This window comes from Acomys russatus, chromosome 28 (assembly GCF_903995435.1).
Source record: "Acomys russatus chromosome 28, mAcoRus1.1, whole genome shotgun sequence".
NCBI classification, from domain to species: domain Eukaryota; kingdom Metazoa; phylum Chordata; class Mammalia; order Rodentia; family Muridae; genus Acomys; species Acomys russatus.
Genome location: NC_067164.1, coordinates 36089417 through 36231514, shown reverse-complemented (window position 1 = coordinate 36231514; position 142098 = coordinate 36089417). Strand labels below are relative to the sequence as shown.

Below are 142098 nucleotides of genomic sequence, written 5' to 3'. Positions count from 1 at the left end.
GCCTTGAACCTGGTCCGCTGGCCAGCTCGTGTCTGCTTCTGCACTGGCATGATCTTGAGAACCTTATCCTTTAGGGATGCGCCCAGGAAAAAGTCAATAATCTTGGATTCCTTAATGGGCAGGGAGAACAGTTAAATCTCCTCCAAGGACTTTATCTTCATGTCCTTAACCAAATGGCCCAGCTTGGTGACGGGGATCCACTCCTTGTCTTTGGGTTTACCTCCAGAACCCCGCAGCCTCGACCACAGCCATGACCACTGCCAAATCCTCCATGGAAGGTGCCTAATCCTAGGCCCTTGGTCCTCTGGGCCCTCTGGCTGCACTGGAATCACCCCTACCCCCTACCCTAAACCTCTTCAGCCATTGAACTTTGCTGCCCTTCCCTCAGCTCTCTTTTCCCTGTATAATCCAGCCATTTTGGCCATATGCTGTCTTGGTGTCTGTCTGTCTGTCTGCCTGTCTCTCCTGACTCCTGCTACTTTTCTTCCTCCTAACTCCACCGAGTTTAATCAATATGTTCACCATCAGCCACACCAGTGGAAAATGTTTCTTCTCATCCTCCCAATCATAAACTGCATATAAATCCTCAGGGACAGATATGGGTCCCCTGAGCCCCTAACCCTTATGCAGCAGGGTGTAACTCAACCTCGTATCACAGCTGCTGAGAATTCAAGAGTGCAACAGCCACAGCATGGCCAGCAGTCACAGTTCCTCTCCCTCCCACACTTCCTCTGGCCTTTCCATTCTTTGGTATGGCCTCTGCAGTATTCCCTGTGCCTTGGAGGGGTGGTGCCTTAGTTTCTATTGCTGTGGCAGAACACTGTGACCATAAGCAACTCAGGAAGGAAAAGGCTTATTTCCCACACATGCTTCCACAGCATGCCATGCCTGAGGGAAGAAGTCAGGGCAGGAACCTGGAGGCAGAGTGGATGCAGAAGCCATGGAGCAGGCTGCTTACTGGCTTGTTCCTCGTGGCTTGCCTAGCCTGCTTCTTCTTCTTCTTCTTCTTCTTCTTCTTCTTCTTCTTCTTCTTCTTCTTCTTCTTCTATTTGTTTTTTGAGACAGGGTCTCTCTGTGTAGCCTTGGCTGTCCTGGACTCGATTTGTAGACCAGGTTGACCCCAAACTCACAGCGATTCACCTGCCTCTGCCTCCCGAATGCTGAGATTAAAGGCATACGCCACCACGCCCAGCCTTTTTTTTTTTTTTTCTTGCTTTCTTTCTTTCCTGCTTTCTTGTTTCTTGTATGACTTTTCTCTTCAGTCATCCCCCACAGGCCTCAGAGAAGTGGTGAGAACGTTCAGGCTCGAAGCTCAGCTTTATCTCCAACAGTGAGGACTCAGAGCCTCAGCTTGCTCTCTTATAGCACCCAGGGCCACCAGCCAGAGGAGGTCAAGAAAATGCACCACAGGCTTGCCTACGGGCCACTCTAGTGGGAGCATTTTCTCAAATGCGAGTCCCTGTCTGAAATGACTCTGGCTGCGGTGAGGTTGATGTAAAAGCAGCCAGCACAGGACAATAGAGCGGTCTTGTAGTCTCAGCAGTTTGGGCACTTAGGAACCTGCAGTTACTGCTGTTCACTGCCAGAAGATTCTCTGGCCGGAGCTGACAGGCATAACCAGGTGTTTGGAAGGTAATCTGATGGAGACAGCATGTCTACTTAGCAAGGCAAACACCAGAGGTTCTGCCCTAGGACTTTGGAACGCCCCTGTGATGTGACCAGGTTTACACCATGGGGTGTGTATCCCAGCCTGTGGGGCAGGCCTCAGACTCATCAGAAAGTGGTTGGTTACACAAGGTGGTTCTTGAGGTTCACCGCTTAGATTTAGGGATGAGAGGGGTGCTGATGTGGGTGACCGTAACGTCCCTAAGTAAGCGTAGTTCATTCTCTGTCTTTAACATCCTTTTCTGAACCGCCTTCAGGAAAATGAACGTTATCTGTCAGCCAGCAAGAAATGCAAACTCGATCCCAGGGGGAGAGGCTTCTTTTCCTATGGCCCCTTAGTTTTTCCTGTCTATCCTGCCTCAGGACCATGATGACATGAAAATAAAGGGATGTTGTTTCAGATTACACCAGGGAGGAGACTCTATGAAGTGGTATTGGGGGCAGTTTGACACGTGTGTGCCGGTATCAACCGAGGGCTTCTCCAGTTCGTCCCTCAAAGCATGCTCTGTGCTGGTGGACCGCGGCATAGAAAGAACCTTCTTGAGCAGGACCCCTGGGCCCAGATCCGCCCATCATAATATTCTACTTGTAGGTTTCTAGGACCCTCTGGGTCCTTCTATTTTCCCATTCTCCCTTGCTTCTCTCACCTATAGTCCCAATAAGATGTCCTCCCCTCTGTCTCACTTTCCTGGTAAGTGAAGACTTTCATGGGACCTGCCCCTTGGTCTAGTGTCCAGATATGAGTGAGTATATGCCACTTGACTCTTTCTGCTTCTGGGTTAAGTCACTCATTATGATCATTTCTAGTTCAATCCATTTGTCCACAAACTTCGGGAATTCCTTGTTTTTAATATCTGACTATGGTGGCGCACGCCTTTAATCCCAGCACTCGGGAGGCAGAGGCAGGCGGATAGCTGTGAGTTTGAGGCCAGTCTGGTCTACAAAGTGAGTCCAGGATGGCCAAGGCTACACAGAGAAACCCTGTCTCGAAAAACAAAACAAACAAACAAAAAAAATCTGACTAATATTCCATAGTGTAAATGTACCACGGTTTCTTTATCCATTCTTCAACTGAGGGACACTTAGGCTGTTTCCAGGTTCTGCTTATTATGCTCAAACTATGGCACCAGCCAAGGACAATACGTGCAGTAAACTTCGAACCCCTACCCAGATCTAGCCAATGGACAGGACATTCTCCACAGTTGAGTATGGGGACTGACTTTCACACAAACTCTGGTGTCCCATATTTGACCACGTCCCCTTGATGGGGAGGCCTGGCGGCACTCAGAAGAAGGATAGCAGGCTACCAAGAAGAGACTTGATACCCTATGAGCATATACAGGGGGAGGAGGTCCCCCTCAGTCACAGACATAGGGGAGTGGTGTAAGGGGAAAATGGAAGGGATGGAGGAATGGGAGGATGCAAGGGATGGGATAAGAATTTAGATGTAATATGAATAAATTATAAAATATATTTTTAAAAAAGAAATTAAAAAAAAAAAAGAAAGAACCTTCTTACTCTATGATGTCATATTATGCTTTGCCAGTAGAGGGCGGTGGAGGGAAGCTACAGGAGGAAGGAAGCTGGCTTCCAGATTCTCTTGAGTTTGTGTCCTTCTGTGTCCTCCCAGCCCTTGATCTCACAGTCCTTGTCTGGGGCCTTTGGAGGAGGTCTTTCCGTGCGTGCGTGCGTGCGTGCGTGCGTGCGTGCGTGCGTGCGTGCGTGCGTGCGTGTGCGTGTGCGTGTGCGTGTGCGTGTGCGTGTGCGTGTGCGTGTGTGTGTGTGTGTGTGTCCCCGTCCGTGTCCCCCTCAGTGGCCTCAAACCAGCACTGCGAGCTTGGTCTTCCATGAACCTCTGGAAGGGGACACTGTGAGCTCCCGTTCTTACCCATCTCAAAAACAGATATAGATAGATAGATAGATAGATAGATAGATAGACAGATAGAAGATAAAAAGATCAGGCATGAAGATTCCAGGTTTGGAAGTGTATCTTTTGGGCATCTCTTCTAGACAACATCTTATAGATGCTAATCTTGGCTCACCACTTCCTTTCTTTACCTAATACATGATTTTGCTGAATACACTTTGGTTAAAATAAGTCTAAAATATGCACTTCCATGTATTTTCCTAAACCAGATGGGATGTATTCTTTATTTAGTTTTTGGGACAGGGTTTCTCTGTGTAGCCCTGGCTGTCCTGGACTCACTTTGTAGACCAGGCTGCCCTCGAACTCAGAGATCCACCTGCCTCTGCCTCCCGAGTGCAGGGATGAAAGGCGTGCACCGCCTCGCCTGGCTGGCATAACCGGCTCTTCTGGGGCTCAAACTTGCAAGGCAAGCACTTTGCTGACTGAGCCATCTTCCAAGCTCTTTTCCCTGGAGTCCTGATAATTCCATCTAGTAGATGCAGGACAAAGATGACAAGCAGGCAAGCACATAACCTGGCTTTGGTAAGCCTGAAAGAGTCCCTCTTCAAGGCTATATGAATGGTTCAGAGCTGCTGGAGGCACAGCTGCCTCTCATAGCCCGGTTGCTGTGTCCTCTTGTCAGAACAAAGCCCTGACAAGAGCCACCTTTGCCTGCCACCTGTGAAGCCATGTGGCACTTTCTGGTGACACTAACAGACTGGTACTACAATTATCACTGTGAGAGGCCGGTGGTGAGCCAGCCGCACATACACCAGCATGCGGTCACCATAGGCTGTGACCTGCTGACCAGGCAACGTGACTTGTGGATGGAGCCTGAGGGTGCCAGCTGCGTGTCAGCATGGAGGTCAAGTGGCAGTGAGGGCAGGCATCAGATGGGCTTGAGGTGGTAATCCTGGAGGTCAGCATGACACCGAGCGAGCGCTGTTGCAGGCATCCAGGGAATAAAGTGTGACGTCAGGGCGCAGACAATGGATTCTTCCGTTCATTAGAATTGTCAGAATTAGCTGGGCGTCGTGGCATACGCCTTTAATCCCAGCACTCAGGAGATGGATCACTGTGAGTTCGAGGCCTGCCTGGTCTACAAAGGGAGTCCAGGACAACCAAGGCTACACAGAGAAACCTGTCTGGGGTCGGGGTGGGGTGGGGGCAGGGAATCACAGGATGATGAGAATTAGGGAGACCTAGTGTATTTTGGCAAAGTTCCAGAAATGTTTTATTGTTCAACCCCTTCACTGCGGGGGTTTTGACAGTTTTGAGCAACAGATAATTAAGCCATAAGTTACAACACAACGTGAAAAGTGCTGACAGTGGGGAAGTCAGGATCAGTCCTAGATCTGGGGGTGGCGGTATCCTTGCAAAAGATGGGGATGGGGGGATGACATGGAAGCACTTTGTAAGCTACTGATGAAAAGCTCCCCTCTGGGGCTGGAGAGATGGCTCAGCGGTTAAGAACACTGACTGCTCTTCCAGAGGTCCTGAGTTCAATTCCCAGCAACCACATGGTGGCTCACAACCATCTATAATGTGATCTGATGCATACTGTGTACATAATAAATAAGTCTTTTTAAAAAAAGAAAAGAAAAGAAAAGCTCCCTTCTGGTAACTTCAGATTTGTCTCCAGCTCTTTAGGAGCAGGAAGCAGAAGACAGAGATGAAGGTGGAAGCAAAATTTAGTATAGTGAGAGTGGAGCTGATTAAAGGAGAAAGGTTTTAATAAGAGCGTGGGAAGCAGGGGCTTTTTGTTCGGTATTCTGGTGTATCTCAAGTGCTTGGAAAGATGGTGTGGCATAAAGTGTCACTTAATAAATCTATATGCAGGGGCCGGAGACATGGTTCAGCAGCTAAGAGCGCTTGCTGCTCTCCAGAGGACCCAAGTTTGGTTCCCAGGACCTGAATCGGACAGCTCACAGCTGCCTGTAAGTCCTGCTCCAGGGAATCCAACACTCTCTTCTGGCTTCTGCTGGTACCTGCACGTATGTGGCTTATATAGGCACTCAGACACAGACACATAAATAAAAGATAAAAATAAAATCCACTTGGGCCGGGCAGTGGTGGCGCACACCTCGAATCCCGGCACCCAGGAGGCAGAGGCAGGTGGATCGATCGATGTGAGTTCAAGGCCAGCCTGGTCTACAAAGTGAGTTCAGGATAGCCAAGGCTCCACAGAGAAACCCTGTCTCGGGAAAAAAAATCTATTTGGAATAAAATAATCCCAGAGTCTGTTGAGCATGGACTATTGGCTTATGCGGCACCCCTTTGATGGTACTGTTGTTACCCAAGAGGTCCAGGCACTTCCTGGAGAAGATGTGGAAGATGCATAGTCAGCAGGAAATTAAAAGCACAAGGAAGAGGCGGTTTGGATGATGGCTACCTGGCGTCCATGAGTTCTGTCCTGCAGAAGGACTGAAGCCAAGAGGTGGATGAAAAGGAGGAGGAAACACCAGGGATCCGGAAGTTCAGACCCAGCTGAACTAGTGGTGTGTTGGACGACTGGAATCCAACGCCAGGACGTGGGGGTTTTGTCAGGTTCCAGCTGCTCAGAGAGTCCATGGCCAGACTGGGTATGGAAGAGAGTGCTGTTTCCCCTCCATTTAGGGCCTCTGAGTCACACCAAAGGGGATGGTCTCGGCCTTGTATGCTCAGAGGTCAGAAGGCAAGAGAGGCCACGCAGGGAGGGGACTAATTATTTTTCTGTCATTAGTCTTAGCAATTTGTGCAGTAATTTGCTCCGGGAGATTGCCCAACGTGATTGTGGAGTGAGGAGGGCTGTGGAGAGGGTCAGGTCAGGCCTCTTTCACCTGTAGTAGTCATTGCACGGGCTTGAGATGAGTGAAAAGTGGCCCCACAGCTGTGGCGCCTAAGCTGGGTCACTGGGAAGGTACTTGGAAGGGACCCCTAGTAAGCGTGTATGGAAAGGTAGTTATGTAAGGAGCAAGCCCGGCTTTGTGCTCACCCAGGCTTCCTGTTTGATGATGTCATCTCTTGCTTTCGTGTATGTTCTGGTACCATAGCATCTACCTGCCTCCATACCACCACCTCGGATAAGCTAATAAGGGTTCCTCATCGTTTTTTTTTTAAAGACAGGGGTTCTCTGTGTATCCTTGCCTGTCCTGGACTTGCTTTGTAGACCAGGCTGGCCTCGAACTCACAGAGCTCTGCCTCCCGAGTGCTGGCACTAAAGGCGTGTGCCACTGCTGCCTGATGGGTTCCCCACCTTTTACTGGTAACATCCAAAATTGTAAGCTAAATAAATCCCTTTTCTTAATAAAATTGTACAGCTTCAAGTGTTCTATCACAGTACTGCAAAACAGACTACATGGAACTTCTCAGAGATCTTGACACAACAGTTGCCCCAAACTGTCCTTATTAGGGGCTCTTGGTTTTCGTGACTAGCTAGGGGCTGACCTCAGACAAAATCATTCTTCTTCGTATTCCCTCTCATTCCTGACTTTCTGGTGCTTTTTTAAAAAAAATAATTAATTAATTAATTTATTTCCCACCTAATGCTTTAGGCCACACCCCCTTTTCTATGTTTCCCTCCCCTCTCTTGCCAACTTTAGGCTTCCTAAAGGCTCCGGAACTGCATAGGCTACACTAGGAAGATACAGGGAGACCGAGAAGGGCCTGGCCATCATTTCAGAAGAGTTACCATGGAAACAACGCTGAGCATGTTTGTGAGGAGTTTAGATTAGGATAATCAAGGTTAAGATTTACCCCCAGCGCTCGGGAGGCAGAGGCAGGCGGATCGCTGTGAGTTCGAGGCCAACCTGGTCTACAAAGTTAGTCCAGGACAGCCAAGGCTAACACCGAGAAACCCTGTCTCAAAAAACCAACCAAACAACAAGAACAACAACAACAACAAAAATCTGACTTACCCGCAGTGTGGACAGTGCTGTTCCATGTTCTGGGGTCCTGAACAAAAGGGAAAAGCAGGCTGGGAGCACCCCAGGAAGATGGTTGTGCTCATGATGCAGGCAGGGAGTGTAGCTCTGCAGTGGCTGTGCTCCTCCGGTGCCCGTGTGACTGGTGGGAGTGAAGTGGCCAAGGCTGGAAAAGCAATGCTGACCATCTTCCCTCGGATCCTGGAGCACAACCTCCCAGCTGGCATTTCGGGTGAAGACCAGCAACTCATTCCTTGACGTGGCCCTGCCGGCTCTTGCTCGTTAGCAGCCAGATCCCGTTCCCACAAACACCAGGCTCAAGACGTCAGGCAGTTTCTAAGACAGACAGCAAAGGCTGACGGACGGAGACTGACTTACAGTAACTTGGCATCGGTGGTGGGAAGATGGGGACAGTTGTGCCTCGCCCACACATCCGTCTTGGAGGTGGGAGACTGACAGGTCCTTCAACTGTGCCTGTCAATTGACAGAGGCCCCCAGGCCTCAGGCCTGGAACGGTTAGGAGGAAACGACCATGAGAGGCAATGTGGGATAAAGTGAGCTGAGTCCAAGGATTTATCATCTACCATTCTCTGTACGGCGTGAACAGCTGCCTCCTAAAGCCTCCCAGAGGTGGAGGGCTCTGTCCCTAGGAACAGTGAGATGAAATGATGCTCTCCCTCTTACATTGCTTTTGCAGGTATTTTGTCTCAGGAACTACACAAGTACCGAATACACCCTAAGTCAAGAGAGTTTACTGGGGTTACCTATAAAAAACAAAAACAAAACCGAAAAAAACGGGCGACTCTTGCTACCGTACCCAAAGCTAGGCCCAGTGTGAGCGATAATTCACAAAAGCTCTGCCACCTGCATCCGCGATCACCTCCCCAAATCTCGTGCATCCTGGGCAGGATTACACGCAGCTGGGAAGTTGTGGGGATGGTGACTCCCTCCACTCCTCCTCTGAGGGGATGCAGCTGGCCTGGTCTCCTGAGAATGCTCAAGGCAACTCTGGGTTTAGCACAGTGAGCAGTGACTGCTGTGCTGTGCCTGGATCGCAGTGTTCCGCAACAGGGAACTGTACCGCTGACTGTGTGCGTCCAACTACGTCGTCCTATATGTTCCCCACAGCGCGGTGGCCTAACAAGCCTCATCTCTGAGAAGCTAACTGATTCTTATGCAGGTTAGCTTACTCAACCGGTGATGGTGGATCAAGAAATTCCACCTTCTTTGAGAGCCCTGCTCCACTTTACTCCACACCGCCACCTTGTGGGAAACACGCAGAACAGCTCCTCCTCAGCCCCCCCCCCCCCCCCCCCCCCCCCCCCCCCCCCGGTGCCTGGAGCCGAGGTCCTGCGGCTTGCTTTGTTTAATTGCTGCTCAGGAGATTACTGCGGAGCAGGGAAAGGATAAAATTGGGACCCAGTACCCACTTTCCTTCTGGAAACAAGAGTCTGTTATTCATGGTCACAAATAATAGGACTTAAGAAGTTAATGAAGCTCCTTTAGAATATTTAAATTATCACGCAATACAGTTAACAGTTGGTGTTTATTCTATGAATTTGAACACACCAGCCGACATAATTAATTACCATCACAACCAAGATATGGTTCCGTCACCCTTCTATGCTTCCCCTTCCACGCCTTTAAAGTCGCACCCTCACCCACTTACACCTGGTCCTGTTTCTCATCACTGTAATTTTGCACCCACTGAATAGGCCAAACCCATTTACTCTCACGCAACTTGCCAAAGTAGTATTACAATACAGAGTTGGCTTAGAGCACGCAAGTCCTATCCATAACCCGTCAGCACAAGATCCCAGCTCTGTCACATAGTCTAAAGCAGGAGCGGCCCCTGCTGTGGCCCCATGAGACTTACGCAGTCTCAGAACATAGCGGAGGTGTGGCTACAGGGCTGTAATTCTAGACACCCCAGTTCCAAGTCAGGAAAAGGTCCTAGAGCAGAGGTTAAGAAGGACTCTCCAGGCTGGGGTGTGGCGGTGCATGCCTGTAATCCCAGCAGTCAGGAGGCAGGCAGATCTCTGAGGCCAGCCTGGTCTACAAAGTGTGTCCAGGAACTAGGACTATAAGAGAAACCCTGTTTCAAAAGATCAAAAATAAATAAATAATAAATAAAAAGGGAAGGGAACTTGCATCAGCAGCTGATCCTGTGTTACTTTTCTCTTGGCTGTTACAGAATACCTGATAAAGGCAATTTAAGAGAGCCGGGCACACCTTTAATCCCCACACTTGGGAGGCAGAGGCAGGTGGATCACTGTCAGTTCAAGTTGAGGACAGCATGGTCTACAGAGCAAGTCTGGGCTCTGTTACACAAAGGAACCCTGTCTCAAAAAAAAAAAAAAAAAAAAAAAAAAAAAACCAAAAACCCCAACCCAAACCAAATATCAACCTTCCCCCCCCCAAAAAAAGGGGGTCAGGCCTGGGTATTATAAGTTCAAGGGCAACTTGGGCTACTTGAAACTCTTCTCTATAAAAGCAAATAAGCAAAACCCCACTTACTGAAGGGAGGTGTTACCTTGACTTAGAGATTGAGAGCTGGGGTGGGTGGGTGGGTGGGTGTGTTTCACAGTCAGATCGTAACAGTGAAGGTTTTCGTCTCTGCTTGTTTTGAGGGTTGACACTATCCTGTTTCTGGGCTCAAGGGATCATCTGACTGGAGCCACCGGCCGAGTGGCTGGAAGTAAAGGTCTTACTGTCCATAGCAGCTGAGAGTTGTTGTCCTTCAGTTATGTCTCCTCCTTTGGCCCAAATAGGCCCCGAGTGAATGTTCGTGTCTGCCACCGGTTAAGGACCAAGGCCTTGGACCCATGGAAATAGCCCAGCCTTGCTCAGAGTGTGAGTGTTGACTGCTGCCTACAGACACACTCTGAGCTAACCCCTGCCTTCCGCTGTTGCCCTCCACTGGAGCGAATACAGCTCACTCGACCCCAAGTTTTTATACATGTGTCTGTGTGTCTGTCTTTTCTTTGTATGCTCAACAGCCCAGAGAGGTTTCTGGGACCAGGGCTGTGCTGGTCAGGGTAAAGAAACTGTAGGCTTTGATTAATTTTACCTCTGGGCTAATTAACTGGGACCCGAAGGATGAAACCATGTGACACATAACTCCCTCGCCCAGGACAAGCACATGTTGAGTAGAGAAAGCGAATCTTCCAAGAGTGGGTCTGTGAAATGAGTTTTAACACTGGACGGGGGCTGGGGGGGTGGGGAAGAGGGGGTGGGGGAGGGATGGGGATGGGGGAGGGGTGGGGATGGGGGGAGGGGGATTGCTAAACTCAGGTTATCTGAGTTTATCCCTGGAGGCTCAATTGAGAGACAGAGTCCAGAGTTGATGCAAAAGCCAAGGAGTTTATTAAGTCGATGCATCCGGGTCCACTAAGCTCCGTGGAGATGGAAGACCTCGCTCTGCCAAAGTCAGGGGTTAATATACCATGTACAGAAAAGGAACTTAACGGCAAAGGTTAATTAACGAGTGATAGGCTAACAATAGGTGACTGAGGTAGTAAATTCTAAGTAGGGTGAGGTAGGGGCAGTAAATTCTGAGTAGGGTGAGGTAGGGGCAGTAAATTCAGAGGGCAGGGAGAATTTTTAACTTGTCCTTCCCAGTTTATCTCGTATTGCTCAGCTAACAACGTGCTGGCGATTTCCAAGCCACCTGGAATCTAACAGTATAATTTTACTGTCCTTCCTCCCCTCCATTCTTTTTAAAGATTTATTTATTGTGCATACAGTGCTCTGCCTGCATATACACCCACAGACCAGAAGAGGGCTTTAGATCTCATTATAGATGGTTGTGAACCACCATGTGGGTGCTGGGAATTGAACTCAGGACCTCTGGAAGAGCAGTCAGTGCTCTTAACCACTGAGCTATCTCTCCAGCCCCTTACTGTTTTGTTTTGTTTTTTTGAGACAGGGTTTCTGTGTAGCCTTGGCTGCCCTGGACTTGCTCTGTAGACCAGGCTGGCCTTGAACTCACAGAGATTCACCTGCCTCTGCCTCCTGAATACTGGGATTAAAGGTGTGCACCACCACACCCGGCTACTGTTCTTTCTTAAAAGTTCTATTTTCTCTTAAAATAATTTCTTCAGATTATATAGTTTATACATGCATTTCTTTTATGGCTGTTGTTAAGGCAGCCATAGCTGTAACTGGAGCTTTGTTTGCTGGTCACAAAAAGTCCAACTCAAAGTAGCTTAGGCAAAGGGGAATGTGCTGGCTCAGATACTAAGTAGGTAAAGGGTACAGGATATTCAGGAAAGGACATGCACACATGTCTCACAACACACGGGGAGGCTGGCTGCCATTCAGTCTACCCAGAGCCACAAAGTGAACAACAGCACCAGCTACCACTCACCTCCACTTTGCAATCCTGTGGCGAGAGATTTCACCTTACCGGCGTCACTCAGGACAGGTTTACAGCTCACTGAGTCGCATATTACACAGTGTCTAGGTAGCAATTCAAACCACATTCCGAGCTCTGTCCGGGGATGGGGGGTGGGGGGTGGGGGTCATTCCAGTAGAGCCCAAAGAGAGAACCCAGGAAGAGACCAGAGTCAGAGGTTCAATATCTCAGGGTACAACTTTATTTCCAGAGACAAAATATTTAAAGAAGAAAACATCCAAAGGGATTGAGGACATCAGGACAGTCGGTATGATATAGAGTGATGCAGCGATGAGGGGTACCACGGTGGGTCCGTGCCAAAGTGTAGCCACGCAACAGATCTGGCATTAAGGGAGTTTATTAGGGGAAAGGGTAGAAGCTGCGAGTGAGCCATGAGGGTAAAGAGGGGGTCAGGGAGGGGGAGAAAAGGGGGTGCTTAGAACACACGCGGGGGGGGGGGGAGAGGGAGAGGGAGGGAGAGGGAGGAGAGAGAGCTAGACTCCTGGCAGTGGCAGGTGATGACAAAGACTCCGCTCGGTCCCTGAAGACAGGCTAGCAGAATGGCCTGTAGGCTAACAACAGTGTCCCCTCTTCTTGTGCCTCTATCACTCTGAGTTTAACCCCTGTCAGGCAGGCCAGCAGCTAGGCCCCAGACATCCAAGCCCAGAGCCCAGAGTTGACTCCCATTGGTCTGGTTTGGCCAGCGCCCAAGCCTGAACCAATCATACTGCTTCAGGGGGCGGGACAGACATTAATATCTATTTTCTTCCTTTTTTTCCCCCCCACCAATGAAAGGACTTCTTAGTATTGACTGTGTCGTGCTTCGGGTAAAGGAATAGATTTCTATTTGCTCTTCACCCAGGTGCGATCCATTGCCTAAATGCTGCTAAACTGCCTGCTAACAAAACCAACTGCAGTGTTTATTCCACGGGCCTGTCTTCCCTCGTGGTCAGAACGGAGGCAAGGCAGCCTGCAGCCTGAGGAGCTGGGGCCTGACAGCGTCCATTCGTTCCATCCTGGATGGCTTTGTCAAGCTGCTGCTGTAACAGGCTCCTAGACCTTAGCACAACTGACGTCATGACAGAAGTACCACGCAGGCCTTGGAAGACTGGATTCGGCCAAGTCCATGTTTCTAGGAAAGCCCCTAAATGTGCTGACTTCTGCAGTTTCTTTCCTGGCTAACCGTGCTTGTTAAACTGAGGAGTGCCAACCCAGGATGCAGTGTTTGTGTTTAAAAGCTCACCCCGAGAAAGGCTCAGGGTCGCACTCGGCCCCAGCACGCAGTGCAGTCACCCGCTGGCTAGTTAATCCCTCCTGTTGGTTTGATCCCGTGTCTGAGTGGGCTCTTCTGGGGACAGTGGAATTATGGTTGTATTTAAGTGCACACATGTACTGAAAATGTCTGTTTTTAACGCCATCTCTTCTCTACATAGCTGCCAAGAGTTACAGCAGGCATTTACCCCACGCATTCAAATAGATCATTACATTTATTGCTGTGGTACATACCCAAAAATCAAGCCACTTCCCCTTAAAAATTTGGAATTTCATAATGTTAAGAGGTTTGGAGCTGGGTACAGTGGCACATACCTGAAATCCCAGCACTCAGGGAGGCAGAGGCAGGCAGATCTCTGTGAGTTCGAGGCCAGCCTGGTCTACAAAGTGAGTTCAGGATGGTTGGGGCTACACAGAAAAACCTTGTCATAGGCAAAAAAAAAAAAAAAAAAAAAAAAAAAAAGCATGAATTTCCGAGTCTTTATTTTATTTATTTAGGTTTTTCAAGACAGGGTTTCTCTGTGTAGCCTTGGCTGTCCTTGACTCACTCTGTAGACCAGACTGGCCTTGAACTCAGAGATCCACCTGCCTCTGCCTCCTGAGTGCTGCAATTAAAGGTGTGTGCCACCACTACCCAGCTGTTTCCTATTTATTTATTTATTTATTTTTAAAGACGTGCTTATTTATTATTATGTATACAGTCTGCCTGCATGTACACCTGCAGGCCAGAAGAGGGCATCAGATCACTTTATAGATGGTTGTGAGCCACCATGTGGTTGTTGGGAATTGAACTCAGGACCTCTGGAAGAGCAGTCAGTGGTGCTCTTAACCTCTGAGTCATCTCTCCAGCCCCTTCCTTTTATTTTTAAATGGTGCTGGGGATTTAGTTTAGATGAACAAGTGCTTTATCTGGGTCACATCGACAGCCCAATTTTTTTAAAACTTCTTAAAATTGAGATTTATTTCACATTCCATAAAATCTGCCCTTTAAGGTATGTAATTCGCGCTTTCAGCAAATCTGAAAGGCTATGGAATTCTCATCTCTAGTTCCAGAACCCATCACCATGCCTCCAGGAACTGAGGCAGTGAAAGGAATTTATTTCCTTCTTTCTTTCCTTTCTTTCTTTCTTCCTTTCTGCTTTGAAACAGGGTCTCACTGTGTAGCCCTGACTGTCCTGAAGCTTTCTGTGTAGACCAGGTTGGCTTTGAACACACAGAGATGTGCCTGCCTCTGCCCCAGAGTGCCGGGATTAAAACCATGTGCCCTATGCCAGGCTTAAAGGAGGACTTCCTGCTCACAGCTAGGCGATGCCTTTATACCCCGGCCGTCTCTCAGACGAGGAGAAGGCAGAGATGCTGAAGCAGCCCCTTCCTCTTGGTTTGGCAACGAGGGAGCTGAGATGAACCAGACATCTTCCTCTGGACTGGACTGTACTGAAATCCTGAAAAGTGAGACTAAGAACTCTGCACCTGTTAGCAGTCGCTCCCGTCAGCTCTAGGCAAAGGTGAATCTAGTTTCTGAGACAGTGCCTTGCCTGGTATGTGTACCTCGTATAACTGGAGTCACAGTGTCACAAACAGATAGCTGGGATTCTTTGCTGGACAGAAGCCTTGGAACGGCAAGGAGCATGTGCGCCTGGTGCTGACGGCCCTGAGTCACAGAGACGCACACATTGGCTTTTCGAACCTGTCTAATGTCTCAAGCTTTCAAAGCCACTCAAGGCGGAAGTTTATCACTCCCGGCTTTTAGTGGAGGTATGGGGGTTGGGGGTCGGGGGGCTCGGGGTCTTGGGGGTTGGAGTTCCAGCGCCTAAGCTTTGGGTGTCGGGGCCTGTGGCCTCCATAACCCTTGTCAGCCAGCTCAAACATTTCTAGAACTGGGGCTTTTTAGTCTCTGTACTTTGAGCTCCCATCTTCTGCTTTTCCCCTTCTTAATGTTCAATCACACTTTGTGTTTTTACCTTCTTTCGGTGTTTTGTTTTGTTTTTAAGACAGTGTCTCACTCTGTAGCTCTGGCTGTCCTGGAACTCGATGTGTGGACGAGGCTGGCTTCAGACTCACTGAGATCATCTTGCCAAGTGCTGGGGTTATAGCAGTCGGCCACCAAGTGTGTCTATTCTTGGTGGTAATCTAGAGTCGTAATGCTTTGGGGGGAGATGGGACAGGACCTCATATAACAAGGGCTGGCCTTGAGCGGGCCATATAGCCAAATATGACCTTGAAGCCCTGACTACCCCCCAACCCCCCTCCATCTTTCAAATGATTGGTGGGCTTCTTGCTGGTGTCACAGTCCTGAGACTTCAGTGTGGAGACTGTAGCCCTTGATAGCTCCCTGTAACTCAGCTACTTCCTCAGTGGCAACATTGTTATCATCACTAGAACGGGATGCCAGAGTCCTGTGTGGTTTTGGTCCCCCCTCTCCCCACCCCCACACCCCATAAATAAAGAGACCATCTGGGAGGCTGCTGAGCTTCGTGTCGCCACACAGGTGTGGAGGTACAAATACGTGAGAATTCTCCCAGGCCAACCTGGAAACAGTGGAGAGCAGCCAGCTGCGTGAGGGAGCCGGCGTGTGGATTTGCAGCCCTGCATGTGCAAAGCAGTCTTTTCTCTCGGTTACGGGCTTCACACATGCACCAGTCACAGATCAAATGCACCAATTACTCCTAAACCTGACACTGTGCCAATCATAGGCCTTTTTTTCTTTTTTCCTTCTGAGTCACAAGGGAAAGTGCACCACCTTCTGTCATGAGTGAGAACAGCTGCAGGTGCACAGGGCCACCTAAAGTATCCTAAGGGAAGGGTCTAATTGCCGCCGGCCCACCTCGCTTGAGGGAAAAGTAAACATTAAAGGTGCCTTACAATAAAGACCTACTGTTGACCTTTTCTCCCCTTTTTCAGACAGGGTCTTACTATGCAACCTCGGCTGGCCAGGAAGTCACTCTGTAGATCAGGCTGGCCTTGAGTTCACAGATACCTACCCCCACTAGCTTCTCAAGCGCTGGATTAAAGGCAAACGTCACTACACACACTCCTCTGTTTGCACGGCTGTGTTGCACACACTGTATAGACAGACACACCACATTTTGCTTATCATTAGCTGAAAGAGGGTTTGGTCGCTTTTATTTATTTATTTTTTTTTACTTTTATTTTTTAGCTGTTATGAACGTGTAGCTGCCAACAGTCATGTACAAGCTTTGTGGAACATGTTTTCAATTCTCTATCGGCACCCATAACAGAGGTGCTGAGTCATGGTGAATCTAAGCTTACCATTCTAGGAAATTATCAGGAAGTTTTCTAAAGCAGCGGTCCCATTGGGCTTTACTATAAGTCATACTTGGGCCAATTTTCATGTGTTTGCGGTATTTAATTTTCTTGGCAGTTGTTTGTTTTGGGTTTCACGCTTGACTAGATAGTTTATATAATATTTTAATATTTTCCAGCCAGGTATGTTGGCACACACTACAATCTCAGTGCTCAAGAGGCCGAAGGACCGTGAGTTCAAGGTCAGTCTCGGCAACATAGCATGTTGGAGGCTAGCCTGGACTACATGAGAACTTGTCCTAAAACAACAACAACAACAACAACAACAAAACAGAAACCCCAAAAGCCCCCTACAATGTCTGGGTGTAGTTGCTAGCAGACACATGCTTCACACAGACAAAGCCCTAGGTTTGATACTTGATTTGGAAGACACCCAGATTTGGAAGAATAGACCTCATTTTAAAGGCAGTAAATGCTGTGTGTGTACATGTGTGTGTGTGTGTGTGTGTGTGTGTGTGTGTGTGTGTGTGTGTTTGTCTGTCTGTCTGTCTGTTTGTGTCTCCGTGTGTGTATGGGCACATATTCACATAGGCATGGGTTCATTTGCAAATGTGTGTGTGTCTCTCTGTGTTTCTGTGTGTGTACATGTTCACATGGGCATGGGTTCATTTGCAAATGTGTGTGTGTCTCTCTGTGTTTCTGTGTGTGTACATGTTCACATGGGTATGGGTTCATTTGCAAATGTGTGTGTGTCTCTCTGTTTCTGTGTGTGTACATGTTCACATGGGTGTGGGTTCATTTGCAAATGTGTGTGTGTCTCTCTGTGTTTCTGTGTGTGTACATATTCACATGGGTATGGGTTCATTTGCAAATGTGTGTGTGTCTCTCTGTGTTTCTGTGTGTGTACATGTTCACATGGGTATGGGTTCATTTGCAAATGTGTGTGTGTCTCTCTGTGTTTCTGTGTGTGTACATGTTCACATGGGCATGGGTTCATTTGCAAATGTGTGTGTGTAGCCTGGTCTACAAAGTGAGTCCAGGACAGCCAAGGCTACACAGAGAAACCCTGTCTCAAAAAACCAAAAACTAGCCAGACGTGGTGGTACACACCTTTAATCCCAGCACTCAGGAGGCAGAGACAGGCAGATCGCTGTGAGTTCAAGGCCAGCCTGGTCTACAAAGTGAGTCCAGGACAGCCAAGGCTAACATGGAGAAACTCTGCCTCGGGGGAAAAAAAAAAAAAAAAAAAAAAAAAAAACCCACAACCAAAACCAAAAACCAAAACAAAAGCAAATGTGTGTGTGTGTGTGTGTGTGTGTGTGTGTGTCTGTCTGTCTGTCTGTCTGTCTGTCTGTCTGTGTCTCTGTGTATGTACATGTTCACACAGGCATGGGTACATTCACAGATGTGTGTGTGGAGGCCACAGGACAGTCTTGAACGTCGTCCTCAGGAACACTGTCCGTCTAATTTGAGACAAGATTTCTCACTGGCCTGGCTCTCACCAACTAGGCTGGGCTGGCAGGTCAGGAATCCTCCTGCCTCTGCCTTCCCAGCATGGGGATCACAAACACCGGCTACCACATCCAGTGCTTCTTTGTGGCTTCTGGATTAAATGCAAGCCCTTGAGTTTGCAAGGCAAGTGGCTTGCTGGTTGAGCTACCTTCCCAGCCCAATAGATACTTCCTGTTCAACGAAAAAAAAAAAATTAAAAAGATGTATCTAATTTTGTTCTATGTGCATGAGTCATGAGTGTTTTGTCTGCAGGTTTGTCTTTAATCCCGTGGTTGAGAGGCTGAGGCAGATCTGTCTTTGTGAGTTTGATGTTAGCCAATTAAGTTCCAGGCCGGCAAAGGCTAGTGAGGTCTTATCTCCAAAAAGAAACACTAACATTCTTAACAGTGCTATGGAGTTTGTGACCCTGGGGAAAGACCAGACCATATATTCAATCTGATGATGGTGATAATGATGAGTTTTTCTTTTTTTTTTTAAAGGTTTATTCATTTATTATTTATACAGTATTCTGTCCCAATGTATGCCTGCACACCAGAAGAGGGCACCAGGTCTCATTATAGATGGTTGTGAGCCACCATGTGGGTGCTGGGAATTGAACTCAGGACCTTTGGAAGAACAGACAGTACTCTTAACCTCTGAGCCATTTCTCCAGCCCCGATGATGAGTTTTTCTAGTCAGGGTTTCTCTGTGTGACCCTGGCTGCCTTGGACTCACCCTGTAGACCAGGTTGGCCTGGAACTCACAGAGATCCACCTGCTTCTGCCTCCCTAAGTGCTGAGATTACAGGCGTGAGCCACCACTGCCTGGTGACTCAATCCAATTGTAATTAAAAGACGTATTTCTTAGCTGCTAGCAGGACAAACGATCTCTGAGCCAAATTTGAGATTGCCATGAGAAGGGGGCTGCGTGAAGAATCTTTACAGGTAAAAACCACAAGAAGAACTTCAGTATGTACGAAAGCAAGGGGGGAAAAAAGATCTGTTGGGAGGCAGAGGCAGGCAGATCTCAGTGAGTTCAAGGCCAGCCTGGTCTACAAAGTGTGTCCAGGACAGTCAAGGCTATACAGAGAGACCCTGTCTCGAAAGAAAGGGAAAAAAAAAAAAAAAAAAAAGGTCTGTTCTGCCAAGTTAAGTGGTTAAGACAACTCAAAACAATCTTTGGGCATCTTTACAGGAGCAAAAGAGCCGTTAGTCATAGGGTTACAAGCACCACCGTCTCTCATCTCCTAGGGCCTGGAGGCAGAGACGATAGTGGCTACCATGAAGGACATCTAGTATAAAACCGAGTTTCTTTAGCCATAACAAACAGTGCTCTACTCCTAGACAAATATCCTTAGGGAGAGTTACGCCTTCTTAGCTCCTAAAACTAACACATGGCCTTTGTGCTTAGCTTCGCACTGCCCACCCATGTTGTAGCATGTACCATTTACTCTCTTCCTTTTTGTCTGTATGTTTAAGCATGAGGTGCTTGAAGCGGCTAGAAGGCATCAGAGCCCCTGGAATTGGAGCTGGGGACAGTTTTTGAGCCCTTCTTTAGTTTCTGGGAACTGAACCCAGGTCCTCTGTGGGAGCAGCGAGCACTCTTAACTGCTGGGCCAGCTCGCCGGCCCCTTCCTTTTAATTTGTTGAGGTCACAGTGTTAGCAAAGCCAAGAAATTAGACTGTCGTAATTTCTGTTAATGCCACGAATTTACCAGGCTTTCATTTCCTTGTGGTCTTGGAGCTTATACTAGGAAGCAATTATTTCTCTTCTGATTGGGTTTTCAGTATGATGGCTAAGACATTCTTTGTCCTCAATGGAGCAATAAGCAATGACAGGAAAGTCAAATTAAGTGACAAGGACACCAAAACTGAACAAATAAAAACAATTACTAACTCTATAAAAAAAAAAACCACCCAAAATTTGTGGCTCTGGGGAATGATTGCATAATCAGTATGCTGCAACACTTCAAATCACTCTGTCCATCTTTCAGACTCAATATTTTGCAAGGGGAGAGGTCAATCAATGAAACAGACTGACGTCTCATAGTCCACAGGAAGAATCGATAGAAGATGATACCCCAATTAAAAACAAGCCACACAAATATGTTGCTTAGATTGTGGCAGTAAGTAAAAACAGTGCATTGGAAGGCACTTGCTCGGTTGCCTCAGTGTCTTTATAGAGCCGCAGATGCTCTTAATTACGGAGACATATTCAGAGAAGTGTGTCAGCGAGATGCCATCCTTGCGCTAAAATCGTGGAGCGTATTATACAAGGTTAGATGGCCATGGCATCATTAAGTGATGTAATCTCATGGAGCGCAGTCAAACACATGGTCCATCGCCGATGGAAGCGTTGTCACTTGGCATTTAACAGTGTTTGGCTATCTGCGCGGCCCTGTGACGTTTGTAAAAGCCACACTTTCAGGTAGAATGAGAGGAAGAAGGGTTCTGTCATTTCTAGAAGCAATCTGTGCTCCAACACTTTAGTTGTGGTTTTGGGGAAAAATACCAGAAGTATAAAGGAGAAAAGAACAGCAAGTACCCCAGTCCTCAAAGAAAATTGCTTTTAAGATTGCCGCTAAGAATGCTTCCTCCCACTCCCGTACTTAACCCAGCACATTTCTTCTGCAGCTTTGAGAGTGAATTGGACTTAATCAGCCTGCGCCGGGCGTTATGCCCAGCTACAGTGTTAGGTCTAAGAAGGGGACTCAGCCCACACCCTTTCATCCTGTTGTAGACTAGACTTATCACAAGAGAAGCAGCGGCAACATTTTTGATTGCCTGGAGACATCTTTGCATTAATTTTTACATGTGTTTATTTATTGGGAGAACAGGGGCACCATGGTGTGTGTGTAGAGGCCAGAGGACAGCTTGTGGAAGTTGGATCTCTCCTTCCACCATGTGGGTTCAGGTCGTTGGGCCAGGTTGTCTGGCTTGGCTGCAAGTGACAAGCCCCTTTACCCAAGGAGCCATCTCTCCAGGCTACCTCCAAGTCTTATTAATAAACCAGTGTTGTATCCTTTGAGCCCCAGAAGTAGTGGGAAACTTTGCCAAGGCAAGTAATATTCTTTCAAGAATAAAATAAAATAAAATATAAACAGAGCCTAATCAGTAGTCTGCTAAGTTTGATTCTTGGTGTATATTTACCACAAGAGATCCCAGGCCTTGACATAGGCTGATAAGAATGCAGTTTGGTTATCTTAGTCATGGCTTAGAATAAAGGCAAAGGACAGCTTAGTTGCCCAGTAACTGATTAACAGATGACTGATTTCTTGCAACTTTATAATCCTAATAATAAAAATCAAATTATAGGCTGAGCAAAATGGTGCATGCCTGAGATTGCATCACTTTGAAAACTGAGGCAGGAGGGCCGTAAGTTTGAGGCCAGACTTGGCTTACATAGCAGGGCCTTTATCTTTGAAGAATTAAAATGAAAATAAAAATTAAATTATGCACATATTAAGACCAATTTGAATCAGTAAAGCCATGGTTTGTTCTTTTTATAGAAATCTGATGAAGGATATAAAATTAGAGAAAGCAAATGGGTAGGGGGAAAGAAACAAGCACCTGGGCTGCTTGCTGGGCTCTTTGGTCCTCTTAGTGCTGTGGCTGCAAGATGCCATGAAGGACACATGGCGCAGTGGCGTGGCACAGGTCCCTGGAGATGACTACTCAGGTCTTCTCCTGCCCAAGTCCTTGGTCATAGAAGGTGGTTGCTAGTATTGGTGGGGCAGGTTTAGAGTCATAGGAGTCAGGTGTTTCAAAATACTGTGTCCTTAGAGTTCCTGGGTGAACTGTCTTGTCCCACTCTGCAGGTTGACAGTGTCTCTCTTGGGCAGGGCAGACGGTCACCAGGCAGGGCCCTTCTCTCTGGCAGCAAGTCCACTCTCCATCTCCTCCTCCCCACTTACCTCAATGTGTTGCACACACATTTGTCCCAGACCCTGGTAAATGCAGCATTCACGACACTTGTCTGTGACATTTCTCTCAGGTTGGGTGGCTTATCATCTCATAAATGAGCGTGAAAGGCTGCCCGAAGCCTCAGTGTGTGAGTGTGTGCAGCATGTGTAAGTGAAGTGATAACGTATGTGGTTGGCAAGAGAGGAGAGAGAAAGGAGCAACTCTCTCAAGGCTGGGCCAAGCCTAACCTGATTGCCAGATGACTTCCATTCAGCTCACCTCAAAGCTTTCTGCTTATTGTACTGTATTTGCAATGGTACCAAGTAATTCTTAAAAATGACCCATCTTTAGAAAAACTCCAGAATTATAACCCTAGAACCAGACTTGGCAGAATTCAAATGCATATCTTTTGAATGTAAGAACTGTAGTATTACAGCCAGGCATGGTAGGTCCTGTCTGTAGTCCCAAGTGCTTAGAAAGTGGAGGCAGGAGGATCACTGGAAGTCCCAGGCCAGCCTTATCTCAAATAAACACACACACACACACACACACACACACACACACACACACACACACAGAGAGAGAGAGAGAGAGAGAGAGAGAGAGAGAGAGAGAGAGAAACACTCGTCTAAGTTCCTGTCTGAGTGAAAGCTAAGCCTTTCCTTCCGTTGAGTTCCTCACTCAGGAAAGGCAAGCTTTTCCTATCAGCATCCTCATTTGCATGTGGTAGGTCAATCAGTATGAAACTTAAATAGCAACATCCATTTTGCATCCCGTCAGCATTTAAGTACCATCTTATTTTTTCTGCCACTTGCCAACTATATAACGGCTGCTAGTGTACAGGTCTGAGTCTTATGAAGTAAGAATGTGCTTTGCCTTTACTCTAGAGACCAGAAAAAAATTTAAACTACAAGAACACATATGTACAGTCACCAGTGAGTATTTGGCAGTTGGGAGCAATGCCTCCAGATGCCATAGCAAGCGACCGGGAGAGTGTCCAGCCTTATGCAAGAAGCTCCAAGAAGAGTCAGTTTGGAAAGAAAGACAGCAGTGGCCGTTGGTTAATAAAGTCGCAATCTTGTGATGGCATTTCACTCTTCTGTGAGCAGAACCAATCTTTATAAAACCTTTTAGACCCCTCCCTGCCACTGCTTAATTTAGAGAAATAAACAAGGCTAGTCTATTCACTATACAAAAGAGAGAAATATCAGTACATAAATGAAATGGAGTCTCTCCACTGATTAAGAAAGTGCCAAGTAAAACAAGGACAGCTTTGTAATAACCAAGGGGCTATTTGCTATGTCAGCACAAGTGTCCAAGCCTGGCAAGACCTCAAAGATCTCTGGTGCTCTCACACTGCGGGCGGGCAGGCAGGCGGGCAGGCAGGCAGGCGGGCGGGCAGGCAGGGTCGTCCTCAGCTGCCTGTGGGGTAGCTGTGTGTCTCCAGGGGGCTGCAGCTGTGTGCTGATCCTTAGCTCATCTTTTGCCAGTAGAGTCTTACAGGGTTTGTAGTTGTTACTGTTATGGGACATGGTGCCACTTTCTTTGCAGCCCAGGCTGTCCCCAACTCAGCCTTCCCCTTCTTCATGCTCCCAAATGGTCAGATCACAGGCATGTGCCATGATGCCCAGCTTCTTACAAGTTTCGGTTCTCAATTATTTCGTGAGTACCTTTGTTAAGAAAGGGGAAAAAAATCCCAGCGCTGAGGAGGCAGAGGCAGGCAGATCGCTGTGAGTTCGAGGCCAGCCTGGTCTACAAAGAGAGTTCAGGACAGCTAGGGCTACATAGAGAAGCCTGGTCTCAAAAAAACAAAAAAACAAAACAAAACAAAAAACAAGAAAGGAAAAAAAAAAAAAACCCAGGAAGTGATTTGAAATCTTGGTTATTTCATTTTTCAAACAGCTTTAGAGTCAGCATTTAGCTTTATTAACAGATATTATATTCTGGTTTATTTTCTTAAAGCCTTATCTGTTCCTTTGGTGTTCACTCCTCCTCCCCTGACCCCCCTGAACATTTCTCAGTCAGCTCAAATGCTTTTTTTTTTTTTTCTTCTGGTATCTGCCAACTCCATGCTCAACTCCTTTTTTGGCTTCCTTTCTTGTTGACTTGATTTTGCCAAAGATAATATGGCCTCTTTGAAAAAGCTAAAATCTCCCTCCCCAAACTGGCCACCTTAGACCCAATCTTTCCACTTAATTCTGATCTTTTGTGAGCCAGATACCCTTAGAAGAGCCACAGACCCCCTTCTCGGGTTCAGAGTGGCAAGGCTGTATGTGTTGGGGCTCCTTTTAGGGTTCAGAGTGGCAAGGCTGTACATGTTGGGGCTCCTTTTATGTCGAATCTCCACTCTGTTTTGAACTGAGCTCCTGGCTATGCCTGATGTCCCGTTTATGCTATTATGTATCTTTGGGTTAGCAGGGATCCAGGGCTACTGGCAACAGTTGCAATTTACTTTTTGAGGTAAAAGTAATAGAGTAGCTGGTAGTGGTGGCACACGCCTTTAATTCCAGCACTCAGGAGGCAGGGGCAGGGGCAGGGGCAGGGGCATCACTGTAAGTTCGAGGCCAGCCTGGTGTACAAAGGGATTCCAGGACAGCCAGGGTTACACAGAGAAATCTTTTCTAAAAAAACCACAGAGTGAAAAAAGCCTCTTGGAATGATCTAGAATGAGCACCTGGATATTATCATTTATTCTTCGATTTCTTTGTGCATTTAGACGAGGGAGCTGCAGCAGGTGTTTGCCTGGGTTAGACAAAAAGTGGCAGAAGGTGGTAACTTAGGTTAGTTGGTCAAGGGGATCAGAAAAGAACTAAAGAGAACTAAAGCTACAACCCAATACAGGATGTGATTCCAGCACTGTAAAGAGCCTGTCTTCTTAAACTATGTGTTAATGACCCCACTGAGATCACAGAACAGTCGTCAACAGTCAGGGTCTGCCCACATGCTAACTAACAGTTGAGTGAAGATCAAATGTGTACTCAGGTCAAGGTGTGTCTGGCTGGGATTGACATACAGTCTTTGCCCTGAACACACAGCCTATGTCCCTTGCACAATGCCTGCTATCACAACACACATCAGCAAAATTCTACACAACAGCTCAGTTCAGATTCAAGAGTTTCTCGGTAGCACAAGAGAAAACTTTATTGTTGAGTTATATGATCCACAAAACACACACAGTTATACTGTTACATATGCCTAATTAAAATCATCAAATTAACTCTTGCATCGAAATCAGAGAATTTAATGGTACAAAAATGATACTGCAACAAGATTGTTAGAAGAAGAAGGAGAAGGAGAAGAGGAACAAGAACTAGAAGAACAAGAAAAAGATGAACAGGAACAAGAAGAAGAAAGGAGAAATTACCCAGGTGCGGTGGTGCACGCCTTTAGTCCCAGCACTTGGGAGGTAGAGGCAGGTGGATCTCTGTGAGTTTGAGCCCAGCCTGAAAGGCCTGACCTACTCTCTGGGGCAGAGACAGACACATCTTCTTCCCTGTAATGATGCAACTTGCAGTTGAGGACAGGGCTGCCTAGGATTGCCGACCAGTTTCAGTCTTTCTCAAGGCATGACTTGGTTCTGGGCAGTGCACATAAGTACAAGAGAGTTGTGCAAAACATGCCATGCCCTAAGGGGGAAGAAGCCTGTCCTCCCTCTCCTGATGCTGTCTTGGACCATAGAATGGCAGAGCAAAAAGACACAAGACGTCAGGGCCTCTGACAAATTAATAGACAGAAAATAGCATGTTTGTAGGTGAAAGAAAAAGCAGATGTCATATTTGTTATATCCACTAGTCGTTTCGGTGCCGTGGCATGCAGCTTGGGGACTTCTAGCTTTGCGTTGTGGGTCTTAAACAGCATCCATGTCTCTGTCTGTCTGTGAAATTCTTCTACCACATGGTCTAAGGGGTAGATGCTTGGTACTGATGAGGGCAAGTCTGGGCTGCAGAGTGGTGAGGTATGAGCCGGAAACTACTGTGGCTTGTCCAGCCGTGGAGCTCATGTTGAATCGAAGTCTCTCACTGTGAGATGATGCTAAGAGGTCAGACAAGGGAATCTTTACCTGGTGACTAGGGCTGTTGCCCTCACAAATGGGTTGATCCACCCAGTGACTAATGGGCTACCTGGAAAGTGGGCCTGCTGCTAGAACCAGTTTGGTTAGTCTCTTGCCATCAGCAGTGCTGCACTTTGGCCTTGATTGGAACTATGAACCAAAATAAACTTCTTTCTTTGTAACTTCTCTGGCCTTCGATTGTCTTCCTTAGGGTTTCTGTTGCTGTGCTAAAACACCATGACCAAAAGCAACTCCAGGAGGAAAGGGTTGGTTTCAGCTCACACTTCCGCGTGAGTCGATCACCCAGAGAAGTCAGGGCAGGAACCTGGAGGCAGGCACTGAAATAGAAGCCATGGAGAGGTGCTGCTAAAGGCTTGCTCGGTTTGTACCCCAGAGGTGGCACCACTTACAGTGGGCGAGGCCCTCCCAGAGTAATCATTAATCAAGAAAATGTCCTACGGATTTGCCTACAGGCAGTTTGATTTTTTTTTTTCCTCTCAACTAAGGTTCCTTTTCCTAAATAACTCTAGCTCATGCCAAGTTGACAAAAACAAAAACACTGCCCCCAATGCCACCCCCCCCAAAAAACCAAACCAAACAATCCAACTAGGACAACAATTTTGTTATTAGAAACAGGAAACGGCTAAAGACAGAACCTGCAGGCTGGTGCCACATTAAGAGGGTGCATAGGCACCCAAGTCCCCACTTGTGGTATTTTTTTTTTTCTACTCAGATAATCTCCCTATCTTTACAATTAATGAACTCTGTCTCTCTGTCTGTCTATCTGTCTGCTTCTCTCTCAATCTCTCACATGTCTTTCTGTATCTTTGTGTGCACACATGCGTGGAGACCAGAGGACAATGTTGGGTACTGTTCCTCAGGAGTCAGCCATCTTGGCTTTTGAAATCACCTGCCTGTCTTTTACTGGCCTGGAACTCAGCAAGTGGACAGGCCAGCAAGCCCCAGGGACCAGCCTGTCACCTCCTCCCTAGCACTGGGGTGACAGGCATTAGCCATCATGCCTAGGTTTTGTTTGTTTGTTTGTTTGTTTGTTTGTTTGTTTTGTGATAGGGTCTGCCTACGTAGCCCTGGCTGTCCCCAAACTCACTATGCAAACCAGGCGAGCCTTGGACTCACACAGATTCACACGCCTGCCTCCGTCTGGATTAAAGGTGGACACCACCACGCCCAGCTTCATGCAGCTTTTAAAATTGTGGATTCCGGAGCTTGAACTTGGATCCTCACGTTGTTGAAACAAACACTTCACAAATGGCTTTAGCTCCTCAGCCTGGGTGGATGGATTCTCTTGACTCCCATTTCTTTTCAGGCTAGAGCTCCTCAAAGGACTGCCTGCAGCTTCTCAGGGACTTCAGAGGCAACGGTGAGGGAGTGGGACAGAAATGACTTACTGGGTCTGGAGAGATGGCTCAGTGGTGAAGAGCACTGCCTGCTCTTCTAAAGGACCCGGGTTCAATTCCCAGCACCCACATGGCAGGTCACAACTGTCTGTAACTTCAAGATCTGACACCTTCACACTAATACACATTAATTAAAGTTAAATAAAAAAATATATATATAAAGAAATGACTTAGTGATGAGGAGAGATGAAATATGAGCAGAAGTAAGGGTTGCAGTGGGACAGACCTAGTCAGTGGTGGTGTTCTCACGGCACTCAGGGGGCGAGGGGGCCGCTCTGTCACCCTGAGTCACCATAAACATCAGTGAACGGTAAGAGCAATAATTACATAAAACCGTGGTGTAGACGGACCGCAGGCTATGCCCTGTCCTGTGTGCTTTACTTATTAACTCCTTTAATCTTCATAATAACCCCGTGAAATTGATACTACCATTACCCATGATTTGCTTGAGAGAAAAATGAACCGCAGAGTGGTTAATATTTTGCTCAAGGTCACAGTGAGTAAACAGCAGAGGGACCTTTAATCCCAGGAAGGTACCTTGGAAAGGTAGACGTGGCTTGCTCTGCCAAAAGTGGCTCCAAAACAAGTGCTCAGTCACGTGACCCTTCCTGATCACCTGCTCCAAGGACAGTCTGGGGCCACCAGACACCACTGCTCACAGCTTTCCTCCTCTTCCAGTTCCTGTGTGACATGCTGGATGCCGATCCTGGGCAGAGGACCAGGTGCTAGGTGACCTTAGGGTGATGGACAAAGGAGCACAGAGGTGTGCAAGGAAGACAGTTTTCTCTGGACATACACGGTGGCTCCCTATTGCACAGAAGACAGGGTGCTGGTCTTCTAGGTTGGCCGGGAGTTCCAGTGCCGCCCGCTCCCCCTCACCCTCCCTCTGTCTGTGTGGGACTCCACCCCATACGTGTGGACTCCAAAGGCTGATGTCCAGTGTCCTTCTTGATTACTCATTTGGGGACAGAGACACTCACTGAACCCCTGGGAGCTCTGGAAAGCTGTCTGTTTCTGTCCACCCCTGTGTTTAGGCTACAGACGCTCGCAGCCGTATCCAGCTTTCATGTGGGTGTGGAGAATCTGAACTCAGGTTTACACACTTGCCCAGACTGAGCAATCTCCCCCCCCCCCCGCCAATGCCCCCCTCGCCGGTTCTTTTACACAACTTTCTGTAAGTGTGTTATGGGCTCTCCCCTAGCCCCCTGGGGAGACATTGGTATTCCGACTTCACTGGGAGAGGCCCTGACTCAGAAGGAGGAAACAGCTTGACCAAGAGCACACAGCATGTGATGCAGGCATCTGGATTTCAACTCTCATATACCATTGCAACAGCGTGTGTCAGAGCTATGAGCAAAGACCTGGGACCCATTCAAAAACGTTCAAATTAACTGAGTCTATTAACTTACGCCTATAATCTAGGGGGCCCAAAACAGGAGGTTTGTCATAGGTTTGAGGCCAGCCTGGGTTACACAGTGAGTTCCAGGCTAGCATGGGCTACAGAGTGAGGTTCTTCTGTCTCATAAAAACAACCAACCGTAGAGCGCTAAATGAAATCAAGTTTCCTTCTTTCTTTCTCTCTTTCTTTTTTTTTTTTTTTTTTTTTTTTTTGAGACAGGGTTTCTCTGTGTAGTCTTGATTGTCCTGGACCCGCTTTGTAGACCAGGCTGGCCTCGAACTCACAGTGATCTGCCTCCCGAGTGCTGGGATTAAAGGCGTGCACCGCCACCGCCAGGCAGGTTTCTTTCAATAGGACATGGATGCTGTGTGTATAAAGGAACTTGATTAAATCCTGATATGCTGTAGAAAGACCCTGTAATTCTGAATAGCTTGTACTTACATAAAGCACACACTTGTGGCCACATCGCACAGAATATGACTAAGTGGAATCAGATGATTTCAGTTTCAAAGAGAAACTCCTGGGCAGGATTGTAGCTCAATGCTAGGTGTTGGTGTGCTTTTAAAATCTATTTATATTTTCATTTCTTATATTTCTTTTCTCCTTCTCCACCCAATCCCTTCCAACATCTCAACACCAGGAAGGAGAGAAAGGTTAGTGCGGAGAGGGGCATAGTTTTTCTTAGCTGCTTCCTGTTGTTTAGGGCTGTCAGGCTCCTTGGGGCAAGTCAGGATATCTCCAACATCTTTATTTATTTTTTATTCTTTTATGTTTTGGTTTTTCGAGACAGGATTTCTCTATGTAGCCTTGGCTGTCCTGGACTCACTTTGTTGACCAGGCTGGCTTCGAACTCACAGCGATCTGCCTGCCTCTGCCTCCCGAGTGCTGGGATTAAAGGCGTGCGCCACCACTGCACGGCTATCTCCAACATCTTAATGCTAGCCAAACCTCATCAACAGCAACCAGGATCGGGGGCGGTGGGTGGGTGGGTAAGCACCAGCAACTTTCATCTTTCTTGGAGCCCCCAATCATGCTCTGGGTCTGGCATTTATTCCCACTGGGAAAGACTGTAGGAACCAGGCCCGACTGGGCTGTCTGCCTGTCTTGCTGTTTCATTTCCTGTTTCTAGTAGCTTCCATGTCTGTGTTTATCTTGGTTAGCTAGTCATGTTTTCTGCTCTGAGAACGCACCCCTCCCTTCCTCGAGACTTTTCCTCCTGTGTGCAATCACCTCTTGAGGGATTTCACCTGGTAGGAGGATTCCTGTTTTGCTGCCTATAAGGAGGCTCTTTGGAACTCTGGAGGGGAACAAAAGGAGAATAATAAACCGCTGTCATGGCTGCTGCTGCAGCTGCTGCTCTCTTAGCACGAAGGACCCGCTGTGTTATTGTGTGTGTGTATGTGTGTGTGCATGAGTTAAATCCGCAGTCCCTCGCCCTTGACTCGGTACTGCGGTGGCACGGGCGTCACAAAAGACCACGCTTCTTTATGAGGCAGCTCCCAGCTGACAAATATCACACACCCTCAGGTGGTTATCAGCTGTAGATAAACTGGAGCAAAACCCACACCTGCGATTAAAACAAAGTCATGTTTACGTATCAAAAACCAAAACTTCCACAACAGATAGGGAACCTGCATAGCCTGTGTGAGCCCATGGTTCAACGCTAAGTGTGGGATAGGGAACACATGAATATTTTGATGCCTTTTTCTTGTTTGGAACATTGGTGCTATCTTCTTGAGGGGCTATTTGGAATAAGGGGCGTTCAGATTAGGCGAAAACAAACCAAAGTCATACTTAGTTCTCTCAGTTGTGCCTTCATTCTTTGGTGGCATTACAGGCAGCTGCTATGGAACCTTACACATCTATCTGTCTGTCCAGCAGGTCCTCAAAGGCTGAGTCTGCATCTCATCTCACCATTAAATCATCTGTGGCTCCGAAGTGGCTCACCAGCACCTGCCTCTCTACCCAAGGTGCTAGAGCACCATGCTGGGCTCTTCGCCTTCAGTACTGAGATCCGCAAATGGGCCTGTGGGGTGGCTCAGCAGGTAAATGCATAAGGATCTGAGTTTAGTCGCTGGGGCTGACATAGTGGAAGGAGAAAACTGACTCCTGCAAGTTGTTCTCTGACCCCTATGTGTGCCCCAGCACATGCATGTGTGTGCATGTGTGTGTGCATGTGTGTGTGTGCATGTGTGTGTGCATCTTTGTGTGCAAATACACAATAAATAAATATTCTTAAAACATTTTAATGAAATAAAGTCTTTGTTGTTGTTGTTTTGTTTTTAAATTGGCCAGGCGGTGGTGGCACACACCTTTAATCCCAGCACTCAGGAGGCAGAGGCAGGCAGATCGCTGTGAGTTCGAGGCCAGCCTGGTCTACAGAGCAAGTCCAGGACAGTCAAGACTACACAGAGAAACCCTGTCTTGAAAAACCAAGAATCAATCAATCAATCAATCAATCAATTAAATAAAAAAATTAAATAAATTAAATTTAATTAATTAAATTAATGGCTCAGAGGTTAAGGGCACTGGCTGCTCTTCCAGAGGTTCTGAGTTCAATTCCCAGCAACCACATGGTGGTTCACAAGCATCTATAATGTGATCTGATGCCCTCCTCTGGCTTGCTGGTGTACACTCCGGCAGAGCACTGTATACATAATAAATAAATAAATCTTTTTAAAAAATCAAAACACAAAAAAACCCCAAGTCTAAAAAAGCAATTAATTAAAAAAAATCGGATCTTGCCTTCTCTTAAATTAGAGAGAAGAGTTATCAGAGAGATTTGCCATCACTCCCCATGTACAAAGCCATCTGACATGTTGTCAGTGGGGTCTCTGTTCTGCCTCTGAAATAATTTACTTCCAACTCATTTTCATTTCTTGCATCACACCACAAATTCCAAAAAGGAACATTTTGCTCCTTATTCTGAGTTTTCCATTAACACCCTGTATGTGTTTGGTGGAGTGTAGAGGCAGTGGGCACACTGTGCTTGCATAAACTGTCTCTAACAGGTTGGCTCCAGCAAGAGCAGCCACTTGGGACACCTGGGCTCTTATTCTTCCTTCCACCTTCCTTTGAGGTTGGGGGGAGCGTGCACTGGATGTCTGGGAACCCGCTGAAGTTCCAGGGGAGAACAACCATATTCCACAGGAAAGAAAAACCCTTGGAGGGCCTGGGGCTCCTGAGGAATGGGCTGGAAGAAAGGCTAAAGCTATCAGGGAAGGAAGGTGTCGTGCAACTTGAAGGAAGCCTTGACAGTCCCTGCTGTTCCCAAGCGGGCAGCTGGAGCAGAAGTAAAGCCAGTTGTGGTGGAGAGCAGTGTTCTAGAACTCAGTTTGGTGACCCTCTCTGGGCCTGGTTTCTTCCTGGCTAAAACTAGAACAGTAACTCCCTCTGGCATGAGGTGAGCACCGTGGAGGATTTGCTGTTGTCCTGCTGGAAACTTCAAGTGGCCCAGGGTGAGAGGTCTGACTGTACTTATCGGCTCTGTGACCTGAGCCCCAGCTTCCTCCTATAAGGTAGGAGCACCAGCTGAGTACTTGCTGCAGAGGTTAAACGCGATTAAATGGCTCGTGTGGAAGACGGCCCGGTGCTCGAGACTGTCTTGTGTCCAGTAAGTGCTGATCATTATCTGTTTTTCTTAGCGTTAGCTCTGGACTTGCTTCTCTCTCTGATTCATTCCAGCTCACCCACGCTGTGTAGAAAGTGACCTTCCTAGTGACGAGCAGGCGCAAAGCTACCTGGGAGGACTCGGGAGGGGAGGAGGGGGATCAGTGCCCAAGGTGGACACGAGAATCTGCAGGAGTGAAGGAAACATCCTGCGTTTCTCGTAGGTGCTGCCCTTAGGTGTATTTACAGGGTAAGGCTTGGATGCTGGGAGGTGGTATGAGTGCAAGGCTCTGCACTGAAACAAACAGACAAAACAACAACAGCAGCCCAAACGGCCTCATCAAACCAGACACTTGAATGAATACATTTGTTTTTATATAAAATTTTATATAACAGTTTTATATAAAAATGTATATAATATATATAATTATATATTTTATATAATTATATATTTTATATAAATTTTATATAAATTTTTTTTCCTGTATGGAAATTTTTTTGTACGACAGTGTCACAATGAAACCCATTGTGTTGTACAACAAACCAACGGCAATAAATAATCTAGACACAGAAGGTGAGTCAGATCACGCCACTGCCTGCTTTAGAAGCTTGGGAGGTGCACTGTGAAAGCTGAGTGAATGAGCGTCTAAGACCGGAACACGGGGAAGGGGGTTTGTAGGGAGGGGGTGAGGCGAACACATGAGAGCAATGTGAACACATTTTATCCATGGATGAAAATGTCAAGGAACAGATTTAATTGGTGACGTTAAGTGAGAAAGGGGTAACTAGCACCAAGGGTCCTTTGAAAAGGCCATATGGGATCCTGCTGCTGTAACTGCTTCTTAATATATATTTATGTTATTATATATACAATAACAAGTTTAGCTAGAGTTACACCATAAAGGGAGGGCAATACCTCAACTAGACACTTTACATTACCAAATAAAACCTCCAGTGCCCAGTGTAAGTTACCTCATTTTGAGGTTCCATAGAACCCCACCCCACACATTACAGGCGATTGCCAGTGCTATTGGTCACCCTCCAGAACCTGATGGTTAAGATCTTATTGCTGAAGACACCACATACTTGAGTCATAGAACGTGGAGAAATCTAGCTGGTCCCAGTTGGAAGTGTCATACCTATTGGCTAGCGTTCACAGCTGGAGAGAGCTGTGCAAGAGACTGGGGGAGAAAAGTCAGTATCAATTTCACCCGGCTGTGAACCCTACTACTTACAACAGCAGCCTGCCTGGTAAGATATGCTCCCCTATGTTATAGTGGCACACACGTCTTTTAAAAATGAGCTGGTGGGGCTGGAGAGATGGCTCAGGGGTTAAGAGCACTGGCTGCTCTTCCAGAGGACCTGGGTTCAATTCCCAGCACCCATATGCATAAAATTAAAATCAATAAATTATTCTTTAAAAAGGGCTTGAAGGCCCACTCTATAATATGTAGCCTCTATCTGATACTGTCCATGAGGCCAGGAACTTGTGGCTACATAGGGGAAAACTACCTACTATTATTCTGCTAAGTGGACACAGAAAATAAAACAACTCTTAATAACTCACTGTAATAACCTCAAATCAGTGTGTCATCCAACCCTCATCTTCCTACAGGAGGTACCAGCTGACGGAAACTCACAACCGGTCTACCTACAGGGAATGAGAGATATGGGAATTCTCAGGACTAATCTAACCCATCAGATCAGATGTATCTTCATATCTCCCTCTCAGGGCTTGGGGATCTCCGAGGAAGAGGAGGCAGAAAGGTTTAACAGGTAGTAGCTGACTTCAGGGAAACTTCCGGGCACAGCAGGGCAGCTCCACGGAAGAGCTAACAGATTGCCACAGCATGCACAAGACCTGCCCAAGCTCAAGGCAGACAAGATGCCAGTGTGGAGGAGGGAGTCCACGTGGGGCACCTCCTTTCTAGATGAGGATGACCCCGGCTGGGGATGGCTTCCGGGATGGACAAGCCTAAGCCACTTCGAGTATGCGGAATTCTATAAGACCTCGATGGGGCCTCTGAGGAGACAGCTTTCTGTGCCTGGAACGCCGCAGAAAGCAAGCCGTTTCCTCTGTGAGTGAGGGGTGGAGAAGCAATGACAGTTCCTGCAGCTGGCACTGAAGGAGCCGAAGTCTCAAGTGCAGAGCCAAGCAAGTGGGACCTGGGGTCCTTGAGGCTATCAGTCAGCCTCTGGCTCCTGCTCTCAAGACTTAAGTCAAGTGGGGAGGCGTCTCCTTTACTTCTAGCTCAGTTCTTTCTATCAGAGTCAAAATTTAGTGCTAGGAGCAAAAGCAATAGACTGTAGCAGATCATGCAGTGCCTCCTCCTCCTTGCCAAGGTGTGTCTTCCTGCTAATCCCTCGAAACTGTGACAGTCGCCTTATTTGGGAAGAGTTTTGGGAAACAACCAAGTCATATATGTCCTCAACCTCAGCCAGAAGTTGATGAAACATAAAGACGTTTTTATTTTAAATAATCATATTTGACCTTTATTGCATGGACAGTCATCAACACTTTTTAAACATTTTTATTTAGTTATTCACTCATTGTTACTGTTGGGAACGGTGGCACATATCTGCAATCCCAGCGCTCTTTTGAGGCAATACTGAAAGTTATAGAAACAGAGTGTGGTGGCGCACGCCATTAATCCCAGCACTAGGGAGGCAGAGGCAGACGGATCTCTAAGTTCGAAGCCAGCCAGGTTTACAAAGTGAGCCCAGCACAGCCAGGGCTGCACAGAGAAACCCTGTCTCAAAAAACCAACCAATCAACCAACCAACCAAGTTCAAGGCCAGCCTTCGTAAGGTTCTAACTGAAAACTCGAGGCTTGCGGATGTAGCTCAGTGGTGGAGTGCTTGCCTAGGAGGCTCAGGCTCTGGGTTTAATCCTCAGTATCTCAAAAAAAAATTTTTTTTTCTTTTCAATAAAAGCTCATATAACCCAGAAGTTTACAGCCACGTCTAAAGATATGTGTTACTTAGTCCATTGGCTTATTTGAAGATGCTACAGTCAATCGCCCATACAGTGGCTGGGAACAGGAATCTGTTTGTTTGCCCACTAGTCTCAGGGTGGGCTGGGGCTTTGGGTGAACGAGTCCCACTCTGAGTGCATTAGCTGCTTCCCCTGTGGAACTCTCGGGAGCTCGCAGGCACACAGATGTATTAGGTCCTTGGTGCACAATTCACAGTCCTGGGCTCTGCCTGAGGTCCACTGAGTCAGGTTTTCTAACACTGAGCTCATATGAAATCTTTCTTTGTTTCCTGGGGCTTCTTTCTTTCTTTCTTTCTTTCTTTATTTATTTAAGATTTATTATTTATACAGTATTCTGCCCACATGTGTGCCTGCCCACCACAAGAAGGCACCAGATCTCATTACAGGTGATTGTAAGCCACCATGTGGTTGCTGGGAATTGAACTCTGTTCCTTTGGAAGAGCAGACAGTGCTCTTAACCCCTGAGCCATTTCTCCAGCCCAGTTTATTTATTTCTTGAGACAGTGTCTCATTTTGTAATCTAACCTTTCCTACACCTCACAAAAATCCCCCTGTCTCAGCTCCACAGGTGTTGGGATTACAGGCATGAGATGCCATGCCCAGATACCATATGTATTTTTTAATAAAGATTTACTTATCTTATTTTATGTGTATGAGTGTTTTTGCCTGCACGATTGGTACCTGTGGAAGTCAGAAGAGGGCATCAGATCCCCTGGAACTGGAATTGTGGACGGCTGTGAGCTGCCGTGTGGATATTGGGAATCTGAGCCGGATCCTCTGTTTCCAGCTTCCATATGCATTTTAATTAACCAAGTGGTTATGATATAAACTCCTGAGCCTGGAAACTACTGCACTGTATCTCCAGGGTCCTTCAAATGTTCACATTCTGCTTTCTGTCCCTTTTGTCACTGTCCTATCTCTGCTGCTAGATATTGTAACACAAAACACAAGGTAAACAATAAAAAAACAAAAAACAACCATGATTTCATCCCCAGAGCCTCCGCGCCTGGTACACAGTAAGTGCTCAATAAATACGTAAACCGTTAATCAGTGGTGACTAAAGAAGTGAGTGCTCTGTGGGGTCCCAATCACCTGCAGATAGAGAAATACAAAGAAAAAGAAACTATGTGAAGCGTTCTCTGGATATGCTTTGGCAGCTCTGGCTGCCATTTTACACATCTCTTATATTGCCAAACCGGTGCCTATTTAGAGAGCTGTGGGGAGGGGCCGGGGATCCTCTCGTAGCGTTTTACAGAGGTGGTGACAGCTCGGTGTTCAACAGAAGCCAGTTTTCTTCCCCCTCACTTTTCTAGGACCAAGACCACTTGTACAGATGACTGGGAGCCTATGCTGCACGTCTCTAAGTCAGCAAGGGCCGCACCAGGTTTCCAGAGGCCCCAGCAGATGGGAGGAGATGTGAGCCGGCAGTGCCCACGAGATATATAACAATGCCTCTTGTGGTCCCGGAGCTTCTTGCCCACTCCCCTAGGCCCCACTGGCCGCCCCTTGAGCTCCTCAGCTCAGATACTGTCTGCTGGCCTTGGCAAGTATCTGCTCAGGATGAAATCTGTCACAGGGGTGGGCAACTTAGCCAGGGTGATATACAGGAACTTGACATCCAGGCCAGGGTTGTAGCGAATGCGGGGGCTCCTGGAGACAATGGCATGTTCCATGCTGTTGGTGACGTCGCTGAGATTCGAGTATGCCCTCTGCATCAAGTTAACCAGCTTTTCGGTGTCTGTTTGAGATATTGGGAGTGGAAGGAAGATAGAACAAAAGCCTTTTATCATCATCATCATCATCATCATTTCAAGACATGGTTTCCTCGTGTAACAACCTTGGCTGTCCTGGAAATCTCTTTGTAGACCAGGCTGGCCTTGAACCCACAGAGATCTGCCTGCTTTTGCCTTCCAAATCCTGGGATTAAAGGCATGCGCCGCCATGCCCAGATTATTATCTTTTGATTTTGTTTTTTGAGACAGGGTTTCTTTGTGTAGCCTTGGCTGTCCTGGACTTACATTGTAGACCAGGCTGGCCTCAAACTCACAGAGATCCACCTGCCTCTGCTTCCTGAGTGCTGGGATTAAAAGCATGTACCACCACACCTGACTGCACCAGCCACCATTGCCTGGCCTGGTTATTCTTTTTAAAAATGTGTGCTTTTTCCCCCTGAATTCTATCCAAGCTCCCCGCCTCTCAGAAATCTGATGCAACGTTTAAAGCAAGTCTTCCACCCCATACACAGGATCGTCGGTACACTGTGTTATTTCTCTTTCTAAGCACTAGAGCTGTGTCCTGGAATATCATTGCTTTATTAGGTGACCGACAAGAAGAACTTGCCCAACTCTTCTACAACAAACCACTTTGTGGCTGTCAGACCTGGAGCTTCAACATTCGTAAAACAGAGGTGGTACCGTGGACCCTAGAGAACGGCAAAGATGGTTGCCATCTTTTCTCTTCATCCCTGAGAGAAAAGCAGAAAGAGAAGGTTGATCTGGGCCACAATTTCAGAGCGCTGTGCTCCACAGTCACTTTGTCCTGTTGCTTTGGGCTTGCCACGAGGCCAAGCATCAAGAGTGGCAGGAAAAGTCGCTCTCCTCATGGTATCCAAGGAGAAAGGGATGGAAGAGAGGTGGATATGGAGGGAATGGGGACATGGGCAGAGTACAGTCCTCAAAGGCATGCCCCTAAGAGCACAGCCACCCTTTCAACTAGGGCGCAGATAAAGTCCGCATCATCTCCCACAGGCCAGGGAAGGACGAACCATCAGTAGATTAATCCTTAGTTTGCTTGGCTTTGTCTTGAAGTGAAAGTCTCACTCTGTAACCTAAGCTGGCCTGGAACACACTATATAGCCCAGGCTGACCTCAAACTCATGGCAATCCCCCTGCCTTAGTCTTCCAAGTACTGGAACTACAAGTGTGAGCCTTCACATCTGTCTCTCCTGTCTTTCCTGGTGTGTGTGTGTATGTGTAAAAGTACCCTACCACTGAACTACAGCCCAGCTGGACTGATGATCCATTGACAACCTCAGGGCCCTTGTGATCCAATCATTCCCCACAAGCCCAGCTTCTGAGTATTGTTGTCTTGGGGACCCGGCCTTTAACACATGAGCCTTTGAAAGACGTTTCCAATCCAAACCATAGTTATAGCAGAGCAGATGATGTGGGAGGACAGAATGGAAAAAGCGTGTGATAAAAGTTTACAGAGCCAAGGACAGACAATGATATCAGATCACTGTATGCATGTGGCAGGGACGGGAGTAACCTTGAAGAGCCCAGCTTGACTCAAGGGCAGCCAGTTTGTGGTACAGCTTATGTTTAAAAATGTCCACTACCCCAAAATTGTACTTACCCCTCCGCAACTAAAAATGTCCCAGTGCTAGTCTATTAACCAATCAAATTTCTCTGCTAAGTTCTGCTTCTGTAAAGGGTATTAAAAAGCCCATGCTTCTGCACCTCAGAGTCTCCAGCTCAAAAGAGTTGACAGACCCTGTTACATCGGCTCAATAAATTCCTATGCATTTGCATTGACAACGGACTCCGTCTCTCAGTGAGGACTCCAGGAATAGACTAAAGATTTCCCTCCAGAGATCTGAGTCTTGAAGTTCAAGCTGGACCCTACACAAGCTGGCTGTCCTTGATGGGAGTCCTTAAGGGAGAACTGGATAGGCTGACTTTTCCTGGACTTCAGCCTTAATGGGGGTCCTTAAGGAGGGGGGGGGCTGGTTCCTTCAAGACACAGACACAAAACATGAAAGTAAGTAAAACTGTTGGCTGGTGAGGTGCCTAGTTACTGCATGCTTTCTACAAAAGTGCACGCGCGCGCGCGTGTGTGTCTGTGTTAAATACTAGTGATTCTACACACAGGAGTGGAGCACAGATGGGCATCTAAGCAGTTCAAGCTTGTTGGGGCTCATGACAAACAGCAGACCAGCCTTGGGCACCTCACCGTGCCCCTGCTCCCCGACTTTGGAACAGATAGGTGATTAGAATCGGGCATGGGGATTCAAATTTCATCCAGAGTGATGAGGACTCCAGAGAAAGCGGGCTACAGGGTCAGGCTTTCCTGACTGGAGGCATAAGCGCTGGGAACAGTAACAAAACTGTCCTAACTTAGGCCTGCTCTCCGCAGGTAAATTATCTGTTATGCCAGGATGCTCGTGGACAGTTTGTGGGGACCGCACAGTGCCATCCCAGAGTCCTTGTACCAGCCTCTAAGGAGCTTCCTGAGGACAAAAATTAGAACATAGCTACATATTGTGTGCCCCCCCCCCACACACACACAAGAGCTGTGCTCACGTAGAGGCAGGCTGCCTACAGTAATGGTGTTCTAGGACACCATCGGTGTTGTACCTGGCACGAGTCTCCCACAGCAAAGCCTGGGCTAGGAAGGTGAATCGAGGATGTATTAAGGGTTCTGCACACTCTCTCAGGGACATAGAACCCACCCAGGCTGAGCAGGGGTGAAGTCAAGCTGAGGGAAGATGGCTCCTGGGCCTCGAGCAGACGATCCCCAAGAGACAGTGAGGTTGGAAGGAGGGGTCCAGACACAGGGGTAGTGCATTCTTAAACTGTTTCCTTAAGTATTTGCTAGCTCCAGTGTTGCAAAGAATTAGGGAGAGATCCAGCCCTTCACTCTCCTAGACGGAGAGGAAGAGCGGACAATTCACATACGGGCTTTTGCGAAAGAGTTTTTATCCCTCAGATACAGAGACTTTCTGGTCTCTTCTCCTGGGTGGGCTTCGAACCAACACTCCCTAAGAAGGTGGTGAATAAAATGTTTTGATGCCTCTCAGCAGGTTGGAGATGAGGCTGCAGTTTATCCTGGAGCCACCAGGGTATGCCTGCTCTGGTGACTGCGTACCACCTTAATATGGTTCTACTCCACACAGGGTTAAAGGCAATGCCAAGAAATCTGGAGCCTGCGCCTGGGGTTTAAAGCCAGGGACCTGTCCTGTCCCGAGACCTCACCAGGACTTGCCACTTCAGCTTTCCGTTATGAGTTTCAGCAGGGCTTCCCATCTGGTCTCCTCATGGTCCCCAGACATTCTGAGCTTCTTAAAAAGCCGCCTAGGGCGTCAGTGCGGGGACCCACGCCTCCAGAAGCTTTGGCCACCCACCTGCCCCTTCACACCGCTGCCAGGCTGATAGTGAGTAAGAGCGCCACCGAAAATTTGCCAGGCTCATCTTCACGCCGTTTTTTGTTTTTTGTTTTGTTTTTGTTCAGTTCTCCTAAAAATCTATGCGAGAATTGAACTTAGCTGAAGGAGCCTTCATTCTGAGAGCTGTGTAACATGACTACAGGGGTCCTTGGAATGGGCGGGTGCCAGAGCTCTAAGCACTCACTGCTCATGCGCATTCTGCGGGATTGACTAACACGTCTACCGACTGGAAACTCCAGTCTCTGTCTGCAGTCTGCAGTCACTTAGGACAGAGACTTGGGGAGTTTCTAGGCTGACTAATTAATTCTGCGTTTCAGCAGCACCCAGCTCTTAACCCTCCAGTCACCCCAGAGGAAGTACTCCTATGCCAGGACCTGGACTCAGGCTCCAACTCCTACACTTGTTCTTTTCTCATTGCCTTGTTTCTCCTCAATGACACTTAACCACATCGGTCACTAACTGTGTGTGGTGTTTGTCTCCCCCACAGTGTCCTCAGCTACAGGCAGCGAGGAGCAGGTGTACCATTCTGTCCACCCCAGTGTCTGCTGTGGGCCAGTCTCAGGGTAGCTGTGAAAGATGTTCCGAGTGAAGACAGAGCTTTTGGCGTATGTCTCTGTTGGCATAAAATGTCCAGGAAAACATGTCACTGAGACTAGGCACACAGTCCTGGGCAGTTTCAGACCTGCCATGGATTTGACTGATAGCCTGACTTTCATTGCTCTGGTTTGGCAATCTCAGAACTCCAGAAAGTGAGGTAAGAGGTCTTTAGGCCTCCAGGAGGCTTTGAAGGGGACTGTGGTGGTTAGGGTTAGGTCATGGCCCCCTCTTCTTTCTCTTTTGCCTCCCAGAAATGAGATAAAGAGTTGCCACTTTGCTGTGAAAGCCTGATGTGCTGCTGCAGGGCCCAAAGCAACAATAAAGCCACCTAATCGTGGACTGAGAATTCTCAAAGCTGTAGGCTAAATAAACGTTTTCTCTTTCTAGGTCAGTCATCTCAGTTATCTGTTGCAGTAACAGAAAGCTAACCTTAAGCACCTGCTGGGTATTATAATTCATAAACACATCCCTTTAGATTTCAGATCATTTCTGTCTATTTGTTTTTGTGACAAAGTTTTACTCTGTAGACCAGGGTGGCCTCAAATTCACTATGTAGCTCAGGCTGGTCTGTTGCTTTAGCCTCCTGAGTGCTGAGCTTAGCAGGTTTGCACCATCCTGTATCTTTGAATAATGATTCTTTGTTGCTGTTGTTGTTCTTGTTGGGTGTCCTGGACTCTCTTTGTAGACCATGCTGGCCTGGAACTCACAGAGATCCGCCTGCCTCTGCCTCCCCAGTGCTGGGATTAAAGGGATGTGCTCCCCTTGAGTAATGATTCTTTAAGGAGCTCTCTTTGTAAGGTAAAAAGTTGAGCTTGTAGGTACCAGTGTGATGGCAGCCATGCTTCATCTAAGGGAGCTAGTGACAGGAAGTACAAAATTTTAATTCAGGTTGTTCTTACAGGGGCCAAGCATTTCTACAAGTGTGTGTGTGTGTGTGTGTGTGTGTGTGTCTGTCTGTCTGTCTGTCTGTCTATCTGTCTGTCTGTGTCTCTGTGTGTGTGTCTGCATGTCTGTGTGTGTCTGTCTGTCTGTGTCTCTATGTGTGTCTGTGTGCCTACATGTGTCTCTATGTGTGTGTCTGTGTGTCTGTGAACTGAATTCTCAGCATAATCCATTACAGAACAATAACAGCAATAACAAACAAAACTTTTTTTTTTGTTTGTTTGTTTTGTTTTTTTTGAGATAGGGTTTCTCTGTGTAGCCTTGGCTGTCGTGGACTCGCTTTGTAGGCCAGGCTGGCCTCGAACTCACAGAGATCCACTTGCTTCTGACTCTCCGTGCTGGGACTAAAGGTGTGTGCTACTGCGTCTGGCAATAACAAAACTCTTAAAAAAGAAAATGACATCAACAAAAAGCAGGCACCATCCAAGCTCACAAGTGTCAGAGCGTGGACTTGAAGCAGGCAGTCTGGCTCCAGCACATAGGCTATGCTCTCTCTCCTCAGTGCATCGTCACAAGATCTGCCTGCGCCTGATGTTTGGAGGACCAGGGGCAGGCAGCATCCCTCACAAGCCCCTAAGCTTTCCCACACTCTCCTGGTGCTTGAGATCTAATCTCAGACTTCGTACAGCGCTTGGCTACTAGCTATATGTACGATCTCTAGGGCTCTGTCTCATCTTCTATAAACTGGAATCCAAGGACCTGTGCCGCACCCCCCTCCCCAATCTTCCCCAGAGACTCACACTCTATGTAATAGTCCTCTCCATAGCTATCCCGGGTCTCCTGTGGCAGCCGATCCCACAGCTTCTTCATGCGTGATTGCAGAGCTTCTTGGCCCAGAATAGATGTCTTGTAGTTCCCTGGCTCGATGATGCAGACCTTCACCCCAAAGAAATGAAGCTCGCGCCTGTGAGATTAAGAGTTGCATTTGGCCGGGTGGTGGTGGCACATGCCTTTAATCCCAGCACTCGGGAGGCAGAGGCAGGCAGAGCTCTCTGAGTTCAAGGCCAGCCTGGTCTACAAAGAGAGTCTAGGACAGGCGAGGCTGCACAGAGAAACCCTGTCTCGAAAAACAAAAGCAAAGACGAAAAACAAAATAAAGGAGTTGCATTTGGTCTGGTCTCATGACAGGCATCAGAGACACCTTTGGAGGAACATGAAAGAGGTCATTCCACTGTTGGTGGTAATCTCAGCACTGCCTTTCACAGATAAGCCTCCTTCGTGCCTTTAGTCCTTTCCCCAAGTGACCCAGCAGGCTGGGGCAATTTGCATTAGATTAAAACAAAACAAAACAGAACAGGAAGAATCTAGGCCAAAGTGTTGCCTCCTCCTGGATGCTTTCCACTCAGTCCTACACCCATCACCCATGTGAGGTTAAGGGACAAGGGGATCTGTAAGAGGCCTGTATCTTCTAAGGGACTCAGACATGCCTATGCTCCAGGCCTTCCTGTTTGGAGTCTGTCCCTGCCTCTCTCTCATCCCTCTCTCTCCATCTCCCTCTCTTTCCCCATCCCTCTTCCTGTCTCCCTCCCCTTCCCCTCTCCCCTGCCCCCCCAATCTCTTCCTACAGGTCTCTCAGGGTTTTCCTCACTCTGGGCCATGCAAGGGACGACCCACCTGATGTCTTCTGCCCTCACTTCAGTCTCCTCGCTTCTCTCGGTCCTTGAAGAAGGCTCTGGCTGTTTGCTTTAGCTTCCTCTCCCAAGAGCTACCCTGCCACACACTGCCACTCTCAGGCCTGCGTTGCCCTGGCAAAGCCCCCAAGAACCCCATCAGGACCCAGTCACCTGATGCTATCAGAGAAGGCTTCAACGCCAAACTTGGAAACGCAGTAACCGCCACCGATGACAGCCACGCGACCTCCGGAACTGGACATGTTGACCACCCTGCCCCGGGCTTTCTTGATCATCGGCAGCATGTTCAGGGTGACTTCAATAAGTCCCACCAGGTTCACGTTGATCACTTTCACAAAGTCTTCCTTGGTCAACCATTCATTGGGACCACTGGGCACACCTATACCAGCGTTGTTCACTAGGGCCCAGAGGCCTAGGGTAAGAGAGAAAGGCAGAGACGATCACACAGGAAACCAGAAAAATCTTGGAGAAAGTTCCAGGGCCTGATACCCAACAGCTCAGTGCCCGAGGATGGCTGAGCTGTTGAACTACACACAAGGACAGTGCGCAGATACACTCAAGGACCATGTGGCCTGGGACCACACGGGAGCTATAGCGAACAAAGACCAAAGTGCTCCACATTCCTGACAAGACACCCTGCGTCCCCATTCTACCAGTTAAACCTGGCTCTGTGCCAGTTGTAACCCAAGCTATGTGCAACCAGTGGCCCTGAAGCCACTGGATATGGGGTAAGAGATGCCATTTCACACAACCGGATTAATGCTTGTGTCCCCTCCCCATTCACACATACTCTTCTCTGTTCTTCTAAGTAGGAGAAAGTTCCAGTTCACTATTACCAAATTGGTGCATCCGTTCGTTCATCTGGCAAGCTTCATTCATTCATACATCTGCTCTGTGCCAGTTACTAAGAGGAGGAGACATAAAATATATAAGTTGGGGGTCTTACACCTCCAGGAGCTCAGCGACCAGAAAGAACAGTGTTGCTAGAATGTTTATAGATAAATGCGTAAGAGCATTTAATAAATACTTATGGAAAATGTTACTTCCTTAAATTAGGTAGATAGGACTAGAGAAAAACAATGCAGTTACCCAGGGCCTCGGGGCTGAGGAAACTGAGGCTCCAGCCTGGCTCTAGCTCCAGCCTTGAACAGATCCCTTCCCTCCCTGGGCCTTGAGTCCCTCATCAGACATTGCTAAGATAGTGTTCCCACAAGCCTGCAAGCGGAGAGGGCTGTGGGAGAAGCATTTCTTTCCTTTGTTTTATGTATTGAGCTTTTGAGTGAAATTCCACCGAGAGAGGTAAACAAAACAAAACACCCAGCAGAAGCCTTTTTCCTCTTCAGGGTCTCAGGAGCCCCTCCCCGCCCTCACCCCTTCCTACATTCTCTCCCTAGTGCAGTCTCAGTGGTTAGCACAGCTTGAAGATGCCTTTTCCAGCCACAGTGCACCCTCCCCTAAAGGCAGACCAGGACGCACCAGCTCCGGAGTCCTCTCCTAAGCCAAGCCTCTCCTCACCTTATTCCTTCTGCAGGTTAGAGAGACTCCAGGAGGACAATAGGCAGGCAGGACTTAGAGCCTTCCCTGGTGAGGGGGCGCTCCTGCTTTACAGAGGAGGCTCCTGAACCACCAAGACCCTAACACATCAGTGGTGTCTGCTCTAGCGAGGGCCACATACCACTGATGCCTCTGATAGTGTGCTGGGGAAGCGGGCTGTGTTGTTTTTGTTTGTTTTTCTATAAAGGATAACTGGAGGATAGTCAGAGCAGAGGTAATAGAGGCTGGTGCCTACAGGATGCTCTTGAGCCTCCTCCCTCGGGTCCTTGAGCTCTGGGATGCAGATGTGCATCACCGCACACAATCCCCACTGCTTCTCACATGAAAGATGTCTCCCAGTGGCACACGCAGAACAGCAGTCCTCCATAGCCATCACCATCCCAGAAACATGGAGGTTCGTTAGGTTGCATGGGAAAGGGAGAATTAAAGCTACAGGTGGAAGGAAGGCAGCTAATCAATTGACCTTGAGCTGGGGACATTCTCCCAGATTCACTGGGTTATCCCATATAACCACAGGGCACCCGAATGGAAGCAAAGTGCAGAAGCCAGAAAAATTAAAAGGCACAAGAAGGGCGTGGCATGCTGGTCAGTGGTGGCGCACGCCTTTAATCCCAGCACTGGGAAGGCAGAGGCAGGTGGATCGCTGTGAGTTTGAGGCCAGCCTGGTCTACAAAGTGAGTCCAGGCCAGCCGAGGCTACACAGAGAAACCTTGTCTCGAAACCGCCCCCCAAAAGAAAGACGTGGCTCAGGTGTACTAGAAGAGGGGGTGGGCCTCGAGCTAAGACACATAGGCAGCCTCTGAAGATGGGAATCCTGAAGTGAGGTCTGCCCTAGGGCCCCGCCTCCCCCTCCCAAAGAACACAGCTTGGCAGAGACCGTGGCTAGTGAGAACCATTTTGGATGTATTTCCTCAGGAACGATGAGGTAATAAACGTGTGTTGTTAAACCCACTACATTTGCATGAATTTGTTACAGCAATGTTAGGAGTGGACACACCCAGTGAGTCATAAACACAAAGAGCTGGAGGCTGGATTCGGGGACCAGGCTGAGACAGTGTGGTGGGAGAGGCTCACCCTTGCTGAATTATTCATTAACTAACTCAGCCAGGAAATATTTATTGAGCACCTTCCTAGGCACTAGATATCATCCTAGGTAGTGAGGGCATGGAGTGAGTAAAAAGTCATAAAAACTTGCTCTTGGGGGCTTTATTCCAGCAGGAAAACACACACACACACACACACACACACACACACACACACACACACACGATAAAGAAAGAGAGAGCCAAGAAGACGGCTCAACAGGTAAAGGTGTCTGCAGCACAAGGCTGGATGTCCTGAGTTCAATTCCCAGGCTTTACATGGTAGAAAGAGAGACGTGGACTTCCAAAAGTTATCCTCTGGCTTCCACACACATCTTTCCTACTCCTATTTTTCTTTCTCTGTAACTCCAAATCCACAGGACAGAATCAATGCCCTCTTTTGATCTCTTCATGCACTGTACACACACACACACACACACACACACACACACACACACACACACACGCACGCATTCTGATAATAATAAGAACAACATATTTTGTTTGAAAGTAAAATGCATTAGGTACTGGATAGGGCTAATGCTAGAGGGAAAAAAAAATCAACAAAGAGCTATAGTTGTTGACCCGACTCGAGCGCAGAGGCCTATTTTCTACTCTTTGGGAGCAAATACTTGTCCCAGTTTTTGCTCCTGTAACTAAGCAATGCTGTGTCCACACCCTGAATGCTACAAGTTCATCAGGCGAGTCCCTACCCATTCATGGTACAGGCTCATTTTCCCTGCTGGAGGCAGCCACATCCACGGGACGTACAGTAGAGGCCAGCATGCCCCACTCTTGGAATCCCAGCTTTTGCCCCTAGCCTGAGCCTGCAGTTTTATGAGAGCCAACAGTGGGACTCCCCAAATCTCTAAAAGACATCACTGTCTTTAGTGATTTGGACATTCAGAACATTTCAGCTGCTGGCTCTGTCCTGCCCTCAGAGCGAGATAATTTCCTCGGGACATTTCTTTCTTGTGTCAACTGCCCAAACCATGCAGTGAGTCTAGATTCATCTGCACCTGAGCCTCCCAACCTGTTTCCTGCTTTCCCTCTCCAACCCATGTGGACATCAGGGTCCCAGAGAGAGACAGAGAGACAGACAGACACAGAGACAGAGACAGACAGACAGAGACAGAGAGAGGGACAGACACACAGAGACAGAGAAAGGCACAGAGGGAGACAGACAGGAGACAGAGACACAGACACACACACACACAGAAAGAGAGAGAGAGAGAGAGAGAGAGAGAGAAGGCAGGAGAGAAGAGAGAGAATGTTGAAGGTTGCAGTTCACCCCACCTTGCTCGCCCACTTGGTCTCTCACCCACTGGGCTGCTGCCTTGATACTCTCAGTCTTGGTGACATCTAGTAGGATGGTCTGCAGCTGGTAGGAAGTATCCTGCTGGAGTTTCTGGGCCCCCTCCTCAGTGAGGCAAGCAGCAAGCACTTTCATGCCCCTGTCAACCAGCTGTCTGGCCAACAGGTTCCCAAAGCCAGAGTCGCAGCCAGTGATGAAGACATACTTCTCTGAGAGGTTTCGAACCAGATTGCAATTTTTGAACCAGCGGTACATAAAAGAGAAGTCTGTGAGGGCCGCCATTGGAGCTGGTGTCCAAGGATGGGCCCAGGAAATGCTAGGACAGGCTGGTCCTCAGAGCAGAGAAGGAGAGATGTTGAGATGCGCAACAGATGCAGGGCCCCTGGGTGAGCTGCTCTGTAATTTTATAGGCGGATGCATTGCCGCAGCAATTAGCTCAGGTGCAAGAAATTCAAGTCCAACCTGAAGCATGTCATCTCTGACAGAGCGACCGCCCTGGCCACATCTTCCATCTCTCCTTGACCTTTCAGGAAGGGATCAAAAAAATGGGGAAATTCATAGCAGTGTGAATTCGAGTGCATTCTGGGAAATGGCATGGGAGGCAGAGGAGGGCTCAACTCTGACCTGAGCTCTCTCAAGAAAACCCCACCCCAGTTTTACTTCCTGCCTATCAAAACCGTCTGCCAGGCATTCAGGCATGTCAACAAATATAACTTTTATTATCTGAAAAAAAGAAGATTAAAAAAAAAAAAAAAAAAAAGAACACACCAATACAAAGCAAATGAAAGCAAAATGGTGACTGCCAAGTCCCAGGAGAAATGGACTGCATGCAGGTCCCTGGCCCTTTGAGATCTTTAATCTGTTTATTTAGTTTAGTTTTTTGAGACCAGGGTTCTCCTTAATAGCCTTGGCTTGAACTTGCCAAGTTGGCTTACTACGTGTGACAGTCCTCCTGCCTCTACCAGGCTCTGAGATTGCAGGCAGGTGCTGGCATTGACCATAGTCCTTGGAGATGTTGAGTCTCCATCATGAGAGATGATAAAAAACATAGGGTTTCCCCAGGCTAGGCGTGGCTTCATTGTGCTGACTCCACGGGCACCTCTGTAGAGAGGCTGGACGTAGGAGTTTCAGCTTCTAAAACGTAGAAAGATTCAAGCAACTGGGTGTGGCACCCCACCTTTGTGATTTCAGCACTCGGGAGGTAGAAATGGGAGGATCCGGAGTTCAAAGGTCACCCACAGCTACATATCGAGCCAGAGGTCAATCTGGACGACATGAGATCTTGTCTCAAACAAGCAAAACACCAAAGCCAACCAGAACCTTCCTAGTAGTAGGGCGGGTGATACTCAAGTTATCAGCAAGGGCCTTCCATACTGGAAACCAACCAATATTCCCACCATCCTATCCCCGGCTCCCTTAGGACAGGCTCTTGAGGAAGGCATCTCTCCTATCTCAAGGACTGGGCACATTCTACGTGGTTCAATGAACTAAAGAGACTGAAGGCAAGGAAGGGGCTGTGAAGCCATCGACACAGAGGCTAACTGGATATGCCAAAGGGGAGCAAAGCGGAAGCAGAAACGATTAGATTCTCTGTCTCTCTCTGTATGGCGCCAAGGGCAGACAAGACAGTGAATGGCAAGAGAAGTCAGGAGGCAAGACGCGGGCAGCATCAAGAGGGAAGTGAGGGTGTGGGTAGCTCGGTTCTCTGAGAGTGACAGCTAGCCCGATGGGCATGGCAAGAACTGGGGCAGAGTCTTAGGTCCAAGCGAGATGATTTGTAGGGAGAGCAGAGCCAAGATGTGGGAAAAAAAAAAATCAGGGGCAGAACTTACAGAGGGAGAGAGAGAGAGAGAGACCCCAGATAACAGAGGGCTCACAGGTTAGGCAGGGAGGTGATGAAACACACGAGGAAGCCAGCAGGGTGTGAGTCTTGAGGGACCCCACCCACCACTGCATAAAGTGAGAGACCCAGCAATGCTGGCTGGGTGCTCTCTTGGCTCAACATTCAGGTTCATGAGGGTCGCTAGCCAACCTCTTCCCTGTTTAGAGGGTCAGACACAGAGGTTGGGTGCGAACGTTCCCTAAAGAGGGAGGAGCAGTGGTGCACCTCTGTGCCCCACTACCTACTGACGATGGCCAGCTACACAGATAAAGAGACTCTCCCACCAATTGTTGATCCCACTAGGAGAGAATAAAGACCGCTTATCACAATTATTGAGCCAAATTTGACTCAAGCTTTATTAAATCCTAGCCAGGATGATACACTGGCCAGATCCATACCCTCCGCTCCCAGAGAATGGCCGTGAACTATCTTAGTCAGGTGCTTATAAAGGCAAAACCCACCAGGTGGTGGCAGCGCACACCTTTAATCCCAGCACTTGGGAGGCAGAAGCAGGTGGATTGCTGCGAGTTCGAGGCCGGCCTGGTGTACAAAGTTAGTCCAGGATAGTCAAGACTACACAGAGAAACCAAAAAATAAAAAATAAATAAATACATACATACATACATACAAAACCCACAAGGCTACACACTTCCTGCCTTAGTCTAAATGTGTGTGTGGCGGGGTAAGCATACATCCTGACATACAGCCTCCCACTTCCTGTCTCCATCCCTCCCGCCTACGTGTGATCAAGCACATCCTGTTGGGGCAACCAACCTTGTTTAGTGAAGTGAAAACATGTGGCTTGTGATCTTACATGAACAAGAGACCCCGGCATTCCAGGAAGTTATCTGTCCTTGGGCATGTGGGGACGTACAGGTTAGAGGCAGGTTTTTTGTTTGTTTGTTTTTGTTTGTTTGTTTTATAAATCTCTTAAGCATGGTAGTTTAAACTTACAATATTAACTTTAGGCCTCCCACAACAAGGATGGATCTTCCTGTACCAAAGGGATGAGGTGGGAATCAGTTCATCAGCCCATCACGAAAGGGCAGGCCCAAACCTCGTGGGCAATGGAGGTGGGCAGGGGTAGATGACAAACTAGGCGTTTCGTATTTCCCTCAAGGCCATGGCACATCCTGTATAGGCTTGGCAAGCATCCCTCTGCTGGCCTCCTGAGTGAGTAATCAAGGAAGTCATGCTTGGGAGAAGGTAGTGTTCCTCAAGGGCTAAGCAGGCCGAGGGGCAGCAGGCGCTCAGTTCTTGGAAACACAGGTTAGACTGAGGCATTTGGCCCCAGAGAAGAATAATTTCAGAACTGACCTGGAACAGGTCCATACTGGATCCAGTCACCTTCTAGGCCTCTCTGCTGACACTGGCCGAGGCAATGGTTGCCTGAACTCAAGTGGCACACACCTGTAATCCCAGCACTCGGGAGGCAAGGCCAGCCTGGTCTACAAAGCGAGTCCAGGATAGCCAAGGCTACACAGAGAAACCTTGTCTCAAAAAACCAAAAAAAAAAAAAAAAAAAAAAAAAAAAAAAGGGACACTGAGAGTTGTAGGGCCACATACACATACAAAGCTGGAAGTGTCCCCCACATTCAAATGCCAGTTCTCACTTAGCTGGCACTTGAGGGCTGAGAATTCAGGCTGCTCTGTCCATCAGGAGCTCATTTACTCCCCAGAGGAGTCTTCAGAAGTAAAAGGGCCTCATTTCTTCTAGGCCATTTCCATCCTGTGGGAGGGCAAAGACTGGCCACACCAAAACTTACCCTAAGGCAGCAGGAGGGAGGCAGAACAAGGTAAACTGAGTCCAATTTCCCTGCCCCTACCCCATCTCAAAGATCAAAGTACTCAGGGGGAAGATGAGCCATGGGCCTTCAAAGCCTTGACTAACAGACAGCTCACTATGCATGTAACTGACAATTCCTCACCTGAAAAACGGAGTTTGCTCTTCCTTGTATTGCCTGGAATAGAGACTAGTATCTCAGGGAAAACCTGGGCTCAACGTGAAGAGATGCTGAGCCCACCTGATCCTGGAGTCCTGAAAGGCTCTTCTTCCCTCTCTGTTCTCCACACACGTATTACCTGCCACCAGCAACCCACTAGGGTGGACACGTGAGGATGTCTTAAAATGTTTTAAACTAATAAAATAAAAATGTAAACATCAGGGGTAGGACTTGGACAAAACCGTGGTCCCAATTCCGATATACCTGGACATTTTAAAGAAGTGACTGACTATCTGGCCACAAGGTGCCTAAGCATCCTTGTTTTGTGGGCACAAGCAGAGCCTGAAGGATGGACCATGGCAGTGATGAAGGGAAAAACAGGGACACGGAACTCTAGATGGAGATCTCCTTCTCTTCCTGGTGTGTGCCGCTCAGCCACAAGAGCCAGAACATTCTCCTGTGATAGGTCCCTCGGTTGCCAGGCTGGCCCTGTCCCAGGCATCCTGGAAGGACCCCACATGCCTCATAGTGTTGATCGTGTCCTTTCTGAAGATACTCCATTGCAGCCAACTACAATCAACTAATCTTCAGAGGGAGAGCTCTTCCCTGTGGTGTATATGAGCAATGGGGAGCATTTTAGAGAACTTAGGAGAAAACAAAAGCAAACACCAGTTTGCATGTAAGGTGGCACCCGTCAGTGTGAAAGCCCGAGAAGGTGGGAAGAGCCGTCAGAGCCCGAGAAGGTGGGAAGAGCTGTCAGTGGCTGGGGCTGAATAATCCGAAGGGTGCTATTTGAATATTTGAATATTGCTGCAAGCATTTGGCATGTTCCTGCTCACTGGTCTGTCCCAAGGTGCCAGTAATAGCTCTCTCCACGTCACACACATGCTCATTTCTCATGTTGCTTCCTCACCCAAGGTCTCTTCCTGTGCCCACCTGCCTAGCTCCCCACCTCCTAGGCTGTGGTTGTTTTTATTTTTATTTTTTGTTCTTCTGTTCGCCCCTATACCTTGCCTCCCAGATCTTTGAGGAATCTGGGTAGCACCTCTGACTGCTCCCCAATCCCACACATATTCCTTCACCCTTTAGAGACTACAGCGGCGCTTTCCGGCTTATTGCTTTCTACAGTCTCCAGTATGCCTGAGGTCTTGTTCCTCGGCTCCCCGGCTCCCTCATGTACGGTTGTCTGGCCAGTAGGATCCCAGAGCTGGAGCCCCAGCCCATGATGAAGGCACACTTGTTTGGGTGTGGCTCCCAACCTACTGTTCCCTGTATGAGCCACCAGGTACAACCACAGGGTTCCACAGAGCCTGAGCACTGCTCAGAGAGTGTGTGAACTGTGGCAGGCAGGGCAGGCCACAGGCTTTCGGCACAGAGTCCTCAGCTTCCTCCCCATTTGCTGGCCTTCTGGAACACTTTATCCCTGTCCCACCTTTGCTCTTTGAATTGCTTTTGCCATTCTAATACACAAATGTCCTTGGGTATTTCTTGTCCTGGCTGGAAAGAAAACACAACTCATTATTCGGCAAAACCTTCTTGATTTCTCGAACCTTTTACGCCCACATGAGAATCCATCCATACTTATTTCATAACACATGCTCCACCCTAATGCAGTTCCAGGCTCAGAGTGTGGCTTCATGTCTCAGAGGCAAGCACCTTTGATCCGGGGAACTTTCTGAACACAAGCAGTTGCTATTAATAATCTGGACTTGGCATAAAAACACATTTACATCCACCTGTGCCTATTAGGGCATAGCTGCAACCTGAGCCACTTCAAAGGTGGACCCACAAATTTCTTTCCTTTCTCTCTCTCTCTCTCTCTCTCTCTCTCTCTCTCTCCCCCCCCCCTCTCTCTCTCTCACTCTTTCTCTCTCAAAAGAAATCTGGTGACTCAGCTCACTGGTAGAGTGACGTCCTTGGTTGTCCCCAGCTCCTTTCCCCCACCCTACCCCCCAAAACTCACATTTAAGAGAAACCTCTCACTGAATCTAGATTCTCTCATCAGCCTTAAAGTCCTCACTGAGAAATCCACGTCATTTTCCCGTAGGACTTCAGGAAAGAGCCACAGGGGAGGGCAGGAAGGCTTTGGTGACCACATAGAGAGAGAGGAAGAGGGCTCTGGCTCTTCACACAGGAAGCCTCACTTCCTGAACAGGGAAAGGAGAGGGGAAGGGCAGTGGGAACCAGGAGGAGACTTCCAGGACTCGTGGGAGGAAAGACTAGAGGGCCTTCCATCTCCTCAAGCTGCCCTTTCCCCTCCCTGGTCTGTAGGTTCAGGCTGTTGCGACTAAGCCATCTTGGGTTGTGATCACCATAAGGCAATGTTGAGTAACCTTAGTCAGATTTTCTTACAGAGATTCCCAGGAATCAAAATTATCAAGTGGAGCTTGGGGAACATGACCCGGGCCTGACTAGGGGAAGTGAGGGAACGGAGAAAGGACAGACGTACAGATAGACAAGCTGTCATCCCATGGCTTGGGCATGGGGGTGGCGGGGTAGGGGAGTGTGGGGGGGTTAGTTAGAAACCTGCAGGAGGAGGAAGCTGCAGTCACTACTATGTGCACACAGTGGTTGGTCATTCACAAACACCTGAACTTGGGCCGAGGAAGAAGGCTTTGCCAATTCCCATGGGTCTAAGGTCTTGGTTCTTGACATGGCGGTGCCCATCTCAACAGAACACGTTCACTCAGGGCCTCACTCACGTGGGGCCTCCCGTGCTCTCTGCAGTTCCCTGGCTTCAGGGGCCGGTTTGACTCTTTGATATAAGTTGTCAGCAAACAAGGTGACTTCTACCTACAACCAAGACACGTTTTTCTTTTTTAAAGATTTTATTTATTTATTTATTATGTATATAGTGCTCTGCCTACATGCATGCCTGCAGGCCAGAAGAGGGCATTACATCACATTATTGCGAGCCACCATGTGGTTGCTGGGAATTGAACTCAGGACCTTTGGAAGAACAACAGAACAGTCAATGATCTTAACCTCTGAGCCATCTCTCCAGCCCCTTTTTCTTTTTCTTTTTAAAATTTATGTGTGTATGTGTGTGTTTGTATACATACATATATCCTCCTTGCTATTTATTCCTGCAACATGGGATGTCAGTTTCTATTTTCTCCTGAGACAGGAACCGTTGCTCAATTAAAATAGATTCACTGATGGCAACGTGGGCCTCCATCTCTATACTTAGGGAGGCCTTAGGACATCCAGAGAGGATCCTCACAATGGAAACTTTGGATTGAACCCAGGACTCTTCCACTTTCCTCTGCTTAGCCCTCGCCAGAGAGGGCTTCATCACAAACCTCCTGACATACAGAGCCAGGTCTTTGGGAGCCAGGACAAGTCCACGAGCATCTCCGACTGTGCACAGCAAATATTGAGCAGGAAATGAAAACCAGGACCCGGAAATGGTACCCACTCTATCCTCCCAAGGGCTATGGGGGGCGGGGGGAAGAGTCAGGAGGACAGGAGAGGAGCCACAGAGCAGAATCCCAGAGAGCTGAGACAGCCGGTGAGTGAGTCCGCAGGGAAGTGCTGCTGAGAGAGGGAAGACCTGGGGCCTGCCAGTGCCTCTCAGACATCTCTCCAACAAGCATCACCCTACTTTATCCTGTGGCCAGGATGCTCCAAAGTCCTGGAAGAGAAGCCATGGCCAATCTCCTCCATTGCAGGAAGGGCTGTGCAGTCACTTGTGCCAGCTCTCCTCCGAGTCCCCCCTTCCCTAACTCTGTCTCCACACCCCATGGCTTCTCTAGTTCAAAGCACAAGATACAAGCGATCGGTTCAACTTTTATTCTAAAGCAAAAGGAATCCAAAGAGAGTCATGGTTCCAAGACAAGTCAAAATTGGTTTTTCTGTCTTTTCCTGATTCCTTACCACCAGAGGCTCCGCCTTCTAAGCACAGCCTCTCTGTGTCATTTAGGGAGTGCTGGGGGTGGCCCTCCCACCTGATACCATGGACAAAGGTGATTGCCAAGTGGGTTCTTTCAATCTTATGTGAGCAGCCAGGCCGGTACAAATGGGGACAGGAGGAGAAGCTCATCCTAGGTGTTCACACAACTCCCTCCCCTGGCTCTGTGGAGCCTCCCAAACAGACCACAATGCTCAAAGCCTCGGGAACTTGCCTAACTCAACGGGATCTTGCCAGTGCCTTTGTATCCCTATCCTTTGGCAGTATTTTTCCTTTGGTCTTTTCCTCTGGATGTCCCTGGTCTTGCGTGGTAGGAAAGAAGAATTATTTTAATGACTATGGCGAACAATGATACCCCCGCTGCCAGTAGCTCCCTCCATCCACCTTGCTCCCCCAATTCTGCACACAAGTGCAGATGTCATAGGGCCTGGGCAGGCTTTACAGAGCCCCAGGAGACTATGACATCCGCAAGAGAGGTGGGCAGGTAGCTGAAGGGGAGGTAGAAGAGCTTGGCGTCCCAGCCAGGTGAGTACCGGGTGCGAGGGTGACAGGCCGTCAGCGCATGCTCCATGCAGTCCGTCACCAAGGACAGGTCGTCTGAGCAGGTGTTTATCAGTGATTTAACTGATCTCAGATCTGTGCAAAATGAGAAATTATTTGGGTAGACTCCACATCCTACCACAGCTGCTCTGTGACCAACCAAAGGAACGGTCTCCAGACTCCATGCCGCCCCCCCCCCCCCGCCCTCCACCCCACACACACTCGGAAGCCATGCCCGGGCCTAGCATGTCCTGGTTCCTCAGAAAGGGCCACAACCCAGCCTCGAGGAAGAGCAGTGCACACCCAGCCACCTGTGTACCTGTTCAGGGAGCTATCTGACAGAATAGCTGGAGGTTCTCACCCAACAGTGGGATCCCATGCTTGTGGAATGTGGTGACTTAATGCCTCCACCCCAAGCTTTACCCTCATCACTAAGATAATCCTTGTTAAGATAAAAATCATTACGAGTTTAGGGAAGGGCTGGAGAGATGGCTCAGAGGTTAAGAGCACTGTCTGTTCTTCCAAAGGTCCTGAGTTCAATTCCCAGCAACCACATGGTGGCTCACAACCATCTATAATGGGATCTGGTGTCCTCTTCTGGAGTGCAGACACACATATGGCCAGAATACTGCACAAATAATAAATAAGTCTTTAAAAAAAAAAAAAAAAAAGAGTTTAGGGAAAGCAGCCCCACGCTCAAGGATCCAGAACCTCTTCACATGACCAGAATCCCGTAGGCTCCCTAGGAAGGGGGACTAAAGATCCCAACCATGAGGAAAAACAGCCTGGGGCAGGCCTTGTACCAGTGGCAGAAAGAGTCGGAGGGTTGGAGTTTAAGATGAGGCCTCATTTTTAGTTCCTATAGGTCACTCACAGGAGTCCAGAAACTTCTCGCCATAGGTCTCCTTGACCTCTGAGCTGGTCTGGTCCCACAGCTTCTTTATGGTGTGTGATAGCCTCTCAACATCACAAATATTGGTTTTGAAGCCTCCAGGCTCTATAATAGCCACCTTCACCCCAAAATAGGAGAGCTCCCTCCTGTAAGACAGCAGGCAAAGGTCAAAGGCATCGGAGATCTTCAGGGGGCCGGGGGGGGGAATGATACAATTGACAATGCCACAGCATGTCAACATGAGCCTGTGGTGAAGAAAGTTCAGAAGTTTTGGGGTCTGAGATGTGCAGCAGATGGGGGATGAGACCCATGGCAAGGACGTTTGTCTCTGTGCTTTTGAATGTTGCTTCAACTATTTAGCATATGCGGCTCACTGGACTAAATCCAGACACTCTGTTGTATGACACAGCATCAGACTTGCGTCCGCGTAGTGCACACACAGGGCTCACTAGGCTTCCCTAAGTCAGCTCCCCTTCACCCCTGGGCCCCACCTTCACTCACTACTGGCTAAGAAAATCTCTGGCCAGCTCCTTCCTGGTTCCCCCAGATGCCTTCAAGGGCTACTCGATCCCACATTTAGAGACCTTTTTGCCCTGCAGCCTGTCCCAGCAGGAAATCTGACCCAATTTGTTACAGTGCTATGACAGCTTTAGATGGCTGACCAGCCATGAGCATGGTACATGTACTCGCCTAAAACCCACAGGTTCTCCAAAAGCCGCCCCGTGACAGTACGCCCAGCCCCAGTACAGCCACGGCTGACCTGCCCTTTGCTCCAGGGTGACACAGCACAAAAGGTACTCTGCTAACGATCTTGCTGGGCCTGGGCTGGTAACATTTGCTTATGCAGGAAGGCCAGGTGACCAGGCTGCCTTCTTCTTATGTTAAGCCCTTATCTCAGACCCCCTGCTGCAGGACCCTCCACAAATTTGCTGAATAATCTCTCAGTCTTGACACACTCTCTCTTTTCTCTCTCGGTTGCTAGGGTCTGTGTTGTTGTTGTTGTTGTTGTTGGGGTTTTTGTTTGTTTATTTATCGGGATCAAAATCTCATTGTCATGCTAGACTCTGAGGACTGTTGACTCTAACCAGGACTTGGATCACCCACCAGTTGAGTTGAGTATGGTGCTCAGCCCACTTCTAGGAGGTTCCAAACCTGAGGAAGAATGTGAGGCTCTGTACTCTTGGCCAAGCCCAGTGGCACCTCAGATACTTCCCTGCTTGCGAAGGGCGGGCCTCCAGAGCTCAGACTTCAGTCAGCTAACATAGGTATAGAGAGAGGCTTCCCAACAAACAACCACCTTACTCGGAGAGGAGAAGGCAATAGAGCTCCCCAAAGAAGAAAGAGAAGACTATGCATAAGGGCTTCTCAAAGGTTGCAATTAAATAAAACACCCTGCTGAAGGTTCCCTGTGGAACCCCCGTAACTGTCCTATACCTGAGGGAGTCTGAGAAGGCCTCCACACCATACTTGGAGATGCAGTAGCCACCACCAACGAGAGACACTCGGCCCATGACGCTGGCGACGTTGACCACACGGCCCCTCGCCTTCCTCACTAAGGGCAGCATGTTCAGAGTCACATCGATGACGCCCAGCAGGTTCACATCCAGTAGGTTTGCAAAGTCTTGTTTGTTCAGCCACTCGTTGATAGAAAAGACAGAGATGCCAGCGTTGTTGACCAGGCCCCAGAGTCCTGGGGATGGTGCAAAGAAGAAAAACACAACAGAGGTCTAGTTATGAGTAAAATCTGCATTCTGCTGGGTAAAGTAAGGCCATCCCGACAGGCATTGGGTGGAAACTGGGACACAAGTAACCATGTTGTATACGTGGGCAGGGGAGGGGGGGAGGGGGCGGCGGCCCATCTCAGAAGATGAGGCGCGCAGCAGAAACAGCTTCCCCTTTTTTGATTCTGGGCAGTTCAGCTCACTGCCTGAGAAGCAGCAACCAGGGGCTTCACGATTGCTACAAGCGAGAGCAGATATCGACGACGACGTATTATGCCTCTGTTGATGTGGACACATGGAAACTGTGCCTACATTCGGTAGATTAATAATGTCCTTGCAGATGAGCAGGCAGAGGGGAAAAGGGGGGGGGAGGCAAAGGGCAAGGCTAATATTCTAATGGAATTTGAGAAACATGAACTAGAGATCCTGGTTGGCGGAGACTTTGGCCAGCCACACTGCATTTGCGATTTGAAGAAAGCTGGCCTTGGCAGGCCCAGACTCAATATTGAAGGATCTATCAAACTTGATGCACGTAGGGAGGAGAACACGTGAGAAGAGGGAGGAGGAAGTAGAAGGGAGAGCGAGGGGCTGGGTGAGGTATAGCACAAAGACATTGTATTTCTGTATGAAATTGCCAAAGGATAAACAAAGAGTTTTTAAAATATACTGAGCAGTTTTCCTAAGATGCTTGCAAAACACAAGGCCAGGAAGAGACAGGAGACGCTTTTTACAAAAAGTAGTAATAGTAGAAGAAAAGAAAGAAAGATGTGCCAAGGAACACAGTAACCAGCCCCAAGATACATTTAAATACCTGGAGGTTTGTTAAGGTTGGTCCTAAACACTGAATATCATTATTTGAAGAAACGTTGCTAGGGGAGTAAAATTGATCATTTTTTTTTTTTTAAGTGAAAAGAATTCACGTATTTTAATCCTGTAGAGGACCAAGATGTTTGCAGGTTTTTATGTCAGGGTAGTGAGAATACAGGTTAGTTTTGTTTTAACTTTATATCCTTCACCATTTTGAACAATAATCATATTTTCAATTTATTACTAGATTTCTATAAACCAATCTTTTCCCGCAACTAGGATATTCAAAAAAGAGCAACCCGTCTTCTAGTATTTAGTTCCCCAAGTCAGTCCTGAGGCTTGCCGTGCCCTGCTCTACACACAGGAACAATCATATCTCCCTTCACAGAAGATTGCAGGTGACAAGTTAGAGCAAGTACGGCGCTGACACAGGAGATCCACCCCAGGATGGCTCCAGATGACCCAGCACACACAGGCCAGGGCCAAGTCCCATTCTCAGCTCCAGAAAGGTACCCTAACCTCAACCATAACCCCTAGCCCTAACCCTAACCACAACCATAAGCCCACAACCCTGTCACTTAGTATGTAGCAATCTAGGTTTTCTGCATAGCCAAGATGACAGAGCTCAGACTGGACCATGAGAGGGTGAACCCTCACCAGAGCGCCTTCTTACCAGAGTGTTTGGGAGACAGGAGGGAGGGCTGGAGAGAGAGAGAAAGTGCTCAGGGGATGTGCTGGGGAGCTAGGAGGCTGCTGTTACCTCAAGTCCCACAAACCCCTGAGGGATCCTGCCAAGGAGTGGGGGGGGGGGGGGGGGAAGGCCTTCAAACAGAGAGACAAAGCAGCACACACACACAAGAATGTCAGTGGTACCTCTGTTCCCAACACGCTCCTTCACCCACTGGGTGGCTGCCACAACACTCTCTGTCTTGGTGACATCAAGTACCACTGTCTCCAGCCGGTTTGATGTCTTGCTCCTCAGCTGCTCGGCTCCCGTTTCTGTCAGACATGCAGCCAGCACCCTCATGCCTCTCCTGTCCAGCTGTCTGGCCAGCAGGTTCCCAAAGCCCGAGTCACAGCCCGTGATGAAGACATACTTGTCTTCGAGATGGCTCACCACCTGCCTCTCCCTGAACAAGCGCAGGAGGGTCCACAGGCCCACGAGGGCCACCAGGTAGAGCCACATGTCAAGCAGAGAGAGACACTCTGACTCAAAATGAGCCTGGCAGCAGCTCACACAGGAAGAAATAGGGACTGAGGACCTGCAGGCTTCTATCATGGAATCCACATGGTCCTCTCTTTCACCACACTACTTCTGGAACATTCAATTCATGCCCAATCTCTGCCCTTTGAACGGACTTTGGTCTTGCGTATCTAACGTCCTTTGGCATTCCCTATCTTGTTGACAAAGAAAACACCGCTGGCTGTTCAGTAACACACATCTATCCTCTTAGGATCTTTGCTTCTGTACTCATAGGGGAATATACACCTGCTTCACTGCACAGGCTCCACTAAGGTCCAATCCCAGGAACACATCACGTCTCTCCGTCTTGCACTCTGATGCTGCAAACCTGGGACGTCGTGAACATAGTTAGGTGCTGTGACCAACCTGGGTGTGGACTCAGACCACATGGAAAGGAGAAGATACTTGAGCTGCCTGGGAAGAAGGAGGGGCTGCCCCCAAACAGGGAGGCTGACACCAAAGGAACACAAAAGTAATGGAACTGGGACCCCAGGCTCATAATTACTCCCAGAGTTGATGTGTGTGTGGAGGGGGGAGGAAATGACTTTCACTTCCTTATGATAGTACCCTTGTTAGTTGTTTTGTTGTTTGCTTGTTTGTTTCTGTCAACTGACAAGCAAATGGGAAGAGCCTCAGTTGAGAAAATCCTTCCATTAGATTGCCCACAGGCAACTCTATATGGGTGTTTTCTTGATTGCTCATTGATAGAGGAAGGTCCAATCCCCTATGAACAGGTTCACCTTTGGACAGATGGTCCTGGGCAGTATATAAAAAAAAAAAAAAAAAAAAAAAAATAGGCCAAGTTAGCTGGGAGGAGGAACCCAGTAAGCAACATTCTCCCATGCTCTGTGCTTTGGCTCCTGCGTCCTGACCTCCCTTCATGTTGACTACCCATTGTAAGGTGAAATAAATGCTTTCCTCCCTCGCTGCTTTCAATCGTGATGTTCTCATCACAGCAACAGTGGGCAAATTTGGACGGACGCCTTTCTCTTGGTTGCATCGAATCACCTGGACATAAGCATAGCTATCTTGAGTTGTAACCACCGTCAATCCCCCAGACTAACCCGGCCCAGGATTCCTTGCTTAATTTCACAGCAAGCCTTGCTCAGAACCTCTGGAGAAGTGTATAGAGTTGTGGATATGGCTCTCGGCTCTGGGGATGTGCCTGATTGACTCTTGTGTTTAGGTCAAGATAAACCAAGAACCTCCCACCAAGGGTACAGTCACATTCCTCCTTAACCATGGATCCCGCCACGTTCTGACCCACTGGCATGAACCAGCGCGGCCTTGCTGTTCTCAAGGATCGGATGTCAATCAGGAAGTCCCCCAACACAGTGCACACTCCACATACACTGCAGGTATCTGTCTTTCTTTGTTAGGTCTCATAGCCCTTCATATCTGGTCCTCATTCACTGGAACCCCAGAGTTCTAGGAAGCAGGACCTGCGGATCCCACCATCTTGCCCTCTGTCCTCCAGAAAATCAAGACCCTTTAGTCACTAACGGTCTAAAAAACAGTGACATCTTGAGGAACAAGGACCACAAAGCCAACAGGTTTCCCTGAAACTTATCCAGACATAGAAATCCCAAGGAGTACAGACCCAAAAGGCGCGGCCCAGTATGTGTTATGTGTGTACCGAGGAGTGTCCTCATGAGACTCCTAGTGCAGGGACAGAATCTGCATCACACAGGACTGCCCACCGAGGACTCTACAGTAAAGCAGAGGATGCCATATCTCATAAGAGATGGAAGCCAGACAGCGGTGGGTGCACGCCTTACACCCCAGCACTCAGAAGGCAGAGGCAGGCAGATCTCTGTGAATTCAAGGCCAGCCAGGTCTACAGAGTGAGTTCCAGGATAGTCAGATAGTCAGGGGTACACACAGAAAAACCCTGCCTCGAAAATGGAGAGAGAGAGAGAGAGAGAGAGAGAGAGAGAGAGAGAGAGAGAGTGAGAGAGAGAGTGAGAGAGAGTGTGTGAGAGAGAGAGTGAGAGAGAGAGAGTGTGTGAGAGAGAGAGAGTGAGAGAGAGAGAGAGAGAGTGTGCAATGAAGTGAGAGGAGGCAGAAGAGTTGGGAGAAAGAACAAAGCCAAAGTTTCATAGCTCCAAGCAGCTTCCAAAGGCCTCCGTTCAAGTCTCTAAAGTGTACATCATGCCGTAAGAACAGGCAGCCTTTGTGCACAAGCTGGAGCCTGTGTCTCACCCAACTGTAGCGGAAGGAACAGTGGGATGGGTTTCCACTGAACCTTACGGGTTAAGCTTTGGTTATCAACAGGGAGTGAACTATGGACCCTGAGCTGGGCCACTCTTCTTTCAAGGTGGGCATGGCTCTTCCCATTCTTCTCAACCTCACCCTGCCCCTGCTCCTGCCCACCCCTACTCCCCCCTACCCCTGGTGCTGACCCGGCATGGGTTCCCGCTCAGGTCCTCCCAGCTAATTCTGTCCTTTCTCCTGCTCATGCCTTGTTTCCTTGTTCCAGTACCTTCTCCTGCTCCTCCTGTGGCTTGAATCAGAATGGCCCCCACAAGCTCGGATGCTATGATGCTAAGTCATGGGTCTGAAGAGTGCTTGGGAAAGATTGAGAGGTGTGGCCCTATTGGAGGAGGTATGTCACTGGGGGCGGGCTTTGAGCTTACCAAAGACTGCTTGCTCATGGTTAGCACTGTTTCTTGCTTCCTTCAGTTGTGCGCTCTCACGACTTACCTGCATGCCTTCGTTTGCCATCGGGGACTAATTCACTGAGACCCAAGACTCGTTAAAAAACGCATTTTTAAAAATGTTATCTAGCCAGAACATGGAAACAACCTAAGTGTCCCTCAGTAGAAGAATCGGTTAAGAAACTGTGGTACATTTACACTATGGAATACTACTCAGCTATTAAAAACAAGGAATTCCCGAAATTTGTGGACGAATGGATTGAAGTAGAAATTATCATAATGAGTGAGTTCACCCAGAAGCAAAAAGAGACAAATGGTATATACTCACTTGTATCGAGACACTAGTCCAAGGGATACGTCCCATGAAAAACTTTACTTACCAGGAAAGTGTGTCAGAGGGGAGGACATCCTATTGAGAATTTAGGTGAGAATAGCATGGAAGAATGGGGAAATAGAAGGATCCAGAGGGTCCTGGAAACCTACAAGAAGAACTTTATGACAGGTGGATCTGGGTCCTGGGGTCCTCCTCAAACTAAGGCACCAACCAAGGAGAATATAGGCAGTAAACTTCGAACCCCTACCCAGACCTAGCCGATGAACAGGATATTCTCCATCATTGAGTGGAGAGTGAGATCTGACTCTGACACGAACTCTGGTGCCCCTTTTCTGACCACGTCCCCTGGATGGGGAGGCCTGGCGGCACTCAGAGGAAGGATAGCAAGTTACCAAGAAGAGACTCGATACCCTAAGAGCATATATAGGGGGAGGAGGTCTCCCTCAGTCACAGACATAGGAGAGGGGAGAAGGGGGGATGCGGGAAGGAGGGAAGAATAGGAGGATACAAGTGAAGGGCTAACAATTGAGATGTAATATGAATAAATTAATAAAAAATTTAAAAATGTTATCTGGTTTGTGGAGTTTTACAATAGCCATGTAAAAGTAACTCCTACATACTGCAACCCTGTTCTAGCACCCTGTCTTACTGCTCCATAAGCGTTTGCTCATCAAAGCAATAGGGACTAAGGGACTCCAAACTATCTTAGCAGCCAAGAGGACTTCAATATCCTTGAGTGGCCTGCACTCTACAAGGTGAACACTAGGACTTCCTTAACATAGGGAGATTGAAGGTACATTTTTCTCCAGGGAAGCCATGTCCCTTCAACTGTGAATGCCCTAGGTCCATCCACTCAGTGCCAAAAGCCAGTCCTCATACCTACTGCGTATTCTTTCTCGTGCTGACTGTACTGTGTACTCTTGTTGCTGTCAGGGCTTCTAGTACTCTCCAGGATTGAAGAGTCCCTGGGATTTCCAGATAAAGTCAGAGAGAACAGCAAAGTGGGGGAACGACTTCACCTAGCGCCACAGGGTGAAATGAAAGCCCCCAGAGACACCGCCCTTCCCGCTCTGGTTTCCTCAGCCCATCCATCCCTCCTGAGGTTCCTGAAGAAACCAATTGACCATGCCCAGCTGCCCCACTTCCCTGTCCTGCGTAGGGTGGGCCTGAGCCATCCTGGGCTGAACTTGGAAGTGGCCAACGGTCCTACTGTTCCGATCTCTGGACTGCATTGCTGAGCCAGGATCTGAATAGAGCCATCTGCTGGGATCAAGACTCCAGAGGAGCCCAGCTCAGGCAGGTGGAAAGCGCTTTCTCCAGCAGGAAGGGGAGGGGTGGATGTTGTTGAAAACTGATTATTAATTTTACTATTAATTCATATAGTTATTTGGTAGTAAATATTTATCCCACTACCGATCAATAAAAGACACACACACCTATTAGGATGTTAATAAGCCCTTCTCTTACCTGGGGCTGGGAAAATATTAACCCCCTAAACAACCTCATCATTTGCTAGTGCCACATTCTATGCCATTTGCCCTAATCATCCCTATCTGGGCTACTTCCCATCCAAAATAATATAAATACTTGCACGTGCTTTCCATCTGAGCCACTTCTCTGCAGCCATTCTAGGAGTTAACCCTTCCCTGCCAACATGGCTCCTCTTTAAGATAACCTATGGCTGTTCTTCCTCCTTCCTCTTCTCCTGTCCCCTCCTGGTCTCTCTCACCTCCTCTCTCTCCTGTGATCCTCTGTCCTCCAAGCCCACAAACCATAGCCCTGCCTACCTCTCTTCTGCCCTGCCCAGCTAAGGCGTTTTATTTAGCCAATCAGGCATAATTCTGGAGGCAAAGTTCATAAACATCATTTTGGGTACATGTGAGGGACTGCTTGTACAACAGTAAGAATCTTGGGGAGCAAACAATTAACATCTGAACACAAAGCACCAGACTACTTCAAAGAAGATGAGCATCAAAGAACCTCCATATAGAGTTTGCTTCCAATGTGACAAAGCTGGCCACAGGGCTAAAAATGGTTCTGGCCTCAACTGCTTATGTTATACTGTCAAAGCTGTGGGCAAGCAGGACAAAAGAATGTCAAGTGTAAAATTCAACCAACAGAAGTTAGACAATTCCTTCATAATTCCTGCTTCACAGAAAAGTCTGTCAGATACTGGACCAGGAGGCTGAAGATGATGCTCCAACATTCCAGAAGAATCTTGGGTGACTGTCCAGGCAGCCAGCAGTTTCCTGTCATTTCTGTACTTTTGGAAACTCCTTGCTCTGCAGTTCCTTTTTATCAGATAATATTTATCCTTCTTGAAGTTTACAGTGTGATCAAATATACTGCAACATTTATACCTTTTTACCTAATTAAAAGACCTTTCCTCTAAGATAAAAAAAAAAAAAAAAAAAAACTCTATATACTATCTGGGAAGAATTACATTCACAATATCCACGCCATTAGTATTTGGCAACCTTGAGAAAACTCCACTATCTATCCTAACTTGCTGCAGTATATTTGATCACACTGTAAACTTCAGTATTGTGCACTAGGAAAAAAATGTTTCTAGCTGTGGTGTGGCTTAGCCATAGAACACACCTTTACTCTAAATAAAGTCAACCATAGGTCAAGAGGTGAAGCAATTGCCAGAGAATGGACATTAAAAAAACAAACAAATGAATGAACCAAACCCAAGGCAAAACACAGAGAGTGAGAGGAAGTTCCAAGGATGGACAGAGAGGAAGTGGAAAGAAGAGACTTTCCGTTTAAAGGTTTTTTGCTTTGTGTTTATTGGTTTTTGTGGGGTTCTTTGTCTTGTTTTTGTTTTATGGTGAGAAGGAGAAGAGTTTTTCCTTCTGGGATGAAGGGTCAGTAGGAAGATGCACCAGATGCTTTTTCTACCTCTCTGAGCTAGTAGGCTTTTACCCCAGCATATGGCACCTGCGTCTTTACAGGTAAAAATCAGCCCATCGGGATGTTGTTTAAAAACAGCAGATGTAGGGTTCACAGAGCCCTGACAGGCTTTGGGGAAGTCCAGTAGACTATGGCATCCGCAAGAAAGGTGGGCAGGTAGCTCATGGGGAGGTAGAAGAGCTTGGCGTCCCAGCCTGCTGAGTACCGGGTGCGAGGGTGACAGGCAGTCAACGCATGCTCCATGCAGTCTGTCACCAAAGACAGGTCCACGTTGCCCTTGTGTTCCATCAACTTTAGCCATTTCAGACCTGTGCAGAACGAGAAATGACTCAGGTGTGCTGTCCCCATCCTCCACTCCTGCTCTGACACCAACATAGAGGCAAAGTTCTCTAGGATCCATGGGCCCCACATCAGGAGGCATGGCCCAGCCTAGCCAGTTCCTCAGAAGGAACACAACCCAGCTTTAAAAAGGCACCTTGCTCACTCAGCTCCCTGTAGCTCAGCTCAGGAAGGTGCTGGTCAAACTCAACCTCCATCCCTGACCTCACATACAGCTTCATGAGACTGAGAGGTTCAGAGGGTACAGAGCAGCACGCTCCGAGAACGCCTTTGCTCGCTGTATACCCACACCACCCCAAGGACACGGGTCTAAATACCCTGTCTTTGAAGAGAAAGAACTGGTCACTAGGGCTGGAAACGTGATGAACCAGAGTACAGATCCAGGACTAGGTTTTGCGTTGGTCCTCACATCTCACTTACGGGATGCCAGGAACGTCTCGCCATACAGTTCCTTGACTTCTGAGCTGGCCTGGTCCCAGATCTCCTTGAAATTTGCCAACAGCATGCCATTCCCAAATATATTAGTCTTGAAGAAGCCAGGCTCTATAATAGCCACCTTCACTCCAAAGTAGGAGAGCTCCCTCCTGCAAGACAGACAGATGGTACAGACATTAGAGGTCTGTCCCTGAGAAGCCTCCCTGTGGGTGTACTGTAACTTGCCACCATGAGCCTGTGGTGAGGAAAGGTCACAGCCGTGGATCCGGGTAATGCAGCAGACGGTGATGAAACCGGTGATGAAGGCTCTGCGCTCTTGGGTGTCACACACAGGATTTGTCGTGTGTAGGTCACTGACCTAAAACTAGACATTCTGTTCCATGGCACCATGGAAGACCTTCCTCCATGCAGTGCAGAAGCACATGACCCCCATGGCTGCACCACTCACCTGCACCTCACCCCTAAGTCTCCATCCATCCCACATCTGTTGCAAGAAGCTCTCAGGACATCTCCCACTGTTTGTTCCTGCAGGTGTCTTCAGAAAGCAACCTCCTGCATGCAGCGCCCTCCCGCCCCCAGCCTCCCTGGTCCCTGCAGACAGTGAGTGATACTCTTGGGTTCTCCACATGCTCTGCCCACACTTGACCACCCTCCTTCTGTATGTGGCCTGCCCTTTCACCAAGGAGCATCTCCCTGCACATGCATGTTCTGGGCTCCAGTTTACCATGTTCCATGTTTACTCTGATGCAGTCTAATCCTACTACGAGGCCCTGACAAACCTGATGGCTACCACAGTCCACACAGCTGACTGGGCCATGGCCACTCCAAGGGAAGGCCCCTGTTCTTCTCTCTCTCTCTCTCTCTCTCTCTCTCTCTCTCTCTCTCTCTCTCTCTCTCTCACACACACACACACACACACACATACACACACACAGTTGCCATCACCTTAATGTCAAATTCAAATCCCACGAGTGGGTCTTAAGGAAAGAAGAAAGAAAGAAAGAAAAGAAAGAAAGAAAGAAAGAAAAGAAAGAAAGAAAGAAAATAGTAAACAAATAATGAATGAATAAAAAATAAGTAAGAATAAAAATACCTGCCATTTGAGAGGAAATATCTACATGAAAATAAATACATATATAAGAATAAATAAAAGTAACATGTGAGAGGGATTCTATATGAAAAAATATAAAAATAAATAACATATGATATGACAACATAAAATATATAAAAGAAAATTAAATAGACATGACCTGTTATGCGAGAGAATATGTTTCCTATAAATGTATACATTTAAGAATAAATAAACAGAAAAGATGTGAGAGAGGAGAGTGTATATGAAAAATAAATATATATATATGAGAATAAACAAAAAACCTGAGGTGTTGAAGGAGAGTATATATGAAAAATAAATACGTATGAAAAAGTAAATGAATGTAATGTGTGAGATGATAGTGTTATGAAAAAAAATATATATGAATAAGTAAATAGATGTAAGGTATGATAGGAAAGTACATATGAAAAATAAGTGTATATATACAAATATAAGAATAAATAAACAGACCTGATGTGTGAGAGGAGAGTGAATATGAAAGATAAACATATATACAATTTTAAATAAAAAAGCATGACCTGTGAGAGGAGAGTCTACTTCAAAAATAAATATATATATATAAGATTTAAAAAGCAAATGTGAATTATGAAAGCAGAGTCTATATGACAAATAAATAAATATATATGTAAGAATAAATAAATGGGTGTGAGAGGACATGTGAGAGGAGGGTCTATAGGAGAAAACATATATAACTATAATAAACAGATGTCAAGTGTGAGAGGAGAGAATATAAGAAAATAAACACACATATGTAAGTATAAATAAACAAAGTGACATGTGGCAGGAGAGTCTATAGAAAAGATATAAGGATAAATAAAAAGCGTGACATGGGAGAGGAGAGAAGAAATGAAAAATAAGTATGTCAGTATAAATAAACAAATGTTACTTGTGAGAGGAGTATATATGAAAATAAATATATATATAAGACTAAATAGAGGAATATGACATGTGAGAGGACAGCCTATATGAAAAATAAATATATACATATAACTATAAATAAATACAATGTATGAGAGGAGAGTATATATGAAAAATAAATAAATAAACAAACATATATTTATAAATAAATTGACATGACCTGTGACAGGAGAGATTATACAAAAAGTAAATACATATATAACTATAAATGAACAAATATGACATTTGAGAGGATAGTATACTAAAAATAAGTATAGTTATATAAGAATAAATAAGCAAAAATGATGTGTGAAAAGTCTATTTGAAAAATAAATATATATAAGAAAAAATAAATAATTTTAATGTATCAGAGGAGAGTATATGTAAAAAATAAATGTATTTATTTATATATAAGTATAAATAAGCAGACATGACCTTTGAGGGGAGAGAATGTATGAAAAATAAATGAGTATATATGTTAATATACACATATGAATAAATAAACAAATGTAACATATGAGAGAAGAGTATATTAGAAGCATAAATGTATAAATATATATAAGAATAAATAAACAGATGTGACCTAGAGGAGAGAGAACATTTGAAAAAGAAACATATACATAAGAATAAATGAACAGATTGATGTGTGAAAGGGGTATATGAAAATTAAATATATATATACCTAAGACTTAATAAGCAGATGTGACTTGTGAGAGGAGAGTGTACATGAAATATATATATATATGTGTGTGTGTGTGTGTGTGTGTGTGTGTGTGTGTGTGTGTGCAATCTGTGAGAGGAGAGTCTATATGAAAAGGAAATAAATATATAGAATAATAAATTTAAAAAGTAATGTGTGATAGGAGAGTCCATATGACAAATAAATATTTATATCAGAATAAATAAACAATTATGACATATGAGAGGAGAGTCTATATGAAAAATAAATATTCATATATAAAAATAAATAAAAACCATCAAAAAATATTGAAAAAAAGGAAAGAAACATACTGTGTGAGAGGAGAGGCTATTTGAAAAATTAATATACATACACATAAGAATGAATGAAAACAGTAAGGTGTGGGAGGAGGCGCTATATGAAAAATAATATATGTATAAGAATAAATTATTAATACAATGTATGAGAAGAGAGTAAATATGAAAAATAAATATCTACATACGTGAATAAATAAACAGATGAGACCTTGGATGAGAGAGAATATATACAAAATGAAAACAAACATATATACATAAGAATAAATAAACAAACATGACATATGAGAGGAAGACGACATGAAAAAATACATATATCTAAGAAGAAATAAACATAACGTGTGAGAGGTGAGTGTCTATGAAAAATATGTATATATGAACAAATAAATAGTTATAATGTATGAGAGGGGAGGAAATTATATATGAGAATTAAATACCTATGTATGAATAAATACACAGATGTGATGTGTAAGAAGAGAAGATATATAAAAAATAAATATATATAAGAATAAATCAATAAATATGACATATGAAAGGAGGGTATACATGAAAAGTAAATATATAAATATAAAATAAAACAGAAGTGACATGTGAGAGAATAGTGTATATGAAAAATATATATATAGAGAGAGAGAGAAGACTAAATAAACAAAGTGACATATTACAGGAGAGGATATATGAAAAATAGTTTTAGGGGCTGGAGAGACGGCTCAGTGGTTAAGAGCACTGACTGCTGTCCCAGAGGCCCTGAGTTCAATTCCCGGCAGCCACGTGGTGGCTCACAGCCATCTGTAATGCAATCTAATGTGTACTGTATACATAATAAGTAAATAAATCTTTTAAAAAAAGAAAAGGTTTTATATATGTATATAAACGAATGAATGAATAAACAGACATGACGAGTGGGAGGAGAGTGAATATGAAAATTAAAGATATATAAGAGAATAAACGAAAGACCATATAGTGTGAGAGGAGAGTAAATGAAAAATAAGTATACATGTATAAGAATGAATAAACAATGTGACATGTGAGAGGAGAGTCTATATGAAAAATAAATATATGTATGAATAAATAAATAAATGTCATGAGTGAGAACAGAGTCGATATGAAATATATATATGAAAGAAAAAATAAACATAACTTGTGACAGGAGAGTCTATATGAAATATAAATATGTATATGTAAGAATAAATAAACAAACCTGACAGGTGAGAGGAATGTCTTTATGGAAAAAAGAAGAATAAATAAAAACACATGACATGTGAGGGGAGAATGTATATTAAAAAAAAAAATATATATATATATATATATATATATAAGAATATATAAACAAGCCTGACACATGAGAGGGAGTCTATAGGGAAAAACATGTTATAAGAATAAACAAACAACAGTGAGGTGTAAAGGGAGTGAGAAAATACATGAAAAATAAATATATGAATAAATAACAGATTTGATGTGTGAAAGGACAGTGTATATGAAAATTGTGTGTGTGTGTGTGTGTGTGTGTGTGTGTGTACACGCATATATATATGAAGAAATAAATAGGGCTGGAGAGATGGCTCAGAGGTTAAGAGCACTGGCTGCTCTTCCAGAAGTCCTGAGTTCAATTCCCAGCACCCACATGGTGGCTCACAACCATCTATAATGCCGCCTTCTGGCGTGCAGGTGTACATGCAATAGAACCCTGTACATAATAAATAAATTTTTAAAAAATTTAATGTATGAGAGGAGAATATATGTAAAAAATATAAGAGTAAATAAACCAACACGATGAGTGAGAGGATAGTCTATGTAAAAAATTAATATATATGAGACTGCTTAAACAAGTGAAACATATAAGAGGGGAGTCTATATGAAAAATAAGTATAAATATATAAGTATAAATAATCAAATGTGAAGGGTGAAAGGAGAGTTTATATGAAAAATAAATATATATGAGAATATTAAGCAAATGTGACATGTGTTGGGAAAGACTATATGAGAAATAAATATACGTTGGTAAGAATAAATGAATGATCTTGCAGTGTGAGAAGAAAGTGTATATAAAAAAATATATATATAAATAAACAAACAAATGTGACAAGTGAGAGGAGAGTATACATATAAAATAAATATATATAATATATAACTGAAGATGTTATGTGAATGGAGAGTATATATATGAAAAATTTACATCTAAAAATAAATGAACAAACGTGAAGTGTGAGAGGGGAGTGTATATGAAAAATAAATACACATATAAGAATAAATAAACAAGCTGGGTGTGGTGGCGCACGCCTTTAATCCCAGCACTAGGGAGGCAGAGGCAGGTGGATCACTGTGAGTTCGAGGCCAGCCTGGTCTACAAAGGGAGTCCAGATGGCTAAGATAACGTAGAGAAACGCTGTCTTGAAAAACAAACACACACAAAAAAAGAAGAAGAAGAAATAAGTAAATGTAATGTATGAAAAGAGAGTATATATACATAAGAAATATATACATAAATATATAAGAATAAATAAACAGGGTGACATGTGAGAGTGTATACAAAAATATATATATAAATAAATAAATGTAAGGTATGAAAAGAGGTTATATATTAATAAGAATTATATAAGATCAAATAAATGGATGGGACATGTGAAAGGAGAGCATATATAAAATATATATATACATATAATGAATAAATAATATAAAATCATGTGTGAGAAGGGAGTCTATATGAAAATTAAATATATATATATAAGGATAAATAAACAAACTTGAAGTGTGAGGCCAGAATATATATGAAAAATAAATATATAAAAAAAAGAATAAACAAATGTAACCTGTGAGAGTCTATGTGACAATATATATATGTGAGTAAATAAGTAAATAATTATAATGTGTGACAGGAGAGGCTATATGAAAACTAAATATCAAATATAAGTATTAATAAACCAATGTGACAAGTAAGAGGAGTGCTTATATGAAAAATACATATATATAAGAATAAATTTAAAAACTGAGATGTGAGAGGAGAGTCTATATAAAAATAAATATACATATATATAAGAATAAACACAATGAACTTGACTTGTGAGAGCATAATCTATAAGAAAATATATATGTATACATATAAATATACAGACATTACTCATGAGGGGAGCGAATTTATGAAAAACAAATAGTTATATATGCATACATATATAAATAAATAAACATAACATGTGAAAGGAGAGTGTATATGAAAAATAAATATGTAAGAATAAGTAAACAAATGTGACTAGTGAAAGGAGATTCTATATGAAAACCAAATGTATATATAAGAAAAATAAATAATTGCAATGTATGAGAGGAGAGTATATATAAAAAATAAATATACATATATTTATATATAAGTATAAATAAACAGACTTGACCTGTGAGGGGAGAGAATATATGAAAAACCATATATATATATGAATAAATAAAAAACATAATGAATGAGATGAGAGTACATATGAAAAATAAAAATATATATAAAGATATATAAGACTAAATAAACAGACATGATCTGTGAGAAGAAAGAATAGTAGAAAAATAAATATATATGTATATACATAAGAATAAATACATGGATATGATGTGTGAGAGCAGAATGTATATATATATATATATATGTGTGACCTGTGAGAGGAAAGTCTATATGAATAAATAAATATACATACAGAAGAATAAATAAAAGAGTAATCTGTAATAGGAGGGTTCTATATAACAAATAAAGAAATAAATATATAGATATATAGATAAAGGAATAAATAAGCAATCATGACATGAGAGAGGAGAGTCTATATGTAAAATAAATATATAGAGAGGTAAAAGAATAAACAAATGTAATGTATAAGGTGAGTCTATATGAAAAATAAATATATATATATAAGAATGATTAAACAAATGTGATGTGTGAGAGGAGAGTCTATATGAAAAATAAATATATTTATATATAAGAGTAAACAGAGAAATGTAACATGTGAGGGGAGAGAATATATGAAAAAAATATATGTAAATAAATGAACAAGTGTCACCAGTGAGAGCAGAGTGTATGTGAAAAGTAAATATATATACATGAATAAACAAATGTGACATGTGAAAGAAGAGTCTATATGAACAATACATATATATGAATAGATAAAAGAATGTGACGTGTGAAAGAACGACATTAAAAATCTACATATATGAGAATATAGAAATAAATGTAACCTATGATAAGAGAGTAGACATGAAATATACATACATGTAAGAATAAATCAATATGTGTAACATATGAAAGGATAGTATATATGACAAATATATATGTGTGTGTATATATACATATATGAATGAACAGATGTTATAAGTGAGAGGAGAGTAAATATAAAAAATAAATACATATGTATATGTAAGAATAAATAAACAGAAGTAAACTGTGAGAGAAGCATATATAGGAAAAATTAATGTATGTGAGAATAAATAATACATTGTGACATGCGAGAAGAGAGTATGTATGAAAAATATAAAAAATTATAAATAAAAATAAATGAACAAAAACATGTGAGAGGAGACTCTATATGAAAATAAATATAAATATTTAAGAATAAATAAACAAATGTAACATGCAAGAAGAGGGTACATATGAAAAATAAATGTATATATATGTATATAAGAATAAATAAACAGACATGACATGTGAGATAGTGTATACGAAAAATAAATATATATAAGATTTTTAGAATGACATGAGAAAGGAGACTACATTAAAAATAAATATATGGGCCTGGAGAGATGGCTCAGTGATTAAGAGCGCCGCCTGCTCTTCCAGAGGTCCTGAGTTCTGTTCCCAGCAAACACATGGTGGCTCAAAACCATCTATAATGTGATCTGATGCCTTTTCTGCAGATAAAACGCTCATATACAATAAGTAAATAAATATTAAAAAATATATATGAGAATATATAAATAAAAGTGAACTGCAATAAGAGTGTATATGAACATATATATATGTATATATATAAAACGTGTGAGAGGAGAGTGTATGTGAAAAACAAATATATATATATATATATTTAAGAATAAATAAACAAATGTAACTAGTAAGAAGAAAAATAAATGTAATTAATTAATTAATTATATTAAAATAAATAAAAACACCACCAAACAGTCCCTCAGGGACCCACATCCCTGTCCAATACCTGAGGGAGTCTGAGAAGGCCTCCACACCATACTTCGAGATGCAATAGCCACCACCAGTGAGAGACACTCGGCCCATGATACTGGCGACGTTGACCACACGGCCCCTCGCCTTCCTCACTAAGGGCAGCATGTTCAGAGTCACATCGATCAAGCCCAGCAGGTTCACATCCAGCACCTTTACAAAGTCCTGTTTGTTCAGCCATTCATTGGGAAAAGGGGAACCGGCAATGCCAGCATTGTTGACCAGACCCCACAGACCTAGGGACAGTAGGGAAAAAAAAAAAAAAAAAAAGAGAGTGACACAACACAGGATTACTTGTGGGTGAAACGCATGTTCCACAAGGTAAGACCACTGAGCCCTGTGTTTACTGGAGACTAGGATGCCATGAATAACAGCGTGCTGTCAGCAGAGCTGGGAACCATCCCAGAAGCTGAAGCTGCTGCCTCACAGCAGGGATATCTTAGTCCTCTGAGGCTTCATGGCCCAGCTCCCTGCCTGGGAAGCAACAAGCAGCCCCTTCTTATTGCTAAGTTTAAGAAGGGATGCTGAAGACATGGTGCACCTCTGCTAACCTGGACAGCATGGAGCTATGCTTGCGTTGTACAGATCCAGGCCATCCTTGCAGACATTTGATTCTTTAATTTGCTGTGGTGGTTTGAACAGGAATGGCCCCCAAAGGCCCATATACTTAATGCTTGGTCTCTACTTGAGAGGGACTAGGGGGTGTGGCCTTGTTGGAGGAAGGGAGTCACTGGGGTGGGCTTTCCCAGCCTCAGCCTCCTCCTGCTTCCTGTGCCCCCAGACATAGGGTCCTCAGCTCGTTCTCTCGCACAAGGTCTGCTGGCAGCCCCCCACAGTTCCCACCGCCGTGATAGTGGACTAAGTCTCTGAATATAAGCAAGCCGCAAGTAAATGCTTTCCTTTGTAGGAGTTATTGTGGTCGTGACATCTCTTCATGGAAATAGAATTCTGACGAAGACTCTTGTATCTTTGGATTGCTCTGAGCAATTCACTCTCTGCTGGTCCTGGTTATATAGGAAAGCAGGCTGAGAACCCAGGTGAAGCAAGCCAGTAGGCAGCATCACACCATGGCCTCTGCATCAGCTCCTAACCCAGGTTCCGGCCCTGACTTCCTTTAATGATGAACAGTGACGTGGAAGTGGGAGCTGAATAAACCCCTTTCTGCCAACTTGCTCTTTGGCCATGTGGTGGTCATTGCAGCAGTAAAACCCAAACTAGCACAAGTTGGGACCAGTGTAGTGGGCACTGATGGGACAGACCTGACCACGTTTTAAAGAGGATGTGTAAGGACTTTGCAACTCTGAGCTAGAAACCCCATTGAGTGCTGAGACCCCAGTGGGAAGCTCTTTAGGAGCTTAGAAGAAACCAGAGCAGTACAGAAGATGGAAACCTGGCTTGTGAAGCTCAGAGGAAAATGTACAGACTCTATCACCTGAGATGTGTTCCCTGAGAGCACAGAGAGTAACTAAACACCTTTTATTTGATTCAAGGCCCACTCTATGAGACAGCACCCACACCTGACACTGCTTTAGCGGCCACGGCCCTGAGACTAGATAGGTCGAGAACCCAGGGGAAAACCTAATCATCTTATTCTGCTGAGAGATTGTGCAGTAAAAGGACTCTAGCTGAACATTGCTAACTACACTAACGCACCAGAGCCCTCGTCACCCCCCTCAGTCCAACGTCCTCTTGCAAGAGATAAGACTGAACACAGAGACACACAACCGGACAACGTGCAGAGTAAGAAGGTTAGAGCATTCAGTCCCAATGGGGAATTCATCATCGCACCCCTCCCTCAAGCTCAGAGGACTGTGAAGATGAGGAAGTGGGGAGATCTTAAGAGGCAGAGGCCATGGGTGACTCCAGAGAAACTGTCTTCAGACACAACAGGGCTGAGGCACATAGGAACTCACAGAGACTAGGCCAGCACTCAGGAGGCCTGAACAGGATCAAGTGACCCAGCTCTGACAAGGGGAAGGGGACATGAGGTCTAACCTCTAAGCCAGAAGCTATTGCTAATGATCCTGCCAGCAAAGGGAGTAACAGTTCGCTGCACTGTGCTGTCGATGGAGCCTCACGACCAGGAAGACTTGGCAAATACACATGAACTCCATGTACTTGGGGAGGGGGCAATTTCATGTTGTTTTGTTCTGGAATTTTCTTTTCTAAAATCTTATTGGTTTTGTGTTTATTTGTGTCGATTTTCGCATTGTTTTGTTTGTCACATTGTTTTCAGAGAGTAAGACAAAGAGAACAGGAAATTGCATGGGTAGGGACGTGGGGGTCGTCTTGGAGGAGTGGGGGAAAGAGAAAACATGATCAAAGTGCATTATGTGAAAACAATGAAATAAAGACATAGAAAAAAAGACATTTTAATTTTAGGATCCCAAACTATGCATGCTTCCAGACTCTGCATTGGGTAGGTTCTTCATGAGACAGTGCTTATGGCAATCTATAAAAGAATAAGTTGGCCATGGTGTCACATGTCTGCGATGCCAGCACCAAGGAGGGTGAGGAAGAGGTTCATCGGTGACCATGGCCACCTCCATAGCAAGACCCTGCCTCACAAATACAACCCAAGAAACACACACACACACACCAAAAAAACAAAAAACAAAAAAAAAACAAAGAATATCCAACAGTAAGGCACACTAAATTTGGTGGGTCTTGGTTAGGGATTAAGTCATTTCAGTTCATTGAATACTGTTCTTGGAATAAATGTTCTTTAAGTGGTAAAATTACTCACCTTTTAAAGTGAGCATTTTAAAGTAAAGCACATGTGTTCATCTATACAGGTCAAAGTGTTACTAGGCTTATTGACTAGATAGTAACGTGTGTTAATTCTGGTGAGAAATGTCTAGGACCTAGAAAAATACTATGTTTTCAATTTTTTAAAATAAATTTATGTTTTGTACTAACACAAATAGAGTATGTGTGTGTGAAAGAGAGAGACTGCTTGCCACCTTTCACTTTCCTAAGGCATTCCATTTCTTTGTGACATTGCACTTAAGTGGGAATGACATTGGCTCTCCCTAAGGAGAAGCCCAGGGTGGAGGTAAGAACTGGTTCTAGTACTGAGAAAGCAGACACACATGACCAGCCAGCACCACACAGAGCCCACGGCCCCAGGACTCTCCTTCCTTCTCACTGCCTCCAACCTGGCACTCAGCAGACAACAGCCCAGGCTTTCTGCATACAAAGACCAAGAAGGCAGAGAAGAACCTGGACAGGAAATCTTCACAAGTCTTCCGCTGACCAGGAATAGGGAGTGTGAAGAACTGATGTGCCACAGAGCTGGGGAATCTGAAGTAACTTCAATCCACCCCAGAGGAGACTCCAACCAGGAGTCTTCTCAGAACCACACAGGTGTTCCCTTCACACACAGACAGAACACCAGCCGCCCACACAGGAATCTCAACTATACCTCTGTTCCCAACACGCTCCTTCACCCACTGGGTGACTGCCACAACACTCTCTGTCTTGGTGACATCAAGCACCACTGTCTCCAGCCGGTTTGATGTCTTGCTCCTCAGCTGCTCGGCTCCCGTTTCTGTCAGACATGCAGCCAGCACCCTCATGCCTCTCCTGTCCAGCTGTCTGGCCAGCAGGTTCCCAAAGCCCGAGTCACAGCCCGTGATGAAGACATACTTGTCTTCGAGATGGCTCACCACCTGCCTCTCCCTGAACAAGCGCAGGAGGGTCCACAGGCCCACGAGGGCCACCAGGTAGAGCCACATGTCAAGCAGAGAGAGACACTCTGACTCAAAATGAGCCTGGCAGCAGCTCACACAGGAAGAAGTAGGGATTCCTAGTGGGGAGTCCACAATGTGTTCTCTGTTCACTGCCTTTATGAATGTTTATTCATGCACACGCTCTGCCCTTTGAACGGACTTTGGTCTTCTGATGTGTTATGTCCTTTGGCATTCACTTACTCGTTGTCAAGGAAAACACCGCTGCCTGTCCCAGACTTACCTCATGTGAGAAAGGGGAACATTCCTCCAAAGCTGGTGGGGGTGCAAACTTGTACAGCCACTTTGGAATTCAATCTGATGCTTTCTCAGAAAATTGGGAACAGTGTTACTTCAAAACCCAACTATAGGGGCTGGAGAGATGGCTCAGAGCTTAAGGGCACTGACTGCTCCCCCAGAGGTCCTGAGTTCAATGCCCAGCAACAACATGCATGGTGGCTCACAACCATCTATAATGTGATCTGATGCCTTCTTCTGGCCTGCTGGTGTATGTACATGCGGGCAGACCACTGTATACATAATAGTCAAGAAATCTTAAAAAAAAAAGAAAGAAAGAAAGAAACAAATAAAGAAAGAAAGAACAAAAACCCAGCTATACCACTCCTGGGGATATACCTGAAAGACATTCCACCATACAACAAGGACACTTGCTCAACTATGTTCCTAGCACCTTTATTCATAATACCAATAATCTGTAAACAATCTAGATGTCCCTCAACCAAGGAATGGATAAAGAAACTATGGTACATTTACACAATGGAATACTACTCAGCTATTAAAAAGACGGAAGGGTGTAGACCCTGCTTTACTGAGCTTCTCTTCTTAAGTATTTGCATGATTGAGTGCTTTCAAGTCAATCTTAAAAATGCACAGATTGGGCTGGAGAGACGCCTTAGAGTTTAAGAGCACTGGCTGCTCTTCCAAAGGTCCTGAGTTCAATTCCCAGCAACCACATGGTGGCTCCAAACCATCTATAATGAGATCTGGTGCCCTCTTCTGGTATGTAGGTGTACATGCAGCCAGAGCACTATATACATAATAAATAAATAAATCTTTTTATTTTAATGCACAGGTTATAAATAAAGAAGAAAAAGCAATCTACCCAACCTATCAAGTGCCCTGCAAAGTGTCCACCCTGAGACTATACAGCTCAGGTTCATGTTTGCTGTGAGGCAATTACAACATCTGGAAGAAAGCAATGGAAACTGTTCCTCAGTCTTTCTTGGTAAAATTGAACATCTAAGATTTTCCTTAAAAGTAACAGTTGGTACTCCAACTTATGACGTGACCACACAGACTGAGAACTCACACCAAGTGCAGACAAACTGAGAAGACATCACTTTGGTAAGTCACCTGGTCAGTCCTCAAGGACAGAGTCAGTTATGAGAAATACAATAATACAAGGTGGTGGGACCATATATGCTGCTATATTAGATGGCCTGAAAATGGAAGCAGAAAATAAACTGCCCAACAACCTACCGGAAGTGGGCTCAGTACAGATTATGATTAATATCGTTTCTGTATTTCATATTTTATCTTTAATAGCCACAGTAGCTTCCTGTACCCACTTAACAACAACAACAACAACAACAAAAGCTTTAGAGATACACAAAAGAGAAAAATATTAAAAGTCGATTGATAAGATACAATCCTTAGAAAGACTCATAAATGCAAATACAAAAAATACTTAGACCAAAACAAAGGAGTTTAGAGAAGCCTTAGAAAAACTTATAAGTGAAAATAAGAAAAATGTAAGCTCAATTTTCTTAACAAATATATTTTATTATGAACTTAGTAACCGAGCGTACATCACTTATAACCGAACTAACCTAAATGATAGGAAAAGGAGATTAAAGAACACAATAACAAAACCGTAAGTGTATCAGTTACAAGGAATGATTTTCCTTGCATGATCAGCAGGATTTCTTCTGCTGGAACCTGGAGTAATCAGAACTAAGAACCTCAGCAGGAGCCCAGAGCCCTGAAGACTTCCCCCCAGTGGTTCTCTCTAGGAGCATCTCAAAGTGCAGCGATGAACAGCCAAAACTATCCCAATTCTCAAAAGTCCCCATCTTCAGTTTTGGGCTCATTTATAGATCTCCTCCCAAAGTCTGTTCACGGATCTTTTCACCTGGAAACAATCAAGCTCGTGCATGAGGTGGTTTGTCTTCTAGTGGATTAACATCACCTGTTCTCTCACACAAACCTTCCTAATTCAACTCATCACACACGACCCCACCTCATTCCAAAAACAGGTTTATCTTTCCTTCAGAAAAATACTCAGACACAAACGGAGGAAGGTAGACAGGAATCTACAGCACCAACCCAGGATGAAACCGAACAGGGGCAACCCAGGGATGTAAGAAAAACAGCCTTAGTTTATGCAGTTACTATCCAGCACCTTCCAAGGGATGATAGACACACCCAAGGTTGTAATAAAATTAAATGGAATCCTACAGACGTGTTAGACTTGAAAAGATATAAGGAAGTGATCATTTCATATGGTATTTATTCACCCTATGTGAAGCAGGTATTAACTTCATGGGCAATTCGGGACAGAATTATCACCCAAGAATGGAGAGATTTGGAAGCAGCAATATTGGAAGCTGGTCCTCAGTTACAACGGCAAACACGGGGGAAAGAGGAAGCTAGGGCTACAGAAGAATGTCATGAGGCTGGAGGTATTGATGTTTCCCAGGATCCGTTGCTAGGTAAAAGTCAATATGCCAAGTTACAAAAACAGCTTAAGTTTGATGACCACACATTGCGGCTATGTCATTTAGCGGCTTTAAATATCTGGGACAAAGATGAGGTAAGAGGGCTGACTCATTTGCTACAATTACACTAGGCCCCCCAAAAAGCCTTCACTGATTCAATTTTTTTTTTCAAAGATTGATTTCAGCTATAAGTAGACTAATATCAGATTCAGAAGTCGTAAGAATACTAACGAAATCTTTGGCTTTTGAAAGTGGTGACTGAAAATGCAAAAGTGATTAGACCTTTAAAGGCAAGATCACCACCAGTAGGGGAATGGATTAGAGATACATCTGATATTGGGTCTGATATTTATGATGCTACTCTGATAGAAGAGGTAATTTCTAAAAGTTTTAAGAAAACCCAAAATGCGGGTTGGAGAGATGGCTCAGTGGTTAAGAGGGCTCTTCCAAAGGTCCTGAGTTCAACTCGAAGCAACCACATGGTGGCTCAGAACCATCTACAGCGAGATCTGGCGCCCTCTTCTGGTGGGCAGGCCTACATGAAGGTGAAACACTGTATACTTAAATAAATAAAACTTTTTTTAAAATGTCAAATGTTTTAAGTGTGTAAACAACGTCATTTCAAAGGGGGCTTTAGGCAAAATATTCCTAGAAACAATTTACTTCTTTAGAAACCATCCAAGAAGAAGGCTCTAGCCTTCTGGAGTATGCAGAAGGTGCTGCAAAGGCTGGCATTGGACCAATAAGTTGCACATCAACAAGGAACAGGCAGAGTAACAGTTGCCACCAGGGAAACATCTGAGGGAACCTCCTACAGGCCCCAACATCAAATTCAGTTGCATTGTTGCCTGTCAATGTGGGAGAAACTCATCCATAGAGCAATTAAAAGACTCAATGTGTGATGTTAAAAATAATACAGCTCTGGATGTAATCACCAGTACAGGGGCTTCGGTACACACACACACACACACACACACACACTCACACGCACACTCACACACACACATACACATACACACCTTCAGAAGAGACAACAAAACAAGCATATTGGAAAACTGCTATAAATGAACAGAGACTGTTAGAGTTACTTTTATAAAATTGTGTTTGTTTCTATCACACAAAAATTGAGACTCTTTTATATTTCTTTCTAAGTCTTTACAACACATCTTGTCCTGTTTGAGACCCTCTTTAATACTCTGTGTTATCCTGACTCCATCTTTGCCAAAATCCCCAAGTTACTTGCGTTTTACTTCTTTCTTTGCTTCAGCTGAATCTTCTTCATCTCTCCTGCACCTCTGCCTGTGGCTGAATTCACCTCCTCCCTCTTCTAACTTCTCCTACCCTACCTGGCAGGATGTCCAGGCCTGTTTTCTCCCCTGCTCAACAATCAGCTCTCAACTGTTTTATTGGCTTACAAGGGCACAATGGGGAGCAAGGTTTATGCAACAAGACTTTCTCAAAACAAAGCTTGTAACCACATATGAGGATACAGAAACCAACATCGGAATTACACAATAACCTTAAGCCAACGAGAGACCAAAGCTAAAAACACAAATACACGGCACTGAGGTGGAAGATTTAGTAGACACATAAGCAGATGTAACAATAATTTCACCAAAATCTCGGCATCAGAATTGGCCTCTTCAGGAGGTGAACTTTCAGCCTCTAGTGGTTGTAATCTTATCTCAGGTAAAACAAAATGCAAGATGGATCGAGTGTATAGCATTTGGTGGACAAATAGGAAGACTAAAGCCATATGTGGCAATATAGCCATGAATTTATGCGGACATGATTTGTTGCAGCAACGGAAAACACAGATTAACATTTCTGTAATCTCAGGAGTAAACAGAAAATAAAGAATGTTTCTGAGAAACATATTGAATGGTATAAACAAGAACAGCCACAGACTGTACAGTTGTTCATGAGCAGGACATGACTGATTTAGGGTTTTCAAAGGTACCACTCACCTTACCTTTAAGATGGCTAACTAACAAGCTTGGATGGGTGAAATCGTGGCCTATGACAAAGGAAGAATGGCAGGTACTAGAATAGCTGCTCCAGGAGCTCCTGAATGCTCAACACATGGAAGAATCTACCAGACCATGGATCTCCACTGTGTTTGTTATCAAAAAGAAGTGGGAAAATTGAGGATTTTAACAGACTTAAGAGCCGTAAATAAGATGATTGAGCCAATGGGCTGTTTACATTCTTTATTACCTAAGTCATGGCCTTTGATAGTAATTGATTTTAAGAGATTGCTTTTTCACAATCCCTTGGCATGAGCATGATAGGGAAAGGCTTGCTCTCTCAGTGCCAACTTATAATAATAGTTGTCCAATCAGGAAATAGCATCCCAAAGTCTTACCAGGAGGAATGTTAAACAGTCCTACCTCATGCTAGTATTTTGTACAACAGTCATTAGAAATAATTTGGAAAGTTTCCTCAATCTAAAATTGGCCATCATATGAATGATATCTTACTGGCTGATTCAGATGCAGATACTTTAGAAAAAAAAATTGATGAAGTAAAGAGAGTTTTGTTTCATGGGGGTTTATAAATTACTCCTGAAAAAAAAAAAAAAAACAAACAGTTATCTAGCGTATAAGATAGGTTACAGAAAACTTGACCACGGAAAGTACAAATCAGGAGAGACAAATTACAAACTCTTAATGATTTTCAAAAACTGCTGGGAGATATTAATTGGCTATGGGCCATAATTGGATTAACTACTTAAGAGCTAAGAATTTATTTCAAACCATGCAAAGTCATAAGGACTTAAATAGTCCAAGAAAGTCATCAGCTGAGGCTGAGAGAGAATTGACTCTGGTAGAAAAGAAGTTACAGCCCATGTGGACAACCTGGGTCCACAGCTGCATTGTGTTTTAATTACTTTGCCCACTACACATTCTCCCACAGGAATTCTATTACTTGGCATCAAGCCAAGGAAATACACTTTTTCTTTATATAACAAAACTCCACTACCTGCAGGAAGTAACCCAAAAGGTAAACAAACAAAAACAAAAAAAGAAAAGAAAAAAAGAAATTTGGCAAATGTGTGTGCTTCATATTGAAGAGCTCAGCAAAATTAAAGTATGTGCATCGCACCATCGACACTCATTTAAGGGTTCAATAGACAACAGTTTCAAGTCATGAAAAGGCTGAATCTGCATTAATTCATTTATTAAAAGTTATTGCTATTATTGAAATTCCTGTACAAATTAAGAATGACTATAATCCAACACTGTCTCTAGTGAAATGAAACATTTTTTTGTGTATTACATCATAAAGACTATTACAGGTATACCCCAAAATCCTACAGGTCAAGCAGTTATAGAAGGATCTAACCACACTTTAAAAGACATGCTTAGTAAACAGAAAAGGGTAATAAAGACCTTATGGGGAGATTACACTGTGCCCTCTTGATGTTAAAATTTGTAAATGCTAATGGGAAAGGAATAACAGCTCCAAGGAGACATTGGATAGTGGAAAAAACTGCTAATTAAATAGGTTATAGAAAGTTGTGTTAAACACAAAACCAAAACTCAGATATGTGGTGAGGTGTTTGCCTTTGTTTCCCCAGGAAAAGAAAAGTTGTGAGCGGGCCATGGTGATGCACGCCTTTAATCCCAGTACTCAAGAGGCAGAAGCAGGTGGATTGCTGTGAGTTCAAGGCCAGCCTGGTCAACAAAGTGAGTCTAGGAGAGCTAAGGCTACACAGACAAACTATAAAGAGAGAGAGGGGGGCGCGGGAAGTTGTGGATACCATCTAAATTGGTACAGATTAGATTCTAACAGGAGAGATCATCAGACAGCTTGGTCATTCAATCCAAACTAATTTATAAAGACTAACGGTTGCCTTTTATTTGATCATGCATGGAAGAAAACAAGATTATGGAACCATAATATACCAGTGGCACTCTTGCCTTACTAGCATGAAATTTAAAAAGTGTTTTCTTAAACCACGTGTCTTATTTCCATGTTAGAATGTTAGGCTGTAGATTGCCATGTGCCCAATACCATCTTGCACATATGCTTTGGGGTTCCCTTCTTGGGGGGGGGTGAGCATTAAAAACACAGTTATGAGGTCTTAAAATGGTTTCAGTAAATTCAAAGTGTTCCTACACTTCAAGCTTGTGTTGCACATCTCTAAGAGTTGGAGTGATTTGGAGCTAAGATAAAATATTTGGACAGGGCACTGGTAGCTCATGCCTTTAACCCCAGCAGAGACAGGCAGGTATCTATAAACTAGTTCTTTCCTAAGTTCTAGAACTAAAATGAACAGGGTGCTGCTGGTGGTTCATAGCTTTAATCCAAGCACTTGGGAAGCACACACCTTCAGTCCCAACATTTGGGAGGCAGGGGCAGGCACACAAGAATTACAAGGATTTAAATTCAAAAGCTGCTTGCAAAAAACAGGCTGAAACTCAAAATGTACTTTGTGATGTAAAAATAAATACCCTGTTGCTGTTCAATGAGAAATATTGCCTAATAATTGCCCCACGTTGGGCACCACTTGTTGTTGTTAAATTACCAGTATGGCCTAATAATGTTCTGCAGGGCAGAAGTTAATCCTCTAAACCACGTCCCATAGTGGGGCAGGTATGGGATCCCTGTCCCAATCCCATGCCATCTGCTTCTAAGAATTTCTATCAAGCTACCTCCCATCCATAATCCCAAATATTTGCTAAGGTTCTTCATCTAGGCCAAATCCCCATCCATGCCAGCCATGTGCTTCTCCTCCCTCTAGCCCATGGCAGCCTTCCTTCTTCTCTTTCCCTCTCCTCGGTCCTCTCTTCTCCTCAGGTCTCTCTTCTCCCAAGATTCTCCCTGTCTCCCCACACCAGGGAACTTATCCACACCTACATCATTTGCCCTGCCCAGGTGTGAAGGTCTTTCATTAATTAGCATCAAAATACATCAGACCAACTCCCAACAATAGACTAAAACATTGACATTGCATACATAAAGGAAAAGGGGAATATAGGTATATTTACCCACACATACTAAGGTATATTAATTTCTAATTTTAAAAAGATTTTTTTGTTTTCTTTTGTTTTTTGGGACAGGGTTGCTATATTTTAGCCCTGAATGTCCAGGAACTCTTTCACTCACTGGACCACCAGGCTGGCCCAAATTCAGAGATCCACATGCCTCTGCCTCACCGAGTACTGGGATTAAAGCTATGCCCCCCAACTTCACCACCCTGACAGTTTCAAAAGAATATTTAAAATCTCAATCGAATGATAATACTTTTTTGTTGCCAAAATCATTTTGCCCTAGGAAAGCTATAACTTGTGGAAAAAGGAACCCCTCAGAGTCAGGGTTGGGGCAGGGTTTTGTTTTCATCTTTCCAAAAGAATAAAAGCATCTATTTATGGAATCCAGAGACCACTGGATGTGGGAAGGAGTGTAAGCTTTGTCACAGGTGAGAGCAATGTTGGCGGGCTTTGCCCTTGGACACACCATGGATACTCCCTGAGATTAACCTTGAGATAGACTAGGTGGGGCCATCCTGGGCCTTGAATTCAGGAAGGGGAACTAGGGACTCCACTTGGACTACTGTATTTCTAATCAACCCTCAATGGGAGGTGGAGACCAGCTCTTGCATGTGAGAGACAGGCAGGAGGAGAGAAGAGAGGAGCAGCAGGTTGAGACCTGGCTTGAGCACACGTGGATCTGGAAAAGGATCAGCGAACAGGCCAGACACATCTAGGGACCCGTCCCATGGAACGGATACCAGAAGGCTCACTCTTTTTTCCCTTTAACCTTTTTTCCCTCTTGTGTAAGCTAGTTGGGTTGTGTAATATAGTTTAATTGTTAAGAAACAGAGCCAATCTTTCAAACAAAAACAAATAAGCAATCCCCAACTAGAGCCTCAAAACTTCCAGGCCAAGAGAAGCATCCCAAGGCCGTTAGCACGACCAAAAGAACTGCATCATTCACACAGCAGTTTGCATTCTGGGGATTGTGTGGCCTCTAATCGGTATTCTCATCTTCCTAAACCAAAGACACATTAAGCGCATAGCCATCACCTGCCAATCTGTTCTTTGAAAGTAGTCTGCTCTGTAATAGCTTTATGTGCAGTTTATTACTATGTTGGAGGTTCCATTACAGCAAATCTTAAAATTAAAATGCAGAAGCTTCTACTAAAAAAAAAAAAAAAAAAAAAATAGAGCCAACAACTGGACAAATGACACATCTGAGGAAAAACAAGGACCATCAAGAGGAAATGTCCCAAGAGAAAGAGTAAACTGCCCAGGTGGTCTCCCCACCTCCAGCTTGTCTCTGCTGCCCTCCACACACATACACGGCAAATGGTCTTTATGTGGTTCCAATTCCATTAAAAATTAAAGCTGGCTTTGGCATTGGGGCGTGGCTCTCTTCTCCAACACATGCTTGCTTGTTAAAGGGAAATCCAAAATCTCAGTTTCCTATCAGAGGAGCCGCCTGATATGGGACAGAGGAAAACCAAAAGTAAGGGACATTTCTATTGCCACTGATCTCACAATCCTTGGTATTCATTTGACTCTCTAAGACTTCTCCTAAGGTGTAATCATTATGCAAAATCTATAAGATTGTTATGAACATACAAACTCTCTGTCATGATCCTGCTTCTACAGAGTATTAACTAATCCTAGAAATAGCTTCATCTCATTTCCTGTATGTGTTTTCAGGTTTGAGTCTGAAGCAAGTAGCTAGGAACAAAGTTTGTGTGTCCCTCGGAGGCACTTAATAGATTGTGGTTCTCAAAATCTTTGAAAGATCTGCTGACTATGAATGGCATTTAGAACGTTTCGATGTTCTGCCGTTCCTAACAGTAACCTTCTAGGTCTCCAAGAAGATGACGGGGCCCTGTGATGAGGAACCCAGCTGGGTTGGGATAAAGCTACCGCTGGGCAAAACTGCGCCCTGCTTCTGCTGCCTGGTTCTGCACAAACAATGGGCACCTTTGGGTTGACTGCTTTGCTTCACCTAGACAGGATTGCCACTAAGCTGACAAACACCACCCCAAGTTCAGCTTCAGACTTCAAACTGCTCAGGACATTCAAATTGCTGACTTCGCAGGAGACTGACACAAACATTTTACAGAACTTTGAACTCAAAAATACTTAATCCTAAGACTGCAAAATACGACCAGGATGAACATTGCAGAATGCTTGGCAGAAACACCTTCATTACTGTGAACAGTTTTACTGTGTTAGAGTGAAAAATACATACTTTTTATTTTTAAAACATGGGGGCATAAAAAATAGGAAAAAGGGTAGATTACTGAATCTACTCTAAAACCGTACAGCTGCTACAAACTAAAAATCTTACACTGATATACATCTTTCTATATTAATACAAAATTAAGGTTCTATTTTGGCACTGTTCCAATGTATTTCTTAAAAAGGCAATGTGGTGTCCTAGGGTTTACAGAGCCCTAGCAGGCTTTGGGGAAGTCCAGTAGATAATGGCATCCACAAGAGAGGTGGGCAGTAGCTCATGGGGAGGTAGAACAGCTTGGCATCCCAGCCTGCTGAGTACCGGGTGCGAGGGTGACAGGCAGTCAGCGCATGCTCCATGCAGTCCGTCACCAAAGAGAGGTCCACCTTGCACTTCTGTGCCACCAACTTAAGCATGTTCAGACCTGTGCAGAACGAGAAATGACTCAGGTGTGCTGTCCCCATCCACCACTCCTGCTCTGACACCAACATAGAGGAAAAATTCGCTAGGATCCATGGGCCCCACATCAGGAGGCATGGCCCAGCCTAGCCAGTTCCTCAGAAGGAACACAAGCCAGCATCCAAAGCGCACCATGCTCACTCAGCTCCCTGTAGCTCAGCTCAGGAAGGTGCTGGTCAAACAGCCTCCACCACTGACCTCACGTACAGCTTCATGAGTTTGCGAGGTCAGAGGGCACAGAGTAGCACGCTCTAAGAGCCAAGAATGCCTTTGCTGACCACATACCCAAACCACCCCAAGGACACGGGTCTAAAGACCCTGTCTTTGAAGAGAAAGAGGTAGACACCAGGGCTCGAATGGGGACAAGGAGAATGTGGATTCAGGACTAGCTTGCGTTGGTCCTCACAGCTCACTTACGGGATGCTAGGAACTTCTCGCCATACAACTCTTTGACTTCTGAGCTGGCCTGGTCCCAGATATCCTTGGCATTTGCCAACAGCATGTCACTCCTGGTCATACCAGTCTTGAAGAAGCCAGGCTCTATAATAGCCACCTTCACTCCAAAGTAGGAGAGCTCCCTCCTGCAAGACAGACAGATGGTACAGACATTAGAGGTCTGTCCCTGAGAAGCCTCCCTGTGGGTGTACTGTAACTTGCCACCATGAGCCTGTGGTGAGGAAAGGTCACAGCCGTGGATCCGGGTAATGCAGCAGACGGTGATGAAACCGGTGATGAAGGCTCTGCGCTCTTGGGTGTCACACACAGGATTTGTCGTGTGTAGGTCACTGACCTAAAACTAGACATTCTGCTTCATGGTACCATGGAAGACCTTCCTCCATGCAGTGCAGAAGCACATGACCCCCATGGCTGCACCACTCACCTGCACCTCACCCCTAAGTCTCCATCCATCCCACATCTGTTGCAAGAAGCTCTCAGGACATCTCCCACTGTTTGTTCCTGCAGGTGTCTTCAGAAAGCAACCTCCTGCATGCAGCGCCCTCCCACCCCCAGCCTCCCTGGTCCCTGCAGACAGTGAGTGATACTCTTGGGTTCTCCACATGCTCTGCCCACACTTGACCACCCTCCTTCTGTATGTGGCCTGCCTTTTCACCAAGGAGCATCTCCCTGCACATTCATGTTCTGGGCTCCAGTTTACCATGTTCCATGTTTACTCTGATGCAGTCTAATCCTACTACGAGGCCCTGACAAACCTGATGGCTACCACAGTCCACACAGCTGACTGGGCCATGACCACTTCAAGGGAAGACCACTGTTCTTCTCTGTCTCCTCGTTCTGTTTCACAGTGTCCATCATCTTAATGTCACTTTTTAAACCCATGATGAGGTCTTAAGGAAGGCAATTAAATAAAAACCGAACCAAACAGTCCCTCAGGGACCCACATCCCTGTCCAATACTGAGGGAGTCTGAGAAGGCCTCCACACCATACTTCGAGATGCAATAGCCACCACCAGCGAGAGACACTCGGCCCATGACACTGGCAACATTGACCACACGGCCCCTCGCCTTCCTCACTAAGGGCAGCATGTTCAGAGTCACATCAATCAAGCCCAGCAGGTTCACATCCAGCACCTTTACAAAGTCCTGTTTGTTCAGCCACTCACTGGGACTTGAGGAACCAGTGATGCCAGCATTGTTGACCAGACCCCACAGACCTAGGGACAGTGGGAAGAAAAGAGAGTGACACAACACAGGATTACTTGTGGGTGAACCGCATGTTCCACAAGGTAAGACCACTGAGCCCTGTGTTTACTGGAGACTAGGATGCCATGAATAACAGCGTGCTGTCAGCAGAGCTGGGAACCATCCCAGAAGCTGAAGCTGCTGCCTCACAGCAGGGATATCTTAGTCCTCTGAGGCTTCATGGCCCAGCTCCCCTGCCTGGGAAGCAACAAGCAGCCCCTTCTTATTGCTAAGTTTAAGAAGGGATGCTGAAGACATGGTGCACCTCTGCTAACCTGGACAGCATGGAGCTATGCTTGCGTTGTACAGATCCAGGCCATCCTTGCAGACATTTGATTCTTTAATTTGCTGTGGTGGTTTGAACAGGAATGGCCCCCAAAGGCCCATATACTTAATGCTTGGTCTCTACTTGAGAGGGACTAGGGGGTGTGGCCTTGGAGGAAGGGAGTCACTGGGGTGGGCTTTCCCAGCCTCAGCCTCCTCCTGCTTCCTGTGCCCCCAGACATAGGGTCCTCAGCTCGTTCTCTCGCACAAGGTCTGCTGGCAGCCCCCCACAGTTCCCACCGCCGTGATAGTGGACTAAGTCTCTGAATATAAGCAAGCCGCAAGTAAATGCTTTCCTTTGTAGGAGTTATTGTGGTCGTGACATCTCTTCATGGAAATAGAATTCTGACGAAGACTCTTGTATCTTTGGATTGCTCTGAGCCATTCACTCTCTGCTGCCTTTGTCTCTCAAATGGCCAAGAAAGATGGTGATAAGGAAGGATTAGGGAGAGAAGGGAACAGGGGGAAATGCAAAGGAAAAAGAAGAAAAGATGAAATGAATCTCTGGGTCAAATACAGTTGAGAAACCAACAAATGAAACCTTGAGATTTTTGGAAAGCAGTGATATGGTTTTGGCCTTGAGGAAGTGGCCTAGAAATCAATATTGATCAATTCTCAACACTGATTAATATCAATATTATAAAAATATTATAAAATATAATAAAAATCATATAAAAACTGGGCAACCCTCCTCAGATGTTTACAAAATCCAATGCTCTGGCTGGTTTTTTGTCAACATGGCTCAAGCTAAAGGCATCAGAAGGGAAGGAGCCTCAGTTCATGAGATGCCTCAATGACATACAGCTGGAACGCATTTTCTCAATTAGTAATCAGTGTGGGAGGGTCCAGCACATTGAGATTGGTGCTACCCTGGGCTGCTGGTCCTGGTTATATAGGAAAGCAGGCTGAGAACCCAGGTGAAGTAAGCCAGTAGGCAGCATCACACCATGGCCTCTGCATCAGCTCCTAACCCAGGTTCCGGCCCTGACTTCCTTTAATGATGAACAGTGACGTGGAAGTGGGAGCTGAATAAACCCCTTTCTGCCAACTTGCTCTTTGGCCATGTGGTGGTCATTGCAGCAGTAAAACCCAAACTAGCACAAGTTGGGACCAGTGTAGTGGGGTACTAATGGGACAGACCTGACCACGTTTTAAAGAGGATGTGTAAGGACTTTGCAACTCTGAGCTAGAAACCCCATTGAGTGCTGAGACCCCAGTGGGAAGCTCTTTAGGAGCTTAGAAGAAACCAGAGCAGTACAGAAGATGGAAACCTGGCTTGTGAAGCTCAGAGGAAAACGTACAGACTCTATCAGCGACATTTGCTGTTTTGAATTGATTCTCTCATTCTGCTCAGCTGGATCTCAAGACTCAGCCTGGATTAGCAAGAGACCAGGACCACGGAGTGAACGCTTAGAGTTACTGGGACACCTGGAGCTAAGACATTAGCAGAGACTAAGAAGAGACCAGCATCACTGAGGCGGAAATCTGGGAAGTGTTCCCTGAGAGCACAGAGAAACTGTGTTCCTGAGGTAAACAAGGCTGTAACTCCTGTTGACCGTCAGACTTGGTCATGAGTTAGAGTCACCCAGGTGGTGCTGGTTTTGAAGGCATGAAGGGGTCATGGAGAGCAACTGATGCTTGGCACTGATGATGCCTCTTCAGTGGCAGTTGAAAGCCCAGAACTGAAGGGGTCACGCAAAGAACTTGAGGCTTGGTGCTTTGAAGAGGTTATTTTGTGAAAGTGCATGCCAGTTCCAGCAGCAGTTTTAAAGATGCCAGGTCCATGGGATGACCATCAGGAACAGAAGGAGCAGTGGAGTGGGGCCATCCAAGGACAAAAAACAGAAAAACAAAAACAAAAAACAACAACAACAACAACCAAAAAAAAAAAAAAAAAAAAAGAACAAGCTGTGTGCTGGAGAGGACAGAGCTGCAGAAGTGACCCAAGCCACCAATGGAAACTGTCAGTGCCAAGCATGAGCCACATTTTCTTGAGTCCTTGGCCATGCAGCCCCACTCCCAACCACCATCTCGGGCTACTACCAAGGCTACGAGATGCTCTACACAACCTAATGGTAAGGCCCTATTGTTGAAGACAACACTTTCTTATGTCATGGACCTAGGAGATGTAGAGCTGCTGCCCAGATACAGTCTTCATCCCCACTTAGTAGTGTTTAAGGTGCAGATGATGCTCTGTGCACTGCCAGCGGACAAAGGTCATCTTCAGTTTCACCCAGCCACAAGCCCTGTGACCCACACGGTGACCTGCCATTAAGGTACACTGGTGCGATTGAGGTACCAATGTCATGGGAGTAACTAAACACTTTTCATTTGATTCAAGGCCCACTCTATGAGACAGCACCCACACCTGACAATGCTATAGTGGCCACGGCCCCAAGGCTAGATAGGTCGAGAACCTAGGGGAAAACCTAATCATCTTATTCTGCTAAGAGATTGTGCATTAAAAGGACTCTAGCTGCACATTGCTAACTACACTAACGCACCAGAGCCCTCGTCACCCCCCTCAGTCCAACGTCCTCTTGCAAGAGATAAGACTGAACACAGAGACACACAACCGGACAACGTGCAGAGTAAGAAGGTTAGAGCATTCAGTCCCAATGGGGAATTCATCATCGCACCCCTCCCTCAAGCTCAGAGGACTGTGAAGATGAGGAAGTGGGGAGATCTTAAGAGGCAGAGGCCATGGGTGACTCCAGAGAAACTGTCTTCAGACACAACAGGGCTGAGGCACATAGGAACTCACAGAGACTAGGCCAGCACTCAGGAGGCCTGAACAGGATCAAGTGACCCAGCTCTGACAAGGGGAAGGGGACATGAGGTCTAACTTCTAAGCCAGAAGCTATTGCTAATGATTCTGCCAGCAAAGGGAGCAACAGTCTCCTGCACTGTGCTGTCAATGGAGCCTCACTACCAAGAGGACTTAGCAAACACACATGAACTCCATGTACTTGGGAATAGGGCAATTTCATGTTGTTTTGTTCTGGAATTTTTTTTTATCTTATTGGTTTTCTGTTCATTTGTGTTGATTTTCATATTGTTTTGTTTTGGGTTTTTTTTGGGGGGGGGGTTGTTGTTGTTTGTTTGTTTTTTTGAGACAGGATTTCTCTGTGTAGCCTTGGCTGGCCTGGACTCACTTTGTAGACCAAGCTGGCCTCGAACTCACAGAAATCTGCCTGCCTCTGCCTCCCAAGTGCTGGGAGTAAAGGCATGTGCCACCACCACCCAGCTTGTTTTATTTTTAAGAGAGAGAGAGAACATGAAATTGCATGGGTAGGGACATGGGGGCATCTTGGAGGAGTGGGGGAAAGAGAAAACATGATCAAAGTGCATTGCATGAAAACAATGTAATAAAGACATAGAAAACAAGACATTTTATTTTTAGGATCCCAAACTACACATGCTTGCAGACTCTGCATTGAGTAGGTGCTTCATGAGACAGTGCTTATGACAATCCGTAAAAGAACTAGTTGGCCACGGTGGCAGATGGCTGCAATGCCAACACCAAGGAGAGTGAGGAAGAGGTTTGTCGGACCAGGACCACCTCAATATCAAGAAAACACAACTAAACAGACACAAAGAGACCAAACAATATCCAACATCAAGGCACACTAAAATTGGTGGGTCTTGGTTAGGGGTCAAGTCATTTTAGTTCATTGAATAGTGTTCTTAGAATAAATGTTTTTTAAGTGGTAAAATTGCTCACCTTTAAAGTGAAAAGAGTGCACGTATATTAACCCATACACGTCAAAGTGTTACTAGATTTATCCACTGGATAGTAACATGTATTAATTTTGGTGAGACATGTTTAGGGTTTAGAAATATATCATGTTTTCAATTTATATTTATATAAAGTTATGTTTTATACTAACATACATAGTGGGGAGAGAAAAGGAGAAATACAGAAGGAAATAGGCTGTGTGTGTGTGTGTGTGTGTGTGTGTGTGTGTAAGAGAGACCCCTTGCGACCTTTGACTTTCCTAAGGCATTCCATGACTTTGTGACATTGCACTTAAGTGGGAATGACATTGGCTCTCCCTAAGGAGAAGCCCAAGGTGGAGGTAAGAACTGGTTCTAGTACTGAGAAAGCAGACACACATGACCAGCCAGCACCACACAGAGCCCACGGCCCCAGGACTCTCCTTCCTTCTCACTGCCTCCAACCTGGCACTCAGCAGACAACAGCCCAGGCTTTCTGCATACAAAGACCAAGAAGGCAGAGAAGAACCTGGACAGGAAATCTTCACAAGTCTTCCGCTGACCAGGAATAGGGAGCGTGAAGAACTGATGTGCCACAGAGCTGGGGAATCTGAAGTAACTTCAATCCACCCCAGAGGAGACTCCAACCAGGAGTCTTCTCAGAACCACACAGGTGTTCCTTTCACACACAGACAGAACACCAGCCGCCCACACAGGAATCTCAACTATACCTCTGTTCCCAACACGCTCCTTCACTCACAAGTGGCTGCAAAATTCTTTGGCTCTTTCCCTTGATTGCATCACTGGTCTTGAGTGAGTATCATAGGAGAATTAGTGGAATGAAAAATTGGACTATGAACCCTAGTGGCAGGAGCTCCCACCCTCAACCCTCCTACCTTCTTCTTAGGATCCCCTCCCTCACACTGTACCTATATCTCCCCAACTGTGCACATAGGTGTAGGGTTTACAGAGCCCTGGCAGGCTTTGGAGCAGTCCAGTAGACTACGGCATCCACAAGAGAGGTGGGCAGGTAGCTCATGGGGAGGTAGAAGAGCTTGGCGTCCCAGCCTGCTGAGTACCGGGTGCGAGGGTGACAGGCCGTCAGCGCATGCTCCATGCAGTCCGTCACCACAGACAGGTCCTCTTGGCTGATATGCTCCAATATATTTAGCCATTTCAGATCTATGCAGAACGAGAAATGACTCAGGTGTGCTGTCCCCATCCACCACTCCTTCTCTGACACCAACATAGAGGAAATGTTCTCCAGGATCCATGGGCCCCACATCAGGAGGCATGGCCCAGCCTAACCTTCCCAGGATCCTCAGGAAGAACCACAACCTTGCTTCAAGGAAGAACCCTGCACAAGAAGCCTCCTGCGTTTCTATTGAGAGAAAATTTTGGTCTCCCCAACATTAGGGGAAAAACCCAAAGCTTATGGAAAATGACTGCTTTCCCATCTCTGGCTTCACTTTGATTTCATGGTCATGCAATAAACCCGTTAGTAGTCAGGACTTCTTTGTGTGGCAAGATGCCCACCTGCTACCAAGGACACAGGGATAAACATGCTTATTTTGAGAAGAAACACCGGGGAGTGGTTGGTGGGAACAGTTACAGTAGGCTGAAAATTCTAGATTCAAGCTTGTTCTGCTCCCCTATACCCACTCACAGGATATCAAAAACTTCTCGCCATAGGCCTCTTTGACTTCAGAGCTGGTCTGGTCCCAAGTCATCCTGGCATTTAACGATAGCCTCTCACTATTGGTCACACCAGTCTTGAAGGCTCCAGGCTCTATAATAGCCACCTTCACCCCAAAACAGGAGAGCTCCCTCCTGCAAGACAGACAGATGTCAAGGACTTCAGAGGTCTTTCCCTGAGAAGACACCCTGAGGATGTACAGTAACTTGCCAAGATGAACCTGTGGTGAGGAAAGGTCACAAGCTGTGGATACAGGGGTGTCCAGCAGACAGTGATGAAACTCGTGATGAGGGCGTCACCTCTGCACTTTTGAATATCACACAGGTATTTGGCTCATGCACATCACTGACCTAAACCTGGACTCCAGGTAGGACCCCTCAATATTCTCCAGGTGCAAAAGGTCCCCAACCTTGCCCTGGTCACCTCCTCCTCACTCTTGGGCCCCCTCCCCCCACCACCCTGGATGCTGCAGGTGTCTTCCTAGAGCCTCTCTGTCTTCTGTCTTAGTGACTCAGATAGAAGTCACCCCATACTCTGCAGCCAACAGGTTCCCTGGCCCAAAATGGCTCCGCTGACTCAACCTTTTCTATTTGCCTTGCCAAGATCATAAAGCACTTTCTTGTCCGTGGCCTTCAGGCCCACAAGCCTGCCTATGCTCACCTACTCATCCTCCTTCTATGGCATCTGATTTATCCTCTTGTCAAGTGGGAACCAGCAGCACATTCATCGGCTGATGCTCCCACAGAGCCTGAGGTGCACAGATCCCCCACCCCACCCCCCCCCCACCCCAAGAGGCTGCTAGGTTCCTGTTTGGACCTAAAATCTGGCAACTACTCTGTCACTGCTGACTCATTCAGCGACAGTCACTCCACAGGATGGCCACATTGCCCCCAGCCCCTAACCCCTCCCCAGTTTCAATTTTCGCCGTTGCCAGAGATTTGAGGTCAGGGTGAGAACCTTGTGATTCTAGAATGAGTTGACTGTGGGCTCTTGTGAGTGTAGAAAGCATGTGTTAACTGAATGAGATCCTCATCCCACCTCAAGGGCATCCTTAATTGAACTAAAGGTTAAGGGTCTGAACTCTGCCAAGGTTACCTTAGGTCCAATTCTACCTGAAAAAAAATTAAAATCTCCCCACTGTGCACCCTCCTCCAGAGCAGAGCACTAGCAACTGAACTTGCCAGGCATGTGTGCATCTTTAGTCTGGACACATGTCTTGAATCCCATCACTCAGGAGATGGATCTGTTTGAGTTTGAGACAAATCTGATCTACAGAGTGAATTCCTGGCCAGCCAAGGTTACATAGAAAGACCATGTCTCAAAACGAACAAACAAAAAGATGAGTTGAATTCATGTCTCAGTCCTGCCCTCCAGCCATAGACATGGAGAGTTGTTTCCCAGTGAATGATCACCTTCCTCCAAGGAGAAGGTGATGAGAGAGTCCAAAAACCAGAGACTGCCCTTAAAGAGCATGATTAAATCAAAACCTGCCAGACATAACTTCAAGGACCCGCATCCCTGTCCAATACCTGAGGGAGTCTGAGAAGGCCTCCACACCATACTTCGAGATGCAGTAGCCACCACCAAAAGTAGACACTCGGCCCATGACACTGGCAACGTTGACCACACGGCCCCTCGCCTTTCTCACTAAGGGCAGCATGTTCAGAGTCACATCGATCAAGCCCAGCAGGTTCACATCCAGCACCTTTACAAAGTCCTGTTTGTTCAGCCACTCACTGGGAGTTGAGGAACCGGCAATGCCAGCATTGTTGACCAGACCCCACAGACCTGGGAACAGTGGGAAGAAAAGAGAGTGACACAACACAGGATTACTTGTGGGTGAAACGCATGTTCCACAAGGTAAGACCACTGAGCCCTGTGTTTACTGGAGACTAGGATGCCATGAATAACAACGTGCTGTCAGCAGAGCTGGGAACCATCCCAGAGGCTGAAGCTGCTGCCTCACAGCAGGGATACCTCAGTCCTCTGAGGCTTCATGGCCCAGCTCCCTGCCTGGGAAGCAAAAAGCAGCCCCTTCTCATTGCTAAGTTTAAGAAGGGATGGTGAAGACACGGTGCGCCTCTGCTAACCTGGACAGCATGGAGCTATGTTTGCGTGTTGTACAGATCCAGGCCATCCTTGCAGACATTTTATTTTTCCCAGTTCTATTTTCAGATTTCTTTGAACACTTTACACGCTGCTGCCTTTGCCTTTCAAGTGACAAAGAGCGATAGGAGAACAGCTCAGTCAGCATAGGACTTTTCTTCCAAGCAGGAAGACCTGAGTTTGAGCCCATAGTCAACATACATAGCTGAGAATGGCAGTGTGCTCATAAGCCCACAGCCAGGGAGGTCCAGACAGGAGCATACTAGTCCAATAGCCTAGATAAATCTGTGAACCCCAGGAGGGAAATCGGTTCTAAAAACCTAGCAAACAAACACAAACACGGTAGACTGCACCACACTTGAGGACATCTCCTGGCCTGTACACCTTGACACATCCCAAATCAGTATTGAGCAACTTTCCTGACGTGCTTACAAAATACAAAGCTAGCCTGAGGGAGCAGGCAATGCTGTGGTTCAGCTCCACCTGCTGCCCCAGAAAACAGAGCCCTTCCTCTTCCCACTTACACACAGAACACTGTCACGCGCGGTCTCTTTAGTCACTAAACTATAGATCGTCAGACAACCCAAAAACAGGTCTAACCACACTACAGGGTCAGCTAGGGGCTAGGTGATTAACCGGGGCTTGTGGATTTTGTAGAAATGGCCCAAAAGCCATGTGCTTCCTCAGTCCAAAACCATCCCTCACCCTTCTAGAGATATGAGCTGTTCAACCAAGGTATTTTGCTTTTAGGATCCCGACACGTGCTCACTAAAACTGACCATAAGAAGAGAGCTTATGGTCCTAAATGTAGGAGACAAGATGGGGTGGTGGCGGTACATACCTGCAGTCCCCACACAAAGGGGCTGAAGTAGAAAGATCATGAGTTCAAGGCCAGCTCAGCATCAAGATCCTGTCTCCTGCAGGGTAACAGCCACGCCCCTTTAATCCCAGCAGGCAGAGGCAGATAGACCTCAGAGTTCGAGGACAGCTTGGTCTACAGAGTGAGTCCAGGACAGCCAGGACATCACAGAGAAACCCTGTGTCCCAAAAAAAAAAAAAAAAAAAAAAAAAAAAAAAAAAAAAAAGCCAAAACAAACACGCATTCATCAAAGAATTGCAGCTTATGATCCCATAGGATGGTTAACTTAGTGGGGCTCTGTCAAAAGGTAGGTTCTTCTAGTTCATTAAATATTATCATCCAAAGAAATGTTGTTGAGGAAAAATTCCTCCCCTTTTTTAAGAGAAAAGGATGCTTTCATTTTAACCCATGCAAGTCAAATTGTTACTAGCTTTATTCACTAGGTGGTAAACTAAAGGTTAATTGTTGTGGTTTTACATGCTTTAGTATTTTGAACAATGGCCATGTTTTTAAGTTATTCTTAGATTTCTTTTAAGCCAAGGTGCTTCTTTTGCCCCATAATGATTAACATGACCAGCTTAATGAAAGAAGAGCAACCCGTCTTCTAGTATTTAGTTCCCCGAGTCAGTCCTGAGGCTTGCCGTGCCCTGCTCTACACACAGGAACAATCATATCTCCCTTCACAGAGGATTGCAGGTGACAAGTTAGAGCAAGTACGGCGCTGACACAGGAGATCCACCCCAGGATGGCTCCAGATGACCCAGCACACACAGGCCAGGGCCAAGTCCCATTCTCAGCTCCAGAAAGGTACCCTAACCTCAACCATAACCCCTAACCCTAACCCTAACCACAACCATAAGCCCCCAACCCTGTCACTTAGCATGTAGCAATCTAGGTTTTCTGCGTAGCCAAGATGACAGGGCATGGACAGAACCGTGAGAGGGTGAACCCTCATCAGAGCGCCTTCTTACCAGAGTACTTGGGAGACAGAGTGCTTGGGAGGGCTGGAGAGAGAAAGTGCTCAGGGCATGTGCTGGAGAGCCAGGAGGCTGCTGTTACCTCAAGCCCCGCAAACACTTGAGGGATCCTGCCAGGGAGTAGGCGGGTGGGGTTTTGGGAGGGGGAGGGGAGCCCCCTTCAAACAGACAAAGCAGCACACACACAAGAATGTCAGTGGTACCTCTGTTCCCAACACGCTCCTTCACCCACTGGGTGGCTGCCACAATACTCTCTGTCTTGGTGACATCAAGCACCACTGTCTCCAGCCGGTCTGACGTCTTGCTCCTCAGCTGCTCGGCTCCCGTTTCCGTCAGACATGCAGCCAGCACCCTCATGCCTCTCCTGTCCAGCTGTCTGGCCAGCAGGTTCCCAAAGCCCGAGTCACAGCCCGTGATGAAGACATACTTGTCTTCGAGATGGCTTACCACCTGCCTCTCACGGTACCAACGCAGAAGGTGATAAAGGCCCACAAAGGCCACCAGGTAGAGCCACATGGCTTGCTGAAGACAAGCACAGTCACTTTCAGGACAAAATGAACTTGCCCTGTTTTCAGATGGAAGAAATAGAAACACAAAAGACTGTGGTAGGCAGGTAGCTAGCCTACAGGCTTCTGGCAAGGATGCCTATTGCTCCCTCTGATCTTGTTTCTCTAGAACATTCTTCTTCTTCTTCTTTTTAAATTCTGATCCACTTATCTGCTCTCCCAACTGATTTTCTGTGCTGATACATAAATTTCCCTGGGCACCTCCTACTCAAAACCACCTCCTTAATTGGTCCATTCCTTTCTGCCTTCCTGCACACCTGGGATCTATCTATGCCAAATGACTCATGGCCCACATCAGTCAAGGTCCAGGCTCTGATTTGATGTGTGCGGCCTGGCAATGTCTGAGCACAGGTAGAATTTTATTGCTACTTGGACTATAGACAAATTTACAGTGGAATTCCTATTTGAGCCCAGGTTTCCTCATTGACTACAGCACTTAGCAAACCCACTGTCATTCCTTGCACCACCAGCCAAGCAATGGAGGCACATGCCTTTAATCCAGCACTTGGGAGGCAGAGGTAGGTGGATCTCTGTGCATTCAAGCCCAGCCTGGTCTACAGAGCGGGTTCCAGGACAGCCAGGGCTATTACACAGAGACAAACTGTTTAAAAAAAAAAAAAAAAAAATCCTTGTAGGACCACAGGAAAGGCCAGAGGGGAGAGCAAGAAGATATCAGCTGCCTTCCTGTCTGCAATGGGGGAGTGGAGTCTGACCTCAAAGATAAACTGTCCTAGTTTGCCTGATGCTGTGGGGAACATCATGAGCAAAGCAACTTGTGGAGGAAAGGATTTGCTTGATTGACAGTTTCCTTCCAGCATGGAGGGACCCGAAGCAGAGGCCGTGGAGGACTGCCTCTCTATAGCGTGCACAGGCTGCTTTCTTATACCGCCTAGCAGAACCTGCTCAGGAGCAGCACCACCTGCAGTGAGCTCTGCATATCAATTATTAGCCAAGAAAATGCCCTACGGACAATTTGATGGTAGCTTTTTCTCAAGTGTGGTTCCTCACCCCAAATAGCTCGAGCTTGTATCAAGTCGGCAAAGAACTAAACAGGACATAAATCAAACAGGAAAGGAAAGAAATGGGGTCTAGGGGGGCCCCCCCTGAAAGAAACTCTCAGAACTACTGCCGGGGAAGATCAGATCAGAAAGGCACTAGTAAGCTCTTCCCCTGTTGGGTGGGTTTAGCTTGACATGACTGAGCCATTTGAGCTGTAAGAACCGTGATTCTTTCAGATCAACATGAGCCAGTTTCTCCTGCATGGTTTTCCAGAAAAATGTACACCAACAACCTGTTCAGGCAGTGTGTCAAGTTTGGCCACCGTTTCATGCACCAGGGACGTACGTGCCTGACGCCGGTTCTGGTTTCAAGTCTCTCTCTCTGCTAGGAGGAAATCACTTTGTACCAACCGGTATGTATGTCCCTCTTTCTGACACAAATGCTGATGGGATCCAATTGTTTTTGTTGTCTTAAGGAGAAAGGGTTTGCTTAAGCTTAGAATTTGAGGATACAGGGGTCCTTACTGACAGCAAAAGCATGTCGTGGCTGGATGTAACACTTTGTAGGAAGCAGAGAGAACTGGGTGCTGAGATATACCTGTCCTTTCAAACTCCACCTACAGGGTGGTGCTGCCCACCACACAAACACACCCAGAGGCTTCTCTCCTCGATGACTCTAAGCCCTGTCATGCTAACGACCAAGTTTAACTGTCACAATCTCTCCCACAAAATTCACTCTTATGGTTTGAATCTGAAGTGTCTTTGCCCAGGCTCTTGTTTTAAATGCGGATTCCTCAGCCGTCTGTCCGTGCTAGCTGAGGAAGCGGAGACTGGCAGGAGAAAGGTGGTCACTAGGTATGGTGGGCCTTTGTAGGTTACTACCCCGCACCCCACCCCTACCCCCACCCCACACGCACCCGCACCCCCACCCCACACCCACGCCACCCCCACCCCTACCCCCACCCCATCCCCACACCCACACCCACCCCACACCCACCCCCATCCCCACACCCACCCCACACCCACCCCATCCCCACTCCCACCCCCACCCCTACCCCCACCCCACCCCCATCCCCACACCCACCCCCACCTGCACCCTCACCCGCACTCTCACCCCCACCCCACACCCACCCCATCCCCACACTCACCCCCACCCCTAACCCACCCCATCCCCACACCCACACCCACTCTCGATTCTGGTCCTCTTCCCTCTGCTTCATGCTATTTGAAGAGAACAGGTGCTCTACCGTGGCTTCCTCACACCAGTGACTAAGAGCCTCTGAAACTGTGAGCCAAGATAAACGCTTCCCTTCCCAAGGTGCTTCTGCTGGGTACTTTGGCCACATGCTCACAGAAGTAGCCAATACACACTTAGAGTGCTCCTCCTCTTACCCGCCTTTCTTTCTTAGAGTTCATAGAACCTAGAGGCAGGGCCTCAGGCACTAAGCCTTGGTAGTCGTCACTGTCCTCTTCCCTCCTGTTCTGGGGCCTTTCTTGCACGCGGGTGCACACACACACAGGCACACAGGCACACACACAGGCACACACACAGACACACACACTCACACACACACACACAGAGGCACACACACAGACACACACAGAGGCACACACAGACACACACAGAGGCACACACACACACAGAGGCACACACACACACACACACACACAGAAGCACACACACACACAGGCACACACACACACAGACACACACACAGGCACACACACATACAGGCACACACACACACAGACACACAGACAGGCACACACTGACACACACACACAGGCACACACACAGACACACACAGAGGCACACATGCAGACACACACAGAGAAACACACACTGACACACACACACACACACACACACACCCCTAAATTCCGCAGACACTCTAAAAGCAGAAAGTCTCCGTTGAACAAGGACCTGAACTTCAGCCAGGCAACAAGAGTCCACCGAGTCACACCCACTGGAAAGGTGGTGTGTGCATCATGGCAGGACACACAGGAAGGCACATCTTCTCTGGAGACCTGAGGCAAGACCAGAGTCTGGACCCTATAGGACTGTCAATGGAGAGTTCTGGGGTAGGGTACAGGATGCCACACCCCACAGGAGACATAATGAAGAGGGACCGAGGAGCTAAAGGAATGGGCAAAGACAGAAGCCAAGCTGCCGTGACTCTGACTGGGTCCTCAGCTGTCCCCGTTTATCCAGCGTTCTGTCCTTTAATTTAGGGAAGATAAAGATTTAGATGAGGGGGAAGATAGACCAGTGTCTGGGGCTGAGAGATGGCTCAGAAGTTAAGAGCACTTGCTGCTCTTTCAGAGGACCCAAATTCAGTTGTCAGCACCTACACTGAGTGGCTCACAACCATATGTAATACCTTCTTCTAGCCTGTTTAGACACACACACACACACACACACACACACACACACACACACACACACATACACATAAAGAAAACTACATCTTTTTTTTTTTTTCCTCCTAAGACAAGAAACCAGTGTCTGGGGTGTCTGGGAGGAGTCCTGCCTCTCTACTGATTGTCTCTAGCACTTCAGTCTTGACAGAGGTGTTAGCTTGGAACCTGCCGTCCCTGTGATGTCCACTCTGTCCACTGTAAGGGTGTACCTCCCCCAATGCCCAGGCACTCTTCATATTCCAGAGCCGATTAAGGTCTGGGATACACATGATTACCCATATCAGTTTCTAGCCCCACATCTACAGTGAGTGTACTTCTTCCTGCCAGGAGTCAAAGACCTAGAACTCAGGTAGATACGGTAGGTAGCACAGGTCTATAATTCTGGCACTCGGCAGGCAGAGGCAGGATGATTGCATGTTCAAGACCAGCCTAGGCTACATGAGGGAGGCCTCATTTCAGTAGCGCCAAGGCAGCAAAGCCGGGGAGTGAGGCCTTTTTCTCATGGCACCCACACACTATGGCTGGACTGGGCTCCAGCCTCTGCTCAGATCTACTACCTCCTTGGGGAAACTGGTCTGAGAAGAGGTGAGGGTCTGAGGGGCCTTGGAGGCCTGGCTGCTTTAGACGTCTTTATCCACTTGCCTTTCTTTCCACTAGGGATTTGCAGTCCCGGGTGGAACCTTGCATAGTATCCAGTCTGTGTCTATCAGAAAGACCTCACAATCCAGTTCCCGAGACTCCAAGAGGGGCGCACACCTCGGCAGCATTACCTTGGAGCTAAACCAGGGTCACAGGATGGCATGCTGAGTGCAGTAACCGCTAGAGCTTTGATGAACTGGAAGACCCCCACACCCAGGACGAGATCTCATGACCATTTTCTGTGTTTTAAGCCCCTGACTTTCCACTTCCACCTGTTTCAAGCCTTGCCCGACAATATGAGCATCCTGAGAGCCTCCATTTTCTTCATCTTTATACTGAAGAAGACTCTGGGTGACTTCATCCAGCGGCAGACAAAAACTGAAGGCCCAGGAAGCACTGGACAAACCAGAGGAAACTCTGTTAGCAGGAACCCTAAAGCTCTGGCATCCCCAGGACAGCTGGGGGAGGGATGGGAAAGGAAGGCGGATGCAAAGGCAGAGTGAAGCATGCTGGGAGGTTTCTGGGTGGTATCCTGTCAGGGAGGGGAAGCTGGGATCAGGCACCTTTTGTGTCTCTTATCAGCCTTCCCTTTCCTTTCCCTGGAGTTGCACTTTTCTCTTCCTCCCCACCTTCCCTCCCCCTCCCCCTCACTCTGCTCAAGGCCACAGAGAAAATAAGTAAACAGCTGTCCTTCACCTTGTGGGAGGGCATGGAAGGTATGCAAAAGCGAGATTCATCTCCCGTTTCTTGGGCCCCTTTCCACAGGTGTGGTGGAGGAGATTCCCAGGATTTCCAGGGCTGTCACCTCCAGAATTACCCACCCAACTCTGTCTTTTCATCTCTGCTGGTGTCCGTGGACAGCCATTTTTAACATCTGGATGTCTTGGACCCCTTTGAGAATCTAAAGAGAGTCCTCATAAAAATGTACGCAGGCTGTGTGTGCTTTGTGTGTGTGTGCGGGGGGGGTGGGGGGGGTGGGTCCATGTCTGAGGGCACTGTGCTGGTTAACAACCCACGCAGGCTTACTGAACTACTAAGCATCCTGACCTGGGCCTCTGTGTGTGCTGTACCCTCCATGATAATATTCATCTCAAAAATTAAAGAGATTTTCATGAGATAATGCCCTTTACAGCTGGGTCCGAAAAAGAATGGTGACTATGCAGTTAATGTTAGCTGCTACTGTCGAGGACATCTCTTCTGTGGTGACTCGTTGTGGTCTTTGGGGTTGTTCTACATGAGAAATGTAACCCCAACCACTTCCAGAAGGGGAAATTGTTATTGATCCAACTTAGAGAAAAATGGCTGGTGAGTGCCAAGACCAGAGAGGGTGGCTTCCTCCGGGCTCATGGGGGCTTGCATTCTACTGGCTACAGTACCTCTGTGGGGGGAGCATCATTATCCTACCAAGCAAACAAAAGCAGAAGCTCTGAAAACTTGAGTTGCCCAACAGCGGATGTTTACCCAGTGGGATACGTGAAATCGGGTCTGATCCCCAAGTTGGCATTATAGCCATGTTGTCTCCTGAAAAGCAGAATAGGTTTGAGGCCAAAGAGCCAAGGAAAGGGAGGAACGCAACATTCTTTGGGGAGCCCGAGGGCCAAGTAGCTTTAAAACTACACTCAGCTAACATCTGGGTGGCATAAGCATTGCCAAACCCCTCAGCCTCCATCTCTCCACTATCCACCTGCCCCACCCACACAGGCAAGTCATGGAGGATCCCGGGATAGCTTGTCTCAGCCTTTCTGCAGGGCCAAGGCCAACCCTAAGGAGCTGGCAGCCTTTATCTATCCTTCTCAATACCCCTTCCCTTCAACCGTCCTTCCTCTGTAATGGTGATTATACTGACTTTTGGAGAAGGAAAAAAAAAAACATCTGCGGTTTGGCAAGAAGGGAGAAAGTAAATTTCCAGGAATTGTTTCAAGGTGGCTGCTTCTGCTGCTGAAGGCAAAATGCATGCCTCAGGCTGGCAAGAAGCCTAGACACACGCACACACATACGCACACACACATGAAGGGGGGGGGGGATCTACCCTGAAAGCTGCAGAATTCTCACTCCTTTCTTCCTAAAAGAGTGGCTATCCCCCTGAGAGTCTGTCTGAAGACACCACCAGGACTCGCTGCAAATGCAGAGAGTAAAAAGAAAAGAGGGACCAGCTCTCAGAGGGGCAAGGCTGCTGAGGGGCTCATGTCTTCTAGGGCCCAGAATGGCCAAGGTATGTGCTGTGTAGTCCTGTAGAAGGATCAGAGAGAAAGGACCTTCTTTGGAAGGAAATGTGGTCCAGCAGAGGCTCTGCCTGTGTAGCTTGGAGGTATAGAGGGGGCAGTGAAGATTCTCACGAAGTCCTCATGGGGGTGGGGGCGGGGGTGGGGGTGATCCTAATACAAGAGAAAGTGACGCTGTGTAAGAGATGCAGAACTGTTTGAAAAAGCAAACCACAGCTCACACTCTCACGCCTTATGATAGATTTCTTTATTTACAAATAGGAAGACTTAGGGAAACAGCCAAATTATGGCTGGCCATAGTGGTATAGTGCCAGGACTAGGGAAACAGAGAATCAAAAGTTCAAGGCCAACCTGTGCTACTTACTGAATTCCAGACCAACCTAAGCTACAAGGAGACTCTACCTCAAACAAGAAGGAAAAGGGTGGCAGAGGAAGGGCAGGGTAGCCTGTGGGTAAGGAAGACATGATAGAGGACAGCAGAGGCAGGAAGATTCCAGTGGCTTACTGGTCATCTGAGAGAAGACCTTCAGGTCCAGTGAACAGCACTGTCCAAAGAGTGAGGTGAGGCTGAGGAGATGGCTTGTCATTTAAGAGCCCTTCTAGGGGACCTGGGGTGGGCCGGAAGCATCCGCGTGGAGTGGCTCACAACCCATCTAACTGTAGCTCCAGGGGACCCAACACCCTCTTCTGGCCTTCAAGGACACTCACAAACATGTGGCACATATATGCAGAGACGCCCAGATACCTACACGGAAAATAAAATCATTTCAAGTATGCGAGTAAATAAAATGAAGAGCAATAAAGAAAAACAGTTGACACTGACCTCTGGTCTCTGCAGACACATACACACACACACACACACACACACACACACACACACACACACACACACAAACACAAACGTGCACAAAGTTTTAAGGATTTAAAAATGACCAAGAACCCTTGAAGGGACGAGGGAGGCGGGATTTACCACAACAAAAGACTACTTAGCAGGCTTTTAAAATTCCCTTTGTCTCATGGATAAATACAGTGTGAGTGGTATGCGCACATAACCGGACCTTATACATCTAGGAAAGGAAACAGCTAAGTGTTGTCACATGTTACAGTGTGAAGGAGCCCTGGAAACACAGGGCCAAAAAAGGAAAAGGAAGAGGAAAGAAAGAAAGAAAGAAAAGAGGGAGAGAGAGAGAGAGAGAAAAGATCGTCTTTTTTCTTGTTGTTCTTTTGTTTTCGAGACAGGGTTTCTCTGTATGGCTTTGGCTGTCCTAGACTCGCTTTGTAGACCAGGTTGACCTCGAACTCACAGTGGTCCACCTGCCTCTGCTTCCCGAGTGCTGCCCTCAGCTCTATAAAGGTCATTTCCTCTTTAAAAAAAAAAAAAAAAAAAAAATCAGTGGTCAGTGTAGACACCTGTGGTAACTGAACTGATAAACCCATCCTGAAAACCAGCCATGTTTACCACAGTAAACAGGCAAAGGGGAGCTGATGGCCATGCATAAGTCCCTTCCTGAGTGAGGAGTGCCAGAATGTGAGCAAAGCATCCACAAAGGTGCTCCTGCCAGCCACGGTGGTCTCATCACTGCCAGCTGGACCTGGCGATTGCCATGGGACAGGGACGATGCAGGAGAGAAAAGGTTAGAGTCTGGAGAGGTTCCACAAAGTTTGGCCAGCCACTCAAAAACAATGACAACGACAAACAGGATGGTGGTCTCCAGGGAAACACCATGGCCTAAAGCAACTTGGAAAGGGAAAGGTTTATTCGGCTGGAACCCAAACAGAGCAGGAACCTGGAGGCAGGAGCTGATGCACAGGTCAATGGAGGGCGCTGCTTACTGGTTTGCTCCCCATGGCTTGCTCAGCCAGCTTTCTTACAGAACCCGGGACCACCTGCCCAGGGATAGTACCACTACCACCCACAGTGGGCTGGGCCCTCCCCCTCAGTCACTAATTAAGAAAATGCCCTACAGGCTTGCTCACGGCCTAATCTTAGGCATTTTCTCAATTGAGATTTCTCCGCTTTCAGATAACTCTAGCCTGTGTCTAGATGACTTAAACTAGCCAGCATACCATGTACTGAATGCCATTCACTTGTGTGGTTTTAAATGGTTAATTTGGGGGCTGGAGAGACGTTGAGCAGCTAAGAGCACTTGCTGCTCTTTTAGAGGACCTGAGTCTGGTGCCCAGTACTCACACAGAGCCTGTAACTCTGGCTCCAACACTATCTTCAGGTCTCTGTTAGACACCTGCACACACACGGCAGGCACACACACACAAACAGATATCTCAGAAATTGCTAATCCTGTTATGAGAATTTCAGTTCCATAAACATATTTTAGTGCCTTGCAGCCAGCACACCCTTAGCTGTACGTCCTACAAAAAAAACAAATAAACAAATAAACAAACAAACAAAAAACAGATTCGGGTCCAGATGGCTTGCCATGTATGGTGTGCCTGGTGTAAGACAGCTGACCTCTGGACCCCAAAGAAGTTCCTCGGAATGGCAGACCTCAGATTACAAAGGTGTAAGAGGTAATGAAGGTGGATGTAATAACTACTACAGGTTTCACAAGTGAAAGGCTGGGTGCTTTTGTCTGTGTCCCCCAGTTCTGCTAGGAGAGGTAGAAGCATACACTTCTGTATTCATGTAAGGAGTTTGCCATGGGGGCTGGAGAGATGGGACTGTTAAGAGCATTTGTTGCTCTTGCAGAGGCCCCGGGCTTGGTTCCCAACACCCCGCATAGCAGCTCACAACCATCCATAACTCTAATTCCAGGGGAACCGATCTCTTCTGACCTCTTCAGTCACCAGGCACACATGTGGTGCATATAACATGTAATGACAATGCAGACAAAATAAACTCCTACACATAAAATAAATCTTTTTTTTTTCTTCTTTATTAAAAAAAAAAAAAAAAAAAAAAAAGAAATTTCCATAAGGTCTTCTTTCGTTTTGTTTTGCTTTTTGCCTTGAGGTGTCACACACCATCCCTTCTGCTAGATACTGCCATTTTCAGAAGTGATAAGAACTTAGGTCAGTTAATAACTCTGAGCCTCAATGCTTGCAGTTTGACCACCCCCACCCCCACCCCCTGACACATACACACTCTTGTCAGTCTTTCTGGGATGTCCGTCCCCTCGGACTGGATTGGGAGAACACAGGAAAAACCCCAGCCCTCTCCCACAGAGCCTCAGCCTGCGACAACTACTTCCCGCTGGCAAGCAGAGCCGCCTGAAGCCAGCAGCAGAGCCAGCTCCAGGACAGCGAGCAAGCAAACGCTGCCTCTGCAGCCGCCAGGCAGCTAACAGCCTCATCCACAGGCTCTCACAGGCAGGTGCTCCCGGGAGAAATCCAGGTGAGCGCTGTCCTCTCTCAGGGAAGATGGCTGGCAGGGACTGGAGACAATGGCTTTCCCATAGGATGCAAAGATTTTTGCTAGGGGCAACTCAGAGGCATCAGGGGTAGGTGGGTGTCCATCTGTCTGTGTGTCTGTATCCCATACCTATGTCCAAATAGCAAGGCAGACCAGCAGCCCCTAACGAAACTGCACTAAGTTAAGTCTAAGACAGAAGTAGAAGTCAGAGACCACTGGGGCTGGTGGCAAGCTGAGAAGAAACCTTGTTGGGTACAAACAACACTGATGTTCCTACAAAAATGTCTGCTTTTGAGTCAAACTTAAGCAGCCATAGTTTGAGTTCTAAACATACTTTTCTCATCTCATAAGCCCCGGGAATCCCCCTAGAGCCCTGTGACATTTAGTTGGGGGAGACAGAGGCTGCCTTGCTGTGGGGAATAGGAGGGGAGACGCTCTCCCTCTTTTCGTTTTCCAACCCAACCCCACCTCACCCTGCTTCTTTCCAGCAGGCGGTTAGCTGGTCCTCATGTCAGCCAAACCCAGCCCCAGGCCTGGCCCCACTTTGGCACCCAGCAATGACTTCGAGGACATCCACAACTGGACAGAACTGCTCCAACTCTTCAACCACACCTTCTCTGACTGCCACATGGAACTCAATGAGAATACCAAACAAGTGGTCCTCTTCATCCTCTACCTGGCCATCTTTGTGGTAGGGCTAGTGGAGAACATGCTGGTGATTTGTGTCAACTGGCGCCGCTCGGGCCGGGCAGGGATGCTGAACCTGTACGTCCTCAACATGGCCATTGCCGACTTGGGCGTCATCCTGTCTCTGCCTGTGTGGATGCTGGAAGTCATGCTCGAGTACACCTGGCTCTGGGGCAGCTTCTCCTGCCGCTTCACTCATTACTTCTACCTTGCCAACATGTACAGCAGCATCTTCTTCCTCACATGCCTCAGCATTGACCGCTATGTCACCCTCACCAGTGCCTCTCCCTCGTGGCAGCGCCACCAGCACCGAATACGGAGGGCCGTGTGCGCAGGCGTCTGGGTCTTCTCGGCCGTTGTCCCACTGCCTGAGGTGGTGCATATTCAGCTAATAGACGGCTCTGAGCCCATGTGCCTCTTCCTAGCACCTTTTGAAACGTACAGCACCTGGGCCCTGGCAGTGTCCCTATCTGCCACCATCCTGGGCTTCCTACTGCCCTTTCCTCTTATCGCGGTTTTCAACATCCTATCAGCCTGCCGGCTTCGTAGGCAAGGACAGCCGGAGAGCAGGCGCCACTGCCTGTTGATGTGGGCTTACATAGCGGTCTTTGTTGTCTGCTGGTTGCCCTACCATGTGACTATGCTGCTGCTCACTCTGCACACGACCCACATCTTCCTCCACTGCCAGCTGGTAAACCTTCTGTACTTCTTCTACGAAATCATTGACTGCTTCGCCTTGCTGCACTGCATCGCCAACCCCATCCTTTACAACTTTCTCAGCCCAAGCTTCCGGGGCCGGCTGCTGAGCATCGTGATCCGTTACCTTCCCAAGGAGCGAGCCAGGGCAGCAGGAGGACAAGCCTCCTCCTCCTCCTCCACCCAGCACTCCATCATCATTACTAAAGAGGACAACCTGGCTGCTGCAGCAGATCCCCGTCCTCGCTCCATCAGGAGCACTCAGGCACCCTCTCCCGACACCTCACCTACACTCTGCAATTCCCCAGCCAGCTAAGGTAGAGTCCAGGCTCTTGCAGAAATGACAAAGTCCAGAGGGACAAGCAAGAGATGTGGGGGAGGGGAAAGAGTTAATTTTTAAGTCTATCAAAACGTTGCTGAGGAGAGAGGGAGAAGGGTTGGGAAGGAGAGAGAACGGGTTCTTCCTTGGTAGTATACTGTTTGTTTGGGGCCTCAAGGCTAAGGGAGCCACACAGGTGGGGGGAGGGCGGAGGTGAAATAAATAGTAGAGGCAGCCCAGCAGGGCTGGGAACTATGTGTTTCCAGCTGGGTTTTAGGAAGGCCAGGAGGCTGAGGGACGTTCTGCGGAGGGAACTAGACGCCCTTGTTTCATAAATCACTCCGGCCGGAAAGAGTGAGCCCCACAGGAACCTTGCAGAATTTTCCTTTTGTGTTTGCTTGTTGATCTTCCAGCTCGCTAGGCAAGTTGTGGGGACAAGAGGCCAGAGGCCAAGGGCCCGGGAGGCTTCTGCGGGACATTCCCCAGCTGTGCATCATCACTAAGCTGAGTGTGAGGATGAGTGTGTGAGGCACCCTGCAGCTGGCCCAGCAGGAAGGTTCCTCCACCCAGTCATCCAGGAAATGTGGCCCCGTTTCCGTGTGGCATCCTCCTCTCCCCCACCTGTCCTGTCTGCCTACCCACAAGCTGAGGCTTCCTCACTGGCCACCTCCCAGCTTTGAACCTAGGACACTATTTCCTAGGGAGACACAGGGATCCCACCCCCACCTTCTCTCTCCAGATCATGGCAAAGCATCAGGGGAAAATTCATTCTGAGAACACTCTGAGAGCCCCACTGCAGGGAGCCGGAAGGCCAAAGGTTGATTTCCCTATCTCCAGAACTCCACAGTGAGTTCTCTCTAGCCAAGTCTTTTCACAGTTCCCTGCCCAGCAATTCACCTGCTAAACCGGTAGGTGAGAAAAGCTGTCCTCTTGTTAGCAAGAGTGTCCCCTGGCTCACATACCAGACTTGGGAAGCCAGAGCGGTGACCATGAAGGACTAAAGCAAAAGCTTCTTCCTTCTGTGTCCTTGGCCTCCGGAAGCCATTTGGAGAGCAGTGGACTTGCAGACCCACGGTCTGCTCTGGTAATGGGTGCACACATGCATTCCTCTGAGCTCTGTCTCCCTAGTTCTTCTACCAACAGTGTACCCGTGTGTGTGTGTGTGTGTGTGTGTGTGTGTGTGTGTGCGTGCGCGCGCGCGCGCACGCACGCAGACACATGTGCATGTGTGTGAACATATATACCTGTGTGCCAATACACATGCATGTGAAGACACATGTGTATGAATGTTTGTGTGTGTAGACACATGTGCATGTGTGTGTAGACCCATGTGCATACCTAAGCCAAAGGTCAATGCCAGACGTCTTCCTCAGTTGCTCTCCAACTTCCATTTTGTGATCTGTCTCACTGAGCTGAGGGGTCATCATTGGCTAGCCTGGCTGGCCAGCAAGCTCCAGGGACCCGTTAGCAATCACTAAGGTTACAGATGCATGCCACTGCTGTGTCCATTATGGGTGTTCATGTGCGTGGCAGACACTTTCCCTGAGTCACCTCCCTAACCATCTGGAAGGCTTTTAACAACTACTCAAATAGAAACCACTTTTGCTTCTAGAAACTGCAACCTGTGTTCACCAAATTCCTCTCATAGTGCAGACAGGCCTAGCAAACAGGAAGAGGGAAACCAGTACTGACTGCTCACTGGTTCCGAATCTAAGAGGGTCCTGAGCTATAGCTAGCTACTCAGTGGCAGAGCTGAAGGCCTGATGACTCAGACGTCTTAGTTGCTGCTTAAGATGCAGTAAAAATTTAACCAAACAGTGCAGAAATTGCATTAAAAAGACCTTCGCTAAGCCCTGAAGCCCTTACCTCTGATGTGAGCGCTAGTACGCATCTTATACAAAGGCCCCCACACAAGCCACCTCCCTGAGGCCAGGTACCAGCGAACCAGCCTCTCATGGGCCTTTCCATCCATGGAAGGCTTGAGTAGACATTAGATCCATGGACCACAAGTCTATTCTCCCAAGATGACTGGCCAGGCCTCGACCTCAGCCATGTGCTTGGGACCAAGTGGTTCACAGGCCCAACTTCTCTGAGGGAAAGCACTACTTCCTACTTAACACAATGATGCTGGGCTTCTGCCTCCGGTTTGATGGTCCTTTCCCTCTCCAGCTGCCTCCCAGGCACTACTTCACCACAAAGGGGGCAACCAGAACCCCTGCTTCCTAACTTTGGGCTGAGACCTGTGTAGAGGACGACAGATCACCTCAGGGGCGTCTCCCTGAGACACTGCATCTTTGGCTTTCTTTCCTGGGGAATTCCAGCACGGGAAAACACAGTATGCTGCGTGAAAGAATGCTGGCATCTGCTGGGCTGGTGCGAGCTCCCGAGGCAGGCCAGGCCAGATGAACAAGGTCTGAGCAGATGTGTGTGGACACGGAAAAAGGACTCCCACTTCAAATTTCTCTCTCTCTCTCTCTTTTTTTTATTCTAAATAAAAACCACACTTTTGTGCTGAACAATGGAATATAAAAGAATCAATGTACGATTTTAGATGTCTACTATTTTGGAGGAAAAGGTTTACAAAATATACAAAACTTTACAGCAGATAGTAAACACTTACATATTAGGAGGTCAGTACTTCTTAATTTAATGGAAGGAGTTAGACAGGAATTGCTTCTCTGCTTCAGAAGAGACTCGAGCTACTTTGGAGGGGAGGGGAGGGGGAGAAGGAAGGGGAGGGGGAGGGGGAGGGGGAAGGGGAGGGGGAGGGGGAGGGGCAAGGGGAGGGGGAGGGCTGACATCAGCCAGAGCAACATCACAGGTGTCATTTTTCTTGACACGATTATGACATACAGTCACACTCAAACAGATGTTGTACAGCTGCATCCTGACTCACTCGGTGCAACTCGGATGTGTGGATACTCCTAGACAGACAGACAGGGCCCACTCCCATGCCAACAAATTCAGTGTCCATCTATAAAGGGATTTAAACTCGCTTTCAAAGTTCCACAGTCTGGTGGAAAGGGCACAGCAGGAAGCCAGAAAAGGAAGATAATCAGTAGCAAGGTCCTGCCTGGGTAAAAAGCTTTGAAGCTTACAGGTCTGCCCTGTAGACAGGGGCTGGAGATGGGTCGCAATAAAGTAAAAAATAATTCTCACCTATTTCCTGGTCCTTAGGGTTACCTGACCCTCCCACTAACTAACCGTGAACTGTGGGGACTCCATAGAATCTTAAAACTTAAAAACCAAATACTGGGGTTCATTCGATAAGAGCTTCTAGCCAGGCTGTGTCGTCACTGAGCCACGAAGGGTCACCAGCATGCGAGGGCACATCCTGTCCGCTGACTACACACTGTTTACGCCACATCAGCACCACCACTTCCCCTTAGGAAAGGCGCTGGGATGGTCCCCGGGTTTGGCTTGATGCTCGTCTAACAGCCAAGGAGATACTCTTAATGATTGTTGAACAAAACAGTTCTGAAAAGTTGTACAGCTGGTCCTGAGCGCAGACCGAAAAAAGGGGGTGTGTGGGCAGCGGAGGACGACAGGCAAAATGGAACATTCGAAGGTCAAACGGAGCTCTAGGGCATACAGCAGGGGAGACTGCTACATGGGAACCCAAAAGGGGGGAGCGAGTGAAGTAAGATGGGTGTTAAAAGCTAAAAAATTCAAAATAAAATGAACACCTTCCACGAGGTATCCTTGAGTACCCTTCACTACCGTGTTATGTTTCAAGTAAATCAACTCAAGAGAAGGGTGACCTCTCTGCAGGGAGAGCAAACACAGCTTCACATAGAGGGGGAGACAGCTGTGAATGTGGGGCTACCCAAAGAGGCATGGTTTGGACAATGAGCCTCATAAGCTACTGGTCCCACTTGCTACATGTCTGCCTGGGACCAACTGGGCCTCCCTGATAAGTTAACCTCAAGGAAGCAGAATATACAGTTGCTTTTTTTTTTTTTTTTTTTTTTTTAAGTGTTTCAAGGGCAAAACTTCAAAGATCTGCTTTTTGGTTTACGGCAAAAAGGAAAAACTTCACAGTTTCGGGTTAAGTATACAGACGACCCGGCATATGCTAAAGAAAAGGGTTTCTCCTTGCTCAGCGACCTGGCTGGGGTCCAGTAAGTACCACCCCTCCGAAATCAAACCGCTCACTGCTCACTCCTTGCCAGAAGTATAGAAGTGGCTTGAAACTGCTCAGCAGATACGTAACTGTAGCTTGTTACCCATCCCCAGGGTAAGGAAACGGGAAGCCAGACACTAAAGGCCACAGCAGTGACCTCCTGATGAAACGTCACAAGTTCAGACACGCAAGCTGGCCTTTCACCGGCCACTGTGTGAGCCCACAAGACAGCCCTGTGGCCCTATACATCACCTCACGGGCTTCCTCAGTTCAAGATGAAAAAGAGGCAGCCAGCTGGGTACGGCCTCATTTGCCCATCTCAACATATGGACAGGAGGTTCCCCGAGGCAGGAGGATAAAAAGCTGAGCAAGAACCTAGTTCGTGTGACTTGATTTGAGTTTGTCCTGCTACAGACTATACCTGGAGAGACTGTGCGGGCGGTAAAAGGCCTGGTGCACTCTCCCGCGGCCATGCCCGTTCTCCAATCCGCTGCCATGACTACCTGTTGGAATATGGCTCCTTGCTTGAGAGAAATCAATTTTCCTTAAGTCACTTACCGAAATGGACATGCTGGGTAGTGTGTATACAAAACAGAAAAAATAAATAAATATTAATGTCTAAAAAGGCTTTGTGAGTTAATTAAAACCATTTGCTTATGAAACAGCCCAGGGTGTTGCTGAGTCCCACGGGAGCACTGTCAGTGGCTGGGCCCAAAATTAGGGACTCTCGGAGCTCACCTGAGCAGGGTGAGGTAGAACAAGCTACTGAGGTGCCGGCTTAGTAAGTATGCAAGACCAAGGGTCCTCTAGACCCCTTCACAGACTAAGAATGAAGCTAAACAGCCACAGGGAAGGCCTAAGCCAGCTGCCATCCACATGCGCCCCCTGGAGGTGATGCAATGAAAGACGGGATCAACTCCGGCAGGGTGAACTGCCAAACAAACTCCCACACTTTTACCAGCAAGTAAACAGGTTACCCAACTGGTGCAGTCGGACCGCACACCCTGCTATGTACCACTAGTTACTCGGGTTCCTTTAATCCAGAAGGGTTCGTGACCCACCACCTCACAGGGGGCCTCTCTTCTCCACTGTAGGTCATAGGTCAGACCAGCCTGAATGGGAGACTTGATGTAAATTAAGGCAAGACTACTGCCGCCAGATGACAGGTGACCGCCCGAAGCAGCTCTGTCCTCTCTGCTCTTGACATCCAGGACTACCGCTCTACAAAACCGTGTTTCTTTGGAAATGAGGAGAAAAAGCCGAGCCACTTCTTCCATCCACCCAGGCTGCCCCATCTGGTGGCATGGCAGGACACCCAAAGCTTTCCAACCTCAACAGAAAGCTTGGGCTTCAGTTCGGATCGAGCTGCCAAGAGACTATTGCTGTCCAGTCAGGGGATTCGAGCTGTGGGGCCAGCAGTGGCTCCGCTCCTCACATCTTGTCCCCGCTGAGGAGGGCATGGGGACGGACTACCCTGCTGCTAGTCCCTTCTGAATGACCAAGCTCCCCCAAACCCTCTCACAGCTGTTGTCCCGCCAAAGGCTGGCACTCACAGCCACAGTGAGACCTGTCACCACCTCTTCTACGCAGTGAGGCTGTTGGTCAGATTCTTAGCAGCATAAAACCTACCAGCAAACTAAAAGTAGGGAAACTGGCAAAGGGGACCTAGTCCACAGGGCCACTTGACCAGATCCTAAAGCCAGCCTCAAAAGTATCAAGAACGCAGCCCCCAGTGGGCAAGAATAGGTATGGAGGTAAATGTGACAGGGCTGTTGCCTCTCAAAAACAGTAAAGGCTCGTGTGCTATCTCTCAACACAATACAGAATGGGATTCCTAGCAAGGCAAAGCCATAGCGTCGGCTGGGGAAGGACCAACAGCGGCTAGAACATCGCTATCCCAGCCGCCCCCTGGGAGCTGCCTCTGGCTCTGCTGAGAGCCAGTCAGCTGTCTGGGTTCTTTTCGGCCTCTTTGGAGTGGATAACGTACATGAAGGTCTGCTCGATGGTGAAGTCGGGTGGAAGACTGCCTTTGTGCACACCCACATGTTTGCTCATAAGGTTAAGGGTGGAACTGTAGTGGCCACAGACTGTACAGCGGTACATGAGCGCCCCCGAGTGTGTCTTGAGGTGGCACTTGATGGTCGAGCGACCTCGGAAGAATTTGTGGCACACCTTACACTGGTAAGGCTTCTCGCCCGTGTGGATCCGCCGGTGGTAGTTGAACTCGCTTGTGTGGGCAAACCTTTTCCCACAGACCTTGCAGTTGTACTTGCTGTTCCCAGGTTGGCCCTGCAGAGCCAGCTCCTCGCTCAGAAACTCCTCCGCCGGCAGCTTCCGCTTCTGGAGGGCGAGGTGTGGGAGGCCCAGACCGGGCCGGGAATCGAGGCCGCCGCTGCACTTGTGCTGGCTGACGTGGTAGCGGTAGGCAGCCTCGGACCTGAAGCTCTGGCTGCAGAAGTGGCACCGGAACAGAGCGTCCTCCAGGCTTTGGTGGACCGCCATGTGCTTCTCCAGAAGGTGCCAGTCCACAAAGCTGCTGGCACAGACCGAGCAGGAGAAGACTGAAATGCCGAGGTGACAGAGCGTGTGCCACATGAGGCTGCACAGGTTGAGGTGGCGCTGGTCACACACACTACAGGCCTGGCCCTTCAAGTTCAGATGCTCAAGGATGTGGCCTCGGACCACGTGGAAGTCTTTGGCCAGTGCTTTCCCACAGGCAGCACATTTCAGCTCAGGCGAGGCTGCCCCCGCAAAGAGGCCCAGCTTCCCGGCCAGGGGCTCGTTCGGGTGGATGATAATGTTGTTCTCAGCTATCCCATCCCGCCGATGCAGGGTTAGCTGCCACTGCGTGAAGAACTTCGTTTCACACATGTCACAGGAGAAGAGGAAAATACCAATGTGAGACAGGACGTGGGTCACCCGGGAGTTTCGGTCCTGGAAGTGGGTCTCGCAGACCTTGCAGTTGCCTGTGAGCAAGTCCACGTGGTCCCGCGCGTGCTGTCGTATCAGCTGGATGTTGGGTTCTAGGACTTTCTTGCATACCTGGCAGGGCACGGCCTTATTCTCCCGGCTGTCACCCTCACCGAAGGTCAGGTCATCCTCAGTGTCATCGCTTAGCTCAATCACCTCCTCGGCCGTCCCCATGTCCTCAGCCGGATCCTCAAACTGCAAATCGTCGTCCGCCAGGCCTTCCAGCTGGAGCTCATCCACCTGCCCAAAGCCGGGATCTCTGGAGTGGTCGCTGGTGCTCTGACAGGAATTGGTCCCGGGCATAATGTCTATGGCATTGTCCGAGGCGAAGAAGCTGTTTTTATTAAAGTCTCCATTGCTTTGAACTTTGTATGGCTGGCAAGGACCCATGCTGGTCTGGATGCCTGTGCTGGCAGTGCTTAGGATGGGTGGGGTCACCATCGTAGGAACAGAAGTGAAGGGAACAGGGGCGTCGTGGTCTTCTGTCTTTGGTGGCAGGGGCAAGCTATGACTAGTGTCCCCTGCGACACTCCTCTCTTCCTCTTTATAGCTCCCTCCAGCATCAGCAGGTAACACACAGTTTCTATCAGGACCAAAGTGTTCCCCACTCCCCCGGAGCTCCCCCAGGGAGTGGGCGGGATCTACCGAAGAACAACTCAGAGTAGCAGACTGGCTGTCACCGCTGCTGGTCAAGGACTTAGCCATCGCAGTGCTCTCTAGGTCTGGAAACGTAGAGTGGCAGGCCTGAAGGAGGTCCTCCATACCCAGACGCTCGGCGACCTCATAGATGACCCCAACGTTGATCAGGTCTGTGAAAAGCTCGGACGTGTAGACAAAGCTCAGAATCTTTTCAAAGTTGGCGGGCGTGATGAAGTCCACCACGTAGGTCCGGGCAGCATCAAGCCCAGTATTCAAGAAGAGGTTCTGGAAGTAGCCAGCTGCGCACGCCAGCACGGCCTTGTGGGCAGGAAAGGAGCGGCTCCCTACCACGATGGTGACGTCGCACATGGTCTCTGACAGCCGGCACTTGTTGAGCTCCTTCAGCAGGTTGTTAGGGTGGTTGCTGCTTTGCAGTTTGATCCTCATGCCCATCTTAGCAGCTCCGGTGAAGTCGCCCCTGTATCAGCAAGGTCAATCTGTGGAGGAGAGGAGAACAGCCTCAAAGAGGGCTCTGGGCAGGAGAAAATGCAACCATTCTGAACGTGTCCTAGCTGAGAGGAGTGAACACACACACGGGGAGAACGGGAGCCAAAGAACAACAAGGAGGACATGATCTTCACCGTGCATGTGCCCAGCTACGGAATCTTTACGATAAAACCCAAAAGGGATGAGGAAAAAATTAAAAAATCAATTAGCTTGGTCTTGAAAGTCTAAGAGGCTGGGATTGCAGAGACAGCTCAGCTGCTAAGAGCATCTGCCGTTCACCCAAAGGACCCAGGTTCCATTCCCAGCATCCACATGTCTATAACTCAAGTTCCAGGGGAATCTGACAACCTCTTCTGGCTGCTTCAGGCAACAGACACACACACACACACACACACACACACACACACACACATCCATGCAGGCAAAGGCTCATGCACACAAAACAAGAACAAATAAATCCTTAAAAAAAAAAAAAAAAAAAAAAAAAAACAAGAGGCAGGGGAGGTGGCACACACCTTTAATCCCAGCATTCGGGAGGCAGAGGCAGGCAGATTGCTGTGAGTTTGAGGCCAGCCTGGTCTACAAAGTGAGTCCAGGACAGCGAAAGCTACACAGAGAAACCCTGTGTCGAAAAGCAACAAAACAAAACAAACAGACAAACAAAAACAAACCACCACCACCAACAACAACAACAAACCACTAAACTCAAAGGCCAGGTGCAATGACATATACCTATAATTCTAGCACGTGGAAGGCCACAGGGCAGGAGTTCTAGGACAGCCTGAACTATTAGGATAGCCCTGTGCTATAAAGCCAAGCTGTCTATTTAAAGAGATAAGCATGAGCTGCAGGTACCAAGCTGGGGTTCTTCCAACTAGTGGGAGACCGTCTACTGAGCACAGTCCTCTACCACAGGCTCGGGTTTCTTTATTAATGTCTTCGTATATAAAGTGTCTTCTGTCATTAAATCTATCCTTCTCCCTCACAGTGCCAACCGCCACAAATACACTTGGAACACTTTCATCCAAGCTCCATTAGCTACTGAAGAAGAGACAACCGTTGCACTTTTAGTTGTCTGTAGTAGCTGTCCTTTCAAGTCCCCGCCCCCTCTCTCCCCCTTCTGAGACACATTCTTATGTAGCCCAGGCTGACTCTCAAATTGCTCTGTTACTAAGGACGGCCTTGATCTCGTGACGCTCCGGCCCCTACCTCCCAGATGCCAGATTACAGATAGGAACCACCGGACCCAGCTCAAAAGTCTCACACTCTGGAATCCCCTCCTTGCCTTTCCTCCTTAGGCTACATGCCTACGCTGTGGACGCTACTGTGTCCGGTGGACGAAGCTAAACAAACAAGCAAAGAAGAAAGCAAATCGAACACAGCTGTGGTATCTAACGTTACTTGGGTACGATGCATTTGTCTTTACCAAGCACAATACTAACAATTACCAACAACCGGATGCCTCCTGCAAGGGAAAGAGTCCGTCAAGCCTTTTTAACATCACTTTCCCCTCTTTCCGCTCTGGCTGGTCACATGCTTGTGCGTCTCACAAGTCGCCCTGAGCGAGCAGCACAACCGCTTTCTCCATCGCACTAGGTTCTGCCAACAATTCCCAACTTTTTTCCGGGGTCCAGAACTCGTCTGGATCTAGTCGGGTACCAACCACACCGTCTCCCAAGCTCTAGAGGCCACTCATCCACTGTGGGAGGCTCCGGGCACCCCCGTGGATCTGGAACTTGCAGGGAGTGTGCACCCCAACGGTCTGGTGGCACCGAGTTCTCCTCTGCAATCCGCGAGGGCGGAGGGGGCGTAGCACCGCGGCAAGGGGGCAGCCCCAGGCCAGGCACCCCGGGAGCCGAGGCCCGGACGCCCGCAGGGAGGAGAGAGGAAGGAAGGGACGAGCCGGGGACGCCGGCCGGCGGGGCGCGCCCAGCCAGGGCAGCAGAGAGGCCGAGCGGGAGCCGGCTCGACCAGGGGCAGCCCTCACCCGACCGCGCTTACCCGGTTCCGCGGGGCCCGAGCACCATCGCCGCCGCCGCTGCCGCCGCCTCACACAAAGGCCCCGGCCCGCCGTGCCCGGCCCGACGAGGAGGCGGCGCCGCCGGCCGCGGCCAGACTCTCCATCCGCCGAGCCGCTCGCCGCGCCGGCCCGGGCCGCCCCCGCCGCCCGGCCCGCAGCGCCCCCCGCCGTCCCGGAGGAGGCAGCGCCCCCCGCCGCCCGGCCCGCAGCGCCCCCCGCCGCACGGGAGGAGGCAGCGCCCCCCGACGGCCGGACGGAGCCGGGAGCCCGCCCCAGCCCCTCGCCGTGGCGGCCGGGGAGTGCAAACCCAGGGGCAATCCTGCGCTCCTGCAGCTTGACAGAAAAGTTGTGCGCTTGCTGGCTTAGGGCATGCCTCCTGTGAGCTTTCCAAAGGCAGGGATCTGGAGCTTTGCGTTTTGTCTGTCACCCTTCCCGGGCCGCAGGCGATCTGGGTGCTCTGTAAAGCCTGTTGGCGGTGTAGGGAACCCTTCTGATAGTCCAAAACTGACCCTCCTTCCTCCTGCATGGCCAGATGGAGGAGTCACGGGATTCCCTGGACCGTGGCAACCCAGGTCAGTTCCTAAACTGCTCTGTCTCCCTAGCCCTCACCGTCTGAACCCTCTCATCAAAGGGTCCTGCCCAAGACTAGCCCTAAAACCAGAAGTATGTCCCCTGCCCACATCCGTTATGCAGCCAAGACACCCCAGCCTGGCGCCTCCACAGGGAAGGAGCCCACCAGGTTTTCATTAGTCCCCCATGTCTGAGGGCAGTGGGCAGCCAGGAACAGCTCCTGGCAGGATTAATTTAGCAATTGGTGATGGATAAATAGGAAGGGGCAGACGCAGCGGGTGTTGCTAACTGATCTAAGCTACTTTGGCTATTCAGTAATTATTTACTTTGGTAAGTGGTGTGTTTTCATTCCCACCGCCAACATGGTAGACGACACTGAAAGGAAGCATTGTGTCCAATGCACCGAATATACAGGTTTTATTAAGCCAAGTCTGTCCTCTGGCGAAGACTGGGTTGTTGCCCTTTTGAACTGTCAGCAGCTAAGATTATTAGCACAGATAGCACAAGACTAGGCCCGTGGGGGGAGGGGGACGGGTAATTTAAGAAGCCCCGCCCCCTGCCTGGTTTCTGGGAAAGGTCCTCCTCCTCCTCTTCTATAATTAGCTACAAAGCAATGAGTTTCCTTACGACATTTTCTTATGTTTTTAGTTTTGTTTGATCCTCCACAACCCCCTTCCCTTCCTCCATCTCCCTGTCTCCATTCCTGCCTTCAGATCACGTGCTCTATTATCCTCCCCACCCATCTCCCTTAAAGCCCTCCCCCCTTTTTGAGTCCCTTTCTAGTTTCGTCGCCTCTATACACACTCCCAACTAAATGCAAAAACATAAAAATTTTAGAAGGACCTACGTATAAAAGAGAATGGGTAATGTCTGTCTTTCTACCTCTCTTAATGTTTTCTCCACTTCCATCCTTTTTTCTTCAACCTTTCGTTAGGCTGGGTAAAGCTGATTGTATACTCACACAACGTTTTCATTATTTGCCAGTTGATGGGCGTTTGGGTCTGTGTAGCAGGATATCAAAGCCTTGGATCCAGAAGTGATATGTCTGGGTCATATGGGAATTCTATTTTTAGTTTTTTAAGAAAATTCAACACGGGCTGGAGAGATGGCTCAGAAGTTAAGAGCACTCACTGGCTGCTCTTCCAGAGGTCCTGAGGCTCACAACCATCTGTAATGAGATCTGGTGCCCTCTTCTGGCAGGCAGGCACGTGTGCAGGCAGACCATTGTATACATAATAAATCTGAAGGAAGAAGAAAGGAGGAGAAGAGGAGGAGGAGAAGACATGGCATGTCTTCCTGCAGTTGCACCGACCTTACTGTGGGTAAAAAGACATACAACTAATGCTGTTCATCTTAAGGTGGAGCAGTGTTCCAGAGTTGCTGTCATCATCTGTGTGACGGAGATCGGCAAGCCTTCCTGATGAATGAGCCTTCCACAAGAGTGCAAGGACACCACCAATGTGACTGACAGACTAGACTATAAATTGCAATCCCTGAAAGCAGCACACGTGGAACAGGAGCGGGAAGCAGCTGTGGCATCAGGTGCTTAGTCATCCCGGGCAATAAGCCACTCAGCCTCAGCTGTCCACCCAGAAAGAACTTGCCCACGCAAGGGAGGAACTACAAGCAAGAGGCATATAGAAGCTCTGTACTGGCCTCTGAGTCGGCCCAGCTGCGGGTGGAGGTGGCTGGCTTGCAAATTTATATGGTTAGGGAAAAGAGAATGTAAATTATGAGCCCAGGCTGGGCGATAGTGGTGCACACCTTTAATCCCAGCACTCGAGAGGCAGAGGCAGGTGGATCCCTGTGAGTTCGAGGCCAGCCTGGTCTACAATGCGAGTCCAGGACAGCCAAAGCTACACAGAGAAACCCTGTCTCAAAAAAAAACCAACCAAAAAAATATATATGAGCCCAGGATGTAGTCAGTTGGTAGAATGCCTCCCTAGCGAGCATGAGACCCTAATTTCCACCACCACTACCCCCCAGTGCCACGTAAGCCACTTGTGGTGGTGTGTGTTCGTAACCCCCAGAATTCAGGAGGTAAAGACAGAGCGTGCTAGGTCCAAAGGACACTCCATTTCCCAAAATTCCAAAAAGTAGTCCAAATATCCAGCAATGGCTCCACCTAGCTTTGGGAGGATGTCTGGCGGTTACATAAAAACCAGCTTCCTCAAGAACGTGCAAAGCCAATTCCCCTCTGCCTAAGGAAGCTGGCAGAACGGCTATCTGTGGCGTCCATCTGCATGGCAAAGGGAATACCCAGCTTCCAGGCTCCCTTGGTGTCACAAGTTCCTGTTACAAAATTCAGAGTCCACGCTGGCATCCCGGCTATTCTCACTTTGTTCTTTACCCTAAACTCCCTCCAGCTCACGGGCTCCCCTCCCCCCAGCTACTCACTGGCCTTGTAATGCTACTAAGTTTCCTGTTGTGCCCCCCTCCACACACACACACACTCTGTCTCCTCTGTCTCTCCCCTCCCACTTCTCTCCTGCATGGCTAAGTCTGATAGCTGCCTATATTCTACGTGTTTCCTCTCTGTTCTGGACTCTTCCAGATGCCTCTAGCTGTGCTCTCTCTCTCACATCTTAAAAAAAAACCTTCTCTTTAACCATCCCATGGAATGGTCATGTTGTCAGTTTATACAAAAGTCTCCAATGGTCAAGGCTATCCTCTGCTATGTAGCATATCTGAAGCTAGCCTGGGCTACATAAAGGCCAGGAGGTAGTGGCTCACGCCTTTAATCCCAGCACTCTTGGAGGCAGAGACAGGTGGATCTCTGTTGTGGAAGGTTTGGAATATATGTAAACGTGTTTTTGTTTTGATCCCAGGTGTGGGATATGGGGGCTGCTCCAGTTTGTCCACAGCTGATAACTGCCTCCTGAGAGGGTGCGTGATGTTCGTCAGCTGTGAACTTCCTTGTGCAGGGGCATGGTCTTTGCCAGTGGGGATAAAAGCCAGCCCCAGAGAGACTCGGGGCTCAGAGAAGGAAGCAGGCTGCTGGTGCTTTCCCCTGCTGCTCCTGGTTGCTGCTGATGCAGTTTGATAAGCTGGCGATCTCCTGAAATGGAGATTGGACTTGCCCCAAGGAACCCAACGACCACAAACAGCAGAGAAGCAGCTAAGGAAAACTATGTTCCCTCTCCCCACTAACCTTCTTTCTCTCCTGATGGGTGTTGGGGTGTTGGGGTGTTGGAAGGGATTGGGGTGAAGTAGGGAGGAAGAGATTGAAAGAAACCCCAAAATAAAAATAGTTGGTCAAGGGACTAGAAAGATGGCTCAGCAGTTAAGAGCACACTGTCTGTTCTTCAGAGGTCCTGAGTTCAATTCCCAGCAGCCACCTAGGTAATGAGATTTGATGCCCTCTTCTGGCCCTCAGTATACATGCAGGCAGAGCACTGTATACATAAGAATAAATAAGTAAATAAATAATTTTTTTAAATAGTTGGTCAAAAGTACACCAACAGAGATCGATGAGTTTGAGGCCTGCCTGGTCTGCAGAGTGAGTTCCAGGACAGGCAGGCTACACAAGAAACCCAGTCTTTAAAAACAAAACAAACAAAAGCCTGTCTATGCTGATACCCTGTCCTGAGTTCCTAAAAACGTGAAACCTGTGGAAGAATTTATTATTATAAAGATGTATCATTATATATGCAGTGCTCGGCCTGCATATACACCTGCAGGCCAGAAGAGGGCACCAGATCACGTTACAGATGGTTGTGAGCCACCATGTCTTTGCTGGGAATTGAACTCAGGACCTCTGGAGGAACAGTCAGCGCCCTTAACCTCTGAGCCATCTCTCCAGCCCTAGCCTCTCTTTTAGGTGCTGTATGGGATGTTCTCTGTCTGGGCCGGATGAGTTCAGTCTCTAACACTCTGAGGTAGCCACGCCTGAGGGAATCCTGGGCAGGACGCAGCTCAGCTCATCCCGCTTGGTGTGGCGGGCATGCCCACTGGATTCCCATCTATTCCTGCATTCCGGGGCTCCTTCTCCTATTTCCCTTTTGGTGCCTTTTTACCCTGACTTCTTCTTCTTGTTGTTTTTGAGACAGGGCTTCTCTGTGTAGCCTTGGCTGTCCTAGACTTGCTTTGTAGACCAGGCTGGCCTCGAATTCACAGCGATCCGCCTGCCTCTGCCTCCCAAGTGCTGGGACTAAAGGCTTGCGCCACCACCACCCGGCTAGAGGAGGCTCCTTTTGCAGCCGGCAGTGGTTAAGCTGCGGAGGCTCCTAACTGTTAAGTGCTGAGAATAAGCGGTTACTGAGTGCTTGTCAACAGTACCCACTTTAGGCTCAAGGGATTGTGGCGAGACCAAAGCAGGAACAACATACCTTGAGGTTGAGTTCTGTTTGCAGTTAAGACAGTTGAAAGGAAGTCCCCATTTGTCCCATGTTAAGTCCTTGCCAAGCAGCTGAGTTGCTTATTTAACCAAAGCGGACCTAGCGGTCAGGTTCTCCCAGGATCCCTTAGTTCCCTACCTATTACAGGGTGTGTCTGGCATGCCCCACCCTTGCGCTCTCTCTCTCTCTCTCTCTCTCTCTCTCTCTCTCTCTCTCTCTCTCTCTCTCTCTCTCTCTCTCCCTCCACACACACTATTTCTCCACTCAGTCTGCACAGCGACTTCCCATTCGAGAGCTGCTCCCAATAAACTTCCCTCTATAATTTGGGTTGATTTGGCTCTATCACTTTTAAGCTAAGGTTTCCACTTAATATTAAAAAGAGGTTCCTATTTTCTGTCCTTGCAAAATAAGGTTTCTATTTGCAATTAAGAGTAAGTACCTTGCTCCTTAGGTCTGGTGTAAACGGCTTGCAACCCTGTTCGCATGCCTTGGTTTCTTCCCTTCTCGCTGTGTTCTTCTAATGGTGGATAAGTGCCAACCCTCTGCTCCTCTGAACACCTTATCTCTCCCATAAGAGGGTCTGTAGGAGGCCAGCAGGGGCTGCTAGCTGACTGTTGGCCAAGTGGCCAGTCTTGGGTGTACCCCAAAATACAGCTTGCTTTAATTGGCCAGTTGGGGAATCTTAGGTTTTACAGAATGTCACAGAAGGGGCAGGGAAGGATACAAGGATGGGGGGTGGGGAAGGGGGGTGTTGTAAATAACCATTCTTAGGGCACCACAAGGCAGTTGCCCTCTTGAGTTCTTCAGTAGCTGTGACTGACTAGATCTGCATAAGCTGGGACCCATTAATTGCTGTCATGGGGTGGGGCTGGAGGGGGCTCTCATGCGGTCTCATCCCAGGATGAAATAGGCAGTGTCTTTGTTACGGTGCATATTGGCTGTGATAAAATGCGCCACCACGACCAAAAGCAACTTGAAGAGGGAAGAGTTTCTTTGGCTTACAGTTTATTGGTCTGTCATGGAAGGAAGCCGGGGCGGGAATCTGGAGGCAGAGACTGAAGCAGAGGCCATGGAGGGTGCTGCTTACTGGCCTCTCCTGCTCTGGGCCCTGTTGCCTTGGGTGTGGTACCACCCACAATAGGCTGGCCCCTCCCACATAGAAGGAAAAGCCCTACACGCTTAGCCATATAGCCTGGTCTAGTGGAGGCATTTCCTCAGTTGAGGTGCTCTCAGGGGACTCAAGCTTGTGACAGGTACCTAGCCAGCATGGGCAGTTAATGGTTGCTGGGTGGAGGACACCCACCTCCCCAAGGGTTCATTAGCACTGAACTAATTTTTTCGGTGACTTGACCCCTCAGTCCTGCTCCTGTAAGTTACCTCTTAACTCGTACCTCTGTCAGTCAGCCTAATCAAGCCCATTGGTTCACCAGGCTAGACCTGAATGGAGTTATTTCTTTAGTCTGCCATTGGTGGCTTATCTGGAGCAAACAGACATTTGTCTCCCACAGAAGTTGACGCAACAGCCGTGCACCCTGTTCTTATAGTTTGGGGCTGGGAATCTCACTGGGCTCGCAGTGGAAGAGTCACTTGATGGTGGATGCTATAGTCCAGTGACAGGTCCAACGCCTGCAACCGTAGCTGAGCAAGGCAGCACGGTGACTCATAGGACTCACAAGATCTGTCCAACCTCCCTCACCTGCTGCCTTAGTCTGTTCCGGGATATTTGACTATGATACATAGAAAACATAATTGTTAGCAAAATATAAAAGCTGAGCTAGAGGGCAGAGGCAGTTAGGTGTGTCCTGAAGAGATGCAGCTTGGGTGCGCTTCTGGAAGCCTCCGCAGACAAGAACCCTAAAGAATGGAAGTTCCTGCCTGTTCTAAAGAGTTGCTTGGGAGAGGTCTTATGGTCTTGGCTCTGGGACTGGAGGCAAAATCAGCTGGGTACCCTGAAGCTACCCCACCTTAAAGATGACTTGGTTTGGAGCACCCCCCATCACCCCAAGGTGACATGGTTCAGCCTGTCGAGGCTATAGAAGAGGAGCTAGAGACTTCTGTGATAGCAACCAGATAGCAACCAGACCTTTGAGTTCCCTTTTATCTTGGAAGATCCCTCCTGGAAGGAGCTCCGTTTTAGAGATAGGGATTTTCTCTTTGGGCTTGCAGGACCAACAGAGAGGCAGCTGGCAGGACACAGGCAAAACAGTATTCTAGTTAAGAGAGCTAACAGTACCCTCTTGGGTTTGGGGGGGCACTCAAGAGAAAGGTAGACTAGCTCAGTAGAATGTCACAGATAAAAAGATTTCTAAAGAGCCAGCAGTTTAGTTGTAGAATCAGGCTTGTAAATAGATATTTTGTATATAGTTCAGAAAATAAAGTTACCTCCCTGAATTAGCAAGTTTTTGCCTCAGTTTATGCCTTCTGTGTCTTTTTTGGCATAAATATTAGACAATTTATCTAAATACATCTTTGGAGTATGGAGCCCAGTCAACTTCACCAGCTAACCAGCCACTTGCAAGATGTAGGGCAAAGTGTATACTATTAGCCAGGTGGGGTGGCGCACGCCTTTAATCCCAGCGCAGAGCCAGGCTGATCACTGTGAGTTCCAGGCCAGCCTGGTCTACAAAGTGAGTTCAGGGCAGCCAAGGCTACACAGAGAAACTGTGAAAAAAACAAATAGACAAAAAGAAAAAAAAAAGTGTATGCTATTTACTACCTAGTCTTGTTAAAGTTAATTAGCACACAGTTACAATGATACAGGTGCACAAAGCTGAGTGGGAAGAAAGGGCTGGGAATTTACTAGAGGGATTAGGTCTCTCTAGACTTCAGCCTCCTTATACCAGGAAGGAGGGGCTCGGTGCTCTAAGTACAGTAAATAGGAATTTGAGAAGATGGGTGCAGTATCAAATGGCTATTAACACAGAATTCAGAAGACCAGCCTGGGCTACATAGTGAATTCAAGGCTAGCCTGGACTGGGTTACACAATGAGAAAAGAAAGATGGGGGAGGGAGGGAGGGAGTGGGAGGGAAGAAGAGAAGAGAGGAGGGAGGGAAAGAGATGCTTTCCCCTGAGATCCCTGGCACTGTAATGTTTGTCAGCCCCACCAGAGAGCAACCTCTCTGCGTTAATGTTCTGCTTGGCAGCCGACTGTCACAGCTCAGCATACATGCCAGACTCCAGATTTGAGCAGAACTGACTCCTGGGGCTTTCACATCCCTAAGAAATTCCACAGAGCCTGCAGAAGTGTCTCAAAATACCCTGCAGACAGCTCAGTTTAAAAGGTCAGATAGGGCTGGGCATGGTGGCGCATGCCTTTAATCCCAGCACTCTGGGAGGCAGAGGCAGGTGGATTGCTGTGAGTTCAAGGCCAGCCTGGTCTACAAAGTGAGTCTAGGACAGCCAAGGCTACACAGAGAAACCCTATCTCGAAAAACCAAAATAAATAAAATAAAAATAAAAGGTCAGATAGATGACTTCCAGGGAATGGCTCTAGAATCTGGAGTGCAGTCACTTCTCTTCCAACATAATATTTTTATTGATTACTTGAGAATTTCATATAATGCACCCCATCCATTTCCCTCTTGTTCCTCCCAGGCCCACCCTCCCACCTTTGTGCCCCCCACACACCCAAAAACAGTACACCAATTACAACATGCCCCATTGGAGCATGGCCAGCCCTTTCCCACACCCTCAGAAGCCAACAACTGAAGAGCTACATCCATCAGAACTCTTAAGGACCCTCCCCAATGGCCTCCCATCTTTTCCCTTTCCTTGAGGTTGGTGGATAGGTTGTCGCAGAAGCCCTTGGTGTCCCTCACTCTCACCTGGAGTCCTCAACACCACTGAATGCGGTTACTTTTTGACCTGGCTGTGAATGGGCACTTTTTCACTCTTCCCCGCCTGCACTGTGAGGCTATCAGTCAAAAGGAGACCCCAGTTGGAAACTAGAACTTTGCCTGAGGAGGAAGAACTGCAGGAAACAGCATCTTCTCAGAAGCCCGGTCCTGGCGGTGCCTTGGGAAGGCTGTGCGTTTCTTCAGCTCACAACCACCTACCAAGACTGGGAGCTTGGAGCATTTCCATGATGTTTTATTAGGGTACAGAGCCCCCTTGGGGTTCAGAGGGGCTGTGATCATTATCACATCAGATTGATAAAAGACACGCAGGCCCCTGACATGTCAGGCCACAATCTGGGGTCTACTACACCACTGTTGAAAGGCCTGGTACACTACAGAAGAAGAATCTGAGAGACATGGATGTGTCTGCCTCTCTGGGCTCTGTAATAATCTCCCCTTCTAACCCCCATCACAACTGGATCAAGCCGTGTCTGCTTGTCCATAACCCTGCCATACCACAAAACCCATGTGTGGGTGCTGTGGGTTTTGTTTTGCGGGAATAGGGGTCTATTTTTATTGGTCCCAGATTGAGAAGGCGACAGCAGTCCAAAGAGATCCCTGTTTCCAAGCTCAGCTTGGTGAACAATTGACTTTGGAGTTTGAGGTTACATCCAGGAGCAGGTTACATGTATAGCTATATAGGCATGGGAAATTGTTGAGTGATTATTAACATTTAATATTGATTTATTATTTTAATCAGAAGTTACTCCTTAACGAGCTTTGTACCCAAATAACCACACAGAGAGACTAGGAGCTATTTAATTTGCCTTTAGCACAATGCTGTGCAATAATTACTCCATTAAACCTCCAAACTAGTATAGCTTCCTCCCACTCTGATTTCCCACTTTATACTTGCATTTTACTAATATTCTAGGTCCAGCTCATTCCTTCTGAAGCCTTCTGGACTTCTCCATGTGCATCCATCATGTCCTTCCTGATCTTTCCCCTCCCCTCACTGGACCAGGATGTCCCACCCTAGTCTCTGTATTGCTCAGTATTGGCTAGGTGGCTTTTATTGACAACACAGAGAACAAATGGTGACATGCTTACACAAACTTGAGACAGGAGATACTTAGAATAAACATCACAATGCAATGTCCAGAATTGAAACCAGATAGTGGGGTTAGAGAAATCAGCGTTTGAATGAACAAGGGTAAATGCTACACAGTCCACAGGAACATTACCCCAACAGGCAGCATTCACGAAAGCCACACAAGGAAGAGCCACGGGAAGTGCCACAGGAAGTGCCCTGCCACAGTTCCTTAGCCTTCCGCCTCCTTCACATGGGAATGTTTGTAAGCCAGCCTCAGAAAGGTGATCATGGCTGCTCTGATTGGAGATGGTAATACTCTGGTGGAACCGGAGGAAACAGCCACCCAGCAATGGCTACCATCATCCTCAGGGTCTGTCGGAACCCACGATAACATTTGGAGAGAGAGAGAGAGAGAGAGAGAGAGAGAGAGAGAGAGAGAGAGAGAGAGAGAGAGAGAGAGAAGTCTTTACACAGGCCCCTAAATATGAAGTGCGGGAGTTGCTAACTGAATTTTCCCATGCCCTGCCTAGAAACATAGGCAAGCCAGTCAGAATGTCTGTTTTCCCTTCATCTGAAACTGGCTATGAAGGGTTTTTTTGTTTTGTTTTGTTTTTTGGTGTGTGTGTTGGGTTGTTTTGTTTTGTTTTGTTTTTCGTTTCTCTGTGTATCCCTGGCCGTCCTGGACTCAATTTGTAGACCAGGCTGGGCTTGAACTCACAGCGATCCACCTGCTTCTGCCTCCTGAGTGTTGGGATTAAAGGCGTGCACCACCATGCCCGGCCTTATGAAGGTTTTTGACTGTTAGCAACCATCCAATGTTGAGGGTTGTTTTTGTTTTCTTGAAACAGTCTCCCTTTGTGGCCAAGACTGGCTTTGAACTCAAGATCTTCCAGCCTGTACTCTTTGACTGCTGGGGTTGCAGGCATGTGCCCCCACACTGGTGTATATCTGTTCTGTTCTGTTTTGTTTTGTTTTGTTTTTCCACACAGGATTTCTCTGTGTAGCCTTGGCTGTCCCGTACTCACTCTGTAGACCAGGCTGGCCTCAAACTCAGAAATCCACCTGCCTCTAGCCCTAATGGGATTAAAGGTGTGCGCCATCACGCTTGGCTTGTATATCTTCTCTTTTAATCACCAAATATGATGTTAATTGTATAAAGAATTGCTTAGGGCTCTATTAAAACCATTACTATGTATCCAAAACAAAGGTGTGTCTACTAAAATGATTAGTGTTATTAAGTGTGTAAGAAAAATGTGTAAGTGTGTAAGAAAAGTGGCTCATGCCGTGGCATACATGTGGAGGTCAAAAGACAATCTTTGAAGGGCTGGCAAGATGGCTCAGAGGTTAAGAGCACTGTCTGCTCTTCCAAAGGTCCTGAGTTCAATTCCCATCAACCACATATTGGCTCACAATCTTCTATAATGAGATCTGGTGCCCTCTTCTGGAGTGCAGGCACACATGCAGGCTGAATACTGTATACTGTATACATAATAAATAAACCTTGGAAGGAAGGAAAGAAGGATAGCAAAAAAAAAAAAAAAAAAAAAAAGAAAAAGAAAAAAAATCTTTGAGAGTCAATTATCTCCTTCCATGGTAGATTCCGGGGACTGAACTTGAGTCATCAGGTCTGTGTGGCATGCTCTTTTACCTGATAAACCACCCTCTATCTTTTTTTTTTTTTTTTTTTTTTTTGTATATATGTATTTATTGGGAAAAGACCACTCATCAATTATCACATCACTCCTTTGTAAAAACCTTTTATTGTTGAAGAGGAGGCATTGTATTTTCAGTGCAGGACACTACAGAAAGCATACTCCATGCTTAGTGCCCGTGGGATTGAGGCTCTTCATATGCAGCCTCTATGCTAAGTGGGCAAGGGCATTGGCAGGGGTCTTCCAGGCAGGGAAAGAGCAAAGGCAACAGGAAAGCATGCACCGGGACTCATGGATGCAGTCCAGGGGTCCAGACATGGAGCGCTAAGGACAAAAAATAAATAAAACTTTAGAAGTCACATCCTTGCCGTCCCACCCTCTACAGAAACAAGGGATGGCCACCTCTGCAGAAGGAAAAGCCTAACTCTGAGTTGTCCCCAGCAGCCTTTGGGCTGGAGAACCACTGGCAGCAGGTGCTTGCCCTTTCAACAATGTGCTAAACAGAGCCATGGCCTGTGGGGTGCATGCAGAAAGGTGAAGTGACTGGCCTATGTCATCCAGCACTCCCACGAGGCCGGCACAGCGACTGGTCCTCCCCTGATGAAACCAGTCTTCCCGGACTGGCTCTGAATGGTTTCCCTTGTCGGAAGCTTCGCGTGAATGAAGTAAGATGACAAAGTCACCCGTGTTGCTCCACTTCCTCTAATCATCTTTAAGTGCTAGTCCCTGGGGACTGTATGCCCCATCTGTCTGGCACCTAACAAGCTTAGAACGCCATGAGTGGTGAGACCAGGACAGTTACAATTACTGTCTCAGTCCCTCTCAAAGAGCTTGGATTCACCAGCACATATTAAAAGTAGGTTTCCACAATGCACTTGCTTTTTACTGTTTGTATAAAATACTATGGCAAAATGACACTGTAATTATCTTTATGGCCAGTGCACAGCGCTGGAGGAGAGGATGCCACCAAGATATAGTGACCCGTATAATTATCTGGCCATCGGCAGGACTGAAATAACCATCTAATGAGAGCAAAATGACTCAGTAAGCGCCGTGTAATCAGCAAGTTATAGTTGGTACAGCCCTTTGTGCCCCCTCACACAACAGCAAATGGGGGGGCCAGACCCAGGCCCTGGTCCTAGGGAGTCATGAGCAGGTGGCACCAGGAGTCAGCTTCTTGGCTCTCAGACGGGCCACCCTGAGATGAGGGACTTCCCAGATCCCTGCTCACACCTTGCCTCCTTCTCTTTAGAAACCAGCAAAAAAGGAAGGCATCAATTGAGCTGCTGATGCCGTGCGTGTGCGTGGGTAGACAGTGCCAAGGCAGAAGCTTCTGTGTTTTGACTAGGCTTCCCTGAGGGGCGTTCACACTGGTGGACAAGTGAGGAATCTCTCAGCTCACTCGGTCCTGAGGTCTGGCCTAGATGGCTTTCGGCAGTCAAGATAAAAGCCAGCCAGGGGACACATAAGGACATTCTCCACCCACCCTCCCCAACACCCAGCTCCTAGACCAGAGGAGCCATAACAGAGATGACTCTCAGTGTGCCAGGAGCTATTAAAAAGGCTTTTTCTATAAAACCACAACCCTGGGAGATTTTTTTTATCACCACCCTTATAGTCCAGGTGGGGAAACTGAGGCACAGCATTACGTCACTTGGCCAAGGAGACACTGCCTGCTGCCCTGAGGAGTTAAGATGTGGTTGCTGCTATTGGCATAGACTTTTAGTGTCCTTGGATCTCTTCCTAAATCACAGCCGTACCTGACTGCCTCCTGAGGCTGTCACTCAGCACAGTTCAACCCACTTCAGCAAACACTTCAGCTGGGGACCAGACCCACAGAGGATGAGAGAGGCTCTCACCAAGAAACTGCATCCAAAACACCAGCTGACTGTGGAGCAGCCCCACAGGGCTCCTCTCCCTGTTTGCTACCGCTGACGATATCAGTAATCATCATCGTCTGTGATACTGGAGAAAGGAATGAAAGGAGACAGCAGGGATGCGTGTGTGTGCGCGTGTGTGTGTTCGTGTGGGTGTGTGCACGTGTGCGTGTGTGTGTGCATGAGTATCTCTAAGCATCACTGCACTTGACACTTGTGTGCTGCACACTGTCTAGGTACCTGACTTTTAGGGCAAAGGTCCAGGCATGCGTTGGCAGCATGCATGAAAACCACAGCTGACTGACAGCTCCCTCTCCCCGCCCCACCCTACCCCGCCCCCACCAGCCAATAGTGCTTACCTCTTCTGTACTGGGGGCCTATTTGAGGGTGCCAAAGCTGGGAGTATTCTCTTCAGCCACATCAGTGGGAGTGTCTGGTGGTAAAGCGAGCAGCATAGTTAGGAGGGATCGGTGAAGGGTCGGCTATGAGCTGGGAGACCAGGGAGGAGGCACAGGCTCTGTCCCTCTCTCAGCTAAGCAGGACTGTCCTACCCCATGCTCAGGGGCTTGACTGATCCTGAGTGTCCCTCTGAGCTGACTGAGAAGGAAAGGGCCACAGACTTTGGAAGGCACTTCTGACATACCCTTAGTAGTCCCCAGAGCCTCCCTCTGGGTGTACTGACCTGGCGGGCTGTTCCTCTTGCCCATAAGTCCCACAAAGAAATCATGCATGTCACCTGAAAGAAAAGGCCAGTGTTGTCAACATACACGCCAAGACTGCTGAAACTGGAATATGGGTTCCCTAACTCCAAGTTGTTTCTTTTTCGAGACAGGGTTTCTCTGTGTAGCCCTGGCTGTCCTGGGGCTCACACTGTCTCCCTAGTCCTAGGATTAAAGGCATGCGCTGCCACACCCAGCTATCTCCAATTCTTGTCTGCACCCCACCACCACCACCAGGACTATGTAGGCTAGGCTTCCCTCTGGAACTTGCCATGTAGCCCAGGCTACCCTTAAACTCTCCATCCTCCTTAATCTCCTGAGTCCTGGAATTAGAACTGTGTCGTCGTGTCTTTGTCTCGTTGGATGGAGCCTGAACACCACAGCTAGCGGGCATATGCTCTCTGCCCACCTTCTCTTTTCGACCCCCTCCCCTGCCACACACACACACACACACACACACACACACACACACACACACACACACTTCGTCCATTTTCTATCTACCACAGCAGGTGCCTGGCTTAGAATCTTCATTGCCACCAGGAAGGCCTCTAAGTTCCCAGTGACCAGCCAGCCAGGGAGGGTCAGTCTCCCATGCCCCTCACACCTGCTTTTTCCTTGTTCCCCGTGCCATCTCCCACTCAGAAAGGCTGGCTAAGCAATTGCAGCTGGCATATTGTCTGCACCAGCTGAGAGGAGGCCTTCCAAACCAGCTGGTGGGCCCCACCCACGCCTGTGGAACTTCCCAGCAAGTGGTCAACACTGATGGGGGGGGGGAGCTACTCACGTTTCTGTGGCAGCGATGTCTCCTTCAGTCCTGTGAAGGCAGGCACATGTGTGTAAACAGAAACAATTCCAGAGGAATTCAAGTCACTGTCCTCCTCTACAGCCAGGACAACCCCCCATCTCCCTCCCTCCCACAGGACCCTGACCCTTGACCCTTCCCCCTCCAGAGCTTCCTCTTACCCATGCTAGCCTTGCTCAGGACTTTCAGCAATCCTTCCAGGGAGACTGGGCGGCTGTCATAGAGTCTCTGAAGCAGGACCGGAGGTAGCTGATAGAGAGCAGAGTCCTTGTAGGGGAGAAGAGCAGAGAGCTGAGGTCCACACCCCACCCACGTCCTCTCGTCCTTCCTGCTCACTCAGAATTGGCCTTTCTCCTGCCCTTCCAACAGAACCTCAGACTCCAGAGCCCCGTGCCCTTCGTGATGAGCACTGGATTAGCCTCAGGATTTACTTCTTTATTTTATTTATTTGGGTAGCATCTCAGACACAGCAGCGTCTGTGGGTACATGCCGAGCACCCAGAGAAATGCTGCTGCTGATTGCTTTAGGGGGTATTTCTCTGAATCTCAGTTGTGCCCTGTGTACAGCCAGGCTCCCTACGCACAAGTACCCCAAGCGGTACTCCTCATCCTCACGGACGCTGGGGAGAGAGATGGTCTTATTTGCTGACCAACAGAGGCAGAGGGCTTTTCTTGTTGCCCAAGGCGCTGAAGCTGGCTTGCCTCTGAGGAACCCAGATAGTCTTACCGCCCTGACCACACAGGGTTCAGCCTGCTGTGCCTGACACTTCCTGAGCACTGCTGCCACCTGTGCAGCTGCCCTCGGGTGCGTGCATATGTGTGTGTGTGAGAGTGTGTGTGTGTTTGTGTACCTATGTGTGTGTGCATGCGTGTGTGTGTGTGTGTGTGTTCTCCTCTCTTTCTGCCCAGCACACAGCTTCCCAGAAGCCACTCTTTCCAAATTGTTCAAATACTCAGCCCACCCCAAGTAATGAGATGCTAAACAGACTGGAGTTGGAGAGGCAGTGAGACTCGGAATACTGAGTGTGTAATAAGTCCCACCTGTAATCATAGTCAGAACATTTGTAACAGTGTAACCGCTGCCAGCCCTGAAAAGACTTCCTCCATGCACACTCCCCCTACACCGACCCTGACAAGTCCTATTCTTTTTTCCTTGGAGGAACTTTGGAAATCCAGGCTCATCCTGGCTTGTTTTTTTGATTTCTGTTTCACTAGTCTGACGAAGCAGAGGAAGAGGCTAGAAAAAGACAAGGGAGAAGAGAGGAAGGGGGGGCTTAGGACCTTAGGCACACCTGAGACTATGGGAGGTGAGTAAGCAGGGTGTGGGGGGGGGGCGGAAGGTCTGCAACTTGAAAAAAACAGGTGTAGCTGATATAGATGAAATAGCACGCGGGGACGGGGTGGGGGCGGCCACTGGGGGAGAAATTCTGCCTGCATCTGGTTCTATCCAGGAGGAGAGTTTTCCCCTAGCAAGAGGCAGAGCTGGGCCACGCTGCTGAGAACTTGCGCACCCTTGCTTATGCACAGTACCAGTCAATCACTACGTCGCCACCAAATGACTGAACAACATATTTCTTAATCTAAAAAAAAAAAAAAAACGTTTGAAATGCATCTGTAATTATATTATTTCTCCCATTTCCTTTCCTTCCATGAGCCTACCCCACAGACTCCGCTCTGCTTGATCAAATTCATGCTTGCTATACGTAAATATACACGTATGTGTATATTTCTAAACACATAAATGCTAACTGCTCAGTCCATATGATGCTGAACAACAGTTTTAAGGGTACACCTTATCCAAGACACAGAGAGGTACCCTGGAGACAACGGAAACAGGAGAGGACCAGAGACATAGAGAAATTTAGAGACAAAATGTCCATCCCACCAGCCCAGCTATCAGACAGACAGACTCGCAAATCTCCCTGAGATATGCACTCTGTCTGGGCACATCTTACCTTGCTGTGCCTCCCAGCAGGCACCCCCTGCTCCTGTGACCCCTCACACACAGCCCCGAAGCTCCAAGCCAAGCTGAGGGCCAGGACGACTGTGAACAGCATGGCGTTCCTCATGGTGCCTGAAGGACAAAGGTGAGAGGGAGAAAAGACACAGCTTGGTGGGAACACGGGAGGCCTTCCTGACCAACAGCTGGGCTCCACCACGTTTTTTCTAGCCCCCAGCTCTCCAGTCCCAAGCCGTGATCTGAGGAGAGTGGGGTGCACCTCTGAGAAGGGGGCACATCATCTGGGCTCAGCTTCCCCAGTCCCTCACTAAACATCTCCCCAGGATCTGCCCCAACAATGAGCAATGGCATGGTACTGGGACCTCTAGATCCGGAGGATGACAGGGTCACAAGAGGTACACTCGTCTGTTTCCTTAGTTAGCTTGAGAAGAGACCACCCCCCACCCCCCCGAGCTGATACTGTCTTACAGAACCAGATAACACCAAGGCAGGAAGAAAAACTTTCTGAAGACTCAGTCCTGATTCCAGCCCTAGATGCCAATCACCAACAGTCCCCCATCGTCCCTGGCACTTTCTGATCTCCTTCCTGGTGCCCTGCTGGCCAGGTAAAGGCTGCTCTCTCCTTCATCCCCTTCTGGCTCTCAACCCTCATCTTTGGTGCTAGCCTCAGGCCCCCTAATTCTGTCTTCCCAGAGCCTACCTGTGGAGCTGGATGGACGGCAGGAGCAGGGAGCTGGCAGGTGCTGCTGCAGAGAGAGAAACAGGAGAGCAAGGACTCTGGATGGTGGCAAGAGCCAGTCCCAGCTCCCTGATAAAGGTTCTGGGAGGGTTTGGGGGAGTCGAGGGGAGGGGCTGAAAGTCACCAATCCCAGGGTGCCTGGAGGGGAGGAGGAAGGCTGGTAGAGGAGAAAATGCAGGCTGCAGTCACATACCCAGGCATGCGCATGTACACACACACACACACACACACACACACACACACACACACACACCACAAAACCAGGCCAGGCAGTTCGCTAGACTTGTCCAGCAGCCCACTTTACAAAGGCACCCAAGGCAGGAGCTCCACGGAATGGGAATGCCGATGTATGTGATTTCTCACAAAATCGCATTCCAAGTTTAGCTCTCTAGGTGCATCTCTTGAACCTCAGCAGCCCCTCTCTCTTTAAACCTCCAAGCCTGACTACCAGCCTGGAGCAGCTCAAACCAAGTGAGTGAGCTCTCTGTCCCTGCCGCCACCACCACCAAGACAGCTGGGGCCAAAGTCCCACTTGAAGACTCAGGGTGAAGCTGGCTCCCTCAGTGCTCCTTCTGGTTGGAAGCTCTCGTCTCCTGGTGCTCATCCCAAGAGAGATGCGAGGCTGCTGGACTGAGACCCCACTCCTCCTTCCCCCTCCTATCCCCTCCCCATCAGTGCTATGCACCCCCACCCCTCCCCATCCTTCTCCTTCCTGACTGAATGAGGTGCCTCAGTTGCCTTTCGCTGGAGTTCTACCTTCCTGCCCCTCCTGCTGCCGTCTGAAAGAAGGAGCAAACAGCATGGCTATGCTCCCCCTGCCTTACCTTGCTCCACTCCGCAATGTCATCTCTAAATTGCCTCCCTCTCCCCTCAAAGCTCAGACATCTTCTCTGACCCTTCCGGCCCTTGTTTACATCCTACAAAGATGACAGGGCTTTTCTTTAGGCTTCTTGGCCCAGGAGAGAGAGCCAGGGGAGGAGAAAGAGGCAGGCTCAGAATTAGAGCTCAGAGAGGGCCAGCCATGTTCTGGGAAAGTGGCAGCTGGGACCTAGTTGTAGGGTTTGGATACTCACCAGTAGCTTAGATATGATATGTAGTGGGCATTTGATTTCCCTCACCTCCATGATAGAAATAAGAAATATACCCATTTTTCTGATTGGGAAACTGAGGCTGAGGAGGTTCAGTGACTCACTCCAGCATACTATAATCAATGAAGAGTCACAGCCCAGCTCTTCTTACCCTAAATCATTCACTCTCTTTGCTTCATTGGCCTGTTGACCTTTGAGGAAAGCATTCACTCTTCCAGGGGGCATAGACGGCCACAGAGTTGGAAATGTCAACACTTTCACATCTTGGGGTGAGGCAATTATAGTGTGTCCCCCCCCCCACTTATCATAGACTCCTTCTCTGACAACCCCAACCTCCCCCACTTCCTTCTTCCAACACTTATTAT

At 47.4% G+C, this 142098-nt stretch overlaps 6 protein-coding genes across 7 annotated transcripts; 1 reads left to right on the top strand and 5 right to left on the bottom strand.

Annotated features, from left to right (window-relative positions):
* Nucleotides 1–36667: 36667 nt before the first annotated feature.
* Nucleotides 36668–48239, bottom strand: Sdr9c7 (short chain dehydrogenase/reductase family 9C member 7). The gene is made up of 4 exons (XM_051170736.1): nucleotides 47537–48239; nucleotides 43758–44016; nucleotides 42714–42877; nucleotides 36668–37008 (listed from the first exon to the last, which is right to left on the bottom strand). The coding sequence occupies exons 1-4, from the start codon at nucleotides 47835–47837 to the stop codon at nucleotides 36791–36793; spliced, it is 942 nt and encodes a 313-aa protein (XP_051026693.1). The 5' UTR covers nucleotides 47838–48239; the 3' UTR covers nucleotides 36668–36790.
* Nucleotides 48240–55415: 7176 nt separating this feature from the next.
* LOC127210574 (retinol dehydrogenase 7) lies at nucleotides 55416–60569 on the bottom strand. Its single transcript, XM_051170236.1, has 4 exons — nucleotides 60124–60569; nucleotides 58157–58412; nucleotides 56705–56868; nucleotides 55416–55926 (listed from the first exon to the last, which is right to left on the bottom strand). The coding sequence occupies exons 1-4, from the start codon at nucleotides 60527–60529 to the stop codon at nucleotides 55709–55711; spliced, it is 1044 nt and encodes a 347-aa protein (XP_051026193.1). The 5' UTR covers nucleotides 60530–60569; the 3' UTR covers nucleotides 55416–55708.
* Nucleotides 60570–66488: 5919 nt separating this feature from the next.
* LOC127210575 (retinol dehydrogenase 16-like) lies at nucleotides 66489–101580 on the bottom strand. 2 transcript variants are annotated; one of them, XM_051170237.1, is made up of 5 exons: nucleotides 101331–101580; nucleotides 78794–79040; nucleotides 75347–75605; nucleotides 67160–67323; nucleotides 66489–66708 (listed from the first exon to the last, which is right to left on the bottom strand). In XM_051170237.1, the coding sequence occupies exons 1-5, from the start codon at nucleotides 101394–101396 to the stop codon at nucleotides 66491–66493; spliced, it is 954 nt and encodes a 317-aa protein (XP_051026194.1). In that variant the 5' UTR covers nucleotides 101397–101580; the 3' UTR covers nucleotides 66489–66490. The 2 variants fall into 2 exon arrangements, with proteins under 2 accessions (XP_051026194.1, XP_051026195.1); XM_051170238.1 differs by lacking the exons at nucleotides 66489–66708; nucleotides 67160–67323; nucleotides 75347–75605; nucleotides 78794–79040 and adding exons at nucleotides 96178–96424; nucleotides 96909–97072; nucleotides 98468–98726 and having other exon boundaries at nucleotides 101084–101576.
* A 9255-nt stretch (nucleotides 101581–110835) lies between these two features.
* On the top strand, nucleotides 110836–112981 carry Gpr182 (G protein-coupled receptor 182). Its single transcript, XM_051170720.1, has 2 exons — nucleotides 110836–111078; nucleotides 111588–112981. Exon 2 carries the CDS (start codon nucleotides 111605–111607, stop codon nucleotides 112793–112795), a length of 1191 nt encoding a protein of 396 aa, XP_051026677.1. The 5' UTR covers nucleotides 110836–111078; nucleotides 111588–111604; the 3' UTR covers nucleotides 112796–112981.
* A 5751-nt stretch (nucleotides 112982–118732) lies between these two features.
* Nucleotides 118733–123138, bottom strand: Zbtb39 (zinc finger and BTB domain containing 39). Its single transcript, XM_051170526.1, has 2 exons — nucleotides 123039–123138; nucleotides 118733–121027 (listed from the first exon to the last, which is right to left on the bottom strand). Exon 2 carries the CDS (start codon nucleotides 120981–120983, stop codon nucleotides 118863–118865), a length of 2121 nt encoding a protein of 706 aa, XP_051026483.1. The 5' UTR covers nucleotides 120984–121027; nucleotides 123039–123138; the 3' UTR covers nucleotides 118733–118862.
* An 11502-nt stretch (nucleotides 123139–134640) lies between these two features.
* Nucleotides 134641–140764, bottom strand: Tac3 (tachykinin precursor 3). Its single transcript, XM_051170596.1, has 7 exons — nucleotides 140607–140764; nucleotides 139902–140020; nucleotides 138109–138214; nucleotides 137930–137959; nucleotides 137106–137159; nucleotides 136783–136856; nucleotides 134641–134870 (listed from the first exon to the last, which is right to left on the bottom strand). Exons 2-6 carry the CDS (start codon nucleotides 140013–140015, stop codon nucleotides 136801–136803), a joined length of 360 nt encoding a protein of 119 aa, XP_051026553.1. The 5' UTR covers nucleotides 140016–140020; nucleotides 140607–140764; the 3' UTR covers nucleotides 134641–134870; nucleotides 136783–136800.
* Nucleotides 140765–142098: the final 1334 nt, after the last annotated feature.

What these genes read in the sequence shown, in the direction of transcription:
- Gpr182 (XM_051170720.1), top strand. Translation starts at nt 111,605, where the DNA reads ATGTCAGCCAAACCCAGCCCCAGGCCTGGCCCCACTTTGGCACCCAGC.
- LOC127210575 (XM_051170237.1), bottom strand. Translation starts at nt 101,396, where the DNA reads ATGTGGCTCTACCTGGTGGCCTTTGTGGGCCTTTATCACCTTCTGCGT. An exon ending in GGAGCGTGTTGGGAACAGAG is followed by an intron (nt 75,606 to 78,793) that starts GTATAGTTGAGA and finishes TACTGTCCCTAG; the next exon opens with GTCTGTGGGGTCTGGTCAAC. An exon ending in GCCTTCTCAGACTCCCTCAG is followed by an intron (nt 67,324 to 75,346) that starts GTATTGGACAGG and finishes TCTGTCTTGCAG; the next exon opens with GAGGGAGCTCTCCTACTTTG.
- Tac3 (XM_051170596.1), bottom strand. Translation starts at nt 140,015, where the DNA reads ATGAGGAACGCCATGCTGTTCACAGTCGTCCTGGCCCTCAGCTTGGCT. An exon ending in GACATCGCTGCCACAGAAAC is followed by an intron (nt 137,160 to 137,929) that starts GTGAGTAGCTCC and finishes CTTTTCTTTCAG; the next exon opens with GTGACATGCATGATTTCTTT. An exon ending in CAAGAGGAACAGCCCGCCAG is followed by an intron (nt 136,857 to 137,105) that starts GTCAGTACACCC and finishes CTTTACCACCAG; the next exon opens with ACACTCCCACTGATGTGGCT.
- Sdr9c7 (XM_051170736.1), bottom strand. Translation starts at nt 47,837, where the DNA reads ATGGCGGCCCTCACAGACTTCTCTTTTATGTACCGCTGGTTCAAAAAT. An exon ending in GCCTTCTCTGATAGCATCAG is followed by an intron (nt 42,878 to 43,757) that starts GTGACTGGGTCC and finishes TTAATCTCACAG; the next exon opens with GCGCGAGCTTCATTTCTTTG. An exon ending in AGAGGACTATTACATAGAGT is followed by an intron (nt 37,009 to 42,713) that starts GTGAGTCTCTGG and finishes TATCTCAAACAG; the next exon opens with ACACCGAAAAGCTGGTTAAC.
- LOC127210574 (XM_051170236.1), bottom strand. Translation starts at nt 60,529, where the DNA reads ATGATAGAAGCCTGCAGGTCCTCAGTCCCTATTTCTTCCTGTGTGAGC. An exon ending in GCCTTCTCAGACTCCCTCAG is followed by an intron (nt 56,869 to 58,156) that starts GTATAGGACAGT and finishes GCTGTCTTACAG; the next exon opens with GAGGGAGCTCTCCTATTTTG. An exon ending in CGAGAAGTTTCTGGACTCCT is followed by an intron (nt 55,927 to 56,704) that starts GTGAGTGACCTA and finishes CATTTTGCACAG; the next exon opens with ATCTGAGATCAGTTAAATCA.
- Zbtb39 (XM_051170526.1), bottom strand. Translation starts at nt 120,983, where the DNA reads ATGGGCATGAGGATCAAACTGCAAAGCAGCAACCACCCTAACAACCTG.